The sequence below is a fragment of the Schistocerca americana genome, chromosome 6, assembly GCF_021461395.2.
Source record: "Schistocerca americana isolate TAMUIC-IGC-003095 chromosome 6, iqSchAmer2.1, whole genome shotgun sequence".
In the NCBI taxonomy this organism is placed as follows: Eukaryota; Metazoa; Arthropoda; class Insecta; order Orthoptera; family Acrididae; genus Schistocerca; species Schistocerca americana.
In genome coordinates, this window is record NC_060124.1 from 164872235 (window position 1) to 164994130 (window position 121896).

A 121896-nucleotide genomic window follows, 5' to 3' on the forward strand; every position below is an offset into this window, starting at 1 on the left:
AACATGCACGCGGCCCATAGGGTGACTTGGCTCTTATTTACATAGCCATGTGACTTCTGTATAACACTCAAAGAACTCTAACTGTATACCCGAAAATAGACGCGAATTTCACCTGCTGGCTGTAGCTGATAGCGGCGTGAGGGTGGTTGCTCGCGCCTCAGCGTTCGTCATTTTGCTGAGGTCGCCGGTGCTTCCCGACTCTGGCAACGTGTGCGGAGTCGATGGTGTCGGCGTAGTGCGTCGGGTGGGGGATGTGTTTTTTACTAAAGATCTTTTGTTTAAACTATATTCCATCGATTTCCCCTATCGATAGAATGCTGGGAATTAAAAAAACTATACCCCACGCATGTGAAGGATATCGATTTAACTAATTTGCATATTTTTTTTATATCAACGTGGTGTTAGCGGTACAATAGTTAAGGGGAGGGTGTGGGTGGATGGGTGACATGGAGCAGAGCAGCAGGTTAACTGCAGAACACTAAGTTAATTTGCATAATTAATTTGATTAATTTTTACTTAGAACGAGGTACAATAGTTTAAGAGTGTAGGGGTGGTTGACAAAGAAAAGTGCACCAGAAATGGCATTCAAAAGCTTGTGAAATTCGAAATGTGTACCCGAAAATGGTGGGAGGACATAACTAATAACTTAATATGGTATCAAAGGCGGTACAATAGTTTCAGGGGATGGAGGTGACATGGAAAGCCACTTAACAGAACAATAGGTTAAGTGCCGACAAAGGGCCGAACATTTGGTTAAGACACCTATAGTGCAGTGCTGAACTAGGTTATGCAATATGTTTGCCCCATGTATTTACTTCTTACAAGATCTACATCTTCCCAAACATCTGAGGATGATGAGCAAGAGATTTCCAACCGCTGAAAACTGAATTTTTTAATAAATAAACAATATATCCTTGAATTTCCTGTTACGAGATCCTTCCTCCCCACCACGGAGCCACCAGTTTCCATATCTTCCATACATTGCCTTGAACCCCACAAATTGTTTAAATAAACAATATTCCACACATTCTCTAAATTGCTTAAACAATATTCCATACATTGCAATCGAATTTCCTCCAAATGGCCGATCAACTGAGCGTTTTTCCCGGCAATTTCCGGGAGAGAGGGTGGGAGGGGAGGGAATGGTTTACGAGAGGAGGAGAGGTTAATTAATTGATAAATTTAATTATATAGTCAATCAAATTGATAAGAGTGAGACGGGCTATTCCAATAACTCAGACCTGAAAGTATACCTGTAGCAGCGAGGGGAGGGGGTGGGTTGGAGTCTTCCTAAGGGTGGGGGAAGGCGGACAGGTGAGCTCCTGGAAATTGAAATAAGAACACCGTGAATTCATTGTCCCAGGAAGGGGAAACTTTATTGACACATTCCTGGGGTCAGATACATCACATGATCACACTGACAGAACCACAGGCACATAGACACAGGCAACAGAGCATGCACAATGTCGGCACTAGTACAGTGTATATCCACCTTTCGCAGCAATGCAGGCTGGAGACGATCGTAGAGATGCTGGATGTAGTCCTGTGGAACGGCTTGCCATGCCATTTCCACCTGGCGCCTCAGTTGGACCAGCGTTCGTGCTGGACGTGCAGACCGCGTGAGACGACGCTTCATCCAGTCCCAAACATGCTCAATGGGGGACAGATCCGGAGATCTTGCTGCCCAGGGTAGTTGACTTACACCTTCTAGAGCACGTTGGGTGGCACGGGATACATGCGGACGTGCATTGTCCTGTTGGAACAGCAAGTTCCCTTGCCGGTCTAGGAATGGTAGAACGATGGGTTCGATGACGGTTTGGATGTACCGTGCACTATTCAGTGTCCCCTCGACGATCACCAGTGGTGTACGGCCAGTGTAGGAGATCGCTCCCCACACCATGATGCCGGGTGTTGGCCCTGTGTGCCTTGGTCGTATGCAGTCCTGATTGTGGCGCTCACCTGCACGGGGTCGTGTGAAGTTAGCACCCCTTTTTCGAGAAATATACATTTTTTTCACAGTTCTTGTTAGATGTGCCATAGTTCTAGAGTTCTTTCCACAAAATTTCAATAGTTCTGCAAAATGTAACGAAGAAAACAACAATACTCGAAAAAATTTTCGTATCGAAAATATTCTCTGACAATTTCCGCAAATTGTAAATAAGTACAAGAGTTCTGAGCACAGTTCTGAACAGAGCTCCAAGAGTTCTTTCGAAAATCCAAGTAACATTTTTTTGTGCAGCTAATAGTTTACGAGATAATTGCAATTTAAGAGAAAATCTTTTCACTTACTGTGAAGTTGGCACCCGTTTTTTCAGAAATGTATACTATTTTCAGATTTCTTGATAGATATGCCATAGTTCTAGAGTTCTTTGTACAAAATTTCAATAGTTCTGCAGAATTTAGCGACGAAAACAATATTCGAAAAAATTTTCATATCGAAAACATTCTTCGTCAGTTTTCGCAAATTGTAAATAAGTACAACAGTTCTGAGCACAGTTCTGAACAGAACTCCAAGAGTTCTATCGAAAACCCAAGTAACATTTTTTTGTGCAGCTAATAGTTTACGAGATAATTGCAATTTAAGGAGAAAATCTTTTCACTTACTGTGAAGTTGGTACCCTTTTTTTCACAAATGTATACTTTTTTCAGATTTCTTGATAGATATGCCATAGTTCTAGAGTTCTTTGTACAAAATTTCAATAGTTCTGCAGAATTTAGCGACGAAAACAATATTCGAAAAAATTTTCGTATCGAAAACATTCTTCGTCAGTTTTCGCAAATTGTAAATAAGTACAACAGTTCTGAGCACAGTTCTGAACAGAACTCCAAGAGTTCTATCGAAAACCCAAGTAACATTTTTTTGTGCAGCTAATAGCTTACGAGATAATTGCAATTTAAAGAGAAAATCTTTTCACTTACTGTGAAGTTGGCACCCTTTTTTTCACAAATGTATACTATTTTCAGATTTCTTGATAGATATGCCATAGTTCTAGAGTTCTTTGTACAAAATTTCAATAGTTCTGCAGAATTTAGCGACGAAAACAATATTCGAAAAAATTTTCATATCGAAAACATTCTTCGTCAATTTGCGCAAATTGTAAATAAGTACAACAGTTCTGAGTACAGTTCTGAACAGAACTCCAAGAGTTCTATCGAAAACCCAAGTAACATTTTTTTGTGCAGCTAACAGCTTACGAGATAATTGCAATTTAAGAAGAAAATCTTTTCACGTACTGTGAAGTTGGCACCCTTTTTTTCAGAAATGTATATTTCTTTCACAGTTCTTGACAGGTATGCCATAGTTCTAGAGTTCTTTGTAGAAAATTTCAATAGTTCTGCAGAATTTAGCGAAGAAAACAACAATACTCGAAAAAATGTTTCTATCGAAAACATTTTTTGTCAATTTTCGCAAAAATTAAACTTGTACAACAGTTCTGAGGACAGTTCTGAACAGAACCCCAAGAGCTCTATCGAAAATCCTAATAACATTTTTCTATGGCGATAATAGTTTGTGATAAATTGATTTAATGTGGGACACACTTTCTCTACAGAAAATATAAATATATTCGTACAACAGTTCTGATGACAGTTCTGGACACCACGTGAAGAGTTCTATCGAAATTCCTAGTAGAATTTTTTAGTGCAGGTAATAGTTTAAGAAGTAATACCAACTTAATTAAGAAGCCCATAAGAGCTCCTACTGTGAAGCTGGCACCCTTTTTTTCAGAAATATATATTTTTTTCAGAGTTCTTGATAGATAAGTCATAGTTATAGAGTTCTCTGTACAAAATTTCAGTAGTTATGCAGAATTTAGCGGAGAAAACAACATTGTATAACATAGCTGATTCAGGAACCCTTTCCTTCTGATACAATTCTTACTGTTGCCACAATAAATCACTTGTGCATAGATTCCAACGGTACTGATCATTACAAAAATACAACCACTGACCAGCGGCGCACATTTCTTGCAGCGTTGTACAAAGCATTCAGCTTATCCGCAGTGAAAATACCACGCTTAACGCTATTTTAAAATTTACGGTGGATGGCTCCCGTTTATCTACAATGTCAGCATCTATCGAATTATCTTCATGCAAACGTGATGCCTGGATCACACACGTCCCCTTTTTAGGTACGGAGGAAACTAGAGTTCAGTCTTGTGGAAGCCAAAAAAGGAAATGTGGGCATCCCTTCTTTTACTGATAGCAAACTCTAGAGAAATCTCCACGCTTGTTTTTCTTCATCATGCCAACAAAAGAAAAATTCTCCCTTCATAGCTCTATTATCATTCCAGTACTAGTAAACCAGTTGTCCGCTTTCACATTTCGACCTGACTGATATATAGGTTTACACAGTCACAGAACAACATCAAAATGTTTATTGCTCAGTTGGTAAATCCTTCTGGTTGCAACACAGCGTATATTTCCAAATTGTACAGGTAAAATACTTAAGAATCCACACTTAAGAATACATACTCGTTTGTTTTGATTGATACATATTGGCGAAAACTGAACCTTCCACAGAATCCTTCCAGCTTCTTGTCTACTGTAACATTTTCTCCAAGGGTGTAAGATTTGTGGTAGTTGCGTACAAACACAGTAAATATTTCCCGAATAGCTGTTAGCTTGTCTAATTGTCTCCTTTCATCACGAATAGCGCGACTGTAAAATCTAAGGCTCTTCAGAATAAATTTGAAACGTTTTATGTTCATTTGCGAGGCGAAATTTTTCAATGCCATCACCATCAGTTCCACACAGATCTTCCAGGCTTTATCTGTTACTTTTGTTAACAACAATTAAAAACAAGAGACTCATGAAGGCTTTCAATTCAATATCATCTATTGATTTTACCCCTCTCTCACGTTGAAATGAGGCTTTGATGCCCTCAAAATTCTGATTAGAATACAAAACTACAAAAGACAAATATCGTTATCAATGAGGTAATTACAGCATCACAAATGCTGCTTTGGCTGCACCTATTGGTACAGGTAAATTTTGAATAATATTATGCTCTTCGAACAATATGCTTTGGATTTCTTCAACACTATCTAGTACTTCCCACTTACAATAATAAAATTTCTATAAAATAACGCAACCACGCGCAGTGTATTGATCTGAAATTTGACGTTCAGACAGCGGACACTGACTATTAAACAGTTCAAACAGAATTTAAGTGTAGTTTACATTCTGGATTAGCTTTGTACTACTTACTACGGTGATAAACAAATAAATTAATCGCTGAAATGAAATATGAAAGGGCACAATGGATAAAAACGAGCAATCGGCTCATATCTCATCAAGAGAGCATTAGCGTCGATACTGAATCATACAACAACGAAAGGCACACATGAAGTGTATACTTTTAGAATCAGGAAGAACCAGATGAATTTTATTACGTAAAACAGTAATTGTTTTGGGCTCTCATGACATCCAGGACCCACTAACAGCTAAAAATATGCCCAGGACCCTCATGGATGAAAGTTATGTGGCAACATCACCAGCCGCTAGGATACATAAAAACATGTGCTGTGTGTAACGACTAAATTTGAAATTGCTGTCGTTAATATTGTTGCAAACATTTGTTCTAGTTAGAAAGAAAGTGTGGAAGTTTGATGAGTTACACTACAGCGAGAGCTAAAAGTCTTTACAATGTATAGAAATGTAAGCATATTTACTGAATATATCGTACAAACGAACTAAGTAGTATGTTTAAATCCTAATTCAATACATGACTGATAGAGGTGTTATAATGGTGAGGGGATACAGTATTAAAGTTAATAAGAAGTTCGAAATTTGTAAATAAGAACCTCGTTTATTTGGTCCTCAGTAATCCGGATTTCCAGTTTATCCGGATTCATATTTTCCGTCCCTTGGTATTTTTCTCTTTTTTTCTTATAACACGAAGATGTGTAGTCTGTGAGGTACATAGGCTGCTTATCACTAGGCCGGTAATTTAGTCTAGTACTGAGTGATAAGGAACTCGGAGTGTGTGAATGACATTGTTTCTCAAGTATTGTACATTAATATAACGGTGTATTGATGCCCATCAAGTAAGTTGCATAGTAACCACGCCAACAGCACTCCACCACAGCTCATTGTACCTCTCGACAGGTGTGACACCATCTGGTTAGTGGCGCGTGTGAATGTATCTGCTCTCTCAGCCATCTGTTTGTTTTGCACTGACGAGCCTTCTCTCCTTGAATCATCTAAGCGTGCACATCCCACGCTTCCACCTACAGTTACTACAGTCAGTCATAAGAAGGTGTACTGGCATTTGTATAGTGCTGAACATTTAGACTTTATGTATTTAGTAGAATATACATCCGGGTTTTCGGTTTTCGGTTTTCCAAAATAAAAGTGAGAATTTACGATCGTACTCATAGCTGTACTTCCAGAAGTACTTTAACTCCTGCGTTCCCAATTTCGTAGAAGTTGTCCTACGAAAATTGCAGAAGAAGCACTCCTGGACGAAAGTATATTGTGACGATATTCTTTCGTCACAGCCTGGGGTTAGAGACGCGGTCCGGCACACAGTTTTTATCTGCCAGTAAGTTTCACATCGGCGCACACCCACTGCAGAGTGAACACACAATCTATTTCATAATCTACTGGCACCATAAAAACGTAATGAGGGTTTTTAAAAGAACTCTTTCGGTGCTATCCAGGACTGTCAGCAAAAGGGTTGTGCCAATTTATTATAATGTAGACCAAGTGGGTCTCTCGAAAATGCTATTATCTCATTAACTGTTATCCCCACAAAAAATGTTATTACAGTTGTCGGTAGAACTCTTAGGGTCGTATTAAGAAATGCCATCAGATCTTTTGTACGAATTTATTACTTTTACATGACAAAAGTGAGTCCCACAGTAATTATCTCATATAATGTCATCGTCACAAATAATGTTATTATAGTTTTTGGTAGAACTCTGTGGGTGATATTCAGAACTGTCATCAGAACTATTCTACGAATTTTGCTATATTAGATAAAGTGAGCATCAGATTAAAACAATTATTGTATAAACTATTATCGCCACAAAAACGTTCTTATCATTTTCAACGCAACTCTTCCGGTGCTATCCAGAACTGCCAACAGAACTGTTATACAAATTTATTTTTTCCAAACTGACAAATAATTTTTTACCATACCAAAATTTTGCCGAGTTAATGTTTTCTTCCCGAAATTCTGTAGAACTATTCGTGTTTTGAGCAGGGAAATCTAGAACTATTGCATATAAATCAAGAACTGTGAAAAAAAATTATATTTATCGTAAAAGGGGTTCAAACTTCACGGGAAATGCTCATAAGCATTCCTTAATAAAGGCAGTTACTACGTAAACAATTACCTGCACAGAATATGTTACTAGTATTTTAGATAGAACTCTTACAATGCTATCCAGAGCTGGCATCAGAGCATACGAACAGACATTATTTTTTTTTTAGTAAGAGTGCCCCACAATTAATCAATTACCATACAAACTATTATAACCACAAAAAATGTTATTATGATTATCGATAGAAGTCTTGAGGTGTTAACCAGAACTGTTCATCAAAACTGTAGAACGAATTTACTTTTTCTGTGGAGAAAGTGGGTCTAACATCAAAGCAGTTACCGCATAAAGTACCATCGCAACAAAAAGATATTATTAGGATTTTCGATAGAGCTCTAGGTGTTCTGTTCAGAACTGTTGTACGAATTTACTTTTTGCGAAAATTGACAAAGAATGTATTCGATAAGAAAAATGTTTCGAGTAATGTTGTTTTTCTCGCTAAATTCTGCAGGACTATTCCAATTTTGTACAAATAACTCTAGAACTATGACATTTCTATCAAGAACTCTGAAAAAATATATCTTTCTGAAGAAAAGGATTCCAGCTTCACAGTAAGTGAAGAGATTCCCTCCTTAAATTGCAATTATCTCGTAACGTGTTAGCTGCACAAAAAATTGTAATTAGGATATTCGATAGAACTATTGGGGTTCTGTCCAGACCTGTCATCAGGACTAGTGTACGAATATATTTCTATTTTCCGTAAAGAAAGTGTGTCCCATATTAAATCAATTTATCTCAAACCATTATCGCCATAGAAAAATGTTGTTGGGATTTTCGATAGAGCTCTTGGGGTTCTGTTCAGAACTGTCCTCAGAACTGTTTTACAAGTTTAATTTTTGCGAAAATTGACAAAAAATGTTTTCGATACGAAAATTTTTTCGAATATTGTTTTCGTCGCTAAATTCTGCAGAACTATTGAAATTATGTACAAAGAACTCTAGAACTATGGCATATCTATCAAGAAATCTGAAAAAAGTAAACATTTGTGAAAAAAAGGGTGCCAACTTCTCAGTAAGTGAAAAGATTTTCTCCTTAAATTGCAATTATCTCGTAAACTATTAGCTGCACAAAAAAATGTTACTTGGGTTTTCGATAGAACTCTTGGAGTTCTGTTCAGAACTGTACTCAGAACTGTTGTACTTATTTACAATTTGCGAAAATTGACGAAGAATGTTCTCAATACGAAAATTTTTTCTAATATTGTTTTCGTCGCTAAATTCTGCAGAACTATTGAAATTTTGTACAAAGAACTCTAGAACTATGGCATATCTATCAAGAAAGCTGAAAAAAGTATACATTTGTGAAAAAAAGGGTGCCAACTTCACAGTAAGTGAAAAGATTTTCTCCTTAAATTGCAATTATCTCGTAAACTATTAGCTGCACAAAAAAATGTTACTTGGGTTTTCGATAGAACTCTTGGAGTTCTGTTCAGAACTGTGCTCAGAACTGTTGTACTTATTTACAATTTGCGAAAACTGACGAAGAATGTTTTCGATACGAATATTTTTTCGAATATTGTTTTCATCGCTAAATTCTGCAGAACTGTTGAAATTTTGTACAAAGAACTCTAGAACTATGCCATATCTATCAAGAACTCTGAGAAAAATATATATTTCTGAAAAAAAGGGTGCCAACTTCACAGTAAGTGAAAAGATTTTCTCATTAAATTGCAATTATCTCGTAAACTATTAGCTGCACAAAAAAATGTTACTTGGATTTTTGAAAGAACTCTTGGAGCTCTGTTCAGAACTGTGCTCAGAACTCTTGTACTTATTTACATTTTGCGGATATTGCCAAAGAACATTTTCAATACGAAAATATTTCCGAGTATTACTGTTTTCGTCGCTAAATTCTGCAGAACTATTGAAAGTTTGTACAAAGAACTCTAGAACTATGACTTATCTATCAAGAGCTCTGAAAAAAATATATATTTCTGAAAGAAAGGGTGCCAGCTTCACAGTAGGAGCTCTTATGGAATTCTTAATTAAGTTGCAATTACCTCTTAAACTATTACCTGCACAAAAAAATTTCAGTAGGATTTTCGATAGAACTCTTCACGTGGTGTCCAGAACTGTCATCAGAACTGTTGTACGAATATATTTATATTATCCGTAAAGAAAGTGTGTCCCATATTAAATCAATTTATCTCAAACCATTATCGCCATAGAAAAATGTTGTTGGGATTTTCGACAGAGCTCTTGGGGTTCTGTTCAGAACTGTCCTCAGAACTGTTGTACAAGTTTAATTTTTGCGAAAATTGACAAAAAATGTTTTCGATACGAAAATTTTTTCGAATATAGTTGTTTTCTTCGCTAAATTCTGCAGAACTATTGAAATTTTATACAAAGAACTCTAGAACTATGCCATATCTATCAAGAACTCTCAAAAAAAATATATATTTCTGAAAAAAAGGGTGCCAACTTCACAGCAAGTGAAAAGATTTTCTCATTAAAATGCAATTATCTCGTAAACTATTAGCTGCACAAAAAAATGTTACTTGGATTTTCGAAAGAACTCTTGGAGCTCTGTTCAGAACTGTGCTCAGAACTCTTGTACTTATTTACATTTTGCGGAAACTGCCAAAGAACATTTTCGATACGAAACTTTTTTCGAGTATTGTTGTTTTCGTCGCTAAATTCTGCAGAACTATTGAAATTTTGTACAAAGAACTCTAGAACTATGCTACATCTATCAAGAACTGTGAAAAAAATGTATATTTCTCGAAAAAGGGGTGCTAACTTCACACGACTCCTGCACGGCGCCAAACACGCATACGACTATCATTGGCACCAAGGCAGAAGCGACTCTCATCGCTGAAGACGACACGTCTCCATTCGTCCCTCCATTCACGCCTGTCGCGACACCACTGGAGGCGGGCTGCACGATGTTGGGGCGTGAGCGGAAGACGGCCTAACGGTGTGCGGGACCGTAGCCCAGCTTCATGGAGACGGTTGCGAATGGTCCTCGCCGATACCCCAGGAGCAACAGTGTCCCTAATTTGCTGGGAAGTGGCGGTGCGGTCCCCTACGGCACTGCGTAGGATCCTACGGTCTTGGCGTGCATCCGTGCGTCGCTGCGGTCCGGTCCCAGGTCGACGGGCACGTGGACCTTCCGCCGACCACTGGCGACAACATCGATGTACTGTGGAGACCTCACGCCCCACGTGTTGAGCAATTCGGCGGTACGTCCACCCGGCCTCCCGCATGCCCACTATACGCCCTCGCTCAAAGTCCGTCAACTGCACATACGGTTCACGTCCACGCTGTCGCGGCATGCTACCAGTGTTAAAGACTGCAATGGGGCTCCGTATGCCACGGCAAACTGGCTGACACTGACGGCGGCGGTGCACAAATGCTGCGCAGCTAGCGCCATTCGACAGCCAACACCGCGGTTCCTGGTGTGTCCGCTGTGCCGTGCGTGTGATCATTGCTTGTACAGCCCTCTCGCAGTGTCCGGAGCAAGTATGGTGGGTCTGACACACCGGTGTCAATGTGTTCTTTTTTCCATTTCCAGGAGTGTATTTTACTTGATTATTTTATGTAACCTAATCAAACAAATTATATACTTTTATTTCTTTGTTAATTATAACCCTTTAAGATAGTCACCTATTGGGAGGTTTCCCAAAAAGAGCTTCTCTTATAAATATTTATGAGGCATTTCTATTCTGAGTCACTGTTGCATCAGACTTTGAAAATAAACGCTCCTTAGGCAAAGATGTATGTATAAATACGGCAAAATGACTTCCTTTCCTTCCCATTCTGCAAATGAGTTGTTTTTAACCCATAACTCACGAGGTGTGGTGTGTCAGACTGCGCGAAAATGTTCGAAATTGCACTCCAAGATTGCTTTGAGCGGAATGCTTTTGTACTCCCCCTACCCTCCTTCAATCGCCAACCCTACAACATTTTGCTGTCACCTGCATTATCATCTTATTTGTTTGTTGTTGACATGTGTGTTCATACATGTTGGGGTCTCCTAGGCTGTTCCTTATGATCTACATAACTGTTTTGTTCAGTATAGCGCATAATGTTTTTGCATAAATGTGTTAGTTTTAACGATTCTAAGGTAGTTGGAGGATGGAGGAAGATGTCAGAGTTATACATCAAGAAATACACGAAATAGGCGACTATGTTACCTTAGCCAGTGATCACAGATCTGCTAGCAGAGGATCATTCAGGGGAAGAACTTGAGGACACTCCATGTTAGGGTCCACTCTGCTTCTTCAAGTAAATAATTAAAGTGTTGGTTAAAATCAAATGTGTTGTGAGTGGTAATTAGGAAAAATGTAGGTCCCAGAACTGAGTTTCAATTTTGCAGACTCTTTTTATGTACTTATTGAGAGAAATTTTTTGTACAAGTTTAGTTTTATGTGAAAATTTAGTTTCTACAGACACACTATAATGTTTCACTATGTAAAATTCAATTCTCTAATAGCTTGTATGCGAGTACTAGTAAAAACTGCATAAAAGGTATGTGATTTTGTGAGACAAAAAGTAAAATACTGCAAGCTTCATTTAGTAGAATTATATCAATAACTAGTATTTAAACAACCCTTAAGTGATTCTAAAAGTATATGTTATATAATTTAAATTAAAAATTTCAAATGATTTGCACTTTAAATCTCAGTTGAAACATGACTTCACCTTAGTGTGTTCCCCTTTTCTTTTTGCACCGCGTACTAACTGTTTATGATGTTTCCAAAAGTTGTATTTCTCTCTAATCATACCACCATTTGCTCCAATTCCCACTGTTGCTCATAAACCATACATTTTATTTTTTGTATGGCTTGTCTGCATGCTGCTGGATCGTAAATATGGGTCTATAATCCTTAGATCCAACAAAGTAGCATAGGCTACAATAAGAAAATTACAGATACTTAACTTTGGCAACTATACAGAGGTGTCGCAAGCAAAGGGCAACATACAAAATAATCAATCTTCTTCAATATGGACAATCCCAAATCTGTGCTACACAGATAGTACAAGCGAAGTAACTAGCATTGACGCTGCTATCAAAGTCGCTAATCTTGAAGTTGCTGTTGAACTTGGCCGCCACCAGTCGGTCGCGCCACTTATGTTCTCTTCTGTCGCCTTGTAGTCTTGGAGGGAGGTCCGGTCAGCATACGATTGGCTGACTTCCCACAGCCTTCTCTTCCCTTTCGTTCCCGGCTGGAGCGCTCGCACTTGAGTTTGCGCTGTACCATTCCTCCCTAACAAAGCGACGGATCGACAACGTATATGGAGCACAAACGGAGGGGGGCGAGGCAGGACCCTGGACGCTGTGATGGACTGAAAGCTGTGGCTGCAGGTTACGTCCAACTTCCAGTCGTACCCCGCCATCCAGCCTTCACTCTGGTGGAAACATCACCCAGAAAATGCCCAGAAAGGTACACGTCCACCTCCTGAGGTTCATAGTCAGATATAGAAAGTGTCTCCGAGGGGTCGTCACACGGTCTCGTGATGATACCCTCTGGCGGTTGCTGTGGCCGCGCTGTCCTCGAAATCCGTGAATCTGGGGGAAGAGATACAGAAGGATCACAGCGCACAGGAAAGTGGAGAATTTGATTGTGTTGTCGAGCTGCAATTCGTCTGGGCCTGAAATGAGATACATGTATGCTCCGATATGACGAAGGATCTCGCCTCGCGCCCACCGTCTGCTGCCGCTGAAAATCCTGAAAAACGCAATATCATGTGGTGCGAAACGATACTTGCGGCTTCCTTTGGAGCCGGATGCTGAGGAGGGTGGAGCAGGTAGAGTAGTGTCCGATGGCGCCGGCCTTAAAGCAATTCCGCTGGCGATGACCCATCTCGCGGATGCGAACGTTAGGAGGCGAGAAACAGTTGCAATGCTTGATCCCTGGTTTGTGCGGTTCGGAGTTTGGCCATCTGCTGCTTGAAGGTTGAAACACGTATGTAACATAACAGCGATGGCGAGGCATTGTAGCATCTGTGACCAGAGAGTTTGCGCTTGACCGCGCGAGTGTTGCGAGCGGTTCTCAGTCAGTGAGTCAGTCGTTGCGAGTCTGTAGCTCTGTCTAGTTGAGGGCAGTACTCTGTCAGTAGTCGTCGCGTGCAGTACGCTAGTAGTCGTCATGCAGAGCGGTCGGTCAGTAGTAGCAGCCCAGTGCGGTTGTGTGATGTAGGCGGTCGGCAACACTGGTCAAGATGCTGAATGAGGTATACTGTTAATTAATATAATCATTAGATAATGAAAAAATTTGTTTATTGTAATTAATTTCCAACAAATGCCCCAATAATAATTTTGATTTCAAAAGCATTTTTTTTTTAAAATTTTATTGTTTATTGAACTAAAGATTTAATTGCACTTCCCCTTTCATTCCACTTCCGTTAAAGAAAAATTTCAGTAAAATCAAAAAAAAAAAGGAATATTATGATTTGCAATGCAGTTCCTCCAAGCCGTGCGGAAAGATAAGAGCAGAAATGTGACATCCATTTATTCTGAGGTAAGACTTTAATTCTGATTGTTTTGCACAGGGCCAAAGACCGATATTTCGGTTTAATTGAATTTTCTTGTCACTGAATGGACTTTAATTTTTTTTATGAAAAACTTATACTTAAGTCAGATTGCGATTCTCACTTTTATTGTCATTAAATTTAATTGCTAGGGAGGTTACGTTTGGCTCCCATTTGTATTAAGTATTGTCGTTTTTCCTTTTAAAAATTACGGTGGGAAGGTTACACTTGGCGACACCCAGTCCAGGATCGTATTTCGTCGAGAGTCTTTTGAGCGACAGTCAGATATCTGCTCTTATTTGCTTAGATATAATTAAGATTTGGCGCAACGCTTTTATTAACTTGTGACTTTCTTTCTACAGGTCAACGGCAATTCGTTGCTCTATTGTATTTGTGTGTTGCTTTTGCATTGTGCGTATTTATTTTTTGAATAATTGTGACTATTGCAAAAATGCCGCGAAAGACTGTGAATAGTGTATCGCGAAGTATTATGAATGAAATTACCGACTTAAACAACGTGACCGATAGTAATTGTAATACGCAGCGTAATGATGACAATCCTGCGTTCACTAACAATCAGTGCATTCCAACCACTAATGATGACTTTTACCTTAATGATGAACAAACGAACTCAATTGTCTCGTCTGTTAAGTTGACGACTATTGATGACGCGGGACGCTCTATGGTAATGAGCGCTGCTGAGCTTAACACACCCGATTTAGAAAATCTAAGTAATGCACAGACAAATTTTTCGAATGAAAATGGTCAGTGTAGTGAGAGTATGACGGATCCATTTAATTCCGAGATAATGTCTGATAGTGTACATACGACTGATAAACCTTTTTGTAAAATACAGAATGACCAAATGGTCACACAAAACGCGACAATTGTAGATACACCATCAAACAGTACTGAGAATAGAGTAGGTAATGTCACCTTGGAGCAATTTATGGCAATATTGATAGAACAGAATGAAAGGCAAAGTGAGAAAGTAGACAACAATTTCAAACAACAGAACGAAAAACTTGACAATAATGCCGAAGATCTCAAACAACTTAGGGAAGATAACAAACAAGATAACGAAAAACCCAAACAATACTTAAATGAAAAATTAGACGACAATTCCAGACAGCTTAGTGAACAAATAAGAGCCGTTGCCGCGCAGTGCCATGACACTAAGGAACAGTTGCGCGTGGAAATTGAGGCTTGTTCACAAAAAAATAGCGAAGAAATTAAGTCTGTTGCGCAAGAATTAATAGAAATGCAAACAGCCGCAACAGAAACACTCAGAGACGAAATTAGCGGAGTCGCTAAACAATGCTCTGAAAAAGCTACACAATTACGCGACGAGTTTAAAGCAATGACGGTAGAACTTTCGCGCACAATGGACGCAAAGATAGACGCCAAATTCGAACAGCAGAACATTCAGATTAACGAGCGCTTTAATCAGCACATACAGAACAGTGATACGCGTTTCCGCAAATTTATTCAGGATCAAAATAAAGTCAAACGTCAAGTCATGGAAACAATCACTGCTCAAAGACAAGAAGACAAACGTAAAATGTTTGTGAAGGCAAAAACGTATGTAGACAATAATATTACTACAGTGTCCGACAAAATTAATACCATAGAACAGTTGAACGCGGAATTACGGGATGAAATTTCTGATCTTAAATTAAAAACAGATACACACACAGTAAATATTCAAACGGTGACAGACAGATTCGAACAATTAGATCTAACACAGGATTGCGATGTCATCAAAGCTGATGTTAAAAAACTGAGCGAAACTACGCGTAAGTTGCAAAAACAGATTAATGCGTCTGATTCTAAAACCGATGATCAGGTTAAAATACTGACTGAAAAATGTGATGAATTGGCCAGTCGTATTGATGTTATCGAAAATACTAATGACAATAAATCAGACGATACCGCACCGGTTTCATTTAACCAAACACCTGAATTTCAAAATTTACAGCAGACAATTAATGAGATCGATTCGTCTAACAACACGTTACGTAGGAAGTTATCAAATTTACAACAAGAAGTAACAGAGATGAAAAACATTTCAGTTAATAACATGCCACAACAGACGCCACTTTATGAACATGTGTCAGACTCACGCAGTGCGTATAATTTGGGTAATCTACAGAGAGTACGGGACTTAGATTCCGATCAACCACAGTTCAATAGATTCTCTTACGATCCTGAACCTGTTCCATCACACAGAGATGATAATTTCGACTACAAACATTTTCTGTCAGTGAGAAAGTTTAAGGTTTTCAAAAACGATAGAACGCAGATTCACCCACTGGATTGGATTCAACAATTTAGCTTTGCTCTTCCACCGACTTGGCCTGTAACGCATAAACTTGAATTTATTTGCAGTTTTTTGGAAGGCGAACCGGCAACTCGTATGAGACCGATCGCGAGGCAATGCTATTCAGTAGAAGAGTTTCAGAATGCTTTTCTATCTGCGTATTGGTCGAAGACGACACAGCGCGGAATTAAAGATCAGTTAATTAGTTTGCCGAATTACGAGAACTCAAATTTTCCCAGTGTCACGCAATTTTTTGAGCATATGGTCCAACAAAACCAGTACCTAAGTGAGCCGTACAGTGAATCCGCACTTATACAATTATGCATTTCCAAATTACCACGGTCATTACGAGTGTCACTTCTAACAGGTCAGCAAAAAGAAAATATTTCAGCGTTTAGAGATCTTTTACAGCTCTTGGAAGTACAGCAATCTGATTATTCTTTTGTAAACAAAAACTTTTCGTGTAACAACCAAGGTCAACAACAGTACTACAATTATGATCAGGGACGTAATTTCAATCGGAAAGATAACAGACGCTTTAGGAACGACAACTACCAAAACTTTAATAACAGGCAAAATTCTAATTATCAATACAGTCAAAATTTTCAGCAACAGGAACAACACTTTAGTAACAATAGAGGTGTTTCACAACAACAACATCAAAACCAGCCGGTTAGCATACCTAACCAACAATGGAATACACAAGGTCAACCAGGCTTTAATGTTTCGCCGCGTGGACGTATTGCCCCTGGTCCAACAAATAGTAACGCACGGGAGCAGAGAAACAACTATGTACAAAGAAGACAGTATTTCAATTCCCATCGCAATACACCGTATAGGAATGACTATTACGACAGACGTAAAAACGATGAGCACAATTACCAGCGTACATATAATAACAGTCGGTCTCACCAACAGCAAAATCATACGCAAGAACATATTCTCATGAATGAACCCGACAGTAGGTACCATCCAGAGCGTAACACGTCTGGAAGAAGTAATAGAACTGTTCAAATAGTAGAAATGCCACAGAATCCTCCTAATAATAATAACACGTCAGATAGAATCTGACTAGATACTGCACAGGACGCATCTTCTAATAACACAAGCCCTACCTTTGACACGCAAAATGTTGTTCACGAAAATGTAATTACTTTTGACGATATCAGAGACACTCTCTTGCAGGAAAGACCAGTTATTCAGAAAACCATGTCACATCCTGTTATCGCAATTAAAATTGGTTCATCGAAATTCTCAGCAGTAATTGATTCCGGATCACCTATATCAGTAATAAATGAGGAGACTTTTAATGAGTGCAACAAAGAGAATACCTATCCGACATTACCTTTAGGCAAAACAAAAGTGAAGGGAGCAGTATCGAGTAAAGGAGTAGACGTTAAATTACAGACGCATTTGTCATTTTGTATTGGAGGTCATACTTTTCACTCTAATTTTTGGATTGTTCCTTTATTGACAACAGACGTTATTTTAGGTACGAATTTTCTGGTACAACACGACGCAGTTATTGATTTTCAGAATTCTTATTTAATGTTAAAGGATGAAAATGTACAATTTGCTTTAGAATTTCAGCACTCACTATCTGCGGAAGAGCAAACAATTAACCGCACAGAGGTCATTTCCGCAACACGTGATATAGACTGTAATCCCACATTGTTCACGGATACGTACGTACACAACTATAATACTCCAGACGAAGCTGACTACGACGTTATGCAGTTGATTTCTGATAAGGTTAAAGAGAGCAGTGCAACTACAGACGACGAACGAACGCAATTACACAAAATTCTTTTACAGCAAGCTCCAGTTTTTGACAACATTCCTGGTACTATGTCCGGCTTTATGTATGAATTTCAAGTGAAACAGCACGACACATTTAGAGCAAAGCATTATCCCATTCCGTATATTCACAGAGAACAAGTTAAAAAAGAATTGCAGGATATGCTTGATCAAGGAATTATTGAACCAGCAGTTAGTCCGTACATAAACCCGCTACATATTGTTAAGAAAAAAGATGGCTCACTTCGCCTTGTACTTGATTCACGTCACATTAATGACATTATTATTAATGAAACAGATCGACCACAGACACTAGAGGAACTTCTACAGAAATTTCATGGTACTGCTATTTATTCTACACTAGATTTGAAATCGGGATTTTGGCAAATTCAACTTCATCCAAAGTGCAGAAAATATACAGCTTTTCTCTGTTTCGGCGACTGTTATCAATTTTGCAAATTACCATTCGGGTTAACTATTTCTTCTGCAGCTTTTATTCGCGGTTTGAACACAATACTTCCGACAGAACTTAAAGACAGAATCACGACGTATGTAGACGACATTCTTATCGCAGAAGCTAACTGGTCTGAACACAATCTGATTCTTGAACAACTGTTACAAACTTTTTATGCACAAGGACTTACAGTTAATCTTAGTAAATCGCACTTTGGCAAAACTTCTATAAAATTTCTTGGACACGTAATTTCAGCAGAAGGCATTGCACCTGATCCAGAGAAACTTCAAGCTCTACGTGACATTACTGTTCCTACGACGAAGAAGCAATTACGCAGTTTTTTGGGCTTAATTAACTTTTTTCGTAAATTTATTCATCACTCCGCTTTAGACACGCCTAGACTATGCCAATTAACGGGTAAAAACACTATTTGGTCATGGGATAAGCAAGCACACTCTGAATTCATGAACCTGAAACATGCTTTGTTGAATGCTCCACTTTTATCGCACCCAGATCTTACCAGAAATTTTTCCATTGCCACCGACAGTTCTAACACCGCTTTAGGCGTACATATTTTCCAGGAAATTGAAGAAGATGGTTCAATAGTAATTAAAAACATCGCATTTGCAAGTCGCATTCTGTCACCTGCTGAACGAAATTATTCTGTTACAGAATTGGAAACATTACGTGTTGTATGGGCTTTCACGAGATTTAGGCACTTTCTTTATGGCAGACATACCACTGTTTACACAGATCACAGAGCGATACAATTTTTACTTTCAGCTAAATTTACTCACGACAGATTAAGTAGATGGAAACTGTATTTACAGGAATTTAATTTTACAATAGTTCACATTCCCGGCACGCAAAATGTTATAGCAGACGCACTATCGCGTTCTCTCGGCAACAATCAGCAAGACGTAGCAACCAACTTCTGCAAAGCAAATTTCAGTGTCATGTACATTCAACAAGTAGCATTTGAAAATTTTATTTCGTCGTCATTACAGGACATAGCAAAAGAGCAAAATAAAGACAACGTGTGGAAAGAAATTAAACACCTTTGGCAAGATAGGAATAATGTTACGATTAGAAACCATTACACTGTACGCAATGACATTCTGTTTCGCCGCTCTCATCCTGACAGCAACAGCTGGTTATTATGCATTCCTGACGAACTGGTTAACAAATTAATCTGGTACACTCATTTAAGTTACGCACATTACGGAGCAAGAAAATGTTTTCTTATACTGAGACAGAACTGTTATTTTACCAACATGGAGAAACGCATACAACGAGTTTTAGCGTCTTGTAAAATTTGCCAGAAAGCTAAATCAGACACCACTTCACATATTCCTCCATCATATCCCATTATACCTGTTAAATTAAGACATATGGCCGCTGTAGATATTTTTGGTCCGATTCCGAGAACTAACAGAGGTTTTTGCTACATCTTTGTCGCTGTTGAGCTCACTTCAAAATTTGTTACTTTCACTCCGTTACGCAAAGCTACTGCTAAAACTGTTTCGAAGGCATTTGTAAAACATTTTCTATCTCATGTAGGGCATGTAATGAAAGTAATTTCTGACAATGGATCTCAATTTCGTAGTAGCATATGGACACGCATGTTACGAGCCAGAAACATTTCTCCGATTTATATATCCAAGTACCACGCTTCTTCGAACCCCTGTGAAAGATTAATGAAAGAAATTGGTAAGCTGTGCCGAATATACTGCCACAAAAGACATATTGATTGGGATACACACATACTCTCATTCCAAGATGTAATTAATTCCATTCCAAATGAATCCACTATGCTATCTCCGTCTGTTATACTGAAAAATGCTGAACCACCTAACAAAATTAAAGAATTAATAACATTTCCTACATCTCGTCGATTACGACACCACGAAGTAATTGACATTGCGCTGAACAACATCAAACGTGCCGCAGAGCGCCGGAGAAGACAGCAAAAACAGGTTTGTAGACGCCGCGACTTTTACGTTGGACAGAAGATATTAGTACGTACACACTATTTATCCAGCAAGTTAAAAGGTAAGTGCAGTAAATTTGAACTTCTATACGCAGGTCCATATCGGATTCGCAGCATCCCTCACCCCAATGTTGTACACGTCGAAACTTTGAGAACCAGAAAATCGAAAGGCAATCACCATATCTCAAACATTAAACCGTTTATTGAATGAAACCACTTTATGATTCAACACACTATGATGCTATTCACTAATGCAATTATTTTACCTGACTAATTACTGATGATTATCGTATTTTTTCTTGGCAAGTGCCCGGCAAGGTTACACATCAGACCGTGCACATTTTCCACTTTTTTGTGTATGATTATACTCCAGTTTTATTTGTATGTATTGTGAAATAGTTAAGATATAACACACACCAGTTGACTTTGACATTTTTTGCTTTATGACATCTCAACATCGTGACTGTTTTACATTTTTTTTGCTGTTGCATTGTGATATTCTGTGTACATTTTTGCATCTGAACACTGTCAACGTCTTTAACATATTACGTTTTCTGTCATGTTATGCTGTATGGTTAATTGTGTCACCATAAACCAGTCATTATTTGGTGGGTATATGATTTAAATGCAGGACATTAATCTTTGTTCATCAATTTCAGAAAGAAATGATGTATGTAAGAAATAAATTCAACAGAAATGGGAATTTCACCTACGGAATAAACAAAAGGAGATGCGATAACTTTATGAGGAAGAGTAAATGGATCAGGATTAACAAGCATTAACAAGAATATACTATACTCATCATAGAATAGCAGTCTTAACTAATTTTTTCTTTCAGAATACAAGGTGATTGATGCAGGCTGTCAGACTGAACTACACATCTTAGTTTTAGTGATGAAATATGCTAGAGATGAGGAATAGTTGTATAATGAGTAATGAAGTGATTTTGCAGATGATAATGAATACTGATGAATAATGATGAAGGAAATGGTATTATGAATAATGAAGTTTTTCTTTACAGGTGATGATGATAATGAAGTTATGATAATATGGATAATGAAGTGATGGATAATGAAGTTTTTTTTTTTCTTTACAGATGAGGATAGTGTTGAAGTTATATATTTATGCTATGTAGTTATTTAAGTATTTGTTGCAGTTTGCTTTGACAGCAGGTGTTACATTGCATAGTAGGATGACAGAAAGTTTTGGAAAGGACAGGTATGGAACACATTTTTTATACACATTTCACTACCTGTTAATTCGAAGTTCACTACTTTTCAGCATAGTGTGCGTTTCTTCTTTCAGGTCAATAATCCGTTTTTGTATTTTTTCCAGGAGAAGCTTTTCATGATACTTACTAAACCTGTTAGTTATTATACCTGTTCTAGTACTTGCATTATTATTTTTTCCCCATTTGTGTTTATCATTTATAAATGTGATCACATATACTGCCATGTTACATAACCTTGCTACAGCTGACTCATGACGAATGACGTTGCCTATCGTCATTTGCAGCAATAGGTCAAAAGCAAGTAGTGTTATGCCTCAGCAATTAATTAACGATCCCAACGCAATGCATTGCTAACAAAAAAAAAATGTATTACCAGTCCCAAGTAGTGATACCGGTTTGAGAAAATTCTGAATAATACTGATTAGCTCTGAATAGTATGTCACTTGAGTAATGACTTCTTAATGAGACAAAAAAAAAAGTATATATTTAAAATAATGCTTTGTCACTAGCTAATAACTGCCACTGTTTATTGTAATGAGACTACTTATAATGCCTGTGATTATTAATGATTTGACTGTAATTAACTGATTTTAATAATGACTTTGTAATGATCTGAATACTACTGAAGGAGAAACACTGTTTATTGTAATGAGACTACTTATAATGCCCACGATTATTAATGCTATGACTAATTAACTGATTTTTAATAATGACTTCGTAATGATCTGAATAATATTGAATGATGAACTATGTTTTATTATATTCAATACTTGCTGGCCACTGAGTGCCAATAATTAATGTCACTCCACGAATTGTTATTAATTATGCCATTGATTAGCTCTTGTTTCCAATGTTGATACTTTGTAACCAGAAAGGAATGTGACTGTTTAATAATGCTTTGTAATTAGGAGAAGACTAATGATTCTTACTTTTGGAATGACAAATGATTAATTAACGACAAATGATTAATTAACTGTAATTAGACAAATGATTAATTAACGACAAATGATTCATTAACTGTAATTAGGAAAAGGCTAATGATTATTATTGGAATGACAAATGATTAATTAACTGTAATTAGGAGAAGGTTAATGATTCTTAATTATACTCTGTAACTGAAAAGAATGCGATTATTTCATAATACTTTGTAACCAGGAAAAGAAGGCTACTGATTCTATGTAAAACAATTAATGAACATTTTTCTGTAATACTACATACTTGGTACAGAAATGTTCAATAACTAGGCTATGAATGCCACAAACTACTCATGAAGACTGTAATTGTCAATATTATGTGACTTGATGTCCTTCACCTCATAAGCTGACTACCCTGAATTACTGCAATGTCCATTTGTCCTGTTTGTCCTAGTGATCATGGAGCACTATCTTTGGTTTTGCACTAATTCTACGTGGGTGTGCCTTGTAAGAGCGTGGTGTTGACACGACATGCTGTCCACCACCATGAGCGATGAAGACATTATTATGGTCCCACTGTTTGGTGTACCTAATGTACTGCCAAAATGAAAATATGGAACATTACTACGACAGTTCAGTGTCTTGGCTACACTGATAAATTCTGATGGGAAAAGAACTTCAAGTTGTGTCACTTGGTGTTGTACTTCTGTGGAAAGATATGGACTTTCAGAACAGCTGTGTGCAATCTAAAGTGCTACAACCATGATGCAATCCTTCCCTGTCCTATCCTGATTCTTGTCACATAAAGAAAAAAAAATTTTTTTTGGTAACATCATTTATGTTCATAGGTTATACATTTTTCGATTTGTTGAACTCCAGTGCGAGTACACTTATGGCACTGGTCGACATGATGTTTTGCCATTATGTTTATTTGTTGTGAAAATGCTAAAGACATTTTTCAGTGCGTGTGCACTTTGGACATGATTTTTTGCCATTATGTTTATTTATTGCGAAAATGCTAAAGACATTTTTCGATTTGTTCTGAAGTACAGTATACGTATGTACACTCTTGTCTTTTATATTGTATATACATTTTTATTTTTATGATATGTTCTGAACTACAGTGCATGTGCACTTCTGTTAGGTGTTAATATGTTTTCTACTGAACTTCAGTGCCTGTACACTTATCTGATTTTTCAATATGTTTTCTACTGTTCTGTATATTCAATACTTTAATGCGAATGCACTTATGCCATTTGTTACTAATTGTACATACATTTCATCAATTACTGATATGTTCTCAACTGCAGTGCATGTGCACTCATGTCACTTGTCAACATAATATTTTTTGCCAGTCTGTTTATTTGTTCTGAATATGCTAAAGAATTTTGTCAGTGCCTGTGCACTTTGTTATCTGTCAAATAATTTGTATATACATTTTTCTGATTTGCTACTATGTTTTGTACTCACATTTTGTCTTTGTTTGATATATTTTGTACTTAGTGCGTGTGCACAACATTTAAATATTCTGTAAGTTGTAGAATTTTGTTAATTAAAGAAAAATTTTGCCGTGCTTGGCAAGTCCAAATGACTCACCATCGCTGCCAAATTTTTGCCCCCCCAGTGGAGGGTTATGAAACACGTATGTAACATAACAGCGATGGCGAGGCATTGTAGCATCTGTGACCAGAGAGTTTGCGCTTGACCGCGCGAGTGTTGCGAGCGGTTCTCAGTCAGTGAGTCAGTCGTTGCGAGTCTGTAGCTCTGTCTAGTTGAGGGCAGTACTCTGTCAGTAGTCGTCGCGTGCAGTACGCTAGTAGTCGTCATGCAGAGCGGTCGGTCAGTAGTAGCAGCCCAGTGCGGTTGTGTGATGTAGGCGGTCGGCAACACTGGTCAAGATGCTGAATGAGGTATACTGTTAATTAATATAATCATTAGATAATGAAAAAATTTGTTTATTGTAATTAATTTCCAACAAATGCCCCAATAATAATTTTGATTTCAAAAGCATTTTTTTTTAAAATTTTATTGTTTATTGAACTAAAGATTTAATTGCACTTCCCCTTTCATTCCACTTCCGTTAAAGAAAAATTTCAGTAAAATCAAAAAAAAAAAGGAATATTATGATTTGCAATGCAGTTCCTCCAAGCCGTGCGGAAAGATAAGAGCAGAAATGTGACATCCATTTATTCTGAGGTAAGACTTTAATTCTGATTGTTTTGCACAGGGCCAAAGACCGATATTTCGGTTTAATTGAATTTTCTTGTCACTGAATGGACTTCAATTTTTTTTATGAAAAACTTATACTTAAGTCAGATTGCGATTCTCACTTTTATTGTCATTAAATTTAATTGCTAGGGAGGTTACGTTTGGCTCCCATTTGTATTAAGTATTTTCATTACTTTTAAATTACGGTGGGGAGGTTACAAGGTTCTGACGAAACTTTCCCCTACGCTGTTGGACTGTGAATGAAACGAGATACTAGTTAGATGCTGTATGCCACTGCGTTCACAGAATGTTTCAAATTCATGTGCTGTGAACTGAGGTCCGCTGTCGAACACTATTACGTCAGATAAAACTTCTAGACAAAAAATCGAAGACAACACCTGAATTGTACACGTGACGTTGTCGAGTTCATTGGCACAGCAAAAGGAAAGTTGCTATAAGAGTCTACCACAAGTAGAAGTTTGTTGGACTGGCATAGCGCTGAAGAAACTGTTTGCTTACTAGATTTGCTAATGCCTGCAGCAGGCTTTAAATACACTGCATTGATTACATGGGACTTGTGACTAGATTTTTATGCGTGGGCGGAATTTTTATGTTTGTTCTGTTGCAAACATGTGGATTGTACAGGACCTTTTATGCCACAGGCATAACACGGTTCTCGTCTGGACGGGCGGCCTTGGCATTTGTTTCGTGAATAGCACCGAAGGCACGACTTAGTTCTGGTGGCCTGTTTAGAGAACTCTTTAAGCAGCTTGGCATGCGCATGCTGTTGCTGCCCACAGGACCGTTCGTTAGCAAGGGATGACTCAACTGGACAAATTGATGGCTGCTCGATTTTATTGGCCACTAAGGCACCTAACTCATACTGATCTAGAATTCGCACTACATGCTGAAATGATGGATCTGACTGTTTCTTGCAACTAAAGAATTGGTACCTAGCTGCCACCACATTCACTTGTTGTTCATAATAGTTAGTTAGGGAATCTACAACCTGATGATAGGGAAGTCCATTCGGAGTGGCGTTAGGGAACAATTTCTGAATGAGGCGAAGGCCTGAACTTCCTACTAATGACAAAAAACGATGTAGTTTTACAGTACCTGATACTTTGTGAGCAATGATATGGGCTTCATACTGTTGCAACCATTTGTCTGGACGGGCGGCCTTGGCGTTTGTGGCATGAATAGCACCGAAGGCACGACTTAGTTCTGGTGGCCTGTTTAGAGAACTCTTTAAGCAGCTTGGCATGCGCATGCTGTTGCTGCCCACAGGACCGTTCGTTAGCAAGGGATGACTCAACTGGACAAATTGATGGCTGCTCGATTTTATTGGCCACTAAGGCACCTAACTCATACTGATCTAGAATTCGCACTACATGCTGAAATGATGGATCTGACTGTTTCTTGCAACTAAAGAATTGGTACCTAGCTGCCACCACATTCACTTGTTGTTCATAATAGTTAGTTAGGGAATCTACAACCTGATGATAGGGAAGTCCATTCGGAGTGGCGTTAGGGAACAATTTCTGAATGAGGCGAAGGCCTGAACTTCCTACTAATGACAAAAAACGATGTAGTTTTACAGTACCTGATACTTTGTGAGCAATGATATGGGCTTCATACTGTTGAACCATTTGTCTGGACGGGCGGCCTTGGCGTTTGTGGCATGAATAGCACCGAAGGCACGACTTAGTTCTGGTGGCCTGTTTAGAGAACTCTTTAAGCAGCTTGGCATGCGCATGCTGTTGCTGCCCACAGGACCGTTCGTTAGCAAGGGATGACTCAACTGGACAAATTGATGGCTGCTCGATTTTATTGGCCACTAAGGCACCTAACTCATACTGATCTAGAATTCGCACTACATGCTGAAATGATGGATCTGACTGTTTCTTGCAACTAAAGAATTGGTACCTAGCTGCCACCACATTCACTTGTTGTTCATAATAGTTAGTTAGGGAATCTACAACCTGATGATAGGGAAGTCCATTCGGAGTGGCGTTAGGGAACAATTTCTGAATGAGGCGAAGGCCTGAACTTCCTACTAATGACAAAAAACGATGTAGTTTTACAGTACCTGATACTTTGTGAGCAATGATATGGGCTTCATACTGTTGCAACCATTCGAACCATTCCTCTTCATTTTCATTAAACTGGCGAAAAGGCGGCATGACACTCGGAGCTACAGTGGTTGCATTTTGCGCTGCGTTGGCTGCTTGAGTGGTTAGTAACTGCTGTACCATGTTTAGAAGAGTTGTAATCTGCTGTGTCTGAAACTGAAACATCTGCGTTAGCTGCGTTGCATCTCTTGCTTGCAGCTGACGCGCCTGAGCAGGTTGCGGGGGGAGTTGGGTTGCTCATTTTGGAATAGGCAAATGCAATAAACAGACAATACAAGCAATAAAAATAAGCACACAAGCTAAGAATATTTCTGCAATACCCACCTGAAAACACTGAATAGAGAAAGCACTATATGAGACACTGTTAAAACATGTACACACACCCCTGCAAAGAAAAGACAAGGTAGAATTAAGGTGCCATCAAAACACAAAAGCTCACGACAAACATTACTGTGGCAGCTGGTTAACAGGTTGTCGCTATGGGATTTTTTCACCTCATCGCCATTTATTCGTCCAGCCTTGTCGTCAATGTTGTAATGTCTAGGAATCCTGCACACTCGGTTTACTAGCCAAACAATCAAACAAATCGTATTAATGAGTTTTATTACAATAATAAAATTACAGATACTTAACACTGACTCTTACACAGATGTGTAGTAAGCAAAGAGAGACATGCAAAATACTCAATCTTCTGCAGTATAGACAATCCCAAGTCTGTGCTACACAGAGAGTACAAGCGAAGTGATTAGCGTTGATGCTGCTACTGAAGTCGCTAATCTTGAAGCTGCTACTGCACTGGGCAGCCACCAGTTGGTCGCGACACTTATGACCTCTCCACATAGGGGCCACTGCTGTCGCGTTGTGGTCCTGGAGGGAGGTCTGGTCCGAGTGCGATTGGCTGACTTCTTCTCACAGCCTTCTCTTCCCTGTCATTTCCGACTGGCATGCCGGCGCTTGACTTTTCGTTGTGACAATCAGCAACAAATTTCAAAAGTGAACCTTTAGGTGTATTATTTTGTATTCGATTTCTTAAAAAAATTTGTATTTGATTTTTTTAAAAATTTTTTTATTGCATAACACTGTTTTTAATTCAATGTTCGAACTCAAGATATAGCTGTTTTAATGCTAGGTCATTTTAAAGCCTCTTGTTCAATGAGGCTTTTGCTAAGTGCAAAACACATCAAATGTTTCTCTTCACTGATAGATGTTCATAAGGCTGCTAATGTTCAACTGTCATCTGTCACCACAGTATGAATTTCAGTTCGTAATGTATTCCAATTATGAAGAATATCCAGAAGTGCTTTAGATATATATACAACCATATGAATTTCGTTAAGTGCATGAGTGACTGAGTATAACATACATATTCCGCCTTTTTGTAGAAAATGGTCTGTCACACCTATAAAACCTCGTTCATTCATTGTTACAGTCCAAATATCCAGGGTGGGACAACTATCGTCTTTTTTTGACACTCTAGATCTAGCTGTAGCCGACAAGCCCCATAATTTTCTTAAGTTATTTTTTTTAATATTTTACGCTAGGCACTTTAAAATTAGGTAGTAGCTCCTTCACAGGAAAAAAAAACTCATTATTGGATTCTGACATAGCTTTCAATTGTTTATCAAGCTCAGAGTCACTGTTAACATTCCCTTGTTTTCTTTCATCAGCAGTTCCATGAAAACTAGCATGTTTAAATAAATTGGAAGTATTGCAACAAAACTTCATATTTTTGCAGCATTGTTTGTAATTAACAGTGATGTGATTCATTTTAGTAAAATATCCCCATACTTTCCATTTTATCGACGCCATGATGTAATAAAAGCTAAAAAGCTTTAGACAAGAAACTTGCACAGCATGACTGACAGCCACAAAAAACAATATGACTGACAAGTAGGTGAACTTGCCCAGCAGAAAAACGGCATTGTGGGTGGTGGAAGGCAGTAACATAGACACAAGCGAACAGTCACTCCCTCACTACTGGGATAAGTATGTAAAATGGATTCGATAGGAGTACTTTTCTTTCAATACCGAGTAAGTATCTAAAGAACGATACTATTCTAAAATTGTTCGGTATGAAACGAAAGTATCGAATAATTACTTATATTTATAAATTCCTATCCCCTCCCCCAACAGCCCATCTGCCAGGCTTTGGGAACACCCTGTTGACTTACCATCAGGCCAGCTGGCATGACAGTCAGAAATGTTAAAAGCTATTTAATCTACTGGTCTCATGCACCTTTCGCCGCTATCATCTAAGAGCTTCAGAAACTACTACTAGATGAAGTTTTTCTCATTTTGATTTAGTTCATTCGCCAGAACAGTTTTGATTCATTTGTTTATGTAAGTAAATAATTATCATCATTAGAAAAAAATTGCTTTTGTCTCAAAAAAGTGAATAAATTCCTTCTAAAGCGCAGCATGCGACATATTCCAGAGGTACTGTAACTGAAAGATTGGAGTTGCTGAGGTTCACTTTACTACAGAACTGTTAACGTTTTAAACGTATTTTCATTTCAGTCTAACGATAGTAAATTGTTCCTTTAGCCACTGAGTGTAAATATCGCAATGAAGTGGAAATAAAAAATTTGTCTTTTTTTCACAGATTTAAAGCTGTTCTTGAACTTAGCGAAATCCATGTGCAACACATAGCGTAATTATCCACACAGTCAGTTAATGATGACTAGTTCTGCAGAATCGTACAAAGTGCGAGTTCAAAATTATGTACAGGAATACCTATTTTATACTTGCATCATCAGTGTCTTCTCAGAATCCTCAATAAGAAACAGAACCAGTGATTTACAAGCCCTACTTATCGATCTACTTTCTTGGTATTGTAAACAGAAGCCATCTTTCCACATACAACTTACAAACTACGATTTTAGTAATTCAATAAGCAAACTATAGTGATTATAACGAGTATCTCCAATCACTACCTATAATGGTCTTGCTTTATCTTAACATGAATTCTCCGTTGAGACCAGGCACTGGTTTAATGAAAGCAAATGCAAACAGACACATAGGATACATGCTGTTTCTCAGTGACAATGAAGCACTGGAAAATATTGGGGTTGTTAAATTTTGTCTGGGTTTCTCCATCCACTTTAAATGAACTTGGAAAGAGCATATTGTTCAAGCTTTAATGAGTTCTCTACCATCTGAGGAAACTAAACATTGTTGTGACAGAAGAGTTAGAAAGTAAAGTCTTATGGTATGGCTGGCTGCGAGAAACTGAGGGGTTTCTTCAATTGCATAATTAGAAACGTTTTTCCTAACCTTTGCAAAGTTTTACAGTCAAGTGTATCTAGTACATGTAAACCACCATAGTGTGTGTGTGTGTGTGTGTGTTTGTGTGTGTGTGTCTATGTGTTTATTTGTGTGTGTGTGCACATGTGTGTGTGAAAGTATTGTTACTGCAAAGTGTGTATAAATATAACCGTAAGACAGACACTAAACAGGATGATATCCATTGTAGGATGTATTATACCGGAGCCAAGGCAGACCCTGAGGGCCGGCCGGAGTGGCCAAGTGGTTCTAGGCGCAACAGTCTGGAACCGCGCGACCGCTAAGGTCGCAGGTTCGAATCCTGCTTCCGGCATGGATGTGTGTGTTTATCCTTAGGATAATTTAGGTTAAGTAGTGTGTAAGCTTAGGGACTGATGACCTTAGCAGTTAAGTCCCATAAGATTTCACACACATTTGAACATTTTGAAGTCCCTGAGGGCCAGCAACCGATATTACACCACAGAGGACGAGGTTGTCTATGCCCAAGGTGTACCAAAAGCACCATGGTAAACACCGGCTATTTGCATACAAGATAATGGAAACAGACATTCCAAGCACTACTTCCTACAGGGGGAGCTCGTGCCACGGCCTGCAGGAAGTATCACTACATCAAAACCTGATAGGCTGCAGACAGCTATTTAGGGGCTAGAACGAGCCCCAAAGTTCAGTTCACGACAGATGCCGACCTCGGGTACTGCGACCATTGAAGATTACGTCTTCTTCCCTGAATTGGACTGTTACTAGTGTGTGTGTGTGTGTGTGTGTGTGTGTGTGTGTGTGTGTGTGTGTGTATGTGTGTGTTACCACGAACCTTTGTGGAATGTTAGAAGTGAACTTTCGTTTGCCTCAATTAGGAAACTCTTACTGGCATCGTTTGTTGTTCAGTCATTAACCTTCTGAACTTACATCAGTAAAAGTTGTGTTTGTGAAAATTTGCGAATTGTCAGTCACAACACAAGTGGCGACGAATTGGTGCCTGCGTGTGTCTTCCTCATGGCAGATGTTTTCATTCAACAGCTGGTCCAAAGTGTGCACGACTTACTACAAGGTTTTCAACAGTTTTGCAAGAACTCTCAGGATACACAGGAACGTTCATTTACGGAAATCTTGCAAAACCGCCCGGTTCCGTCGTCCCCGCCGTTTCCCACTTCTAACGAGGATGCTGAAGACTAGGAAACATATGAGAAGCGGCTCCAGCAGCATTTTCAAAACCACCAGGTTGTCCAGGAGGCTGCTCGTCGTTCCTACTTTTTGTCCTGGAATCAGTCCATAGTGTATGTTCCCTTGACGAAACTCCAACCTCGACCTTCGGATTCTTTGACTTTCTTCCAGATTTGTGAGGTTCTCGCGGCTTACTACTGACGACGGTTCCACATGTTGGCTGACTGTGTCAAATTTTACCAGTGTCGCAAGAAGGCTGGCCAATCCAATCGCCAGTGGGCAGCGGATATGCAAGATCTCAGCCGAAAATGTCACTTCAACACATGAGTCTCCAAAGAATCCTACGCAGATAAGATGGTCCGCAACCACTTCATCCAGGCCGCCCCTGACGCTGCTTTCTGGCGCGACGCCCTCAGACTCGACGATCCTACTCTGGACCAGATCATTGATCCTAGCATTCTAGTACGAAACCTCTACGGCGGCCGACAGGCATTTGGAATCCCGGGCGGAAGTGGCGGCCGTCCGCGGCCAAGACGCCTCGGAACCCGTCGCATCACTGGTAGAGGTCGAAGACGTTGCCGCCGTCCGTTCCGATGACCAGCGCCGGCCATCCTGTTCTGCACAGTGTCAACAAGGCAGCCGCCCTGTGGTCGCCAGCGCCCCCAGCCCCTCCGGCTGCCGTCCTGCCCAGGATACTTTAAGAACCAAGCACGGGAAGACTGCCCTGACAGGTGGGCGTATTGTGCAGTGTGTACCTGTAATGGACATGTCAGTTCGGTCTGCCGATCTCGACAACCCCCTCCTCATCCGACCAATGACCGTCTGGGGCCTATACCCATGGATGTCAACCAGGTGCAGTCTTCGGGATCTTCCAAACTGATGATCGACGTTCAGGTCAACGGTCGGCCGCTGCAGATGCAGGTGGATACCAGAGCAGCGGTCTCCCTGATCAACTATTCCTCTTACGTGATGACTGGTGCGTCCCCCCCCCCCCCCCGACACCCACACCTCGGCGCCTCCTTACTTATAATAAGCAAGCGATCGCCATCTTGGGTCAGTTCACAGCTTCCATCATGTATAAATCATTTCGCTGGGAAGTTACCTTCCTTGTGGTTAACAATGCAGCCACAACAGGTCTCTTCGGGTTGGATGCCTTACGGGCCTTTGGCTTCGCCATTGACGACAATGTTCATCTGGTATCTTCCCAGGTTCTGTTCCCGGCAGTCGATACCTTGTGCACGGAATTCCAGGACCTCTTCTCGCTGGGTGTCGGCTGTGCTCAAGATTTTTATGCGTTGCTCTAGCTGAAACCGACTGCCCACCCGAAGTACATCCGAGCCCGGCAGGTTTCCCAAGCCCTCCAGCAGTCTCTTCAACAAGAAATAGACCATCTCACCATGGAGGGAGTCGTCACTCCGGTCCATTACAGTTCGTGTGCGACGCCCTTGGTCGTCCTCAAACGACCAGATGGCGACTTGAAGGCTATGCTTAACCCTCAGCTACAGGTTAAAGACTATCCCCTCCCGCATCCCGAAGACCTGTTCTTCAAGCTCGCAGGGGGACAATTTTTTTCGATCTTGCGTAGGCCTACCTCCAAATACATTTAAATGAGCCTTCTATTCACTTGGCCATCGTCAACACACCCTTTGGGATGTTCCGGTTGATCTGCTTCACGTACGGCATCGCTAGTGCACCGGTATCTTTCAGGGTTACTTGGAACAGCTCTTGCGGGGTGTGCCAGGTTGTATCAACTACCTTGACGACATCGTCGTCACTAGCCGTACCATAGCTGAACATCTCAGTCATCTGCGACAGTTGTTCCTGCGCCTGAAGACTGGAGGCCTAAAATGAGACCTTGCTAAATGTTCCTTTTTTCAACCTGCTATCGCCTACCTGGGTCACATCATTTCTCGCAATGGCATATCGCCTACCTCCTCCCACATCGCTGCTCTAACGGCCCTTCCACTTCCGTGCAACATCCACCAATGGCGGTCTTTCCTGGGTAAAATTACTATCGAAAGTTCATTCCCTCCGCCACCCACATTGCGGCGCCCCTCCATCACCTATGCCAAATGAACGTGCCCTTTCATGGGTCCCCAGCTTGTGAATCGGCTTTCCAAACTTTAAAGCGGAGGTTGCACTCTGCGACTTGTCTAATGCCATATAACACATCTATCCCTCTCCTCTCGGTTATAAACACCTCAGACTATGGTGTTGGGGCTGTCCTTTCGCACTGTCTACCGGATGGATCAGAATGCCTAGTGGTGTACGTATCTAAATCCCTTACGGAGGCCCAATTCAAATATTCTCAAATTGAGAAGGAGACCCTAGCCATTGTGTTTGCCTGTACCAAATTTCTCCCATACCTTTACAGTAGGTCTTTTCACTTAATCACTGACCATAAGCCCATCGTGGCCTTATTTTCCCCATCAGCCCAGTTACCCACAAACACTTCCCACCACTTGCAGTGATGGGCCCTATTCCTTTCACGTTTTAGGAACACCATCCATTTCTGGCCCACCTACCAGCATGCCAGCGCCGATGCCTTGTCTCAGCTCCCCTCCAGCCAGGATTCGGCATTCGATTCGTCGGACCTCCTAATTTTTCAGGTAGATGACGACGTAAAGGATGTGTTAACTGCATTCCTAGACACAGCTGAGAGGGTGGTCGCAGCGACGACTACAGATCCGTTTCTCCACCTGGTGCGCCGCTATGTTGTCCACGGCTGGCAGACGCTTCCTCCACCTCGCGCCCAGGCTGACCTCCGATTATTCTTCTCCATCTGCCATCAACTGGTGGCTGTCAATGGGGCGCTCCTCCAAGCGGAAAATGACGCCACTCCACGTCTTACATCAATGTCACTGGGGTATTGCCCAGGACGAAAACCCTAACATGTCACCATGTCTTCTGGGTAGGCATGACAGCGGATGTGGAGCACATGGTTTGGGGTTGTCAGCAGTGTACCCAGGCCCTTCCCATACCGCGCCGGTCCTTCCAAGCCTGTCAAAAATATTTTCGGTTGAAGGCCTTTCAGTCACCTTGGTATCAGACAACAGCCCGCAATTTCGCAGTCAAGAGTTCGCCAAATTCAGTCACGATAATGGTGTCCACCACGTCTTTACCCTTCTCCATCCCCAATCCAATGGAGAGGTGGAGCATCTTGTTCCCACTTTTAAAACTCAGATGAAGAAGTACACGGAGGTCCATTCTCTGGAAGAAGCTCTTACATTATTTCTCAGTACCTACAGGTCCACGCCAGTAGGTGACAAGAGTCCATTCAAACTACTCGATGGTCGCCAGCCTAGGACCCTACTCCATCTCCTCCTGTCACAGGTTGGAACTCGCGCCCTGCCCGGCGCTTCCCAATATTCATCAGGCTCCAAGGTGTGGGCCCACGGTCTTGGACCCTGGCCTAGCTGGCTTCCAGGGGTCGTAATCTGGCCCTGTGGTCGACAACTGTCGACGTGCGCCTGGACGACAGGATGGTTTCACATCACCACAACCAACTGTGTCCTCATTTCCTCGAGCAGCCACAGCCCCAAACGCCAGCGCCTCTCCCTCTCCCATTGCCGGTCCCTTCCTTGGGGCATCTGTTGATGCCCTCTCCTCAGTTGGTGGATGATCTTCCCTGAGATAACCAGCAGACGCCGGCTGATAGCCCTTCGCCGTTGCACACTCTGGAACCAGGAAAGATCCAGGACCTTCCCCTGAACCCACTTCCTAGCCCCTCTTCGGCTCCACCTCGGTTGGACGACGCGGATGTTCCCATGCCGCTTGCCCAGCCCAACATCGCTCCGCAACCGCCACTGCTGCGACGTTCTAACCACCTCACGTAGAAAGCGGCGCCCTACTCTCCGGCAGCTGGGTTCCACTGTCTCCTTCAGGAGGACTTAGCTGCAGATCAGCCTATGGCATGGGGCTATATTGATACATGGGTACCACAGGGATCAGTTCTTGGATCCTGTTTTTCATAATTGCAGCCAAAAATCTGCCACACCATGATCCCCAATCCGCAGTCTGCTAAGCTGATGACATAACTCATCAAGACAGCTCAGTACTACTACAAATGTCACTAGAATCACTAAATGCTACAGTGAAGTGGGTTTCCTCTAACAAAATTCTGTTGAACCCTGACAAGACCCATCATCTTCTTTTTGGAATGTCACATGAAATAGGAAATAGGAGGGTTAAACTATTAGGATTCGATACTGACTCAGCGTTGACCTGGGGAGAACACATCAGATATATATTCAGAAAAATATCAAGAGCAACATACCTAATGTGTAAACTGAGAGATTCAGTTAGTTTAGAAGTATTAGGATCGACATTTTTATGGATTCCTTCTATGGGGGCACTCAAATATACTGAAGATACAAAAAAATCATAAAAGAAATCTATAGGGATGGATCAAGTGATCACTGTCTACCTCTGTTTAGAAAACTTAATATTCTTAATACTGTCAATACCAGCTCCCAAAAAATCTTTAAGAAATTACTGCCCTCAGCATGGTCCATGTTTAGTAAATTATTTTGTCGAATATATACAACTGGTTGGCTGAAAATTTATTTTATAATATAAAATAATTTTTTGATGCACAGATTGGGAACATATGTTAAAATTTAAAATGCATACTAAATGGCTGCAAGTGTGTATGTAATTAAGTTGTAGTGACACCCACTATATACATTCCTCAGTATAATGGTGTAGACTGTATGATAGTTCTGTGGTACCATGCTGCAGTATGTTTATTTTTTGTTTTTGATTGTATAGTTATACCTTGTCTCGACAAAGAGTATCACTCATTTCACAGCAATTCCTTCAAGCATGATGTCGTTCAGATTCATGCACAATATCAACCACCGCATGATCATCTATTGACTTTTGTAAGCGCTTGATATCGGCCTCTCACAAGACTTCGTGCACATGTACCCCAGATTTATAAAAACAGGTTATTCTTGGAATGATTTATTGTAATTATTGCCATAATTAAATGCCATATAGTAATTAATCGACTGTTAATGTCTTCATATGAGAGTACTCTTTTAGGATTGAGTTGTTATCGTCAGTATTTTACAAATTAAGCATGAAATGTGCTTGTATTATAATTTGAAGTATATCATTTCAAGTTAACTGAGTACTGAAAATCTATAACAAACAAGTCACCATTATCATTAAATGTCACTTAATAACACATCAGCAATATAAGCCTTCAAGAGAAACTGTGATAATCAAGACAGCAGATCAATACCACATGAGAAAGTGTTACATAATGGATAACATAGGGGTTTCTGGACATCGAAAGATGTGGGTTCACATATCGTCAGATTCAATTTATTTTCATGTTAGCGTTGCTAACACATTCTGGGACTCTCTTACAAATGTAATACAAGTATATTCTGCAGTATTCAGTGTTATTTACATTCTGTCGTATTTGAGAACGAATGATTAAATAAATATTTAGCGATTTCCGAGTGTATGGTTAGGGAGGTATTTAAGAGGATAGTTTAAATTGCAGCAACTGAAACGAACAGCAATAAAATTCATATTCCTCCTTCTCACAGAAACTGTATTAGTCTCTATTCCCGAATATGTGGCGACTTTCGGGTGTATGGTTAGGTAGAAACCTAAGAGGACAGCTTAAATTGTTGCGAGTGAATCGGGGAGCAAGAACATGCATATTCTTCCTTGTGACAAAGTCGATATCCGTTCATGCCAACGTCGATATGACGTCACGTTTGCAGGAAAGGAGGCCTACGAGATATATCTCATTGGCCCCTCGCAGGAAATGTGGTGAAACAAGAGTTATCCCTCGTTTGGCACTGATCGTCATGCAAACCGCATACTTTTGTGTAATTAATTTATATGTGTAAATAATCTTTTCACGAGGTAACCGCATATAACTGGTGCCGCCCGACGTGATCACGCATTACAGTATTTCCGCGCCGACTTAGACGTTTAGCGCAGCGTCAAAACCGCGACTATTACTCCCACGCCAGCAGCCTCCGTTTTTCATTCAGCACAAAGATGAATTTATCACCAGTACCTACCGAGCCATCCTCATGTAATGGAGTTATCAGCAGTGTTACAATCAAACCACCGCTTTTTTGGCAACATAAACGCTTGCTTTGGTTCGCGCAGTTACGGAGCCAATTCATCTTAGCACTGATTACGGCAGATGAAACGAAATATAGTTACGAGATAACTCCTTTAAGGAAAGATACTGCCGCAGAAGTCCGAGACATTCTAGCTACGCCTCTGGGAACCAAACGTAATGCTACCATAAAGAATGTTTTGATTATACGGCTGTCCCAGTCTGAAGCTAAAAGTCTGGAACAGCTTTTACGAACAGAGGAATTAGGCGACAGAACTCCGTCGCAGTTGCTTCGTCGCCTGCGTGCTCTTGCAAGTCATACTGTCAGTGACGTTGCACTACGCAATATATCGTTACCCCGACTACCGGCGGATGCACGGACGATTTTAACGCTATGCCCCGGAGATTTGAACGCATTAGCGTGAACAACAGATCGGATAGCGGCAATGTACCAGACGACAAGTGTCACGAAGATGTCTACTGCACAAGATAACACAATCTCAGCGACTTTGTCGTCACTACAATCTCAACCACCTTACAATCCAAGTGACTGTGCCACAAGAAGCACATAAAAGGCAACGGACACGTCGGGGATCAAGGAGTCGAAATCGCTCGCCAGCGACGCACAGCATATGTTGGTACAACAGAAAATTTGGTGAAAGTGCACGGAAGTGTAGACCACCGTGTAAAGCAATTCGTGATACAGATCGATACAGTAGCAGCTAAACCACGTCACCGGCAACACGTGACGTTCACAACACAAGAGAGCAGTAACTGAAAGACATCGAAGAGAAAATATCAGTGTACCCCGTGATCAAGTTACCACATCACAGCCGCAACGATGCTTGCCTGTGTGCTGCAAATGGTACAAAGTTTACGACATACGGACACATCACTTTACTACTCAACCCTTAACCTCAGACTGCGTCATACCTCTGTGTGGTTTACTGTGACTGATTTATCTCACCCCAGGACCAGACTTCCTGGCGTTCTACGATCTGGTACCAGACGTAAGTCAGCAGCGATTAAGCGACCCAACAAGGAACGTGACTGCACAAGGTAAGATGAACTATACTGCTACTACGACAGTCAAGTGATCGTTGGAGACACAAATTGTACATGATAGCTCAAAGTATTTGCCGCTCTTCAAGTAGCAGCTGGGCATCCCCTCTTCATATTGTTCCCAAAGATAAGAACGATTGCCGGCCCTGTGGTGATTATCAGCAAATAAATGCGAGAACCATCCCAGACAGATATCCCATGCCGCATATAGAGGATTTCTCTGCTGAGATGCAAGGAAAAACGGTTTTTTCAACAATATACACTCCTGGAAATGGAAAAAAGAACACATTGACACCGGTGTGTCAGACCCACCATACTTGCTCCGGACACTGCGAGAGGGCTGTACAAGCAATGATCACACGCACGGCACAACGGACACACCAGGAACCGCGGTGTTGGCCGTCGAATGGCGCTAGCTGCGCAGCATTTGTGCACCGCCGCCGTCAGTGTCAGCCAGTTTGCCGTGGAATACGGAGCTCCATCGCAGTCTTTAACACTGATAGCATGCCGCGACAGCGTGGACGTGAACCGTATGTGCAGTTGACGGACTTTGAGCGAGGGCGTATAGTGGGCATGCGGGAGGCCGGGTGGACGTACCGCCGAATTGCTCAACACGTGGGGCGTGAGGTCTCCACAGTACATCGATGTTGTCGCCAGTGGTCGGCGGAAGGTGCACGTGCCCGTCGACCAGGGACCGGACCGCAGCGACGCACGCATGCACGCCAAGACCGTAGGATCCTACGCAGTGCCGTAGGGGACCGCACCGCCACTTCCCAGCAAATTAGGGACACTGTTGCTCCTGGGGTATCGGCGAGGACCATTCGCAACCGTCTCCATGAAGCTGGGCTACGGTCCCGCACACCGTTAGGCCGTCTTCCGCTCACGCCCCAACGTCGTGCAGCCTGCCTCCAGTGGTGTCGCGACAGGCGTGAATGGAGGGACGAATGGAGACGTGTCGTCTTCAGCGATGAGAGTCGCTTCTGCCTTGGTGCCAATGATGGTCGTATGCGTGTTTGGCGCCGTGCAGGTGAGCGCCACAATCAGGACTGCATACGACCGAGGCACACAGGGCCAACACCCGGCATCATGGTGTGGGGAGCGATCTCTTGCACTGGCCGTACACCACTGGTGATCGTCGAGGGGACACTGAATAGTGCACGGTACATCCAAACCGTCATCGAACCCATCGTTCTACCATTCCTAGACCGGCAAGGGAACTTGCTGTTCCAACAGGACAATGCACGTCCGCATGTATCCCGTGCCACCCAACGTGCTCTAGAAGGTGTAAGTCAACTACCCTGGCCAGCAAGATCTCCGAATCTGTCCCCCATTGAGCATGTTTGGGACTGGATGAAGCGTCGTCTCACGCGGTCTGCACGTCCAGCACGAACGCTGGTCCAACTGAGGCGCCAGGTGGAAATGGCATGGCAAGCCGTTCCACAGGACTACATCCAGCATCTCTACGATCGTCTCCATGGGAGAATAGCAGCCTGCATTGCTGCGAAAGGTGGATATACACTGTACTAGTGCCGACATTGTGCATGCTCTGTTGCCTGTGTCTATGTGCCTGTGGTTCTGTCAGTGTGATCATGTGATGTATCTGACCCCAGGAATGTGTCAACAAAGTTTCCCCTTCCTGGGACAATGAATTCACGGTGTTCTTATTTCAATTTCCAGGAGTGTATTTGCTCAGAGCATACTATCAGATTTCGGTTGCTCCTAAAGACGTTACTAAGACAGTTGTCACAAAGCCATTTGGTTTATTAGAGTTCACATGAATGCCATTCGGCTCTGTAAAAATGCAGCGCAGACTTTTCAGAGATACATGTATGAGATAAGGCATCATCTAGAATTTTGTTATATATACATAGACGGCGTGCTCGTTATGTCTACATCTCAAGGGAAACACATGCAACATTTGACGAAGTTGCTTGAAAGTTTGGTTACACAAGGAAAAATAGTGAACCCATACAAACGTATTTTTGACGTCAAGGAAGTCCAGTAGCTTGGCTACACAGTGGATGCAAGTGGCATCCGACCACCGCAAGACAAGATGTAAGCCAAATGTGCATACCCAGGGCCAGTTACAATTCAGTAGTTGCGGCGTTATTTTGGTGTAATAAATTTCTACCAGTGGTTTGTGTCGCAAAGTGCGTCGGTAATAGCAACCTTGAAGGGTGCACATAGGCCAGACTGCAGACTGCGATGGACACGCAATGCAGACCCCACTTTCAATTATATCAAAACAGCAATAGTGGATGCAGCTCTATTTAGCACACCCTTAGCAAATGCACCGTTAGCACTAAAATGGTCGATTCTTCTGCTAATGCAGTTGAAGAAGTGTTGCAACAGAAGATAAACTAGTGTTAGCAGCCACTTGCTTTCTTTAAGCAAAAGCTGTCGCCCTCACAACAGAAGTGACCAACGTATGATCACAAGCTGTACGCAGCCTATGCTGCAGTAAAAAAATTCAAGCATTCTTTGGAAGGCCACCATTTCAGCATCTTTACTGACCACAAGCGATGAACTTACACCTTCAAAGTGAAGTCAAGTAAGGCGTCACCAAGACGACTCAGGCATATTGACGACATTGGCCAATTTACAACCAATGTCATATATGAGGGTCACTTAATTGGTCTGGGGAAAAAACTGTTAGCGGGGCAAGTATGGTACTTTTATGGCTTTAAGTTGGCATCACTGGGTTGAACCCCGATCAGCTGATGTATCAACATTGTTTTGTTTATAAACTCAAAAATACATTTCAAGATGCCGTGTCTGCTTGAAACGTCCACATTAGTTGAACAACGTTCTGTTATTCGTTTTTTGCTTGCTGAAGGACAGAAACCAGCGAGTATATACTGCAGAATGTGTAAAGTTTATGGTGAAGGTTCTATGATCCGTGCAAATTTTTACAAGTGGGTAGAGCTATTCAAAAATGGTCTCGACTCAGTGACTGACGAACACCGTTCTGAGCGACCAGTTGCATTTTCAATCCCTCACTTGAAAGTCGAATTGACGACATTATTCGTGACGACCGCTATGACTGTAGAAATGATAGTTGATAAGGTTCGAGTTAGTACTGGTACAGTTCATAACATGATCTGTAACAAGCTGAAGTACCGCAAAACATGTGCAAGATGGGTCCCAAAGGAGTTGACACGTCTACACAGGGAAACAAGGTTGAGAGTGTGCACAGAGCTAAAGGAACGGTATGAAAGAGAAACTGAGCACTTCCTCAACAAAATTTTAGCTTGGGTTCACTATTATGAGCTGGAATTAAAAAGACAAAGCATGGATCGAAGCACACCAACTCACCTTGGAACAAGTGCATAAATATTCAAGGGGATTGGGTTGAAAATTAGAAAAAGTATTGTTTTGTAAAAATAAACACTTTTTTCTCTAGACCAATTTGTCTCTTTCATTATTGAATAACCCTCATATATGCAAGGCAGACTGAACGTACTGGCTGACGCATTCTCTCGGATTGAGGCAATGGACATAATAGAGCGTAGATCACCACAAATTGAGACCATAGCAGCAGCTATTGATTTTGATGCCATGGCACGGGCGCAACTGGAAGATGAGGAGCTACATACATTGCAAGTACAACAATCAAGTTTCCAACTATGAAGAGTGACAAAATATTGCACGGATGTGGAGTTATACTGTAATGTCACCAAATTAAAGCCTTTGCAATTTCTTCCACAGCAATTTCGAGACCAGGCAATCGTTTCAATAGAAAATATAGTAAATCCTGGAGTCAGAGGAACACAAAGCGGACTTAAAATGTTTCATCTGGCCCAGCAAGAACACAACTGCAAAATGTATGTCTAACAATGTATGCCCTGTCACAAGAACAAAATCACTCGACATGTCAGGGCACCAGTAGGTAGATTTATATCACATAACCAACAATATGACCAAGTCCACATGTATATTGTAGGACCACTATCAATGTGCAAAGACTGCAATTACTGTCTTACAATATTGGACAGATACTTGAGATGGCCACAAGCATTACTTGTGGCATACATCATATGTAGACTGTGGCGAAAACCTTTTCCAGAGGATGCATTGCGCGTTTTGGTGTACCTTTGAGGATAACATCTACATCTACATTTATACTCCGCAAGCCACCCAACGGTGTGTGGCGGAGGGCACTTTACGTGCCACTGTCATTACCTCCCTTTCCTGTTCCAGTCGTGTATGGTTCGCGGGAAGAACGACTGTCTGAAAGCCTCCGTGCGCGCTCTAATCTCTCTAATTTTACATTTGTGATCTCCTCGGAAGGTATAAGTACGGGGAATAACGACAGATCAAGGACGTCAATTTGAGGTGTACCTCTTTAAGGCCCTTGCCACATCGTTAGGTGTCAAGCGAATAAGGACCACTGCTTGTCACCTTGCAGCAAACGCCTACACTGACAATTGAAATCAACGTTTCGATGTGACGTAACAGACAAAGGCACAGAAACTCTACTGACTGTTTTACTAGGATTGCTAACAGCCTTCAGTGCTGACCTCCAAGCCACAGTGGCAAAGTTGGTGTATGGCCAATTGTTACATCTGTCCAGAGGGATCGTCCATCATATGGCAGATGAAAGCATCACAGCATCACACTGTGGTAGCAAGCTGCAATCCCACATATGTCAGTTGCGTCCAATGTAGCCTTGGGAACAAACAGGACGCCACATGGTTGTCTCTGTAGATTTATCGACCTGTTCACATGTGCTATTACATAATGATGTGGTATGCAGACCACTGCTACCCCCATATGAAGGTCCGTACACGGTAATTAGTCAAGGCGACAACAGTTTTATGGTCGGCATCCATGGCGCACCTACCACAGTTGCGGTTGACCGTATCAAACCGTAATTTTAAGATTCACAGCCAACAGAAAAAGAACTGGCATCGAGAAACATGAAGAAGAAAGAAGCAGCAACTAAAGATCCTTCTGCATGGCAAGTTACAGAGCAGCTTCGACGAACATTGGATGCTGCCACGCACTGAAGGCACTACCAACCTGCAGCTTGAAGAACTCGCCAATCCCAAGGAGAAGCCCCTGGCTTTCAAGAAAGGCGTGACAACGCGATTCGGACAGCACGTCAAGTTTAACAAGAAATATCAGTGACCACTGACACTAGGGGGAGGGGGGCAGGGGAGGAGGGTGAAAAAAAATGGCTCTGAGCACTATGGGACTTAACTTCTAAGGTCATCAGTCCCCTAGAACTTAGAACTACTTAAACCTAACTAACCTAAGGACATCACAAACATCCATGCCCGAGCAGGATTCGAACCTGCGACCGTAGCGGTCACGCGGTTCCAGACTGTAGCGCCTAGAACCGCTCGGCCACCTCGGCCGGCAGGGGGGGGTGAATTTTGTAGTTTATCCCACTGTAGAAATTCCAGGATACAGTGATGTAGACTGTACAAGAGTTCAGTAGCATGTTGTGTTTATTCTTAGTTTTTGATTATACAGTTATTCTTTGTATTGTCTCACGACGCACTACGTCATGCAACCACATACTTCTGTGTAATTAATTTATATGTGAAAAAATCTTTTCACAAGTTAACCTTAAGGTATATTGATAATGTGTAAATGAAAATTGAAGCCTATTTCATTGTGTATTTGGTCATTGGCCAATAAAAATCAGTGAATAAATATGTCACTTCACACATGCACACACAAACACACACACACAGATATATATATATATATATATATATATACTTTGTGTAAATTCAGAATTAATTTCACTCCTTCAGTTACTTCTCAGGTAAGTCTACATTTTGTGTTCACTCTTTTACTAGCATATTTGTTGCCTCCAAATAATTTTATTCTTAATATTTGATGGAGCCATTCTACTGATATATACACAACTAAATTTACGCCTACATGACTTATTTCACTTGGATCCATCTTGAAGGCTGTGCCAGTGGAAATTCGTTCTGTGGGTATTGGAAAATTGTTTGGTCTTGAAGGAGTTGTTATGGGGATGCAGATGTAAGTTTTCATTGCTGCAGGACACTCAGCTTAGTGCTGACATTGTATTCTTTGTAATTTCATTTCCATTGATCACTACTGGACTGAGAATCCTTACTTTATGTTGAAGTCTAAAAACTATTCCCTTGTTGGCGTGACTGGTATTGGAGGTGTTGATCTGGCAACTCTTCCATCTTATCCTGAAAACAGTAGGCAGGTAGTATCAGTCCATGGAGCAATCTCTTAAGAACAAAAATTGGAGCACGGTGTATCCTGGGGTTCATCACAGGACCTCTCTTGGTTTTTCATTTATTTCAACAATAGACTTATCAACCACATGTTTCATTTTTCTGACAACACTATACTTTTTACCAAGGGAAAAACTGCCCCATCGGCTCTACAAGCAATGGATATGCTCTTAGAAAACATCAAATAGTAGTTCATCAAAAATAAAATAAAAATGATCGAAGAAAAAACACATCATCTGATATGGATCCTGAGCAATGATGGATGCCACGAATATATGGAGGCAGTCAAACTGCTAAGCTTCATGACTGGCACCAAACTACCAATGAATGAACACTCAATGTATGTGTGCTCCAAGCTGTCCCGAGTAATATACCTTCTGAGGCGACTAAAGGGTATATAACTGGTCAGTACCTTACAACAGTGTATTATAGACTATTTCAGAGCCACATTAATTGTGGCTTGCTGTTGTGTGATACTCTCCAGCTAGCAAGGACATGCTAATACAAAAAAAAAGAAAAAGCGTCAGTATCATCACTTCAAGCAAAAGACTGTATCACTGCAAGCCTGTATTCAGACGTTGGGAAAATGACCATTTTCAACCAGTATCTATCTTTGTGCCTCGTCAATGTAAAAGAAAACCAAAGGGTTTCCAGATGAGACAAGAAATAAATAATTATGACTCCTGAAACAAGAGGAACACTGAAATCAATCGATCAAGCGGTGGATTGTCCTAAACACGAGATAGTTTCTCAATGATTGCTCTAAAATGTTCATCACCCATTGGAACTTCAATGAAGAATTTTTCAACAGTGAGCAAAGTGATTGGACTAAATAACATTATTTTCGTCTGTTATATAGGTGAACAATTTTCTTGGTATTTTTTTGGAAAACTGTAAAAAAATCGTAGGTCTGCATATATGTCTGTAATTTTGACGCAGTCCGACCTCAATGAACAGTAACTCCCGCTACGCAGCCATTCTATCCAGATCTGTTTACCTAACGTTGCTGGCAATAACATTCCATGTGTGTGAAGTTTAATATCTTCCGCTGTACTTCATCTACAGATGTAAACGTCAAGTGTAACTATGACAGTGTTATGATTCGAATCCTTGGAAGTGTGCATAATTATTTGAAATTGTGTAATCTTCTAAATGCGTTAGAATGTCTGTGATGTCGGGAATGCCAGCATCTCCAGGTAAGTTTCCGCAACTTACTTTGTTATTGTTACAATTTCTTTTTTAGAAGATAATTCGTGTATACAGGGTAACTGGACAGCAGCTATTCGACACCAGTGTTGAGACATCTTTTGAGTAACGGGAACAAAATAATCTTATTCGTGCGTTAAAGAAATTCTTTTGTGTTTTCCGGAATACTTCGTTACCTGATTTAAGCCTCTGGTCATACGTCCTATACACAAACGTTAATATTATATTGTTAGATACAGGAACGGGTGTCGTCAGATTTTATTTCTAGTTACGTTGGATGGCAGTTTATTCTTGTATGATGTTTGGTAAGGAAAACAAATTTAGAAATGTACAAATAAGTTCCTTGTTTATATTAGAATGTACGCAAGTTGGCAAACCAGTCTTACATCATGTAAATTCTACTTGATTGTCTTAGTTTCAGTTGGATTGTGTAAACTATCATAGAGAGATGGCTGTGCGTATCGAAATATATGTGTATAAAGTGTGTGTGTGTGTGTGTTATTGAGATATTCTCGTGTTTACAGATTTATTTATTTATCCAGGGTCATCTCACTATCACATAGTATTTATCACAATACAATTAAAGGTAAAGCTTTTATATGTCTGTACACAAGACACACCCTTTTTTTTCTCGGTTGGTTGTGCTGCAGCACCACTGGTACTGTGCCACGAACTCTGATACATTAAAATTGTATCAAACTAAAATAAATAGTTCAGAATATATGTACACACAGAATATACAAGTATGCTTTCATACGCATATGACAAGTGATCTACCAATGCTGTAATGAAGGAACAATCACAGTATTTACTTGAAAATATTTAGCAAAATCTAAACCAGGATGTCAGGTCAGAGCAAACTCTATAGTCCTGAATATCAGGTCAGTGTCTTAATAGCTGCTCTGCCTCATTTGGTTGTCTGTATTGTACAGTATTCTGTGGTTTCCCACAATTTGCTCCAGGTACTTAATAACACTGCATATACTCATTATACTGACGACCACCAGTCACACCTGGACGAGATACATGCTGTTAAGTATGATGACACTTGACTTAATGTGTACTTGACATTAGAGAGAGTCTTAGAGGATATCAGATTTTAAGTTCATGGCATATTACGTTTTTATCAATTTGCAAGAACATCACTCTGCAGCGTGGTAAAGTAGTTGGGTAAAAATACATCATGGCAAGATATTCTATTTTGTATCAACATTGCTATCCTGAATTTAGTATTTTGAGCAGCTGATTACAGTTCTAATGCTGTAGTTATAATGAATTGACTAAGAAAATTATGTATGACAATTTAATACCGGACAAGGTGGCAGGTTAGTTAAAACACTGTAGCCCCTTTTGAGATCTCCAGGTTTGAATAACATCTCTCTGCACTCAGTTTGGATTTTCTTTGGTTTTCTAAAAGTTATAGAAGGAAAACACTGGCTTGATTCCTTTGAAAATGACCCATCTGATTCCCCCCTCCCCTCCCCAAAATAAAATAAAAACAATAAATGGGTACTTTGCCTCTGATGATCTTGTTGTCAATAATATTCTAAACTCTAAGTTCCCAGCCAGTTTCAGTTCTGTTACCTGTGGAGTGTAAAAATAATGTCTAGAATTGCGCAGTGTCAGTTTTCTTTAGGGTTATGATTATTTAATTAGATGTGGAGCTAATGTGTCTGTTTTAAAGTTTATTTTTATATGTAAGTTTGTGCAGGTAGACCTTTGCTCAAGGCCCTTGAATGACTATTAATCATTAACACATGTGACTAATTACATAAATCATTGTGAGGTAAACAATCAGATTTGGTAGTTAACCAGAATTTCAGGCTATGAGTATTGAAAGAGGAAAATATATGTGAAAATTTTGATCCTAAGGTATGTGAAGATTAAAAGGTTATATAATAAGCTTACTACATCAAAATATTAATCATTAAAAATAAACTCGGTGAACTTCTGATTTCTTTAAACAAACTGCAGCCAACAAATAGCACAAATATGTTTCTGAACATCATTTGACCACATATCTTAGGAGTGCTGGTTATAGAGTTGCAGATATAATTTAACTTTCAGTTACTGCAAGTCAAGTTTTGGGAAAAGAGGCATTACTACATATGTTACGAAGGAACATAGATATAAAAACACTGATGCACATAGATTTTGCTGTGATCAGCAGACCAGCATTTTAAAGGTTGTGCTGCTGAAGTAATTTTTCAGGGAAATTAATGCTAATATTTACATTATGTAGGTATCCATGTGGTAATTTTGGTGAAGTAATATTAAGTGAAGATTTTAAATTAAATTTTCTGGAGTTGTGCTTGAGTCCCTTGCCATTTCATATAATATAGTTTCCCTCCTAGAATCTGGAACAAGAGTTACGGGGACCAGCAACATTGCTGTTGACAACATTTTTATAGGTGCATTGAGACTGCAAAGTCGTGCCTTAATTCCCATAATTAGTGGCCTCTCAAACCACAGTAGTCAACTGCTGACGTTCAAGATCATAGTGTGTGATGCAAATAAAAAGATTGGAAAAGCACAAAGGTACTAAATCCAAAAGGAAGTGAGGAATTCGAGAATAATTCACAAAATGCTGACAGAAAGGTGTGTAAAATCTTCCTGGTGTAAATGAAAAATAATATATTTTGTAATATAGTAATATACTACTTTGAAAACTGTTTTCCTAAGAAACTAACCAGCAGAAGCAGATTGAATACACCTAAACTCTGGATTACAGGTGAGATCAGTATATGATGCAAAACTAAGAGAAATCTGTGCTTGATATCAAGGGACTTTTGATAACAACAGGTTAAATCATGATACGGAGTGTACTGTAAAATTTTAAGAAAAATCACCAGAGCATCAAAATATATGTACTTTCAAGGGAAAATAATCTCTTCAACAACAAGATAAAAAATTGCTTGGGACATAGTAAAATGAGACAAGAAAATAAACTCACTTCCTTAAAGAATTTAGGAGTAATGGACACCACTCACCGAATAGCAGAAATGTTGAGTCATTGAGGGGCATAAACGAAAAGAGAATGCAAACTTTTCTCTCTCTCTCTCTCTCTCTCTCTCTCTCTCTCTCTCTCTCTCTCTCTCTCTCACACACACACACACACACACACACACACACAGGGGGAGAGAGAGAGAGAGAGAGAGAGAGAGAGAGAGAGAGAGTTCCTAAGATAGGCCTTCCAAAACAAGTTTGATGAAACTCATCTTCTTCCCACATATGCAGGAGAAGGAGCTCATGGATGCTCTTAAAATTAAATGTTAAAGTTATTACTTGTGATGAAATCAATAGTAAAATAATGACATTTTATCAGCAGAACTTACTCTTGGGGACCCCATTTAAAATACTTTAGTTAGTTTCCTTCAATTGCTTCAGCGACGATTCTGTCTTCATAGACTGTATTTCATCAAGGAATTTGATATGTATGTACCATACAAAATGGCAGTTTGGCTAATAAAGTGGACTTTTGTTCCTGGGGAGTTTAGTTCAAATCCCAATCAGACTGTCTAGGTTAAAATTTCCTGCTCAGGTTTAGTGTTAGGGTGGCTGATTTCCTCCGTGTGTGTGTGTGTGTGTGTGTGTGTGTGTGTGTGTGTGTGACAGAGAGAGATTTATGATGACTTAGCTTATTGAGAATGGTTTCAACAGAATAGTGCATGCTTTTCTGCACAAGAGTCAAGAAGGTGCAATTCAAATGTAGATTGAAATTCTTCCTAGTATTGTTGTTGTTTTTTCCAGTCTGAGGACTTGTTTGCTGCAGCTCTGCACACTGCTCTGTCCTGTACAATTCTCTTATCTCCAAGTAACTACATGAACAACCCACATCCATTTGAACCTGCTTTCTGTATTCGTAAATTACTGTATAGTCACAGTCCAGTTATGCCACAAATTTATTGTCTCCTCAGTTCTGTTCAGTACCACCTCATTAGTTATTCAATCTACCCATCTACTCTTCAGCATTCTTCAGTAACATCACATTTCAAAAGCATATATTCTTTCTGTCTGAACTGCTTTCATGACATTACATACAGTGTTAAAAATTTGGCTTCTTTAGAAAGATTTTTATGTCACTGGCATTATACATTTCATATCCTCTCTACTTCAACCATAATAGGTGATTTTACTGCCTAAACAGCAAAACTTGTATGCTACACTGTGTCTCATTTCCTAATCCGATTCCCTCAGAATCACTTCACTAAATGTGACTACATTCCATTGTACTTGTTTTGGTTTTGTTATGGTTCATCTTATATTGTCTTTCCAAGATACTGTCTATTCCGTTCAACCACACTTCCAAGTCTTTTACTGTCTCGGAATTATAAGAAGGATCAAAACATTTCCATTTGAAGGTGTTGCTGCAGCGTATAAGCAACATAGCATGACTCCAATGTGGGTATATAAGCACTGACATGTAGGCAAGGGATTAGTGTGGCATTCATGTCTTTCTGGTGTGCATGCGGTAAACGCAGAAATGTGAACTATGACGATGTTATTCCAAAATCTGTCCAAACAGGACCAATGTGCTGTTATTCTTTTCATAGCTGTCAAAGGACAAAGATGAGTATACATCCAATGAGAATGAAGAATGCATATTGGGCAGGATGTGTGGTGAAAACCACAATTGTTAACTGTTGCACCAAGTTATGTGGTGGTCGTGATTCAACACAACACACATCCCTGTATCGCAAATGTTGTAATCCGTAATTTACTCCAACTCAAGTGGAAGACATTCCAGCACACAGTCCTGATCTCTCCTCGTGCATTTATCATGTCTCTGGTCCCTTCAAAAAGACCTTGAAATGTCGATGATTCACATCAGACAAGGATGTGCAGCAGGCAGTTACAGATGTCTTTGCACAGTAGGACATTGTGCTTCATCAAATGGGTAACTTCAACCTGTTGATTTAGTTGGATGCTTGCCTAAATGCTCAAGGCAATTTTGCCTGATTGGCATGCCAATTCTAGACTGTACAGCTTATGAATGGGAACTTTTTGATTGCCCCTTATGCAATGTCATTGCCACAACCTCAAATTTTTTATTTCTTTTCCCTGAGCTTTACACCCATCTCCAGATTTCTCCTTACTTTCCTTCACAGCCTGCTAATTGTACAGATCGAATGACATTGGGAATAGGCTACAACCCTGTCTCACTTCCTTCTCAACAACTGCTTCCCTTTCATGCCCCTTGACACTCGTAACTGCCGTCTGGTTTTTATACAGATTGTAAATAACCTTCGCTCCCAGTATTTTACCCCTTATATCTCCAGAAATTTAGAGAGTGGATTCCAGTCAACATTGTCGAAAGCTTTCTCCAAATCAACAAATGTTGTTAATGTAGGTTTTCCTTGTTTCCTAAGATAAGTCATAGGGGCAGTATTGCCTCGTGTTTTCAAACATTTCTCCAGAAACCAAACTGATTTTCCTTGAGGTTGGCCTCTAGCAGTTTCTCCACCCTTCTGCAAATAATTTGTGTCAATATTTTGCAACCACATCTTTTTAAAATGATAATTTGGTAATATTCACATGTTCGGCACCTGCTTTCTTTGGAATTGGAAGTCTTGCATCCTTCTTTAAGTCTGAGGGTATTCCCCTGTCTCATATCTTTGACATATGGTATAATAGTTTAGTCATGGCTGGCTCTTCAAAGAATATCTGCGGTTCTGAGGGAATGTCGTCATCTACTCTAGGGGCCTTGTTTTCACTTGGGTCTTTCAGAGCTTTGTCAAATTCATCTTCCATTATATCTCCCTTCTCATCTTCGTATACCTCCTCTTCCTGTTCTGTAATATTGCCTTCAGGTTCATTTCCCTTGTATAGCCGTCTGTGTATTCCTTCCATCTTCCAGCTGTCTTTTTGTTTAGTACTGATTTTCCACTGAGCTCTTGAAAATCATACAGCTGCATCTCTCTTCTCCAAAGACCTCTTTAATTTTCCTGTAAACAGTACCTATCATTCTTGTTAGTTATTCATGCTTCTGTAACTAAAATTTGCCCTTTAGCCACTTGTGATCAGTCGTTTTGCACTTCCTTTCACTCATTTTTTTAGACATTTGTATTCACTTTCACCTGCTTCATTTGCTGAATTTTTAATTTTTCTCTTTCATCAATTAAATCCAATAACACTCCTGGTGTCCTAGGATTCCTGATAGACTCTGTCTTCTTACCTATTTGATCCTTTGCTACCCTCACTGTTTCATCTCTCGAAGATACACAATTGCCTTCTACTGTACACCCTTCCCTTGTTTCATTCAAATTTTGCAAATGCTTTTGTTTTAATCTGCACCTCATAACCAATCACTTATGGTCAAAGTCCACATCTGTCCCTGGAAATGTTTGCCTGTTTAAAATCTGGTTCATAATCTCTGTCATACCATTAGATAATCAGGATAAAATATTCTCGGTTTAAAATCTGGTTCAAAATCTCTGTCTTACTATTAGATAACTAGGATAAAATCTTCTCGGTTTTCAAATCGCATCAATTCCAATAAAATTCTCGAGCTTTCAGTGGCTAGCTCAGCCATCGTCGTCTGGAGTAAAACTACTGACTGCCTGCTTATACACCTACAACTACGGCCGCTGGCACCAATCAGAGAGGGGTCAAAATGATGCATGTACAGTATGAATTGCAGCAGTTGAGGTACATGTTCAGGGAGAATGGCTACAGCAAAAGAGAAGTTGCAAACGCTTTCAGGTGTCACGGAAGAAGGATGCCTTGTGAATCAGAAGAAGAAGCCAAGCAAGCGACTTCCCTACCATACTGTGGGGCAACGAGCAGCAGCTTAGGACGTGTACTGCAGGGACATGGATTGACACCAGTGTTCTGGCCCATCCCCAAGATAAGAGATAAGTTGCTCCCTGTTAAAGACGACATAGCTCTTCATGTGCCCTGTGTGTATGGTGTCCCTTGCGAGTGCGGCAGCATCTGTATAGGCAAGACAGCTCACACAATTGTGAGCACAAGAGACATATTAAGCAAAGGGGGCTCGACAAGTCACTGATGGCTGAGCATTACCTCAAAAACGGACACAAAATACAGTTTGAGAACACAAGAGTCTTTGGTTCATGCATCAACACACTGGGTCTCTGTTATAAAAGAGGTGGCTGAGATTAGAATGAACAGCAACTGATTAGGATGAGGGATTGGGCTTTGGATGTCGAAAGGAAGAAATAGCTGATGTGTAACGCTTGTAGAGAAGTGGGAGTGGCAGTTTCAAATGTGGCGCTGGCCCCTCACACCACGTGGTATCACTCGGTCCCACTGCGGGCCAGAGCTGTCCAACTCGCCTTCCGTGTGCATGTAGTTTTGGCCCCCTGTGATTGGTACCAGCAACCGTGATCATAGGTATATAAGTGGAAAATAGTGCCAGTCCCAGCAGTCAGTAGTTTTACTCCTGATGACGATGGCAGAGAGAGCCATTGAAAGCTTGAGAATTTTATTGGAGTTGATGTGGCTCTTCAGGTATCTTCCACACATACAACCTTCTTTCATTATTTCTAAACCAAGTATTAGCAAATGATTAATGAATGGCCTGTGCAAAATTCTGCCAGGCAGCTTCCTCTTTCATTCCTTTCCCCCAGCCCATATTCTCCTACTATTTTCCTTCTCTTCCTCTTCCTACTGCTGAATTACAGTCACCCGTCACAATTAAATGTTCCTCTCTCTTAATTATCTGAATAATTTCCTTTGTCTCATCATGCGTTCTTCCAATCTCTGCATCTGTGGAGCTAATTGGTACATAGACTTGTATTACTGTGCTTAATGTTGGCTTTGCCTCTGTTGGCTGTGATAATGCATCCACTTTGGGCACAAAGTAATACAAATTTATATACCAACTAGCTTCGCAGATGAAAAGATTAGAAGGGTGTATGATGAGATTTCCTAATAACTTACCCACATTCCCATTTTTTATTCCGTATTAGACTTACCCCTTAGTTAGCTCTTTAGCTCTGTTTGATTTTGCACTCACATGACCAGAAGTCACTGAACTTCACTTATCCACACTATGTCTAACTTCAACCTATCTGTTAATCTTTTCAGATTTTATGACCTTATGTACCTATTTAAGGGATCTAACATTCCGTGCTCTGATCCGCAGAATGACAGATCTATTTTTCATGATGATGACATCCTTCTGAGTAGCTCCTGCCCAGAGATTCAAAGTGGGGACTATTTTACCTCTGGAATATTTATCCAAGTGGATACCATCATCATTTAACCATACAGTAAAGCTACCTGTCCTTGGGGAAAAGTAACGGTTATTGTTTACCATAGCGTTCAGCTGTTTACAGTACTAGCAAAGTGAGGCCAGGTTGGCTGGTGTTAAAAGGCCACATCAGTCAATCCTCCAGATTGTTGCCCCTGCAACTGCTGAAAAGACTGCTGCCCCTCGTCAAGAATCACATGTTTGTCTGGCATCTCCACAGATAATCTCTTGTTGTGGTTGCACCTACAGTACAGCTAGCTATCTGTATAGGCGAGGCACACATGCCACCCCATCTCTGTAATGTGTCTGGTTCATGAGGCAAGCTTGGTATTAAGTGAGTGAAAGCTGATAATTCTTGCAAATAAGCTCATATTGATATCAACAAATAACATTAATGAAAGTCAATCTGGACTTTCCATTGTTTAACATTAAAGAAAATATATTTTGTGAGGCTAATGTCGGAACAGGGGTTGACAAGAGATTCCTAAGCTTAACACCACGTATTGCTTGAACTGTACGTTTCTGAGTCAAAAATACCTTTCGTGAATGGGAAGGGTTACCCCAGACTATAATGCTATATGTTGTAAGAGAATGAAAATAAGCAAATTAGGCTACTTTTCATGTTAGACTGTCACTTATTGCAGATACTGTTCTAATGGTAAATATTTAGCAGTATTCAGTTTTTTAAATAAGATTCTGAATGTAGGCTTTCCAGGACACCTTGCCAGAACCTAGGAGTTTGGATTGTTGAGGCTCACAAACTAAATGCCCATTCTGTGTAATCAAAACGTTAGGTATATGCTGCTGCGTATTTAATAAACTTGTCATTGATTTGATTCACCAGTGTCATATGTTACTTCATTACGCCAACAGTTTATAGTTTTATGTTTGTTTTAGGACATGTTCTTGGAAATTAAGAAATATTCTGACGTTATTTGGGTGGAGTGATGTGTTTAGGTCTACACGTATCTGCACAAACATTTTGTTTCCACTAGCAAACACACACACACACACTGTACACCCTGTAGTTCTTCTGTTTTGTTTTATTCTGTTTTATTTCCATTCTGCAGCATCCATTTTTATTGAAGTATTTAAATTTTTCTACTTGTTTAATAAGTGTATCGCCAATGTTGTGTATTCTGAACTTAGTGTCACAGGTCACTAGTAGATTGGTTTATTCTTAAACTTATTTGCAGTTTCCTTTCTTGTTTTCTGGATATAAATGCCCAGTCAAACACTCAAGGTCATATACATACTGTGCTACTATAACAAGATCATCTAAAAAAATTCATGAGATTAATGAAAACAGCTGTTGATCAGTAACAAATTTAATTTTCATCATAGTGATCTTCAAAGAGCCACTTCCACATACAAATTAAACAACCATAATCACCTGTGACAGGTGGTCATTCATACCTAGATAACATGGAGCCTCCCACAGTTTTCTTGTGGAAACCTAACCATACACTTCTGTCAGATCTACAAAGGCAATGTGTATTTCCTTTCATCCTGCTCAATAAAAGATACAGATGTGGAATCTGTTTTGTCTATATTGCTTCTGATATACCTCAGTGTGGTACTCATCTGAAAAATGAGACATTTTCTGCTCTGTTGCTGTCTTAGTATGTGGTCTATAGTTATTCATAAGAATATATGTATTTTTGTGATGTCCTCTGATTTTGAATGATCCCATGAGTGTTTCCACAACCAAATGATTAGTCATTCTTTAAATAATCTATCAAGTTCCTGTGATGTAAGCATCGTGTATCAGTCAGCTTCTTCAAATCTTGCCTTCTTTCTTGTTTATGTACTGTAGCCTATTTTCAGTTAAAATGATTGTGCAGTGTTTTCTCCATTCAATTAGATGAATTCAGTTGTCAGCTACTTTGTGTATCATTTTTTCTTTTATACATGTATAATTGTCCTTCAAGCATTTTGTAGCTAATGCTCTATGTTCTTTTTAGGTGTGTTTCTCGTCCTTAATCCTCGAATGGGCTCGCCTATGTATAAAGTGCACCAACCATAAATAAAATGATTTCGCGCAGTTCTGTTGTTGTTTTAAAATTGTGAACCCATATGTAGTCCTTCTTTATTGCTTCAGCTAACACAGTGATAAATTGTGTTGCCATATGCCCAAGTGAGCAGCAGTAATATAAAATACAAGGTGAGCTAGGGAAGAAAAACCTTAGGATCCATCCAAGAAAATGACCTATATTACAAGCTAACTGTACAATCACACAATGAGGTTGTTGTCTACAAGATAATTAGTAATTGAATAAGCGATTGGCTGGGATCTGATGCAGCTGTGTGTTTAATGCTTAAAGTGGGTCATTACTGTCTCAGTAACATCTGCCTGTGGCAGCAGACTGTTTATTTCATTATTGTTCAATAAAACAGTGCTTTAGCTCATGTTACGCAAGTTTATTTTATCGTTGTTAAATTAAACTATCTGTGATTTTGCTTGTACATATTTACCTTGGTTACATAAAGGCAGCTATTCTTTGCATATGTACAAAGTGTGCCGCACGTCCACTCATGTTACGGAAAATGGCGCACCTACTCGAGGGTGATGATAACCAGTGTATGTATCCCTCTTTTCCCAAATGCACTGGTAGATATCTACCCAGCAGAACAGTCATGATATACAGTCACTGCAAAGAAATTTCTAAAGAAACAGAGACTGCTGCATAATAGGTGTAATATAAAGCATATGGCTGTAGATAGAGAGATGCTGAATGCAATGCTTTTTGCTGTCAAGAGAGCAATGTGTGATGCCTTCAGTAACTACTATAACAGAATGTCAAGTGACCTTTCACAGAACTCAAAGAAATTCTGGTCAAATGTAAGGGCTGTTGGTGGCATCAAAGTTATTGTCCAGTCCATAGTGAATGAGACAGGAACTGATATTGGTGGAAGCAAAGCAAAGGCTGAAATGCTTTACTCACTTTTCAAATGTTCCTTTACAAAGGAAAACCAGGAGAAACAGCCGAAATCGTTAAAATTGAACAATACTGCAGGGCCCAATGGAATCCCTATTGGATTCTATACTGAATTTGTGACTGAGTTAGCCCCTCTTGTATCTATAATCTATTGATTGAACAAAAAACCATGCCCAGTTCTTGGAAAAAGGTGCAGGTCACACCTGCCTACAAGCCCTGTAGTAGAAGTGATCCACAAAACTACCATCCAATAACTGGAACATTCTGAGCTGAAACAAATGAGGTATCTTGAACAGAATGCCAGTGCCAACCAGCATGGATTTTGAAAACATCGATCATGTGAAACCCAACTTGCACTTTTCTCGCATCATACTGAAACCTTTGGATCAAGACAGTTTGGTAGATGCGGTAAGTCTTGATTTCCAAAAAATACTTGACTCAGTACCGCACCTACACTTATTTCCATAATTACGATCATGTGGCGTATCAGGTGAAATTTTTTATTGGATTTAGGACATTTTTGTATGGAAGATAAAACATGTTATCTTGGCTGGAGAGTCATCATCAGATGTAGAAGTAACTCTGGGTGTTCCCCAGGAAAGTGTGTTGGACCCTAGCTGTTCATGTTGTGCATTAATGACCTTGCAGAAAATATTGATAGTAAAATTGGGCTTCTTGCAGATGATGAAGTTATCTGTAATCAAGTGCTATTTGAAAGCAGCTGCATAAATATTCAGTCAGATCTTGATAAGATTTCAAAGTTGCGCAGAGATTGCCAACTTGCTCTAAATGTTCAAAAATGTAAAATTTTGCTTTTGCACTTCATGGAGAAAAATAAATAAATAAATCCTATGACTGTAATAGCTGTGGAATCGGCCAACTCGTATAAATAGCTGGGTGTGAGACTTTGTAGGGATATGAACTGGAATGATCACATATGTTCAGTCATGAGAAAAGCAGGTGCTAGACTTTGGTTTATCGGTAGAATACTGGGGAAGTGCAATCAATCTACAAAAGCGATTGCTTGCACATCACTTGTGCGACTGGTTCTACAATATTGCTCAAGTGTGTGGGACCAGTACCAGATGGGCTAATAGGCCAACAGGGGATATTGAACATATACAGAGGAGGACAGTACAAATGGTCACAGATTTCTTTAATCCATGGAAGAGTGTCACAGAGATACTGAAGGAAGTGAATGGGAAGACTCTTGAAGATAGGAGGATAGGTATAAACTATCCCAAGAAAGCCTATTAATATCGTTCATAGAAGGATCGGGAAGATAATATTAGAATAATTAAAACCTGCATAGAGACATTTGGTTTGCAGAGTATAGATGTAGGTGTAGTAATCCACTCCTTAAAGGGGCATGGGGGGGGGGGGGGGGGCATGGCACATCTGTCACGTTTGACATGCCACTCATGCTCAGTCCTCAGAGACGAAAGTCTTTGTTGGCTGCATATGGGTTTGGTGAATGCTGGGCCCCTGGATGCATACTGGTGAAGGGCTTTCAGCCCACTGTAGCTGTACTCTCTGGGCACGCTTCAGCATTCAGCGTGCAGTGTGGTGGGTGAGTGTTGTGTGGCACAGACAATGAGGATCTTTGCCTAACCTCCCGGTCATACAATGAAGCTCTGGACTAAATGTTAGGAATGGAATATATCATTAATAATAGAAACAGAGAATCACAGCAAGCCACCAATCTCCTGAAATCAAAACAGTTGGGTGAGCACCGCAGTGTAGTTGAACTGCATCAAACTGTCAAGAAGTAGTAACATCTACGTCTACATCTGTACTGTGAAAGCTACTATGCAAAGTGCGGTAGTACTGCTGTTAGTCATTCCTTTTCCTATTTCACTCACAAATGGAGTGACAGAAAAATTACTATCTATATGATGCCATATGAACCTCTATTTGTATTTACCTAAGATGTATGTTGTTAGCAGTAGGATTTTTGTGTAGTCTGTCTCAGATGAACGTTCTCTAAACTTTCTTAATGTTCCGTGAAAAGAGCATTATCATCCTTTTGAGGATTCCCATGTGTGCTCACAGAGCATTTCTGCAATATGTATGAAATGAACCTACCAGTAACAAATGAAGCAGCACACCTCTGAATTGCTTCAGTGTGTTCTTTTCATCCAAACTGGTGGATCACACACATATTCTGTATGTAGTCTCCTTTGTAAATGAGCTACATTTTCCTAGAACTATCCTGAAGTGAAACAGTCCTCTTTCCTATTACCAACCTTACGTGCCCATTCCATTTCACATCTCATTGCTATTCCTACTCACCTGAATTAGCTTACCTCTTTCTACGTTTAGTACAAGCTGTCATTCATCACCCAAACATAAATTCTGTCCAAGCCAATCCTCCTGTATCCTCCTACATTCACTTGAAGGTGAGACTTTTCCATACACTATAGTATCATCAGCAAACAGCTGCAGATTGCTGCCCACACAGCCTATTAGGTCATTTAGGTCTGTTTATGACAAGTGTGGTCCTATTACACTTCCCTGGACTACTGGCTACACCTTTGTCTCTAATGATTACTCACTTTAAGGACAACATACTAGTTTCTATTAATTAAAATGTCTTTGAGCCACTCACATATCTGATAACCTATTCCGTATATGCAGATCTTTAACAGTCCGCAATGTGCCACTGTGTCAAATGCCTTCACATAATACAGAACTTAAGGAAGAGTGGGCTGACGAGGGATCAGCGGAAGTTTTAAATTCCGTGTTTAAGAAATCGTCCACACGTGAAAACTGTACAAACATACCACCATTTGACCACCGAATAGACTGCTGAATGGACGACATATTAATAACCATCCATGGCATAGAGAAACAACTGAAAGAGCTGAAAACAAATAAGTCGTCAGTTCCAGATGGAATCCCACTATAGTTTATGCATTGGCTCCTTACTTAGCTTGCTTGCATTTACCGTGAATCTGTCGCCAAGTGCACAGTCCCAAGCATCAGGAAAAAAGCACAGATGAATCCTGTATATAAGAAGGGCAATAGAACTGACCAGCAAAATGGCAGGCCAGTATCCTTAACGTTGGTTTGATGCAGAATTCTAAAACATTTCTGAGTTTGAACATAATAAATTTACTGGAGGCTGAAAAGCTTATGTCAGCGAATCACAAAGTACATCGAGAAAGTTCAGAGAAGGGCAGTACATTGTGTATTAGCGAGAAATAGGGGAGAGAGTGTCGCAGACTTGATACAGACTTTGGGGTGGACATCATTAAAACAAAGTTGTTTCTCATTGCAGCAGGATCTTCTCATGAAATTTCAATCACAACCTAAGTGTGATTTGCAGACTAGCCATGTAGATGTAGACCAGCACGGCTTTAGAAAGAATCGCTCACGTGAAACTCGGCTCACTATTTTCTCGCATGACATCCTGTGAACTACAGATGAAGGATAACAGGCAGCTTCTGTATTTCTAGATTTCTGAAAAACATTCGAAAAGCAGACTGTTAACAAAGTTACAAGCATACAGAATAGGTTCCCAGATATGTGAATAGCTCGAAGTCTTGTCCTTGACATAAAACGTTCATCAGAGGCAAGGATAATGTCAGGAGTGCCCCAAGGAAGTGTGGTAGGACCGCTTTATTTTCTATATACATAAATTATCTGGTGGACAAAGTGAGCAGCAGTCTGCGGTTGTTTGCTAATGACACTGTTGTGTGCAGAAAGGTGTTGAAGATCAGTGACTGTGGGATGATACGAGACTACTTAGACTAAAGTTTTACTTGGTGTGATGAATGACAGCTGGCTGTAAATGTAGAAAAATGTTAATTAATAAAGATGACTAGGAAAAACAAACCCATTATGTTCAGTTAGAGCATTAGTAGTGTCCTGCTGGACACTGTCCTGTCATTTCAGTATCTGAGCATAGCATTGCAATGCAATTTTAAATGGAAGGACCATGTGAGGATCGTAGTAGGGAAGGCAGATACTCGACTTTGGTTTATTGGGAGAATTTTAGGAAAGTGTGTCTCACCTGTAAAAAACACCATGTATAGGACACTAGTGCAACTTATTCTTGAGTACTGCTTGAGTGTTTGGAATCCACACCAGGTCAGATTAAAGGAACACATTGAAGCAATTAAAGGGGGGGGGGGGGGTGCTAGATTTGTAACCAGTATGTTCAAAGAACATGTAAGTATTATGGAGATGCTTTGGAAACCCAAATGGGAATCCCTGGAGAAGGTGACATTCTTGGTGAGGAACACTATTGAGAAAATTTAGAGAACTGGCATTTGGAGCTGAAAGCAGAGTAATCCTTCTGCTGCCAACATAAATTTTGCATAAGGCTTACAAAGATAAGACCCAGACTGTCAGATACATCCTATTGTTCAGTCTGGGTGAACCCTTATGTAATCTATAATGTCAGACTGCAGCCAAAGTTTACTTCATTTCACAATTCTTTTTTGAAACCCTCCCTTCCTATGCCCGCCTTTCCCGTCCTGACCAGGCCACTACTTTTTGTGCCTGTGCTGATTTTTGTTTTAAAATTCTATGTAGTGTCTGGCTTTCTACATAGGTCATTAGGTAAAAGATGTTAATGTTTTGTTTTTTTTCTCCAGGTTGGCTAGTTCATACTATTTTTTCCCAGTGATCAGCCAGTGACAACTCCATATTACATTGACCTTAGACCGAATCTTATGTCTTTGTTTTGAACTTGTGAGTGAGAGAGATTGTAGAAGAGTATACCAGAATTAAATATCGTATTTTACCTTTTGAAACAAAATTTTAAACATTTTAGTCACATTCGTCTCAATTTGGTAAGGGTGCTTATGACTTCATTGTCGAGCACTCTATACATAGAACCTCTCAATAGCATCATGAAGGTCCAGTGTAATGGAGGATAGGACCAGCAGCTTGGATGCGAAATAGTTTTATTTTTTTCCAATATCTTTCACAGTCATGATGATAATCATCCCTTTCTGGCAACTTGTTTCGTACCATCATGTACATCTATTTTCAGACCCCAGCCAGCCTACAAAAGATTTTATGGTGTTAACGAAAGTATAATTACAATGTACTTCCACAATTGTACATATAAGTTGAACATTGCATAAAGCATTATAAACTATTTCCTTCATGCAATACATGTTTCTACATACCTTAAATGTAACTGTGATCATACAGTTTACCAATGTACATATGAGCAACAAATGTTCCTATTCGTTGTTAGAAATCATTACATGAATACAAAATGTTAGACTTCATATGAGTAAACAATACGGTTTTCTTTCAGTCAAATGCAGTGAACTGACATGCTGCTCTGCCCTAGTCACATTGTAATTTCGCAGAGAATGCAACAGCCTCATACATAATTGAAATGTTACTTGCATTATTAGTCAGTGGTATCAAACCACTATTAATAGCACAAACCTTCATTACAATTGTTACAATTAATTCAATCATTTACATATTTTTACACAAATAATAGTACATTACACATTGTAATAAAACCAAAGCAACCCACAATATTGCATGCCAAAAGCCAACATCCTCATCTGACAGACTGATGAACTTACTGATGCTGCATTATTTTAGCAGAGTAAGTTTCATCTTATGCTAATTTTATGTTTGTAACTGTAGTCCAGTTATTGTTGTCTTCCTTGTAAATGGAACTGGAGCTGGCTGTGTCTTTCTTGGAAGGGTAGCAACGAGGAAGTAATGAAGAATCACTGTTTGTGAGGGGAGGATGCTGTGTGAATGAAGGGGCTATGTGAACAACAGCGGGAACATAGTGATATGCCGTTAATAATGTATTGTTATCAGTTCATCCTGAAAGGTAATAGCATTGGGAGAAATTTCGTATCTTCTGTCGATGTCTGATGAACTTCTTTCCGCTAAAATAGTTTGCCATGTAAGTAGACCGAGAAGACTGCACAGTTCTGACCGTCCAATGCTTCGGTCTCTGACTCAGGAGTGTTACAGCAGTGTTGATGGAGAATAGTGTCAGCACATCACCCTCGTTACTATTCATATCAACGTTTATTAAAACAAGATGCTGCCTCTCCTTCAAAAGGCCTCTTAATTGTTTTCATGAGACTTAATGGATGCTGTTGCAGTTTTCTCATTAGAAAAGCCACCACCTGGTGGTACTGAGTATAGCAGCCTCACTGATTTCTTAGTTACAGAATTGGCCACAGCTGCCTCCCACTGCTCCTAGGCATATTTTGATAGTGTGTAATTTGTAGGCCATTATTAATTTTTATTTATTTGTGTTGATCACACAGCTTTTTGAAAAGCTGAATTCTGAATAGAATTACCAGTTTTAGCTATGCAGTAGCCGTCTTCAGATTCTCTCTCATTCTGCTGTACTGCAACAAGTAAAAACACATATAAATAACACAGGTTTTGGAGGGGAGTTACTACTCATATCCCCCCAGGGGGCCCACAGTCCCTTTTGTGGGTACATGTGTGGCGCGCACGGGGCCCCAAGCTATTGCAGTTGCCTTCCTTTTTCCAGACTGCATTACCATCCCTGTTCCTCTCCTTCCCTGACCTTGCTCCTTTCTCCCTGTCCCCTTCCCCCTCCTTTTGCTCTTGGTGGACTTTTTTAATCAACCTGACTATCCTCCCGGCTTTGTTTTGGTATGTGCTATAGTTTAGTTTGCTGTCTCCCCTCTCCCTTTCGGCGTTTTTGGTCTCATTGGAATTTGACTTCCATTTCCAAAGTTTTCTGTTCAGTGTGAACCATTTGGGGATGAGCTCACAACCTAGTTTCCATTGTGCAGGCTCCTCTCCCCCTCCCCTCCCTTTTCCCCTTGCACCCTGGCCCCCTTCCTGCTAGGTCACCAGCACAGTAGCCAGTCCATGTGGTGGGGCAGTTAAATACCCACTTGTCTGAGCCCCCTGACAACACAGGGATCACACTGCTAGTACCTGAGCTGTTGATGCCTCGTGTATGCCAAGGAGTCGATGCTCATCACTTTGGACCATGAGAACTCCCGGCAATGGCTGCCGTGCCAGATGGCCCTTGCTGTGGCTGGGTGGCAAGCCCCTGGTCAGAGTGGATGGTACTAGGGTGGACGCCTTGCACATGAAGCGACGAAACTTTCAACACCCTGGCCATTCTGTAGCCGTCTCTGAGAGTGATAGAAGACATGACACTCCTTCTTCTGATCCTTCGGCCTTCCCCTCCCTGGCCACCCCCTAGGAAGAGGGTCAAGCTCGCTGGCTTGGGTTGAAACCTATCCCTCGGTACCTGGTTTGTACCAGGACAGATGGCGAAAGTTTTGCCACGTCCAAGCCTTTGTTTTTCATGGAAACGATTGAAGGTAAGTATGGCGAAGTGGAATCCACGAGTAAAATGCAGTCAGGTTCTTTGCTCATAAAGACATCTTCTGCTGCCCAATCTGAAGCCCTGCATGCTCGTGACCATCTGGGTGACATCCCAGTCTCCGTCGCACCCCACCAATCTTTGAACTCGGTACAGGGCATCATTTTCCACCAGGATCTTCTTCTCCAAACTGACGAGGAGCTCCGTGCAAACCTCAAGCAGCGAGGAGTCCGATTTATCCGCTGTGTACAGCGAGGCCCTAAAAAACAATCGCACCGATACAGGTGCAGTTATCCTGGCCGTTGAGGGGATACCCTCCCAGAGAAGGTAAAGGTGACGGTGTATCGGTGTGATGTAAAACCTTACATTCCACCACCGATGAGATGCTTTAAATGCTTACAGTTTGGACACCTCTTCCTGCAGCACCAATGATCGCCTCTTCGGTGACTGTGGTCACCCCCTCCATGAGGCGAGTGCCAGTGCTCCCCCGCCAGTGTGCGTAAATTGTAACGCGCAGCACCCTCCACGCTTGCCAGCATGCCCGGTGTATGTGAAAGAATGATGGATTCAAGAGTACAAGACCTTAGATCGACTTACCTACACCGAGGCTTGTTGAAAGTATGACCGGCTCCATCCTGTGCCAATAACTTCAACTTTCGTTTCAGTTACGTCCATTCCCCCTCCTACCCCCTCCTTTTCCCAGTCGTGCCACATTCGCCCCACACCTTCCGCCTCACCCTCACCCTCACTCTCCCACTCCCCCTCCCCAACAGTATCCATACCCACCCCTTCGTGTGCTGCTCCCCCTCCCCTGCCAGAGAAGCACTCCCCTTCTGCAGCCGCCAGTACTGCAGCTCCCTCCTGGGACTCCTCTTCCTGGCACCCCCCTGAAAGGCTATCTGCAGCTCCACATCGGCTGCTCGATACGCGGGCCAAGATTGCCAGGTGTAATTTTGTGCCCGACCTCGCTGCAGTCTGCCCTTCTCTTCCTTCACAAAAGAAGCAGAAACACAAGAAGAAGGGCAAAGCCGATGAGCCAACAGTCTGACCCCACCTATATGGACATTACACCATCCTTATCGGTGATGGATGGCGACTCCGCAGCGTGACTGGCTCCAGTCCGTTCACTTCCCATTTGGACTCCAGCTTGAGAATCCTCCAGTGGAATTGTAATTGCTAATTGAGTCACCTCCCAGACTTGCAGCCCCTTTTTTCTTCCTACTCTTCTGCTTGCATTGCTCTCCAGGAGACCCATTTTGTCAATTCTTAGTCACCCACCCTTCGTGGGTTCCACGCTTTCTGTCGAAACTGAATTGGCCCCTTGCAGGCTTCTTGTGGTGGTTGCACCTTGGTCCGCAAGGACATTGTTAGTAAATGGGTTCCCCTCCATACCACTCTGGAAGCAATTGCTGTCAGGGTCCATCTGGCCACTTCAGTCACAATCTGTTATATCTCCCTACCGCCTGACAGGCCGCCCACATCCCTTGCCCTAACCACACTTCTTCAACAACTCCCTTCTCCTTTCCTGTTTCTAGGGGACTTTAATTCCCACAACCCTCGTTGGCTACTAACCTGGGTAGGACTGTTGAAGCTGTTCTGGCAGGGCTTGACCTCTGTCTCCTAAACACTGGCACTCCCACACACTTTAGTATGGCACGTGGCACTTTCTCTGCCATTGACCTCTCCATCTGCAGTCCCGGCCTTCTTCCCTCCATTCGTGGGGTGTCCACAGTGACTTATGTGACAGCAATTATTACCCAATTGTTTTGACCTTCCTTCAGTATATATCGCTCCGTCACGCTCCCAGGTTGCCCTTCTCTAAAGCTGATTGGGGTGCTTTCTCCTCTGCTACCATCCCCCCTGTACTACCGCACAATAGTATTGATGAGTCTACACTGACTTTGACTACCACCATTCTTTCCACAACTGTTTCAGCCATCCCTTCTTCCTCGGGTTCCCCCTGTCGGATGATGGTCCCTTGGTGGACTCCAGAAATTGCTGCGGCCATAAAAGACCACCGCCGTGCTCTTCAACACTTCAAGCAGCACCCTTGTACTGCTCTCCTTCTGGTCTTTAAACGATTCTGCACCCAGGCCCATTACCTAATCAAATTTCAGAAACAGATTTACTGGGAAAGATTTGTGGCTGCCATAGGACTGCACACCCACTCTTCATAAGTCTGGGTGAAACTTGGATGAATTTTTGGCCATCGTCCTCCCACCAGCGTTGCAGGAATTTCTGTGCACGATGTCGTCCTTACCCATCCGGACTTTGTCGCAGAGCATTTTGCTCAACACTTTGCTGAAGCCTATGCATCGACTGAATATCTGCCCATGTTCTTTCTCCTGTAAGAGCGCTCGGAATGACTGCTTTTGTCTTTCGTTTCTCACTGCTTGGAGCTTTATAATACACCATTTAGTGAGTGGTAATTTGCCAACGCCCTCACTCTTTGTCCCGACACGGTGCCTGGACCGGATTGGATACATAACCAAATGCTCCAACACTTATTGGTGGCTGGCCACTGTTGTATATTGACCCTTTTCAACCGTCTGTGGAGTGAGGGGGTATTTCCTACCCAGTGGCAGGAAAGCATTGTTATTCCGGTGTTGAAGCCTGGGAAGCCACCTCTTCAGTTGGATAGCTACCATCCAACTAGCCTTACCAACACCCTCTGCAAGCTCCTTGAACGCCTGGTGAGTCAGCGGCTGTTTTGATCCTTGACTCACGTGACCTTTTGTCATAGACTCAAGGTGGTTTTTGCTGTGGCCGCCCTACGGTGGATAACTTGGTCCACCTGGAGTCTGCTATCCAGTTGGCTTTTGCCCATCGGCAACACCTCATTGTAGTCTTCTTTGACCTGCATAAAGCCTATGACACCACCTGGTGCCACCACATCCTCGCCTCCCTTCACGAATGGGGCCTTCATGGCACTCTGCCTGTTTTTATCCGTAACTTTTTTCTTGTCACTCTTTCCGGGTCCAAGTTGGTGCCTCCCATAGCACTTCCCATGGGCAAGAAAATGGGGTTCCACAGGGTTCCGTGATGAGTGTCCATCTCTTTCTCGTCACCATTAATGGACTGGTGGCGGCTGCTGGGCCAACAGTGTCCCCTTCTTTGTATGCTGACGATTTTTGTATCTATGTCGCTTCCTCCATCATGGGCACTGCAGAATGCCGTCTACAGGGGGCAATCTACCCGATGCAATCTTGGGCTGTCTCCCATGGCTTTAGTTTTCGGTGGCCAAGTCGTGTGTCATGCATTTCTGCTGTCGCCGTACAGTCCATCCCCATCTGGACCTGTTCCTCGATGACCAATCCCTCGAGGTGATGAGCACCCATCACTTCTTGGGTCTGGTCTTCGATGCCCAGTTGACGTGACTCCCTCATCTTCGCCAGCTAAAGAGGACGTGCTGGTTACATCTGAATGTTCTTAGATGTGTGTGCAATATCACCTGGGGTTCAGACCGCTCGATTCTCCTGCAATTGTACAAAGCACTGGTCCAGTCTCGTTTAGACTACAGCAGTCCTGTCTATGGTTCTGCATCATCAACATTTCAGATACTACCCTTCCACCATTGTGGGATACGACTTGCGACTGGTGCCTTTCGGACTAGCCCCATGATTAGCCTTCTTGCAGAGGCAGGGATTCCACCGCTGATAGTTCTGCACCAACAACAACTCAACAGCTGATATCTTATGCACTCTGCATTCGCTGCACCCCAAATCACCCGATTTATGGTCTCCTTTATACAGACATGGAGATCAACCTCCCGCGGCGGCGGCCACAATGTGGGCTTACCATGACTGCCCTCATTCAGTTGCTCTTTTATGAGCTCCAGCACTTCCCTTTACCACCTCTTTTTTCCGCTCACGCACGTACCCCTCCGTGGTGAATCTCTCGGCCACAGCTCTGTCTTGATCTCTCGATCAATTCAAAGGGTTCTGTCCCTCCGGAGGCCCTTCACCACCAGTTCTACTGTCTCCTCAGTTCATTCCAGGGTTCAGAAGTGATTTATACTAATGGCTCGATGGTTGTTAGTCACACTGGGTGTGCTTACATCTACGTGAGACACACGGAACTTTGTTCCTTGCCACTGTAGTGTTTTAGTGCAAAATTGGTAGCCATCTTGCGCACACTGGAGCATGTCTGCTTCTGCTCAGGACTGTCCTTGACTATCTGTAGTGACTCCTTGAGAAGTTTGAAAGCTATCGGCCAGTGCTTCCCTTGCCACCTGTTGGTCATAGCTATCCAGTACTCCCTTTCTCTCCTTGATCAATGTGGATGCTCAGTGGTTTTCATTTGGACCTCAGGCCATGTTGGGATTGCTGGCAGTGAACTTGCCAATCGACTGGCTAAATTGGCTACTAACGGGCCATCTCTTGCTATTGGCATTCCGGAAATAGACCTTTGCTCGGCATTACCTCATCAGGTTTTGGGACTTTGGAATGCAGAATGGCACACTATTTCTTCGCCAAACAAGCTCAGGGCGATAAAGGATTCTACAATTTTGTGGTGTCCTCCTTATGGGCCTCTCGTAAAGCCTCTGTCATTGTTTGCCGGCTACACATCGGCCATACTTGACTGACTCACGGTTATCTCGTCCGTTGTGAGGACCCCCCTCCCTGTCGTTGTGGATCAATGTTGACTGTGGTGCACCTCTTACTGGACTGTCCCGATTCAGCTGCCCTGCGATGGACTTATAGCTTTCCTGACTTGCTCCACCTGGCGTTAGCTGACAATGTCTCAGCGGCTGATCTACTTTTACGATTTCTTCGTGATGGAGGTTTTTATCGCTTTATTTAAGGGTGGGACCTTCAACCTTATCGATGGGTGGAGGGGATGGCAAGCCGTCTCGCTCCCCTACCCACCCCCACCCCCCACACCACCACCCCCTTCACCCCGATTGGACTGGCTTCAACTGGGCTTGGTGGTTCACCCCCGTCCTCTGCCTTCCCACTCCTTTCTTTATGGGGTCTGTTTTATATTGAGTGTCTATTATCTTGTCTACCTGTGCTTCTTCCTTCATGCCCCTGTCATTAGTCACTTTCTTTCCGTCCTCTCTTCTTCCACCACCTTCTCCCTTCCTTCTCTGTCAATAATTTGTAATTTTATGGCCATTGTAGTTCCCTCTTATAGTGTGAGGTTTTATCGGTTTTAGTTATTCCAAGTTCGGAGGGACTGATGTTCACATAGTTTGGTCCCTTCTCCAATCCAACCAACCAACCGTTATCAGCTTTTATTAAAAGAAGATGCTGATCATAAAAAGCCTTGTTACTTTTACATGTTATGACTTGTTGCAGTGTAGCAGAATGAGAGAATCTGAAGATGGTTATTGCATAGCCAAAACTGGTAATTCTATTCAGAAAGCTGTGTTATCAAGATGATTAAATAAAAATTATGTACATCATGACCGCTCTCCATATGCTCATTTTGTGCCAAATTTTGTTATATTTAATCTGTTGCCGATTTCATGGTGAGAAGTATGCTGCACAGATATATGCCACTGTAACCTCTCACTATAAGGAGAGGTTATACCAGACGCTGGTAACTGCTAAACTGTCCCTTTGTACACATATTTTCATAAATGCTTTAGATGATGATGATGTAATTAATATTCTTACAATAGTAATTTCCTGTGTCTCATTGTCCTGGTACACATCTTTCAATTGGATGTCCTTAACCTACCCCAGTTATGCGACTGAGGAAAGGGGACCTATGCCTTAACGTGGAATCTCTGGTAACTCCTGACCTCATAGAGAGGTGAAGGCAATGTTAAAATGCAGACTGAAAAATCCATGATCTGATTGGGATTCAATCCGATGGCCTCGCTGTCTCCAAGCAAGCACTTTACTGCTAGACCACCAAGTCCAATAATAAGATGATTTACGATTCACTGCATGAATTGTGGATGGGCCTATTTCATTTAGATGTATATTTAGCCCTTCAGCAGTGATGTCTAGGAAAATTCAGAATAAAAGTCTCCAGTTATCAGAGATTTTTGTTATCCAAGCACTTTGTGACGTCCGCCTGCTTTATTTCTTTGTTGATAGGCCTCGGTGTTGACGCACTGCATTGTTATACTGGCTGAAAAAGGGGGAGGGGGTGAAAGTTCAACACTGACCACTGTAAATGATGTAGCCGACAGTTGTACATTTGCGTTTCACAGTTCTTTACTTTCACTATTCACAACCCCCCAATATTAGACAATTATATGGCCAGTTCACTATTGGTAAATGTTGATAAGCCTTATTAATAGGTTGCAGGCAAACATCAGCACACTGCTAAAATAGTTTGCTGTTGAACATCTATGCGTAGTAAAAACTCTAACCACACAGTTCACAGTTCTTGCAGAATAATACAGTACGTGTGACACTATTTTTCAAATAAATTAAACAGACATTGTCTTTAATTGTTCTAAAACATGGCCTATTTGTGTTACAGTTATTCCACTGTTAAGTTGATGCATTGTTGTTGATCTAAGTAAAATGTGTTTCACGTCTGACAATCAGCCGTGGAGTGACTGTCTCGGGATCAAAAATCGGTCCTTTACATATCCTCACAATAATAGGCACAGAAACTATTCGTTGTTTGATGTTCAAGTTACGGAAATTATAATTAAAACATAACTCATTCAATTAACTGAATATATCGAAAAATGCCTTCTTTTTAACAGTTCCTTCTATCACAAAGGTTAGGCCGAATTATTTGTTTAAATAATGAAATTTACAAATATAGTTATACTTTTGAGAAAACCTGGTAATTATTTTGGAATTAAGGGCTGGCTTTGCTAATACGTTTTCAAATAGACCCGAATAAATAATTTAAGAATCCTGGTAGTTCTTCTTCCAAATGTTTATAATTAGTATAGAATTTATATTTGTTTATAAGTCAACAATAGAATCTAAGTCATGAAACAATTACTGATTTCACCCAATAACGAAAGTATTAACTAGGAATGGCCAAAATAAATTAGGAAATTAATTACATACACAAAACTAAGCCAAAATTAGAAACACTGAGGGCCAACCTATCTCTTTTATGGAAATGCAGATTATACTCATGCCTGTTAATGGTAATTAGGCAAAAAGGAAAATCAAATGAATTGGAGGAGGCAGATGGCAAAACAAGAGGAAGTAGAGAGAGCCCAGCTTGATTCGTCACAACTTGCTAGAGCCAATACATTTTGATGAATAAATTTGACTGCTTGCAGCTGGTTTAAACTTTTATTCAAGAAGTTAAAGTGAATAGTGCACCACACAATACTACTTCATCTACGTAGTGGGACATACCAAAGGCATTCCCATAAGAGGCAAAACCAGATAAGATACTGATGTTGAGCACTGGGGTCTGGAGCAAAGTTGACATAATTCATCCCATAGGTGTTCCATTGGTTTCAGTTTGGAAGTTTGGGCAGACCAGTCCATTTCAGTTATATTATTGTCCACAAACCATTTCCTCACATGTGCAGGGGGTAGGCAAAATAATGTGTACACCTGTACTTACTTGGGAATGGTTTACTAATAAGGGGTTGGATCCCCATTTGCTTGTAATACAGCTGCAATTTGCCTTCAAATATTGGGATGTAATGATTGTATAGTCTCCAGTGGAATGTTACACCATTCTTCGATCAGACCCTCTTCTAATACCTGTAGTGATGAGGGAGGCAGAAATCGCTCCGGAGACTGTGCTCCAATACCACCCACAAGGGTTCAGTAATGTTAAAGTCCAGGGACTGTGCTGGCATGAAAGACACTGCAGTTCACTTGCATACTCCTCATACCACGATTGTACTGTCCTGGCTATGTTTATGGGTGTGTTATCATCCTGAAATATACCATCATTGTTGGGAACAACATTTGAATCATGAGATGCACCTGATCACCTAAAATGTTCACATAATCATTGGCTGTAACACGGCCCTTGAGAGTAATGATGGGACAAGCAGAATACCATGATATGGCTGCCGACAACATCACACTTCCACCTCCATGCTTAACAGTTGGAATCAAGCAGTCAGGATTGTTGGCTGCTTTTGGCGTTCTCCAGATGTAAACCTGGCCCAGTGTTGGAAGTAATGAAAATATTGACTTGTTGGACTGTATGACGTGTTTCCACTGATCAGCCTCCAGGATTTATGCTCCTGACACCATATTTTACACTTTTTTGTGTTGGTTGTCGTCACTAATGGTGTCGGTATAGCAGCTCGTCCATGAATATTTGCTTTATGGAGTTTTCGGCGGACGGTGTCGATAGATACAGGGTCTCGATGACGACTGTTGAGCTCTGCAGTCACTTTAGCCGCCGTAGTTTTGTGTTGTTTTGACACAATTCGTGCTAGCGTTCGACAATCTGTCATTTAGTTTCAATTTGTGCCCACTATTACATTTACACGATGATGTCTTTCCACGTTTTGTGTAGGCTGTCATGACTGCTGAAACGGTTGCTCTTGAGACGTTCAATAAGTTGGCGTCTTGATTACTGATGCTCCAGCTAATTGGCCCCCCGTAATCTGTCCCCTTTGGAACTCTGTTAAGTCTTTCATTGCACGTCGACCTCGGCCTCTGAATGCAAATACAAAGTGTGCACTACTCGTAAACAACCTGCACTGATGCCCGGTCTGTACTTAACATGGGCAGTCCACCGCCACACATGCCTTACCTGTGTTGTTGACCGCCAAACACAATCATCCCATTACTACCACTGTTCACATTATTTTGCCTATGCTCTGTACTGCTTTATGACTGAAAGGATTGCCATGCTGGTACAATCATTCATTGTCTCTTTTTCCCTACTACGTGCAATACACAATGCTGTAAAATGTATTCATATACTTCTGCATTTAGCATTTTATCAAGCACAGATCTGAGATCATATCCTAATCATTAAAAAAAATCCATATTCTAACATGACAACCTTCATATTCACTGTTGGCACTACACTTGATGATAGGGAATGTTCTCCAGGTATTCGCCAAACCCAAACCCTTCCATCAGATTACTGCAGAGTACAGCGTGACCTGACACTCCAGATCACTTGTTTCCAGTCGTTCACTGCCCAGTGGTATTGCTGTTGACACCACTTAGTGTCGCTTAGCACTGACAACAGAAATATGCGGCTTATGAGAAGTTGCTCATCATTGTACCACATTCTTTGAAACACCCTATGCACAGTCATTGTGCTATCTGTGCTGCTAGTAGCATTTTGGAAATCACGAGTGATTCGTTCTGTTGATGCCATGTGATTTTTAGAACCACATGCTGCAGTGCTAAATGATCCCAGTCCATCATCACCTGAAGTCTGTCTGGTTTTGGTTTAGCTGTGGTTGTTTCTTTGCATTTTCGCTTCACCATCAGTTAAGCTGGACAGCTTTTGAAGGGTTGAAATGTACCTGATTAATTTGTTACTCAGGTGACACCCACGTTTGAAGTCACTGTTGTTATTGCTTCTCTAACGACAACATATCACTCCCTCCCTACTTTTATACTGGCAGTTCCACCCATTGTGACATCTGGTCATCACTTCTGCATTACATGGATGTGTCCAGATACTTCTGATCATGTAGTGTATACTCAGCAAACCTCTCTACGGTTTATAGCAGTGCGTGCTTCTGATTTCATTATGACTTATCCCCCTCGCTGTTCCATTTGTGAATGATATGTGAGAAGAACGAGCATCAGTTAGCTTTTTTATGAGTTCTAATCTTTGAGATTTTCCCCACCATGGTAATTTGACAAGATGTGTGCGGGAGAAAGTAATATGTTGCCAAACTCTTCTTGGAACATAGTCTCTTGGAATTTTAACAGTAAGTTCCACTTTGTTACATCTCTCTTGTAGTGACTGCCAATGACAGCATCTCCATAATGCTCTTGCATTTACTCAACTAACCCATTAACAAACACACTGTTCTTCAATGAGTCAGTGTCTTTATTTTTTTCTGTTAACGGTGGTAATGGTGCCAGACTGGCATGCGACACTGAAAATACAAATGAAAAGTCCATTATGTAAGGTGCAGCTTCATGAATGAATGAAATTTCCTTAGGATTCTTCCAATGAATTTTAGCTTGCCACCTGCTTTACCTATGAATATCTTTCATGGTTATTCCACCTTGTCACTGTGTTCTGTTACTCTGGTTTTTTAGGGATGTTATTGTTTCCAGTGATTCATCACCAGTAGCTTAACTGAACAGTAATGGATCTCTTAGCTTATTTATGCCCAGCACATTTATTGAGGTTTAGGATCAACTACCTATTCGGATCATCAATCCTCTGCCTGTCTTGCTGCAATTCTCTTGACTGTTGATCCTTCCTAGAGACATAAGTATCATCTGCACACAGCCTCACTGAGCATCCAACTTTACCCACTTGCTCATTTATATACTATGGGTAGCAAAAATATGCCACTAAACATTGAGGGGTATTACATGATACTTTGAGAAAAAAATTGACGGTAGGAATCAATCTCTGGAAGTGTTGCCAGACAACGCTACCGTGTGTTGAAGTTACAAGGGGGAAAAAGGGTTGTCATTAGATAACACCTTTGGTTGGAAGTATTAGTTGAAACATTCATGATTCTGCCATCACTTAGTGGTCTCTGTAGTATTGTCACGCACAGACGTGTTAGACACCATCTGACATGCTGAATGCTGTCGAGTCCATTGCAAGGAGTTTTGACCGTAGCCCATTGGCGTTACGCCTAATGTTTGCTGCTGAAGGGTTGACCTAGGGACTCAAATATGCTATTAACTCTAGGCAGCATCTCATTCCTATAGCAAAGGTGTAAGGGAACATCTTTGTGGCCAGTATCCACATTCAGTTATCTCCCAGAGATATACATTTCCACCATTGTTTGCCACTCACCTCCATTTGAGAACAAACAGGTCAGATCATGCACATGAGAATGCGCTGTGACATTTGATTTTTCAGGAGATTTCAACTGCACTAGTGTCATGGTTTACACCATGGGCCCCAACTTTATTGCAGCCTAGGGCTGTGGCCCTTGCATCTTGTAGCGGTTTTCAGACATTGGTCAATTCTCCTTTTCCAAGAAATGAATCGTCCAAGCTGCAGCAGGCATGTCATTGAATACAATTTTATATTAATTTTCCAAAATATGTTCTGTCATTGCTGATATCTCTGAGTGGTTTGTAGCACAGCTACTTGCGAGGTCTGGAAGAGTGACTTTGGAATCAGAATATCCTATGTGCATAAGATGTGGTGGTGGTGGTGGTGGTGGTGGTGGTGGTTAGTGTTTAATGTCCTGTCGACAACGAGGTCATTAGAGACGGAGCGCAAGCTCGGGTTAGGGAAGGATTGGGAAGGAAATCGGCCGTGCCCTTTCAAAGGAACCATCCCGGCATTTGCCTACATAAGATGTCTTGATGAGGTTATTGCAAAGTGAAGCAGCGGCGCACTCTGCAAAATAATACCTGATCGAATGTCCCAGGTCTGTGCCTAAGCTATCAGCTGCAACAGGATATACTTAAGGAAATGAGGGGAAAATTGTATTCAGTGACACCTTTATCATCACATTCACAGCATAATAAAAAATCAGAGAGATTATAATTTAAAGACATTCTCTCAGAAGAGAGCAGCTTAGAGGTCAATGTGGCTTCTGATGCTGCCATTGTGAGAGGAAGTGAGTGAGGAATGAAAATGTTGCATTTTATGATGATTGAATGAGCACTACTTACATCAGTTGGTAGCACAGTTGTAGGGATGAGGCAATTGTCTAAAAGTCAGTTACCATTCAACAGTGTCCAAGGAATTCTCACCTTAACAGTTTATGGAAAATAAATACTTTCTGGGACTTGTACAAGGTAAAAACCTGTCCTCACAGAGAGGAAAACAATATCTGAATGAATCATTTTTAATGAAAAACTTTCTGATTACACCAGAAACGATTTCTATGATGCTTCTGTTGAAGAGCATCATATTTGCTTTTGTGGGACAGAAACTAAGCTAATGTGCAGCATTTTGTAATATTAGTGATAATGAGCCACATGCCAAGCTAATTAGTTCAGCAATTATTTTGTATTTTAGTTTATATGTAGCTTGTATGGAAGTACAAATTGTCTGTCTCAATATTATAATCCTGTGCATCCAGATGATATTTAACTAGCTATTTGTACAATTGTGGTGCATGAGGGGTGAAGATTGCAATCATTATGAGAGTTATTTGAAAGTTATACTTCTTGTACATCATTTCAGATTCTGGAAGACCAGAGCTGTATGAAGAGGTTAAGCTGTTCCGAAATGCAAGAGAGAGAGAGAAGTAAGTTCTTTGTACTTTCTTCAAACCAATTTATTTACTAAAAGCTGCCATGAGGTAGCTCCTGTTCTTTTCCTCCTCCTCAGCCTCACGGATGTAGGTTTTTACACTTCTGTTATAAGACTTGTTTTAAACTTTTGCTGTTACTTGGGCATCTTTGTCCTGTTTCAATATGGTTGGTAACATTTGATGGCTTCTCTGGTGATAATCTTTCAGGTATTTCCTGGAAGCAGACTAATACTCTGGAAATTCATATCTGTTCAGCTTTTAACTAAGAATTAATTTGAAAATTAGAGGAGCTGACTGTACTCTCACAGCGAGAATTAGATGCTTGTTGTTTAAAATCCAGATGTTGAGTTTGAAATGCATTGAAGTTGTTGTTGGGCGTTGACGGTATATTTTTAAGTTATTCCTCAAGTAGAAGCATTGTCTTGCAGCAACAGGTAAACTAGTTTCCTCCTCCTCCTCCTCCTACTACTACTACTACTACTACTACTCCTCCTCAAAGTGCAAGTATCCTATGACAATCTTTTATAGATTGGAATGTACCCAACTTCTATACCTGTCACCAATAACGCAAATGCCACGTTTTAGTAGCCATAACGGGTCTTTAAAGGATTGTGGAATATGTTTTATTTTCCAAATTGGGTGGAATAGTCTTGTTATAGTTGTCTAGAGTCATGGCAATTTTGCTGGTGGATGACCGTGTATATTCCTCCTTCTTGTTTTTCCTTATGATTGAAGAGCACATATTATTTGAATCTCCAAGTAATCATTCTTTAAGGAAGTTTTATGATAGTGTTTTATCTTGGCAGGTAAACTCTTTAGTTGCAGGTGCCATGGCTTATACTCCAGGATGGTGCGCACAATAGTGGTTCATAGCCAACTCCTGACATTAGGTGGAGGTCTGTGTGCATTTTTTCTTCTTGTCGACAGATTACCTCTAAATTATCTAGTCTTCATTAGAATTTCCAGAAGTGGTATCAGTTTTCTTCCAATCCATGACAAAATTGTATCTGAGAAAGCAGTTGAGTTGTTGCAGAAATTAGAGCAAGTTTTCCCCATGTGCTTGACCTTGCAGTAACATCTCAATTTCCCAAATCATCTTCATTTGGCAGTTCTGTTGCATAACGTCTGTGGATAGGACAACTAGTCCTATATATTTGTAATCACAATCTGAGGCACTATTTGAAAAATCTTGGACATTTTTCTATGGTTACATGTGGAGCAGCTGAATGGGTTGTAAACAGTGTTTGTTAGTTCATGTATCAGAAGCATGCATAACAGAGAGATTAACATATCAACTTCCACTGCCATAACTTAGTTTAAATTAAGTACTTTACCAAATCTGTTACTGTACGTTAAATGCAGCAATATATACGCTTAAGACACATCAGTTAGTTACAGGATTGTTATACAATGCTTAAAAAGATACTTTGCTTATTATTGTTACAATTCTTTAGTGGCACATACCAGAATTAACTTAAAATATATACTGACTCATTATGAATCATTATTTGTTTCGTTATTATGTATCTCCAGTACTCAGCAGTGCACTTAAATACTTAACACCTGTATAGCTAATTTTTTATGGCTGTGGTTAGTGATATTTAAAGTTTATAATTGAAACAGCAACCAGCCACAAGTATGGTTTAACAGGGTTTATTTGGATCAAACCATGGTTTCCAATTTCTTACAAATCTATCTTCAAGTGCATGTGACACACTTCATTGTTTTCCTGCTGAGGCCATGTTGTATATCATTATTGATTTGCTACGCTGTGATGGGCAGAAAGTTTTTTGTTCACTATTTGGTAAAGTTTACCAGAGATTTAATTCTTATGACCTCTGTCAAAGTATTCATAAGGTTTAAAGTTATTACAGTGTGAAATGTGTTGAAAAATTATGTGCTGTATGATTCTGTGTGACGAAGTCGCCCTGTGTTTCTGTTGTGAATTTTTAAAATCAACACATTTGCAGATGTAAACTATGCAAGTGCTGTCAAGAACTAAATCTCTGATGAACTTTACCAAAAAAAAAAAAAAAACTTTACAAGGCCCCAGCGAGGAAACAATGAAACATGTAACAACCATCTGAAGGTGGATTTGTAAGAAATCCAATACTGGTCATGGTTTGATCCAAATAAATATTGCTCAACCATTTCTTTGGCTGGTCGCTGTTTCAGTTGTAAACTTTTGTAGTATTACAACCATGGTTCTCAAAATGTCAACTTTTGAAAAAATAGCATATAATGACATTAGTTTCACCTGTGTTGTTCATGAAACTCGCCTAAAGACAGTTATTTTAAACTAGTTACCTTGAGAGCACAAAGCTGTCATAATACCTACACCTTGGTTATTTACTTCTGCCACTAAAATGCAATGGGCTTGCGTGAGGAGATGCTAAAAAGTAATCCCTCCAATTTTTTATGTGAAAACTCTCAAAGCTTTTTAAATAAAACAAATGTTATTAACATTCTACATCTTTATTCTTCATGTCTACATATTTATTTCTCCACATAGTCACCCTGGCAATGAACACATTTCTCCCAACGAGAGACTGGTTTGTTGATATTGTCACATAGAATGTTTAAGTGTGTTGATGGAGGTACAATCTCATATCTGCTTGCACTGTTTCATCACTATCAAAGTGAAGTTCTCGACTGTGTTCTTTAAGTTTTGGAAAGAGATAAAAATCGGAAGGGGCCAAGCAGTGGTGTTTTTCTGGGGGAATGCTGGGGGATGCGTACCCCTAAACTTTTTCGTCGACAAAGTAATTTTTTTACGATGTTGAGAACTTGGAAGAGTGCCTAAGATGTATTTCAGGGACGTAAAGTTTTTATTTCATTTTTTCATGTTGGTAATGGCAATATGAACGATACCAATACAGTTTTTGGTGGGAAAAGTGATGTCATTGACTGGAAAGTTGATTGGACTCACCTGTTTCATCTGAGGTGTATTATAGGTCAATTGAAGTGTACGATACCATTTTTTTTTCCCCCCAGGAGTTGATGGGAATTGCATGCTTCATTTGAGGTGATGTAAACTGAAGTGTTAGATACCATATTCTCTTGAATGTTTGGGTGTTTCTCAGTATCGCCTGCTTCATTTGAGCTGGAGTCAACTGAAGAGTCCGATACTGTTTTTTTGTAGTTCGAAATGTTGATGTCGTCGTAGCTAAAAGCAGATGGGTGGTATCCTATGCTTCAGTAATAAGTAATTTTCGCTGCATTATATCAAATGTCGGAGTACCCTCAAACTTTTTTTCAGAAAAAAAGCACTGGGGCCAAGTCAGGACTGTATGGAGAATGAATGATAACAGTGGACCGAAATCATTGGATTGTTGCAGACATCGCAGTGTTTGTGTATGATCTGGCCATTTCTTGCTGAAGAGGGGGCTCAAATTTGTAACCTAATTACAGCATGTTGTTTCTTGTACATGGAAATCATTGCCTTACACACCGTTATTTTACACGCAAGAATTCAGAATCCTGTTGTGGCAGAGGGCTGCAAGTATGTTGGCATGAAGAATAAAGATGAAGAATGTTAACAACATTTGTGTTGTTTAAAAAGCTGTAAGAATTTTCACATAAAAAATTTGGGGGCAGTACTTTCAGCCCACCCTCCCAAAGAATGCACTAAGTTAGGTTGAAATAAAAAATCACGTTTCTGAGCCTTTAAAATTTTAAAATGTGTTATATTTCATCCGGATCTACTGATTTGTCTAATCAAGCACATTCAAAACTTAGTTCTTTTCACTGGATCACTGTGAGAGATTCTCGTTGCTTAAACCAGCAATGTATTTTATATGGAGCTTGTTCCTCTCATGTTGTATACATTTTTCATGATACAGGGAAAACTTTTGTAGCTAATCAAAATAGAGATTAATGGCTCTATATATCTGTTGATGAAATATGAGGTTATATGATTCAACAATATTATATTATTTTCTTCTTTCCCGTATTAGTTTTATATTGTTGTAATAAATATTTTTGCAGGTATGATAATATGGCTGACTTGTATGCTGTGGTAAATACTTTGCAACATCTGGAAAAAGCCTATATACGTGACTGTGTAACACCAAAAGAATACACAGCAGCTTGTTCAAAGTTGCTTGTTCAGTATAAAGCAGCTTTTAAGCAAGTGCAAGGGGATGAGTTTCCTACAATTGAATCATTTGTACGGAAATATCGTGTGAGTGCTTATTTCAGTTTATCAGCTTTTTTCTGTTCCTAAGGATATTTTAGTTATTGATTGACTGTAGAAATCTAGTTTGTGTTATGGGTTTGCTAATAAACCTTGCATAGGCCAACCCAAGTCTCTAACATTGCAACTTAGCCAATTAAAGCAATAAAATAACTTAAGGTCATGTGTGATATTCGGATCAATATCAATAGACTTTTGAATCAATATCGATAGATATTTGAAAAGAAATGAAAGATAAATTTTTAAAGTAAGTTCCGGAAAGATTGTGTGAATCAGAAACAGTCATTTGTGGAAAATAAGATATTATTTATTTGTTTATTTAGTGTCTGTTAACAAATACAAGGATTTGTGCACATATTTTACACTTCCTGTCATAATGTTCTGCAAACAATTACAAACGATAAAGATAAAAAATTATATAGCTTGATAACTAGTACATATAAATACTATCTTTACAAATGAAAGTAATCTACTCCTTCAAGGCCATTTCAAAGCAGCTTTCACTTGAGTCTTTTAAATTTTTTGGCAGTTCATTTATAAAATTTGATCCCCTTGTAATAGGCGTTGTTGCCTGCACTTTTTGCGTTATGTCTTTCCGGATGATAATCATAGTCTTCCCCAGTATTGTAAATGTACACATCTCTATTTAGACTAGTACACTGCTTGTATTTTAAAATTGGCTGAACACTTTTACAAACGTGTATTGATGTAAATGTTAGTAGATTCTTACTTTTGAAAAATCCTAAGTGAAATGTCCAGTTTCTTTTATTTGTTGAAATTTGTGGTTAAAGATTGTACTTTGTTGAAATCATTCTTATTCATTCAGTTATTTGCTGGCTGAAGTCTTTTAGCAGTTGTCTAAGCTTTTGACTGTTTGCATTATTACAATGCTTTCCTGTAGCTGGTAAATGATAAATAGTTCTTTTGTTACACTGTTCTTTGATTATTTTTTATAACAACAACCACCATGGTTGATCTTTCATTTCTGAATCTCATTTCATGCTATGATATCTCAGCTTGTCTAGTATTAAAGTTACTAACATAGTCTCTGTACACTTCACCCAGCAGGAGAATATTCAGTTTCTATTATTGTTCTAATTCGTTCCCTATTAGTAACAAATGTATTATGTTCTTGTTTTGTTTTTCCTAACAATGTCTGGTTATACAATATCTGTCTTCTTCTTCTTTTTCTTCTTCTTCTTCTTTTTATATATTTTGACCAGTGCTCCTCATATGATACCTTTCTTGCTCATATTACAGCATTCCTCTTCTGTAACTTAAAATTCCAATTTATTTTTCGTTTTTCCTGTTACTATAGTTCTTGAGTAAACTTCTTGCTTTTGTTTGCTAACTTCTTCCTGTTCTAAAGACAAAATCTGTAGTCCTTTTCTGCTTCTTATAGTCTTATTGTAGGATCTTTATGAAGGGAGTAAAAGCATGAATTGTATACAATCTGTGATCCACTTTCCTCCTACACATTTTTCCTTATCATATTCAGAGTTCCAGGAAGCTGAATATCTTAATGTTCCATGCATACTAGTTTTGAGTGAAACTTGTAATTGCCAGCATTGGATTTGTGGTCCTGTTTTTTGTGTAATTACATTTTAGGAATAAATTTATGGGGCCCAGTGAATTTGTGAGTAATAGCGAACTTGTCCCTATTCTATAACAGAAGCTGTCAGATCAATAGTTTCCTGTACATTGTACACCAAAGTCTGACAACCATTTGTAAGTCCTTCTGTCTCCAAAATTCAAATGTTTTGAGAAAGAAAGTTGCTACTCATCATATGGCGGAGATGCTGAGGTGCAGATAGGCACAACAAAAAGAATCTCACAGTTATAGCTTTCGGCTGTTAAGGCCTTTGTCAACAACAGACAAAGTGTTGTTGACGAAGGCCTTAACAGCTGAAAGCTATAATTGTGAAAATCTTTTTCTTGTGCCTATTTGCGACTCAGCATCTCCTCTATATGGGGAGTAGCAACTTTCCTTCTCATAATATTGTTACATTCCATTCTGGATTTTCTATTGTTTGAAATTCAAATGTTTGTTATTAAATTGTTCAAATTATGTCATAATTTGGACAATGTTAAAATAAATGTGTAAAGCAACTCGCATCATATTTGTGGATAAATAGTGCATATCTTGCAGAGCTGGTCTCAGTGTCAGGGCTGCTTTATAAACTATTGAAAAGAATTGTCCTGGGTTTATTTAAATGACGAGTTGCTGGAACATTTTGTTGCTTTTAACTATTTTCTTCTTTTGTTTGAGTGTTCTTGAAAAATCTACCATCACATATTTGACACTTTTCAAAAATACTTCGTGCAGCTTTCTTGAGTCATACAAAGAACATAGTTGATCAGACTACAACATACACCAAGCTCAACAGATACTAAACCCACTCTACTCTATCGTGTCTGAAGCAACTCTGGCACACTTGGATCCAAAAATACATTATATATTACAAATCCATCTTCCAGTACTTTCTAAAATAGCAAATAGTCCTAATTAACATGACTTTTGTAATTGGAACTGTTTATCAGTTTCAGTTGATATATAGTTTTCTGAAAATAATTATTTAAGTGAAGATTTATAAGCTCAATAACAAAAGTTGCAATTTCCAGCAGTGTGAAAAATAGAAGCTTCTGGTCATTTTATAAAATCGATTTCATTATCAATAGTAAAATTATAGAAGTTATAAATGAAGAAAAATTTTGCTTTCATAAAAATTGAAGACCAAAAATATTGTCTCTAATGTAAACATGTTTTCACATCTTTTAAGTTAATAATTGTGACTACTGATTTTCATGGTACAAGTTCAATGTACAAAATAGATCAGTATAAATAATAAAAATATATTAATAGAAAAATAGTTTCTCAGCAGTCAGATATGTTCAGAAATATGTTCAGATGAGAATGTTGCGGGACTATTTGTATTTACTTAATTCCAACATAAACACACAATGTAACATATATGACTCCTTTACTAGAAAATTAAACAACAGAACAGCATAAAAACAAATGAGGAAACACAAGTCAGAGACTACGCCAGAGATAATAATTACAAATGGCAATCACTTGTACACAGCATTACACTGCACTTCACCACTCCCCCCTTAGTGCCAACGGTACTTTCTGTTGAAACGGATATGTTGTCCGGACCGGGTTACAACGAGTCATGCACAGGTTGCTGACGGTGCATTAGAGGTAGCCTTAGACGTCCGTTGAGGCATTGGAGTGGCTGGTGCTTCGGTCATGTCCTTAGTGTGTGTAGGTGCGTCCGTACCAGTGTAGGGAGTGCGGAAAGCTGGTTTGAGCCTGTCGACAGAGACGGTGGTTGGTGTACCCATCACATCGACATTGACTGTCTTGTCCTCCGTACTGATGACATGACAGGGTCCATCGAAGGGTGGCTGCAGTGGCTTGCGTACTGCGTCATGCTGTAAGAAGCCATTTGGCATTCCTGTAGCCCATCAATCACAAATGGGCGATGGGTCTGCTGATCCCTTGGAGGAACGGGGCATAGTTGCCAAATTTGTGTACACAGCTTTTGTACAAATTCTGAAATGTCAATGCTGTTGTCTGGCACTTAAGCAAAGAACTCGCCGGGAATTCGTATCGGCTGGCCACAAACAAGTTCTGCAGCTGTGTCATTCAGGTCTTCTTTCAGCGATGGACGGAGACCCAGGAGGACACTGGACAAAGCCTCTGTCCACCGCTGTGAGTTGTGACAACGAAACAACACTTTCAGTTGGCGGTGCATGCGTTCAGTTAAACCATTTGCTGACAGGTGGTAAGCTGTAGTTATAATGCACCTTGTACCCAGTAGGATAGAGAGTGCTTTGAATAAATCTGACTCAAACTGTCTTCCTTGGTCTGTTGTGATTCGTAACGGCACTCTGAAACGGGCGATCCATCCCCTGAAGAATGCAGTTGCGACAGTTTCGTCGGTGATGTCGGCGATCGGGAACTCTTTGAGCCAGCGTGTAAAATGATCAATGGCTGTAAGGCAGTAGGTGTATCCTTCTGATGGTGGGAGAGGTCCTACTAGGTCCAGGTAGACATGATCAAATCTGTGATTTGGATGAAGAAATGTGCCAAGAGGTGGCCTAACGTGCTGGCTAACTTTATTCCGTTGACAGGCCACGCATTGTCACACGTATTACTTGCAATCTTTGTCCGTGTGAGGCCAGACAAAAGCTTGCTTCACCATGTTCATAGTGGTTTGTATTCCACGGTGCGACAAGTTGTGCAAAGAGGGGATTGCCTGTTGGCAAAAGTCAATAGTCACAAAAGTTCTCGGTTTTTCGGTGGCGACACCACAATACAGCAGTACAGTTGACAGTGCAGTGTAATACAGCAGAATTGTAGGCCCGACGGTTGTGCCAACAAATCCAACTATCAGATTGTTGCGCTACGGCGAGACCTTCAAAATCAACTGCTTCAGTGATTGCTTCAATCTTGGAGAGTGCATCAGCTGGCACATTTAGTTCTCCTTCAATGTGAACAATATTGGTGGTGTACTGTCCGATATAGTCAAGGTGTCGCAGCTGACGTGGTGATGCCTTCTCAGGACACTGGCGGAAAGCATATGTTAGTGGCTTATGGTCTGTGATGAGAGTGAAATGCTGTCCTTCCAACATGTGACAAAATTTCTGAATAGCAGCATATGCAGCATACAGTTAGTGATCATATGTGGACCAATTCTGTTGAGATGGCAATACCTTTTTACTGAAAAAGGCTAGGGACTGCCAGTGCCCGACTATTTGCTGTTGCAGTGCAGCACCGATTGCAGTTGCAGATGCATTGACCATCAGGGCGAGAGGCACCTGCGGAACTGGGTGTGCTAACAATGTAGCTTCTGCGATGGCAGTCTTCAGCTTGTTAAATGACAACTCGGCTTCACTGTCCTACTGGAGTTTGTCTTTCGGCTTTGCTGAACCTTGCAAGAACTTATTCAGTAGTGCAGCTAGGAAGGCATGAATGCGAACAAATCACTGGTAAAAATTGGTTATGCCAAGAAATCTACGTAATTCTTTAACCGTTGTAGGCTGGGGAAAATTCAGTATAGCGTCTACTTTCTCCTGTGGTGGCCGTATGCCTTGTGCGTTGTAGTGTAGCCTAGGAACTGTACTTCAGCTGCTCCAAAAATGCTCTTCAGCGAGTTGATGAGCAGGCCATGCGCACGTAAACAAGTGAACATCTGTTGTAAGCGCGATAGGTGTTCTGCCTCTGAATTTGACATGACCAAAACGTCATCAATATACACATAACAGAAGTCTAAGTCACGTGTCACTTCATCCATGAACCATCGAAATGTTTGGGCAGCATTACAAAGTCTAAAAGGCATTTGGGTAAATTCAAAGATTCTGAACAGTATGCAGATGGCAGTCTTACGCCGGTACTACACTATCAGATTTCTTTGTCAAAGATTTGATCAAAGATGTGATGCAATATTCCGTCCAATATATTTGACAAAGATCTTTGACGTAGCGCTAGAAGGGGTATTACACTGTCATCAAATTTTTCGTCAAAGTTCAAGATGACTGACAACTTGTCATTAACCGCAGCAGTTCTACGTACCCCAATTGCATTGTGTGCACATGCGGAAAAGAAGTGGGGGAAAAATGGAACCATACATACGAGGTTGACAGTCTTAAAAGTCCTGGGATTACAACTGGATAATAAATTCAGTTGGGAGGAGCACACCACAGAACTGCAGAAAGGCCTTAACAAATCTGTATTTGCAATTCGAGTGTTAGCAGACATAGGCAACATAAAAATGAAAAAGCTTGCATACTTTGCCTACTTTCATTCCATAATGTCATATGGGATAATATTTTGGGGTAAATCTTGAAGTCAAACAAAAGTTTTCAGAGTCCAAAAGTGCGTAATATGTATTATTTGTGGAGTAAATTCACGGACTTCTTACAGAAACATCTTCAAAGAACTGGATATACTAACTACTGCCTCTCAGTATATTTACTTCTTAATGAAATTTGTCGTAAATAATATATCTCTTTTTCCAACAAACATCTCAGTTCATACATTCAATACCAGGAACAAAAATGATCTGCACAAGGACTTAAAAGCACTTACTATAGTTCAAAAAGGGGTCCACTACTCAGGAACACTCATCTTCAATAATTTGCCAGGAAACATAAAAAATTTATTTAGAAATAAAGATCAGTTTTAAAGGAGCCTGAAAAACTTACTACTGGCCAACTCCTTCTACTCCATTGGCGAAATTTTTAATAGATACAAATGGTGTATTGTATTTATTCGTACTATCAGTATTGTTATTTCAGCTTAAAAAAAATCGACATGTTCCACATCCACGAGGATCTCCTCAGCACGGATCTATGGAACGAAAAACTAATCTAATCTGGGTGAAGCCGTGGGTTTAACGACGACATGATAAAAGCATTCAACAAAACTTGTTACGTGAGCTTACAGTGGAAGACATCAAGTCTTACATCAATTACTTAAGAATGGATGAGCATACATTTCTGTATGTGCTCAATGAAGTGTATCCTCATATCACAAAGCACAATATTCACTTAAGAACTGCTATATCTTCAGAAGACAGGCTCACTGTAACACTCCGATTCCTTGCTACTGGAGAGGGTTATGTTATGTTATGTTATGCTAGGTCGGGTCGGGTGTCCAATCTTCTTAATCTATTTTTGTATTCAGGGTGCCTCACGTTGTAAAGCGCCTCATCAGCTTCAGACAGCTCGATTAATTTTGTAGTTGTCGGCACACACCAATTGTATTTACCGGCAATGGTTATAAAAACACTACGGACGACAGAACGCTTCAGCGATGCTAGCGCTCCATGTGGTAACATGTCACATTGCAGTGAACAGAAGACAAGCGGTTTCTTTGATCAAATATACAGCGAGGCCCTAGATTTGATCAAATATTGGACGACATTTGACAAAGTCGCTATTACACTATCAAATATCTTTGACAAAGATATTGGACAAAGAAATTTGATAGTGTAATACCGGCCTTAGCAACATCGTCAGGAGCCACAGGTTTCTGGTAAAATGCATGAACGAAGTCCAATGTAGAAAAGATTCGCTTACCGTGGACATTGAAAGTAAAATCTTCGATATGCGGGACTGGATAATGATCTGGAATGGTTCTGGCATTGAGCTGTCTGTAGTCGCCACATGGACACCATCCATTATTCTTCTTTGGTACCACGTGTAGAGGAGATGACCAATTCCTGCTCAATGGGCGGCAGATTCCTTGTGCTAACACGTATGAGAATTCGTGCTTAACTATCTTCAGTTTCTGGGATGTCAAGCGGTGCAGTCGAGCATGTAGTGGTGGCCCAGGTGTAGTCAAAATATTGTGCACTGTCGAGTGCTGCACAGGTGCTAGTGTGGGAGTCTGGCATGTGATCTCTGGGAACTGTTGGAGGCGCTCTATAAATGGAGAATCACCAGTAACCACTCGTACTGCTGTGTCTCCCACACAACGCTTGCTAGGTTGGTAGTAGTGTCAAGAAGGCGTCGGTGACAAATGTCAGGCAGGAGTCCATAAAATGATAAAAAGTCTGCTCCAAGTGTGGGGTACGTCACATATGCTACAGCAAATTGCCATTTAAATTTGCACCGCAGGCCCAAGTTCAAAACTAATGTGACACGACCATACGTTGTTATTGTGGAACCATTGGCCGTGAAAAGGTGGTAGTCTTCACATTTGTGACGTGGCAGACAGGCAGATGGATAGACTGCACATCAACACCCTTGTCTACCAAATACTGTAACTTTGTGCTACGTTCAGTTACAATGGCTGTCATCATTGACTTCCTGCTGAGTTTCCCCCTCATCACACGGCATTTTACGCTTGTGCGCCTCGGAACCATACCGTCGGTGATACCAACAGATTCTTGTTGACGAAGGTGAGCGAGCGGCTGCTCTTACCTGGTGAGCGGTGACGACGAGAACGGCGGCTGGTAGTCTGGGTCCATAATGCAGCTGCTTGCATGGTGAGCTCGGCAACCTGTGCTTGTAGTGCGGCGAGAGTGTTATCTGCCCGAGGTTGTGAGCAAATTGTTGCGATGCATGCGGATGGGTACATCTCTGCTATGTGATCCGCAGTTTGCGTGAGTGCATCCAGATCACCGGCACACACTGTCAATATTTTCTGCAAGTTGGGTGGCAGGCGCGATAGCCTAATATTCCGCAAAATGTCATCACTGACCGCGTTGCTCGCTAATGTACGCTGTCAGCGTAGTAACTGCGATGGCATGCGATCGCCTAGCTCCTCTGTGCAGAGTAGCTTCTCCAATTTCTTCGCCTTGGACTATGAGACCCAGGTAATCAGAGCTTTCTTGATGGTTGTGGAACAATCAGTACTCGGTGGTACGCCAGATTTTCTTGAACTTCTGTGGCCATATCTTAATTAAGTGCAGCAACTACATAACTGTACTTCGTTTCGTCCGCGGTTGTGTGCGCTAGCACAAATTGACTTTCTACTCGAGCAAACCACAGCACGGGATTCTGTTGCCAAAACGGTGGTGGTTTTACTGTCATGCGATTAACTACTGCGCCAGTAGACACCTCTCCAGTTGGTGGCGGGTCCGCCATCGTGAGTTACAGCGAAATGGAACACGGAAGATGCGCGATGTGGCTGACACGGATGTTGGTATTTAACGCTACGCGGCACTATACAGAGCATTAGTGATCGTCAAATTTCACGTTAGTGATCGTTGGACATCACATCGAGGTCATCAATGTTGCAGAACTAGTTGTATTTACTTAATTGCAACATAAAAACACACCGTATCTCACATGACTCCATTACTAGAAAATTAAACAAAAGAACAACATAAAAACAAATGAGGAAACATAAATAAGAGACTGTGCCAGAGATGATAATTAGAAATGGCAATCACTCGCACACAGCATTACACTGCACTTGAAGAAATAGATGGATAATTTAAGTTGAAAATTAACCCAAGCCTGGCCACAATTTATATGGAATCAAACATTTCCGTTAACATGCGAAAGTTATGAGGAGGCGAGGCTCACTACGCCCCCCCCCCCCCCCTCTCCAAAACACACACACTCACACTCACACTCACACTCCTGCTCTCTCCCTCTCCCCCTCTCCCGCTCTCCCACTCTCCCCCCTCTCCCCCATTTAATTCTGTCTACAGCCAAACTTCTGTAATTGTATGTTATTTGTAACTGTATTAATAACCATTACATTTTCAGCTTGATTGTCCTGCTGCTTTGGAAAGGATTAAGGAAGATCGGCCCATCACAATCAAGGATGACAAGGGCAACACAAGCAAGTGCATAGCTGATATTGTTTCGGTAAGATTGTGTACTACTGTTTTAATACACCATAAGGGGAAAGTGAAACAAGAACAGAATTTTTTCAAGCATATTTACTTGTGCATCCATACTTAGCTAACATGTACTGCTGAAGACAAGTTTTCATGTTTGGTGGACGTCTGCACTACATTGACACAGCTCATGAAATGTTCCTTACTGAAACACTGTGTAACTTCAACGTTACTACTTGAATGGAAAACAAAGCTTTTCATAGATATGGTGAATGATAGGTTTCTTGATGTTTGGACTGTGACTTCTGTTTTGCTTCTCTCTTAATGAAATATATGTGCTACCACCACATAAATTCACTCTGCACTGTACCAGATTGTTCCCAGGTAATGGGTTCACACCAGGCAGTGCTTAGAATTTATGCAGTTGACTTTGTTTTTTAATTTCACTTATATTAGTTTTGTTTTTAGCTTTAGCTGCAAAAAATTCATTCACACTATTGTTAAAGGGTGACAATTTGTTTGAAACTCATAAAATTTTCACAGAAGAAAGACTTAACAAAACTTCCAACTTTTTTTTTTTTGTGCGTGTGTAAATATGGATATATTTCAGTATGCATTTTGTTGTTGATGAGCATTAAATATTCATACGTTAGAGTTATATGTATCTCTGCAACATCTAGTATTTTGCAGTCATACTTAAAATTAACTGTGCCCAAAGCTCAGTGCCAGTTTCGAAACTTGGTCTACTACCATCATAAAAGTCTTGTAATATTCCAGTACAATCATGACAGTTTTAAATATTTTGCTATAAGAATTTATTGTGTCTTTTTGGGTTTTGCACACAGACAGGGCATGGCATTGAATGATAACAAACAGCAATAGGGGTCTTTTTAAGGAGGGGACAGGAGCTTAGAACTTACAGAATCGTTGAGCAGTCTGTAAATAAACAAGTTTGATTTTCATTATCTTTGTATGTAGTCAGTCACAAAATTCTCCATGAGTAATCTTAGGAAATCTGACTCCTTATATATTTTTTTGCTTTGTTTCCATAATACCAAGAACTAAATTAATCAGAATCAAAATATTGCAAAACAGCTCAGAAGCTGAAGATGGTTGGAGAGTTCAGATATTGTTTAAAGAGCAGTGGCAATTACTGAGGTAGGTGGTACTGTATTTCCTCATTTAAATTGTTGTGACTTGGCAAGACAGCCAAGCCACTAGGAGAGGAAGCCGAAAGGCACGCGTTTAAGCTCGCGCAGGCTGGCGTGAGGTCTGGAACAGTTAAAGGAATTGAGTCTAGCTTCTGGAATACTTAACTTCAATCCATAATTGGTGAACATCGGCCTGATGGTACATGCATCACAAGATAAATAGCAAATGATAATAGCGCCTTGCTAGGTCGTAGCAAATGACGTAGCTGAAGGCTATGCTAACTATTGTCTCGACAAATGAGAGTGTAATTTGTCAGTGAACCATCGCTAGCAAAGTCGGCTGTACAACTGGGGCGAGTGCTAGGAAGTCTCTAGACCTGCCGTGTGGCGGCGCTCGGTCTGCAATCACTGACAGTGGCGACACGCGGGTTCGACGTATACTAACGGACCGCGGCCGATTTAAAGGCTACCACCTAGCAAGTGTGGTATCTGGCGGTGACACCACATAAATCATCGCATTAATGTCAGAGTGACAGATATCGAAATAAATGAACACGAGATAGAATAGCAAGTGAAATTACCCAGCAGAGGGGAGGCCACTACACCCAATGAGATACCAGTACAATTTTACGTAGAGTACACTAAAGAATTTGCTCCTCTTCAAGCAGCTGTGTACTGCAGATCGTTGGAGAGGCGAATTGTTCTCAGTGAGTGCAAAGAAAAGTCCAAGTCATTCCCATTTTCAAGATGGGTCATTGAACAGCACCATGAAAGTACAAGCCTGTGTCTTTGAAATTGGTTTGTTGTAAAATATTGGAACATGTTTTGTGCTTGCATATTATAACATTTCTGTAGACCAAAACTCCCTTCTTTAGGAATCAACATGGGTTCCAAAAACAATTGTGCGTAACCCAGCCTGCTTTATTCATCCACGAGACTCAGAAGGCAGTAGATGCCAGCGTCCAGGTTGAGTCTGTGTCTCTTGGCTTCCGGAAGGCATTTAAAATAGTTCCACACTGCCACCTAATGAACAGCCTGTGAACATACAGAAAAAACTGTTCTCTTTCACAGAAGCAGCAGTAACAGTCCTAGCTGCGTATTCATATGCGATAGGTGTCATAACTGAATATTTAAGCCATGAACACTTAAACAATTGTTTATAGTTACAATACATTTAAAATTGAAAAAACTATTTTACAAAACATATTACATATTAGACAATTGATAGTTCAAACAGTATTGTTTCTAAATAGTCATCAGCATTTAGATTGCACTTTTTTCTGTAGGTGGCAGCACCCTTCATCCACTTCCATTCATTGTTCAGTTATACTTCATCCGCTGTGTGTCAGATGACTACACTAGGCGCACACTTTTGCCTCGCTGCCTGCTGTATTTGAGCATCCTCTGATGCTTGGCGAACACTAGTTATAAATAGTTATGTCGAAGATTTATTTGCGTGGCCTATTATGTTGTAATGGTTTCTTGTATCATTAAAAGTTCCAAGAGTATATGTACCTAGAAGAATTAACCATTTTATTGCTTCATGCTGTGTAAGATAAGATAATGTTACTGTCATTAGGCCATTACAGCGTTAGACAATTTTTTTTATACATCTTAAACATTAAATTAATAAACAAAACAGTACGGCTTGTCAGTTGTTAGCTTACAATTCTATGTCACAGTCAAAAACCTCTTTTAATTCATAAAGAAGTTGGCAGCAGGACATTTATTTAATGTTTTCCTAAATGCACACCATGGAAAGTCTTGTAGCATCTGCGGCAGGCGCACTACCATCTATGCCCTCGATGGCTCAGATGGATAGAGCGTCTGCCATGTAAGCAGGAGATGCCGGGTTCGAGTCGCGGTTGGGGCACACATTTTCTACATGTCCCTAATGATGTATATCAGCACCTGTTTGCAGCTAGGGTGTCGATTTAATTATCATTTCAGATAACAAGAGCTTACAATGTGCTTTATGTTGATAACATGTAATGACCCTGATTGCTTTCTTCTCCAAAAGTAATATGTTTCGTTGAACATGCCTAAAGTTTCCCAGAGGATAATTCCATATGACATAATACTTTGAAAAATGCAAAATAAAATGTTTTAATGTAGGCTGCTGGTACACATTTCATAAGACAGCTTAATAAGTAAATTGCTCTAGGCAATTTAACACTAATGTTGCTCTGAGGACAATTTGTCATCTAAGTATACCCCCAAGAACTTTATATGATTGGGATCATTAAAAGGGCTTTTGTTCTTTAGACCAAATACCATATTTTTTGTGTTTTGTTCTCATTCAGGAGAAACCCTTTTGACCCAAACCAATATGAATCTTAGGCAAGTGTATTGTCAACAGAATTGTTTAGCTTATTCAAATCATTGTTATAATTTAGGAAGGTAGTGTCATCTGCAAATAGCACCTTATTGGAGCTTTGGACAGGTTATTGATTATGACCAAAAACAAAAATTGATCCAGTAGAGATCCCTACGGAATTCCCACCTTAGTTTGTTTCTCGGTAGACTTTTCTGTCCCATTACAAACAACTGGCCTACAGTTTTGGAAGCAAAAGTTAAGTTTTAGGCCGTTATCCCTGATGGCATAGAAATGGAGATTCTGTCGAAACATGTCGTGTCCTGCACGGTTGAATGCTTTACTCAGGTCATAGAAAGTGGACTGAGCAGAGACTTTCTCCTCAAACACTTTAAGAACTTTTTTTTTTTTTAAAATCCATATTGTGCTGCATTGAATATTCCAAGTTTTTCAAAATGGGTGGACAGTTGAAGGTAAATGAAGTATTCTATTATTTTGACCCGTACTGGAACTAGTGATGCAGGTCTGAAACTAGCAGGGTTATCTTTGCCACCCTTTTTATACACAGGAACCACCTTAGATAATTTAAGCTCCTCTCGAAAGCATCTCTCTGATATACATTTATTTTATGCTTTTAGTCAATGGATGAACAATAAAATCAATTACTTTCTTCAGCTATTTGCAAGAATGTCATAAATAACAATGCTATCTGATGACTTGAAGTTCCTTACTATTTTTAATTCAGTAGTAGGTGTAACCTCAAAGTAAGTGAGACTATTATTGTAGGGTTGTCTATAAAAAAAAAAAAAATTCTGGGAGTTCTTATGGACTTGTATCAAATTTGCTGATGCTATTGCTTCCTTCCTCCACAGATAAAATAATCATTAAACTCTTGGAAAATCTCATATGAGATGTGAAACAAATACTAACAAAGAGATAGAGGGGCTGGCCAGTACTTACCTCAGCTCAGTACAGCCGATAGATACACATAAAACAGAACCGAAAATTTACGTTCCTAGCTTACGGAACAAATGTTCCTTCATCGGGGAGGAGAGAGGGGAAAGAAAGGGAAGAAGGGAACGGAGATTCAGTTACTCACAACCCAGGTTATGAAGCAACAGGGAAAGGAAAATAGGGAGGGTAGCAAGGATGGAGCCATGGTTGTCAGAGGGAAGCCAAAGATATTCTACTGTAAGTACTGTGTCAGCTTCAAACCAAAGAGGATGCATACAGAAGTAAAGAGGTATATAGTATAAAGATAAACACAACTATTTAGGATGAAAAGATGCGTGAATGGCTAAAGAGGAAAGGGAAAGAGGAGAAGACTGAAGAGTAAATGGGATTGAGGTTGTTTAACGTAGGTTCAGTCCAGGGGGATGGCGGGATGAAAGGATGTGTTGGAGTGCAAGTTCCCATCTCCGCAGTTCAGAGGGACTGGTGTTGGGTGGGAGAAACCAAATGGCACATACGGTGTAGCAGGTTCCTAGGTCCCTAGAATTATGCTGGAGGGCATGCTCCGCTACTGGGTATTGGGCATCTCCTAGGCGGACAGTTCGTCTGTGTCCGTTCATGCGCTCAGCCAGTTTAGTTGTTGTCATGCCGATGTAAAAGGCTGTGCAGTGCAGGCATGTCAGTTGATAAATGACATGTGTAGTTTCACACATGGCCCTGCCTTGAATTGTGTATGTTTTACCAGTAGCGGGGCTGGAGTAGGTGGTTGTGGGGGGATGCATGGGGCAGGTTTTGCAGCGGGGTCGGTTACAGGGGTAGGAACCACTGGGTGGAGAAGGTAGTCTGGGAATATTGTAGGGTTTAACAAGGATGTTACGGAGGTTAGGGGGGCGACGAAAGGCAACTCTGGGTGGTGTGGGGAGAATTTTGTCAAGGGATGATCTCATTTCAGGGGTTGACTTGAGAAAGTCATATCCCTGGCGGAGTAATTTGTTGATGTTTTCGAGGCCAGGATAATATTGGGTGACAAGGGGGATGCTTCTGTGTGGTCTGGGGGTAGGAACATTGTTGTTGGATGGGGAGGAATGTATTGCTCGGGAAATCTGTTTGTGGACAAGGTCTGCGCATTTTAATTCATAAATTTCGGGCGTATTATAGTATTTGAGAGTTGTAGCATCGCGTTTTAGTACCTGAATAGTGTAAATTCGCGTAGTCTCCTTCCGCCGCCGAGCAGTGTCAGCAGTGTGCAAGTAGCAGCATTACTGCATTTACTAGGCAATCTTGTAATTTAATAACCGTTTAAAATTTGTTGATTTGTTTGCGCTCTCTGTAGATTAGTTCAGACGTTCTTTGCAAAACAGTTTTTAGCATGGATAGGGACTGCAACTGCTGTGTTCGGATGCAGGCTGAGTTGGCATCCCTTCGCTCCCAGCTTCAGGCAGTGTTGGCTTCGGTCACACAGCTTGAGGCTGTTGCCAATGGGCATCACTGTGGGGGTCCGGATGGGGGTTTGTCGGGGACGGCCAGCTCGTCCCACGCATCCCCTGATCGGACTACGACTGTGGTTGCCCGGGATACTGCCCGCATTGAGGCTGATCCCTTACCTGTGGTAGAGTGGGAGGTCGTCTCAAGGTGTGGCAGGGGGCGAAAGACATTCCGGAGGGCTGAACGGAAAGCCTCTCCAGTTTGTCCGACGAACCGGTTTCAGGCTCTGTCTCAGGCTGATACTGATCTTCGGCCTGACATGGCTGCTTGTCCTGTTCCAGAGGTTGCCCCTCAGTCTGCAAGATCCGGGTAGTCGCAGAGGGTGGGCTTACTGGTAGTTGGGAGCTCCAACGTCAGGCGCGTAATGGGGCCCCTTAGGGAAATGGCAGCAAGAGACGGGAAGAAAACCAATGTGCACTCCGTGTGCATACCGGGGGGAGTCATTCCAGATGTGGAAAGGGTCCTTCCGGATGCCATGAAGGGTACAGGGTGCACCCATCTGCAGGTGGTCGCTCATGTCGGCACCAATGATGTGTGTCGCTATGGATCGGAGGAAATCCTCTCTGGCTTCCGGCGGCTATCTGATTTGGTGAAGACTGCCAGTCTCACTAGCGGGATGAAAGCAGAGCTCACTATCTGCAGCATCGTCGACAGGACTGACTGCGGACCTTTGGTACAGAGCCGAGTGGAGGGTCTGAATCAGAGGCTGAGACGGTTCTGCGACCGTGTGGGCTGCAGATTCCTCGTCTTGCGCCATAGGGTGGTGGGGTTTCAGGTTCCGCTGGATAGGTCAGGAGTCCACTACACGCAACAAGCGGCTACACGGGTAGCAGGGGTTGTGTGGCGTGGGCTGGGCGGTTTTTTAGGTTAGATGGCCTTGGGCAAGTACAGAAAGGGCAACAGCCTCAACGGGTGCAGGGCAAAGTCAGGACATGCGGGGACCAAGCAGCAATCGGTATTGTAATTGTCAACTGTCGAAGCTGCGTTGGTAAAGTACCAGAACTTCAAGCGCTGATAGAAAGCACCGAAGCTGAAATCGTTATAGGTACAGAAGGCTGGCTTAAGCCAGAGATAAATTCTGCCGAAATTTTTACAAAGGTACAGATGGTGTTTAGAAAGGATAGATTACATGCAACCGGTGGTGCAGTGTTCGTCGCTGTTAGTAGTAGTTTATCCTGTAGTGAAGTAGAAGTGGATAGTTCCTGTGAATTATTATGGGTGGAGGTTACACTCAACAACCGAACTAGGTTAATAATTGGCTCCTTTTACCGACCTCCCGACTCAGCAGCATTAGTGGCAGAACAACTGAGAGAAAATTTGGAATACATTTCACATAAATTTTCTCTGCATGTTATAGTCTTAGGTGGAGATTTCAATTTACCAGATATAGACTGGGACACTCAGATGTTTAGGACGGGTGGTAGGGACAGAGCATCGAGTGACATTATACTGAGTGCACTATCCGAAAATTACCTCGAGCAATTAAACAGAGAACCGACTCGTGGAGATAACATCTTGGACCTACTGATAACAAACAGATCCGAAATTTTTGACTCTGTATGTACAGAACAGGGAATCAGTGATCATAAGGCCGTTGCAGCATCCCTGAATATGGAAGTTAATAGGAATATAAAAAAAGGGAGGAAGGTTTATCTGTTTAGCAAGAGTAATAGAAGGCAGATTTCAGACTACCTAACAGATCAAAACGAAAATTTCTGTTCCGACACTGACAATGTTGAGTGTTTATGGAAAAAGTTCAAGGCAATCGTAAAATGCGTTTTAGACAGGTACGTACCGAGTAAAACTGTGAGGGACGGGAAAAACCCACCGTGGTACAACAACAAAGTTAGGAAACCACTGCGAAAGCAAAGAGAGCTCCACTCCAAGTTTAAACGCAGCCAAAACCTCTCAGACAAACAGAAGCTAAACGATGTCAAAGTTAGCGTAACGAGGGCTATGCGTGAAGCGTTCAGTGAATTCGAAAGTAAAATTCTATGTACAGACTTGCAAGAAAATCCTAGGAAGTTCTGGTCTTACGTTAAATCAGTAAGTGGCTCGAAACAGCATATCCAGACACTACGGGATGATGATGGCATTGAAACAGAGGATGACACGCGTAAAGCTGAAATACTAAACAACTTTTTCCAAAGCTGTTTCACAGAGGAAGACCGCACTGCAGTTCCTTCTCTAAATCCTCGCACAAACGAAAAAATGGCTGACATCAAAATAAGTGTCCAAGGAATAGAAAAGCAACTGGAATCACTCAACAGAGGAAAGTCCACTGGACCTGACGGGATACCAATTTGATTCTACACAGAGTACGCGAAAGAACTTGCCCCCCTTCTAACAGCCGTGTACCGCAAGTATCTAGAGGAACGGAGGGTTCCAAATGATTGGAAAAGAGCACAGATAGTCCCAGTCTTCAAGAAGGGTCGTCGAGCAGATGCGCAAAACTATAGACCTATATCTCTGACGTCGATCTGCTGTAGAATTTTAGAACATGTTTTTTGCTCGAGTATCATGTCGTTTTTGGAAACGCAGAATCTACTATGTAGGAATCAACATGGATTCCGGAAACAGCGATCGTGTGAGACCCAACTCGCTTTATTTGTTCATGAGACCCAGAAAATATTAGATACAGGCTCCCAGGTAGATGCCATATTCCTTGACTTCCGGAAGGCGTTCGATACAGTTCCGCACTGTCGCCTGATAAACAAAGTAAGAGCCTACAGAATATCAGACCAGCTGTGTGGCTGGATTGAAGAGTTTTTAGCAAACAGAACACAGCATGTTGTTATCAATGGAGAGACGTCTACAGAAATTAAGGTAACCTCTGGCGTGCCACAGGGGAGTGTTATGGGGCCATTGCTTTTCACAATATATATAAATGACCTAGTAGATAGTTTGGGAAGGTCCATGCGGCTTTTCGCGGATGATGCTGTAGTATACAGAAAAGTTGCAGCATTAGAAAATTGTAGCGAAATGCAGGAAGATCTGCAGCGGATAGGCACTTGGTGCAGGGAGTGGCAACTGACCCTTAACATAGACAAATGTAATGTATTGCGAATACATAGAAAGAAGGATCCTTTATTGTATGATTATATGATAGCGGAACAAACACTGGTAGCAGTTACTTCTGTAAAATATCTGGGAGTATGCGTGCGGAACGATTTGAAGTGGAATGATCATATAAAATTAATTGTTGGTAAGGCGGGGTACCAGGTTGAGATTCATTGGGAGAGTGCTTAGAGGATGTAGTCCATCAACAAAGGAGGTGGCTTACAAAACACTCGTTCGACCTATACTTGAGTATTGCTCATCAGTGTGGGATCCGTACCAGATCGGTCTGACGGAGGAGATAGAGAAGATCCAAAGAAGAGCGGCGCGTTTCGTCACAGGGTTATTTGGTAACCGTGATAGCGTTACGGAGATGTTTAATAAACTCAAGTGGCAGACTCTGCAAGAGAGGCGCTCTGCATCGCGGTGTAGCTTGCTGCCAGGTTTCGAGAGGGTGCGTTTCTGGATGAGGTATCGAATATATTGCTTCCCCCTACTTATACCTCCTGAGGAGATCACGAATGTAAAATTAGAGAGATTAGAGCGCGCACGGAGGCTTCCAGACAGTCGTTCTTCCCGCGAACCATACGCGACTGGAACAGGAAAGGGAGGTAATGACAGTGGCACGTAAAGTGCCCTCCGCCACACACTGTTGGGTGGCTTGCGGAGTATAAATGTAGATGTAGATGTAGATGTAGATGTAGATGTAGGTGTAGATAGTTGCGGGAGAGGAAAGCATTGGTCAGGTTATTGGTGTAATTGTTGAGGGATTTGTCACTGGAGCAGATACGTTTGCCACGAATACCTAGGCTGTAGGGAAGGGAGCGTTTGATGTGGAAAGGATGGCAGCTATCAAAGTGAAGGTACTGCTGTTTGTTTGTGGGTTTGATATGGACAGAGGTGTGGATGTGAGCTTCAACAAGATGAAGGTCAACATCCAGGAAGGTGGCTTGGGTTTTGGAGAAGGACCAGGTGAAATTCAGATTCGAAAAGGAGTTGAGGTTATGGAGGAAATTAAGGAGTGTTTCTTCACCATGAGTCCAGACCACAAAGATGTCATCTATAAACCTATACCAGGCCAGGGGAAGCAGCTGTTGGGTCTTCAGGAAAGCCTACTCCATGCGGCCCATAAAGAGGTTGGCATAGGACGGAGCCATCCTGGTTCCCATGGCCGTTCCCCTGATTTGTTTGTAGGTCTGGCCTTCAAAAGTGAAGTAATTATGGGTGAGGATGAAGTTGGTAAGTGTGATAAGGAACGAGGTTTTTGGAAGATCTTCGGGTGGGCGTTGGGAGAGGTAGTGCTCAAGGGCAGAGAGACCATGGGTATGTGGGATGTTTGTGTAAAGGGATGTAGCATCTGTGGTGACAAGAAAGGTCCATATCAAACCCACAAACAAACAACAGTACCTTCACTTTGATAGCTGCCATCCTTTCCACATCAAACGCTCCCTTCCCTACAGCCTAGGTATTCGTGGCAAACATATCTGCTCCAGTGACGAATCCCTCAACAATTACACCAATAACCTGACCAATGCTTTCCTCTCCCGCAACTATCCCGCAGACCTTGTCCACAAACAGATTTCCCGAGCAATACATTCCTCCCCATCCAACAACAATGTTCCTACCCCCAGACCACACAGAAGCATCCCCCTTGTCACCCAATATTATCCTGGCCTCGAAAACATCAACAAATTACTCCGCCAGGGATATGACTTTCTCAAGTCAACCCCTGAAATGAGATCATCCCTTGACAAAATTCTCCCCACACCACCCAGAGTCCCCCCAGGGGGTCCACAACTCTTTTGTGGACACATGCGTAGCGAGCACGGGACCCCGAGCTAATGTGGCCCTCCTTCCTTTCCGGGCTGCATACCTTCCCTTCCCTTTCCCCATCCTTCCCCGTCCCCCATTTTCGCCCCCCCCCCCCCCCCCCGCGCCCCTCACCTCTGGCTCTTTCCTTCCCTTTCTCCCCCTCTGGGAGTATGGTTGTGCCTACGTCCGGAGACGGACGCTCGAAACTGTTCCAAATTCCTTGCTTTCTACACTTGCAAGTCCTCGTCCTTCCTCTGTTTTTCTCCTTTCCTTCCCTCTTCTCCTTGCCCTTTTCTCCGCTGCGGCGTTTGAGACCCCCTCTTCTTTCCTTTCCCTTTCTCTTTTTTCCTCCCTGTGCGTGTCTGAAGGCCGACCCACGCACTTCCATGCGTAGCCGGTGACGGGGTAACGCGTAATTTCCCGCCCCAGGTAGACAGGTAGGACACATACGTACCCCCTGGTAACGGCCAGGCCCAGGGAGGGGTGATTACCCGATCTGATACCTTCCGAAAGTGCCGATTGGTCCCTCTGTCCGTTTGTCGGGAGGTGTGACCTGAGGTGTGAACAATCACCTAAGGCGGGTGTGCCCTCGGTGAGGGCCCCCACAAGGGAGGAGCGCGCCATCGGGGACGCCGGTAATCATGGGGGATTCTTCCGCAATGGTTTCCTCACCTTCCACTATGTCTGCTCGCAAACGTACGTTCACTGAGTCTCAGCCACAGACGGTTCTTCCATCGTTGCCACAGTTCCTTGTTGTTTCTCGGTCTGACGAAGGTCACGACTTCTCCACGGTCAACCCTTTCATTATTCAGAAAGGTGTCGACGCAATTGCAGGTCCTGTAAAGTCTTGTTCCAGATTACGGAATGGCACCCTGTTGTTAGAAACACACAGTGTCCTCCAGGCTCAAAAATTGCTGCGTACTTCTCTGCTCCACACCTTCCCTGTCCGGGTGGAACCGCACCGTACCTTAAATTCCTCGCGTGGAGTCGTTTACACACGCTCCCTCGATGGATTGTCTGACGAAGAAATTCAGCACTACCTGTCTGACCAGGGCGTAACGGCTGTTCATAGGGTTATGAAAAGGGTTGACACGAACATCATTCCAACCCGCACTGTCTTCTTGACATTTGACAAAGTTCAACTCCCATCAAAAATCAAAGCAGGCTATGAGATAATTTCCGTTCGCATTGCTATCGATGTCAGCGGTTCAATCACACCAGCCAGTCCTGTTCCAATCCGGCCAAATGTGTTACGTGTGGCAAGGATGCCCATGAGGGTGCTTGTCCACCTCCATCACCTCGCTGCATCAACTGTATGGGTGACCACGCTGCTTCCTCTCGAGATTGCCCCTTTTTTAAGGACGAAAAGCTCATCCAGGAAATAAGAGTGAAGGAAAAGGTGTCGACCTTTGCTGCTCGAAAATTATTCCCCAGTCGACAGCCCACTGTGCCTCAGACAGGAAAATACAGCACTGTCCTTGCCTCTCCTCAGCCAACAAAGGAGGCGGCCACGCAGACTTGCGACCTCACCTTTAGTACCACGGTCGTCAGATCGGCCAGCGCAAAGATCGCCCGTTCAGCCTCACCATTTTCACCTGCCCACTCTATGGCTCACCCTTCGTCGGGTTCTGCTAAATCTCGAGCCCAAAAGTCAGACGCCAAGTCTTCGAAGAAAGAGCATACTCGTGAAGAATTTTTACGTACCGCAACTTCACAACCATCGGTTCCTCCTTCATCTAAACATCATACTTCCAAGAAGACTACGAAGAAACACAGTTCCTCTCCTTCTCCGCCAAGGCGTGTCCCATCTACAGCACCACCTGGCGGAAATCGCCCTCGGCCGTCTTCTGTGTCGCCGAGGCGCACTGCTGGTGGCCGGTCAACCGGCCGATCGCTGGTGGCAGGAGCTGCTCCTGACCAACCTATGGATCAGGATCTTCTGCCTTCGACTGAATGCCATTCCATGCTGTCGGTCGCAAGCTCTGAGCAGTCGTTGAGTTGACAGCACCCTTGGTCACATTCCTCCATTTTCTGTTCACCCTATGTCCATTATCCACTGGAATATCCGCGGCATTCGAGCCAATCGGGATGAATTGTCAGTCCTCTTACGATCCTACTCGCCGGTCATCTTCTGTCTCCAGGAAACAAAGCTGCGTCCCCATGACCGCTGTGTTCTCCCTCATTTTCAGTCCGTCCGATATGACCTCCCCTCTGTTGAAGGCACTCCAGCCCATGGAGGACTCATGATTCTTCTCCATGATACTCTCCATTATCACCTAATCCCCTTAAACAGTTCCTTCCAAGCTATCGCCGTCCGTCTTTCCCTTTCTGGATACACGTTCTCTCTTTGTACGGTATACATTCCATCGTCCACACCAATGGCACGAGCGGATCTCCTTCATCTTCTTGGTCAGCTTCCACCCCCCTATTTGCTGGTTGGGGACTTAAATGCCCACCACCCGCTTTGGGGATCTCCACATCCTTGTCCACGTGGCTCACTATTGCTAGACGTCTTCCACCAAGCGGATCTAGTTTGCCTCAACACTGGGGTCCCCACATTTTTGTCTGCCTCCACGACAAATTTATCTCATTTGGACCTTGCGGTCGGTACTGTTCCGCTAGCTCGGCGCTTTGAATGGTTCGCCCTTGATGATACACACTCGAGTGACCACTTTCCATGTGTTCTTAGACTGCAGCCTCAACTGCCATATATGCGCTCACGACGCTGGAAGTTTGCCCAAGCCGATTGGACACTTTTTTCATCTCTAGCGACATTCGATGACCGTCGCTTTCCCAGCGTCGACGATGAGGTCACCCATATTACCGACGTTATTCTTACAGCTGCGGAACGTCCAATACCACGCACCTCCGAATTACCCCGGCGCCCCCCAGTTCCTTGGTGGAACGAGGCATGCCGTGACGCAATACGTGAGCGGCGACGTGCTCTCCGCATTTTCCGTCACCATCCAACTTTGGCCAACTGTATCCGATATAAGCAGCTCAGTGCGCGATGCCGTCGCGTCATCCGCGATAGCAAGAAGGCAAGCTGGAAATTCTTTATTAGCTCATTTAACACCTTCACTCCCTCCTCGGAAGTTTGGAGTCGGCTTCGACGGTTCTCAGGCGCGCCTAGTTTCTCCCCGGTCTCTGGGCTCACTGTCGCGCATGATACCTTAGTGGACCCCGTCGCAATTTCTAACTGATTGGGTCAGCACTTTGCTGAGATTTCGAGCTCTTCAAATTACCCGCCAGCGTTTCTCCCGAAGAAACGTGCAGCAGAAGTGCGACATCTTGCTTTCTCCTCTCAAAATCAGGAAAGCTACAATACTGTTTTTTCCATGCGGGAACTCCAACATGCCCTCTCTTCTTCTCGCTCCTCCGCCCCAGGACCGGATGGTATCCATGTCCAAATGTTGCTGCATTTATCAACCCATAGTCTGCGTTACCTCCTTCGCCTTTATAATCGAATTTGGACCGACAGTACCTTTCCCAGACGATGGCGGGAAGCTATTGTCGTTCCCGTTCCGAAACATGGAAAGGACAAACATCTCCCCTCTAGCTATCGCCCCATTTCTCTCACGAGTAGTGTCTATAAGGTTTTGGAGCGTATGGTGAATTACCGTTTAGCTTGGTGGCTGGAATCCTGCAGTCTTTTAACACCAGCCCAATGCGGATTCCGAAAGCATCGTTCTGCAGTTGACCATCTTGTTGCTCTCTCCACTTATATCATGAACAATTTTCTCTGGAAACGCCAAACAGTAGCAATATTTTTTGATCTGGAGAGAGCATACGATACCTGTTGGAGGACAGGCATCCTCCGCACACTGTTCTCTTGGGGCTTTCGAGGCCGGCTGCCCCTTTTTCTTCGCGAATTTATGGCAGAGCGCACATTTAGGGTGCGGGTGAACACTACTCTCTCCCGTACTTTCTCCCAAGAAAACGGGGTACCCCAGGGCTCCGTGCTGAGTGTTGTACTGTTTGCCATCGCCATAAATCCAATTATGGATTGTCTCCTTTTCTGATGTCTCGGGCTCCCTCTTTGTGGACGATTTTGCGATCTACTACAGCTCTCAACGGACCAGCCTTCTTGAAAGACGTCTTCAAGGATGTCTTGATCGCCTCCACTCGTGGAGCATCGAAACCGGCTTCTGTTTCTCACCCAGTAAGACCGTTTGTGTTAATTTTTGGCGACGTAAGGAGTTTCTTCCGCCCTCCTTACATCTAGGTCCTGTCAACCTTCCGTTTTCCGACGTCGCTAAATTCTTGGGTCTTATGTTTGACAGAAAACTGTGCTGGTCCTCCCACGTTTCCTATCTTTCGGCTCGCTGTCTGCGTTCCCTTAACACCCTCCGTGTCCTGAGTGGTACCTCCTGGGGAGCGGACTGAGTGGTCCTTCTCCGCCTCTATCGCGCATTAGTGCGCTCGAAATTGGATTATGGAAGCATAGTCTACTCCTCTGCTCGGCCGTCTATTCTTCGGCGTCTCGACTCTATCCACCACCATGGATTACGTTTAGTGTCTGGAGCTTTTTACACCAGCCCTGTGGTAAGCCTTTATGCTGAGACTGCTGAACCTCCGCTGTCCAATCGGCGGGCAGTCCTTCTGAGTCGTTATGCTAGCCATCTGTCTTCCATGCCTGCTAATCCAGCCCATGACCTTTTTTTCGACGCCTCCTTTGATGTAGGGTATGCAGGCCGCTCCTCCTCCCTACTACCCCCGGGAGTCCGCTTCCGTCAACTGCTCCATTCTCTTTCCTTCTGCTTTCCTAAAACCTTCTTGACAACTTGGGGTACAGCACTGCCTTGGCTCCGTCCTCGGATCTACTTGCTCCGTGACCTATGTCAATTTCCCAAGGATGGTTCCCCTACACTTGTTTACCGTCGGTCATTTGGTGCTCTATGTGCACAAATGACGGACGCCACATTTATTTACACTGACGGCTCGAAAACATCGTTAGGTGTAGGGAGTGCCTATATTGTTGGCGACACCCCAAATCACTTTCAGCTTCCCGACCAGTGTTCAGTTTATACTGCGGAGCTTTACGCTGTTCTCCAGGCTGTCCACTACATCCGCCGCCATCAGCGGATACAGTATGTAATCTGCTCAGATTCTCTCAGCTCTCTCCTCAGTCTCCAAGCTCTTTACCCTGTGCACCCTCTGGTCCACCGGATTCAGGACTGTCTGCGCTTGCTCCACCTGGGGAGGCGTCTCGGTGGCGTTCCTCTGGCTCCCGGGACATGCTGGTATCTGTGGGAATGAGGCGGCCGATATAGCGGCCAAGGCTGCAGTCTCTCTTCCTCGGCCAGCTATTCAGTCGCTTCCCTTCACCGATCTACGGAGCGGTTTATGTCGCCAAGTTGCTCATTTATGGCATGCGCATTGGTCAACACTTCCCCATAATAAATTTCGGGAAGAGAAAGCCCTTCCTTGCGCTTGGACCTCTTCCTCCCGAACGCGTCATCGGGAGGAGGTAATTTTAGCTAGACTCCGGATAGGGCACTGTCTTTTTAGCCATCGACATCTTTTAAGCGGCGATCCTCCCCCACTCTGTCCCCACTGCTCTCAGCTGTGGACGGTCAGACACCTTTTAATTGAATGCCCCTATTTTAATCCGTTACGCTCCCATCTACAGCTATCGCCTGATCTATCGTCGATTTTAGCAGATGACACGCGCTCAGCCGACCGCGTTCTCCACTTTATTAGTGACAGTGAAATGACGTCAGTCATTTGAAGCTTTTTTTGGGGACACCCAACCCCTTTCTGTAGTGGATTTTTAAGCATTCCTTCTGCTTTTAGTTTCTCAAATTTTATGACTTTGTTCCCATTGCTGCTGGTTTTAAATTTCGGTTTTTTCCTGTTTCCTAAGTCACGGGCTGGGCACTAATGACCATAGAAGTTTTGCGCCCTAAAACCACAAACAAAAAAAAAAAAAAAAAAACACACCCAGAGTTGCCTTTCGTCGCCCCCCTAACCTCCGTAACATCCTTGTTAAACCCTACAATATTCCCAGACTACCTTCTCCACCCAGCAGTTCCTACCCCTGTAACCGACCCCACTGCAAAACCTGCCCCATGCATCCCCCCACAACCACCTTCTCCAGCCCCGCTACTGGTAAAACATACACAATTCAAGGCAGGGCCATGTGTGAAACTACACATGTCATTTATCAACTGACATGCCTGCACTGCACAGCCTTTTACATCGGCATGACAACAACTAAACTGGCTGAGCGCATGAACGGACACAGACGAACTGTCCGCCTAGGAGATGCCCAATACCCAGTAGCGGAGCATGCCCTCCAGCATAATTCTAGGGACCTAGGAACCTGCTACACCGTATGTGCCATTTGGCTTCTCCCACCCAACACCAGTCCCTCTGAACTGCGGAGATGGGAACTTGCACTCCAACACATCCTTTCATCCCGCCATCCCCCTGGACGGAACCTACGTTAAACAACCTCAATCCCATTTACTCTTCAGTCTTCTCCTCTTTCCCTTTCCTCTTTAGCCATTCACGCATCTTTTCATCCTACATAGTTGTGTTTATCTTTATACTATATACCTCTTTACTTCTGTATGCATCCTCTTTGGTTTGAAGCTGGCACAGTACTTACAGTAGAATATCTTTGGCTTCCCTCTGACAACCATGCCTCCATCCTTGCTACCCTCCCTATTTTCCTTTCCCTGTTGCTTCATAACCTGGGTTGTGAGTAACTGAATCTCCTTTCCCTTCTTCCCTTTCTTTCCCCTCTCTCCTCCCCGATGAAGGAACATTTGTTCCGAAAGCTAGGAACGTAAATTTTCGGTTCTGTTTTATGTGTATCTATCGACTGTACTGAGCTGAGGTAAGTACTGGCCAGCCCCTCTATCTCTTTGTTAGTATTTGTTTCATTAAACTCTTGTTATGAGATACTGATTTTGACCTTACGTGATTCTGTGGCAACACTGTTTAGGAGATTCCAAGCAGTTCTGCATTTATTGTTAGAACTCTCTATGCATTTTGTGACCTTTTTGCTTCAGTGACTGCTTTTTTATAATCGCTTCTCCCTCTTACATACAAGGATTTTGCATTTTTAGACTTAGTATTCTATATGTCTAACAGCATCAATACGTGGTATTTCGTTTTAGACAGGGTTTTAGTGTACCAAGAATTTTTCTTTTTCAACGTATGCTTTTTACAACCTGTTGTCAGTTACTTACATCTTCTAATGGGAACACTATAATGAAATATTTGCGGAAGTGAGTGTAAAAAATTCAAAAATTATCTTATCTGTCTCTCTATTTGATAGACAATGATTATTACCAGTATTTCTCTGGCAAAAGCAATCCCTATCTTAAAGGTATTCCTTGAAATTGTTGATTTTTTTTTCATTGCTTATTGACCTAGTGATCACTGTTTTTGAGTTATCTAAGGCGCCACTAAGGTTGACTGAGTTGATACTATTAGCATATATTGAGGACAGATTTGTGGTCAGTAAAGGAAAACATTGTTACATCGCATTGAGCTTGGGCACATTTAAAATAACAAATGCATTTTTTTAAGCATGCTAGTTCCCAAGCAGGTTTATAATTAACATACTGTAGGTTGAACTGTCACAATAGGTTTTTCAAATCACTAACACTATGCTTAACAGTTAACATGTCAAAATCAAAATTAAGATCCCCATGTATTATTATGATGCCATAGTTTGTGAATCTGTTGTCAGTGAGTCCACCAAGAAGGACATCCAGTTTCTCTAAGAAAACGCTAATAATACCATTGGGAGACCTGTGCAGTGATAACTGCTATTACCTTCATACTGCTAATTAGCTTCATACCTCGAATAATTATACCAGTAGCTTCAAAATTCAGTTCTTCACACATATCATCTAGATTTATGTTTACCAATTGAGCAATTGATTGATTTGCCAGCATAAATTGCACACCACCTCTCTTGTGAACTCTTCTGCAATAAACTATAATTTTCTAACTTAAAAAGTTCATCTTTAGTGGTCTAGTGTTCACATAAACGCAAGAAGTCAACTTTTTCTCTAATGAACAGTCATTCAATACTAATTCCTTGTCCTTCACTCCATTAATGTCAATAAAATTGACGTCTGTATTCTGTTCTTCCATGCTTTTTGGATGATATTTGTTCTTGGATTTCTTAGCTAGTTTATCCAGTTTTTCACTCCCATCAAGACATTTTAGTTTCCCTTGTTTTTTTAATTGTTTAGTAAACATGTGTAAACATCCTACTTAATGTTAATGACCCCAATCTATTTAGATGCAGACCACCCTTTCCAAGGCAGTTTTCATCTGGGAATTTATTTGGATCTATGAATATTGCTCCAAGACTATCACATCGTTCGTTTATTTTGCAGATGTATTTATCACTTACAGATTATCTTTTTATTGTTCCACTGATTATGAGCAGGGAACCTGCATATAGACACTTCTAACTGAGCGAGTTAAGTTTCTTGTCTCATTGGTGATTTCTTCTTCACTGCCAATTTTATCAAATGTGTCCCATCATGTATTAGCACACCACTATAGTTCTGCTTAAGTTAATTTTCTGCAGTATTTTGTTTTGAATTTTCAATATTTTTAAAAATGCTGCTTTAGTGGTTGCATTTTAATTCCAGGTCACACATCAATTTTGCATCTCGGAACAGCGACATTTTTCAGTAATGAATCGCCTATTAATAGAAATTCATTTTTGTTTCTTTGCACACATCAGCCACAACCTTTCCTTTCAGCATATGTTATCGACTTTTACTAATGTTTATGTACTGGATTTTTGGCTTACTGAGGTTATCAGTAACTCATTGGGCACATCTGATGTATCAGACCTAAAGTTTTGATCATTAGTACTGAAAATACATGCACACGAGTTTTCATGGTATTGTTCTGTTTCCGTTTTCATGCTTTCAAACAGACACTGAACTGTTTTTCTCGTACTAATCTATTATTTTCTCTACCTGGAGTGACCATTTTGTTGATCACCGTCCTGCTGCTGATGTAAGCACACAAATTAATGCAATGTTTTGTTTTTGTCTCACTGCTTTCAGATTCAAGGACCTCTTTTTCTCATAATAATTTCTTGCCTTAAAATAGAGATTTCTTGCCTTAAAATAGAGATTTCTCTTTTCAGCACCTCAGTATCATTTTGTAGTATCTTGATAATTTCACTTTTTGTTTTTACTGCATTTTCTGGTTCGGACATTTCAAAATGTGAGCATGTGTATTTTAAGTTTATTTTGGTGGACTTTTCATGTAACCAGTAGTTGCACATAAACATATAGGATTCTTTTTATCACTTTCTTTTCACATTTTTTAAACAGTGAAATGTTCAGTTTTTCCGTATTTGACGAGAGCGAAACACTATCCTTTTCTGTGGTTGCCATCTTGTCACAAAATGCATACCTCATGTAAACATCATTAAGGTAAAATTAGAGAGATTAGAGCTCACACGGAGGCTTGCCAACAATCATTCTTTCTGCAAACCATTTGCAACTGGAAGGAATTTATCATGAGTCGAGGGCAAGCTTGAAAGAACAACAAAACTGTCATAAAACTGTTTAGTGATCTGTTGCATACTAAACTTGTACCTTCAATTTCATTTACATCTGATATGGATCCATTCCATTTCTTTCAGATGATCTGCTAGTTCTATTTCTATACTCTGCACCAATTTGGACTTTTGAAAAAAAAAGAAAAAAAAAACTGTAATGAAATCATTTATGAAGCCGGAAATGTTGATTGTTGAGTCTGTAATGCTAAAAGGTCTATGAAATAATCATGATTTACTCTCTGGGAAGCTTATTTATTTGGTATTTAATACTCTTAAGGATCTGAAGATGATTAAAAACATTGACAGAAGAACTGCTTGAAGTTCAAGAAGAGAGTTGTCTTACCCATTGACAACAACAGATATTAGTCATGGTACCAGACTGATCAGAAGTGATCCTGTTTATGGCCAAAATGACTAGATAAACTTTCCTCCATGCACACAGAAAAGAATATAGTTTGGAGTTTCACAGTTCACCTAATGACCGAATTCCAAGAACGTATATCGTGTATGGTTGGTGGATTCATTTGGATGCCACAGTCCTGCAGAAAAAGGCTTCATCTTCCACTATCATGGGAAAAACAGAAAGGCATTCAAACTACAGAGATGTGTACATTTTTTGGAAATAAGAAAGAGAGGAAAAAAGACTGACTGCTGGTCATGTAAATGGTGTATCAAACGATGAAAACTCCAGGCGGGAGTATCAACAATATATAAAAAGACAGAGTGCTGTTTACCATAAAGAAGACACACTAATTTGCAAACAGGTAGAATTAGGACACTTGCATAAAGCTTTCAGCCACAGTCTCCATCAGCAGAAGAGAAACACACACCATTCGTACACACTAGCAAGCACACCTCATGCACATGACTGCCAACTCCAGCAAGTTGGGCCAGAATGCAACTATCACATGGGATGGAAGCAGAAATCTGGAGGGGGCAAGGAAAGTGAAGGGATAGTAGTGTACAGGTGAGGGGAGAGAGGAACACTGTCTGGCAGGGACTAGAATACCAACAGGTGCAGTGTCAGGAGGATGTGGGTCAGGGATTGAGGGGGGGGGGGGGGGGGGGGAGGGGGAGTGATAAAGGAGAGGAGTGGGAAAAGATGGACAGGTGCATTGGCAGAGGGTGGCAAACAAAGAAGATGGAAGACAAGAATGGAGACGAGATGATAGGACAGAGAGGGTGGAAACTATTGGCTAGAAGGTGTGGGGACAGTATGTTACCGTAAGTTGAGGCTGGGATAATTATGGGAGCACAGAATCTATTGTAAGGATAACTCCCATCTGCACAATTCAGAAAAGCCTGTGGTGGAAGGGGTGGATCCAGGTAGCTTGGGTAATGAGGTAGCCATTGAAATTAAGCATGTTATGTTCAACTGCGTGTTGTGCCACAGGATAGTCTACTTTGCTCTCGGCCATGGTTTGGCAGTGGACATTCATCCTGGTGAACAGCTGGTTGGTAGTCACACAAATATAAAAACCTGTGCAAGGATACCAGCAGAGCTGGTAAATGACATGGCTACTTTCATAGGTGGTCCAGCTCCTGGTAGGGTAGCATAAATCCGTGACAGGACTGGAATAGGAAATTCTGGGTTGGTGGATTGGGCAGGTCGTGCCCCTGGGTCTTGCACAGATATGTGATCATTGTGGCAAATGCCTGGGGTTGGGAGTGGCCTAGGGATGGACTAGGATGATGCAGAGTGTGGGTGGGCATTGGAACACCACTTTAAGAGGGATGACGTGATGACTGGCATTCGAAGCCCTGATGAAGGATGTGGTTATACTGCTCCAGCGTGTAGTATTGGGTGATGAAAGGGATACTCCTTTGTAGCTGATTCTTGGGTATGGTGAGAGAATTGGGGGTGTGATGGGAAATGGCATGAGAGATCTGTTTGCAGACTAGGTCTGGGGGATAGTGCCTGTCCGTGAATGCCTTGGTGAGACCCTCAGCATGCTGGACAAGGGATTTCTTGTAACTGCAGATATGCCATCCGTGAGTGGCCATGCTGTAAGAGAGGGATTTTGTGGCATAGAAGGGATGACTGCAGTCAAAATACAGGTTCTGTTGGTGGGTTTAATGAGGACAGAGGTGTGGATGGAACTATCAGAGAAGTGGAGGTCAACATCTAGGAAGGTGACACGCCGGTTTGCAGAGGACTGGGTGAAGTGGATGAGAAAGAAGGTGCTGAGGTTGTGAATGAATGAAGATACGGTGTCTTGGCAATTAGTCCAGATCGTGAACCTGAACCAGACTATGGGTTTGACGTTTTTGGAGGCTAGGAAGGTCTCCTCTGGGTGGCCCATAGACAGGTTGGCATAAGAGGAGTGCTGCAGATTTGTTTGTATGCCTTTCCTGGAAGAACAAGTAGTTGTTGGTCAGGATAAAGTTTGTAATATGTATGAGGAATGATGGAGTGGGTCTGGAGTGTGAAGAACGTTGGGACAGGTAGTGTTCAATAGCGGTAGGACCGTGGGCATGAGGGATGGTGTATAGGTAGGAGTGGGGATGATGGAGAATTGGTGAAGGAATTTGTTGGTATCTTTGACATGGGAGTCTAGATTATGGACAATTAGTTGGAGGTGTTGGTCAGTGAGGGCCAAAATTCTTTCATTGGGGGCACAATAACCAGCCGCAATGGGGCGTCCATTATTGTTGGGTTTGTGGAGTTTGGAAGCAGGTAGAAGGTGGGTCTGCGTGGTGTCATGGGGGTGAGGAGACAAAATGGATTCAGGGGAGAGGTTCTGGAAGGGTCTAAGGCTTTAAGCAGGTATTCGAGCTTGTGATGGACTTGTGGTAGGGGATTACTCTGGCGGAGTTTATAGCTGGAGGTATCAGATAATTGACGGAGACTTTCTGCGAGGTAGTCACTGCAATTCATAACAACAATGATGGAACCTTTGTCTACAGGGAGGATGATTAGGTCATGATTCGTTTTAATGTTGTGTATGGCTATTTGTTCTTCCGCTGAAAGGTTGATGTTTTGAGGAAGGACCTGGGGAAGGATGGTGAGGCTAAGTTGGAGGTAAGGAATACCTGGAAGGCGATTAGCGGGTGGTTAAGTGGCAGTGAGGGATCACAGTTGGATGGTGATATGAACTGGGAGAGGCAGGGTGCATTGTTGGAATTAGATTGGTTTTGGTTGGAGGGATTGGCGGCAAAGAAGAGCTTCCTTTATAGGGAGCGGGAGAAGGTGAGTGGGTCTTTGACAAGTCCAGTATGGTTAAAGTTGGGAATAGGGCTAAAGGTAAGGCCTTTGTGTATGACTGAAACTTCTGTGGGGGTCAGAGTTTTGGTGAAAATTTTAACAGTGTTATGGTAATGTTTCGGCTCTGGATTTGGTGGATTGTTGGTAGGGAGTTTTGGGGGATGCGGCAAGTTGAAAAGGTTGGCTAGACAGGGTTAAGGTGCTGTGAGCGGTTGTCAAGGAGGAACACTGTGGGTAGGCTACGGGTTGGCTAGTGGTGCCCCAAGACGGCAGTAGGATGTCAGCATGTTTGATAACTTATGAAGGTGGTTTCTGGAATGCTCCTCCAGGTGCTTGAAAGCAAGGGATTCAATTTCAGAGATAGCAGGGATTACACGGTAATAGTATCTTGCAGAAGGAGCAGAGGTGGTTCTGATATGCCTATGCAATGGAAATGCGTTTTTGTAGCACCACGTTCACGAGAGCCATGGACTGGCGAAATCTGAAAAAGTGAAGGCCATTGTGAATGGAGGGTTGGGTCATTTGGGGGATTCCATGGTTTAGGCAGCATTTGAGAAATAGGATATGGGTCTGGGTTTTGGCTAGGGAAAGGGATACTTTTCTGAGCTGGTACAGAAAGATGTAATTGGAGTCCATTGTGGCAGCAGTGGTGCAAAGGTAACAGGAATGAATTGAAAATGGCCAAAATAGATGTTGACGGTTGTGAGAAAATGTGGATAAGAGAAAAGATGTGTAAAAAGCACATGAATACACATATCCAAAAATATGCACAGATACATAAAAATATCTACAAATGCATGAAACTGGGTGAAATCATATAAAAATACTCAAATATACATTAAGAATGTACAGTAATGTGGGAGAAAAGGAACAAATGAGGTATGGAGTGTGTGTGTTGTGACAGGGAATGAAGGGGGGAGGGGGGATGAGGTAGACAGTGGGTCACAAGTTCATGTGGCATGGACAGGTGAGGAAAGTAAAATGCTAATGTACGCCAGGATGAGGGATGAAATGTGATAAATAGGGATAAATATAATTATAACTATTGGAGGAAAGAATGCGGGACATCAGATGTTGCATTAAGAAACTGTGCAGTCCAGAAACCTGTATTGTGTGTGTGTGATTTCTGATACAGTGTGGCTGAGAAGTAGATGCAATTTGGAAGGTGTTGAATAAACACAGGAAAGTAGAGAAAACATTTCAGGGTTGTAGGATGGAAGAAAAGAAGTTTGACAAAATCAAAAAGAGGAAACCTCAGGTAGGAAATTCAACAATGAAGGAAAATATAGAGTGCTACTTATCATAAAGAAGACATATTAAGTTGCAGACAGGCACAAGTAAAAGACACTTGCATAAAGGTTTCGGCCACAGCCATCATCAGCGAAAGAGAAACATGAACCATTCATACACACAAAGAAGCACACCTCATGCCCTCATGACTGCCAACTGCAGCATCTCTGGCGGAATGCAAGTATCACATGAGATGCAAGCACCAATCTGGAGGGGGCACACTAAGGGAAAAGGGATATTAGTGTATGGGTGGGTAGGGGAGGGGGGGGGGGGGGAGAAGAACACTACGCCAACGGCCACAGCGTAAGAGATTGTGGGGCTTGGGGATGGGGGGAGAAAGGAGAAGAGCAGGAAAAGATGGGCAGGTGCATTGGCAGAGGGTGGTAAACAAAGAAGGTGGGAGACAAGAATGAGAAGGTGATAGGACAGTGGAGGTGGAAACTGTTGATGGAGGGTGTAGGGATAATATGTTATCGTAGATTGAGGCTGACGTAATTACGGGAGCAGAGAATATGTTGTAAGGATAACTCCCATTTGCGCAGTTGAGAAAATCTAGTGGTGGAAGGGGAGATCCAAACAGCTTGCGTAGTAAGGCAGCCATTGAAATCAAGCATGCTATGTTCAGCTGCATGGTGTGCCACAGGGTGGTCTACTTTGCTCTTGGCCACAGTCTGACAGTGGCCATTCATACTGGTGGACAGCTGGGTGGTAGTCATACAAATATAAAAGCTGTACAATGATTGCAGCAAACTACTAAATGAGATGGCTGCTTTCACAGGTTGGCTCTGAGCACTATGGGACTCAACTGCTGAGGTCATTAGTCCCCTAGAACTTAGAACTAGTTAAACCTAACTAACCTAAGGACATCACAAACATCCATGCCCGAAGCAGGATTCGAACCTGCGACCGTAGCGGTCTTGCGGTTCCAGACTGCAGCGCCTTTAACCGCACGGCCACTTCGGCCGGCTTTCACAGGTGACCCTGCTCCTGATGGGGTAGGATAAGCCTTTGACAGGACTGGAGATAGAAAGTGCTGGGTGGGTGGACTGGGGAGATCGTGCACGTGGGTCTTCCACAGAGATATGAACCTTGTTGCAAGATGTAGGGATTGGGAGTGGCATAGTGATGGACTATGGTGTTGTGGAGGTTGGGTGGACAGTGGAACATCACTTTAGAAGAGGTGAGAAAGATCTCAGGTAGGGTGTCCCTCATTTTAGGTCATAATGATAGGTAATCAAAGCCCTGGCAGAGGATGTGGTTCAGTTGTTCCAGTGCAGGGTGGTACTTGGTGATGAAAGGGCTTTGCAGACTAGGTCTGGAGGCTAATGCCTGTTTGTGAAGGCTTTGGTGAGACCATCAGCATACTGGACAAGGAATAACGTCATTGTAGATACGTCACCCATCAGGTCCGGGCCACCTGTGAAAGCAGCCATGTCATTTACCAGCTCTGCCACAATCATTGCACAGCCTTTTTTATTTGTATGACTACCAACCAGTTGTCCACCAGGGTGAACGGCAGTTGCCAAACTGCAGCCAAGAGCAAAATAGACCACCCTGTGGCACAGCATGCACTTAACATGACATGCTTGGTTTCAATGGCTGCTCCCCTACCTGAGCTACCTGGATCCTCCCTTGTACCACCAGCTTTTCTGAGCTTAACAGACGGTTGTTATACTTACAATATTGCTGTGCAGGATAAACAAATGTTATACGATTTTATTTATGTTCTAAAGGCTGAAGCCTTTTGATGTGGCCTTTTATCTCCTATAATTTCCTGTTTATTTTGGGTCCATTTCACTGTCATCATCCTATCATTTTCTCAATGCATTTAAAGTGGAGTGAGCACATCAAACAACCAAAATGGTAAAGAGGAGCAATTATTCATTGCTTCCGTTCTCGCTTTATTAGAGCAGATCCAGAATTCAGCTAGTAACTAGCCATTATCACAGTTATGGAGTGCATTCCACTTACCTAATGGAAGGTAATTTGATGAAGTTTGCACATAAAACTAACCATAGGAAAGGTAGATGCTAGACAGATTCATTGGAAGAAATTTCTGGAAGTGTAGTCCACCTATAAAGGGGGTAGCTTACAAAACCTTCATTCAACCATTACTTGAATATTGCTCTTCACATGTAGACCCTTAGCAGATACGATTGGCAGAGGAAGCCAAGAGTAGTATTGTGTTTCGTCAAGAATGCATTTAGTAATCATAAAAGCATCACAAAGGTGCTCATCTAGTTCCATTAGCAGATGCTACAAGAAAGGCAATGTGCATCACAGTGGGGTTTACTGTTAATATTCAGAAAGTGATGTATGTTGAGGAGTCAACGAACATTTTGCAACATTTCAAAAATATCTCACAAAAATAACAAAGGTCAAAATTCAGAGGTTCAAATGGACATGAAATATTGCCTCATCAACAGTTGTTCTCTCCAACATTATTCATGATCAGTAGAGGGAAGGATGGGAGTGACAGTGATATATTAAGTACTCACCGCCAGATGGAATAATGCAGCTTGTGGAGGACAGATGAAGGAGTAGACTGAGAATATCCTTGTCAATATGTTACCATGTCCTTCAGTGTAAGATTATGTCTGTTGAGATGGACAGGTGAAAGATTCTGCTCTCTTGCCTTGCTGCCAAGGGCAAACAGTAAGCTGTAACTATTTGTTTTTGTTAGGGTTTAATGTATCAAAAAATTTCCTAGCTCTGTAATGTTTACTCATTAATAAATTATTCAATCTTCATGAATAGAATGATTCACTCACTGACTTGCCTCTTTTTTTAAATTTTTATTTTAGTTTTAATTGTTCTTATATACTGAATGAAGAATGAATTATTTGTTTATTGCAGTGATGATTACATCAATAGATCATACCTTCTGTCCCTATCAACCGTTACATTAGTAGCTGAATACTTGGACTGACAATTTCAAAGAAACTGGATAGAATATTTGATTGTTACATGAGATGAACTGCAGTGCTCATTTCTGTTAAATAATTTTGATGATTTATTTAGTTACATTGGAATGAGTTAGGGTAATTGCTCACTGTATATAGGAAGCACTCAGATATAAATAGGCAGATAAGGATTTGGAACAAGGCAGTGGACTTTCAGCGCTGTGCTTGTCACAGGCCACTGCACCAGGACAACAAAGTTCTGTTGTCTTCTTTTTCTTCCTCCTCCTCCTCCTCCTCCTCCTCCTCCTCCTCCTCCTCTTTTTTGGAGAGAGGTGTGCACATGTGCATTTTTAATGCCTACTTTCCACTCAGTATTTCATTGTATATTAAGTGGTTCTTGACTCGTCTAATTGTTTGTATTCCTCCCAAGATTCTAGTACCATATTATTTTAATTAATCTTTAGTTCATCAGAGCACCTCTGCCTTTAGATGCACAACAGCCAGCAGTGACCATATTATTTCATTTTGTTCTTGCAACTTATGATAATGATCTACGACTTGTTGCTTGCTATCACATCCACCCCTTGGTAGGACAGTTGCCCTAGGAATTCGTAACACAATAAGCAACTTTAAGCTTAGCATAATTTTATCAGTTACGCAAAAGTAATTATGCTTACATACTGTCTGGCAACTATTTGCAAAAATACTTAATATAGACTGTTTTAGCAATCTGAGACACTTTACTGCAGCACACTTGTATTAATTTACTAATGTTGCAGTTCTCATTTGACAAGTGTTCTATTAATATTAGTGGCTTTTCTTGTTGATTGTTGAGTAAATTCTATTATAATTCTTCAGAAATATTAAATAAACCAATCATCATACTAATTTATTTATTTATTTACAGCTCTTTATCACGATCATGGACAAACTAAGATTAGAAATAAAGGCCATGGATGAGCTTCATCCAGACCTCCGTGATCTGATGGATACAATGAATCGCTTAAGTCTCTTGGGATCAGATTTTGAAGGCAAACAAAAAGTGGCAAGTTGGCTTACAACTTTGTCTAGTATGCAAGCATCGGATGAACTGACAGATACTCAGGTGCGGCAACTTTTGTTTGACTTGGAATCCTCTTACACAGCCTTTAACAGAATTTTGCATCAGTCTTAGTGGACTGTAATTCACTTGTACATAGAGTGCAGAATTTCATTGGTGTGAAGACAATAAAAGTGGTGTGGATATATTTCAGTGCCTCCTGTGAGAAATATGTCACTATATAATGTGAGTGCTTGTAAGGAGTATAAAATGTATAAGAAAATAAGTTTAAATAAAATGATGTAAGATTGATATTTCATTGGTTCATGCTACTAACTCAGAGTTGTCATAGATAGTAGCTGTGTGTGTGTGTGTGTGTGTGTGTGTGTGTGTGTGTGTGTGTGTGTGTCTACTGTTTCTGACGGACTTTTTGTCCGAAAACTAAAAGTTAAGCAGTTTTTTCATTGGGTCTGCCTATGACTCAACACCACCTCTATGTGGTGAGTAGCAATCTATTCCTTCCGTATTGTTGTTATTCCATCGTAGACTTTCTGTTGTTTGAGCCTTCAACATTTTATTGTATTCTGTGTTTTATCATTTTGGGAGGAAAAGGGAGGCGCATTTTTTGGACATTCAGCAGACTAGTAGCTGATGAGACTAAAGAGTATATCAGTAACTTGAAAGCAGAACAACAACCAGAAAGAAGCTATAAAGAGAACTGAGGTAAGAAAAAGTAAGTGTAATAGTTATTATGTTGAATGTTCCTGACAGCTGTCCGCCATACTGAGAACTGCGCAGACATCTTTACATTTCCTGGACCACTTTCTACTTACTGTTTATGCTGTGTAGAAGTGACTGCAAAAGACAAAGATCTGGACTAGAGGCCCAGTGAAGCACACTTTTTAATTTATTGGTGAAGTTCATTACTGCACTCATACCACCAAGAGTTGAATTGTGCATAATTATAGTCATTGCAAATGAAAGTTAAAAAAAATAGTGCTAAGAACATTTGTGATAAACATAGTGTTGACTTACCAGCTGCCAAATTAGGAGCAACAGTGGAACTGAAAGACCCAAAATTTTGAAGACTGCTTTCGGATCTGTAGCTTTGGAATTACTTAAGTCTGTCATCAGTAAAATGTTGAGAATAGGAAAAATGAAAGGTGTATACTTATGCATTACAGCTCCCTTAAAAATTATGTTGGGGCTCCTTTCATAACTGTGTAGCCTTGGATTACATGGCTCAGTGGGCCCTGTCAAAAGATTACAGTATTGTTCGTAAAATTTGACCGTGCTTGTCATATGAGGAGTGATTTAAATAATGTAAAATGTGTTAAACCTGGACATTCCATTGTTGGAGTGAATGATTACTAACAACACCAGCATTATCACCAAGTGTCAGAGTGACAAAGGAAGGATGAGATTTATAATTGATGACAATACACAGTCCAGAAGGAAGGAGATATGATGTCTGCAGTTAATAGCTAACGTTGATTGAATTCTCAGTTGGTACTGGATTGAACGTAGCAGTCACATTAAAAAGGAAACACTTTGCTGATGTTCTGAATATATATTTGCAACATCTCAGGAAGGAGTTTCAATTTTAATATTCATAAATAGCTAAGTTTCTTTGATCACCACCAAGGCACCAATTGACATTACCTTTTTCTTGACATAGATTCAGGCCAGTTTTCTCTCAGCATCTATTTGAGCAGTGTTTTTACTTCTGCAAACCACACTCGTACCACCGATAAAAGAACACTACATACATGTTATTGTTTCTACTGCATTATGTTCAAGAATTTTGGGGGAAGGCATGTTGCTTGCCATAACCACATTGTTTCTAAGTTAATTTCCCTGACCTATGAAACAACACACTTCTTGAAGCCCAATCCCATTGGCTGGATTCAGATTAGACAAAACAGGTTTCCAATCCATGAAGTGATCATTAAGACCACCCTCCTGTTACTATAAGCCCCGTTGTGCTCAGCGAACACGATTAGGCGCAGTTACGAAACAACATAATGTTTCAGTGTATTGTTGGTTGAACTACCTGTATTGTGACAATGCGGTAATTTCACCGAAGTGCCCACAATCATAAGATGAGCTATGTATACATGAGATAAATAGACATTGTTAGTAAGCAACTTGTGGAGTACCACTTGCACATAACACTGACATAATTGCTCACATGAAAATCTGCACACATACCCATTATTATTTCCAAAGTGAAACCTTTTTAGTTTGTAACAAACTGTAGAAGTTGAAGTATATATAAAAGAACCATCAAGTACCTTTGACACTCTGCCTGTTCTTGTTGAATCATCATTTGAATGAGCTGACTGGCATGGTTGAGAGACAAGTGATTCACAAAGAATTGGCGAAATGTTTCTCCCATACTTGTGAGGAGCATTAGTGTCTTCTTGGTATTGTTTTTAAACAGTTCACTTCTTTGCTTATAAGTTTTTGATTTCTACAGGAAAATGGTGTATCTCTCTTCCCTGTACTTTCCCACCCCAAAAAAGTAGATTAATAAACATGTGTCTACATTAATTTGTCTACCTCTGATAGAGAGAGTCTTACATATACAACAAATAATTCATCTGTCCATTTCTCCTTTTAACAGGCATTGTAATTGTTGGATTGAGAGGGGGCGAAGGGGGTATAAATCTGCTTGATTTAAGCAGTTATATGTTAAAAGCCCCGTGCTGTCAGAAGATACATACCTCTTCAATTCATAGATAACACACTTTTGCACAACAAAGCTAAGCTCTTCTCTACCATTCATCTCGGTATGCTTATGTCTCTTTCCCCTCCCCCCCCCCTCTGTCCCCCCTCTCTCTCCCCCCCTTATCTGTCCCCCCTCTCTCTCCCCCCCTTATCTGTCCCCCCCTCTCTCCCCCCCTCTCTCCCCCCTTATCTGTCCCCCCTCTCTCCCCCCCTCTCCCCCCTTATCTGTCCCCCCTCTCTCCCCCCCCTTATCTGTCCCCCCTCTCTCCCCCCTTATCTGTCCCCCC

The 121896-nt window shown here is 41.5% G+C and overlaps 1 protein-coding gene across 1 annotated transcript; it reads left to right on the plus strand.

Annotated features, from left to right (window-relative positions):
• The first annotated feature begins 45584 nt into the window (after positions 1-45584).
• Positions 45585-119193, plus strand: LOC124619624 (vacuolar protein sorting-associated protein 28 homolog). The gene is made up of 5 exons (XM_047146134.1): positions 45585-45866; positions 76550-76613; positions 80607-80802; positions 90046-90147; positions 118748-119193. The coding sequence occupies exons 1-5, from the start codon at positions 45833-45835 to the stop codon at positions 119012-119014; spliced, it is 663 nt and encodes a 220-aa protein (XP_047002090.1). The 5' UTR covers positions 45585-45832; the 3' UTR covers positions 119015-119193.
• Positions 119194-121896: the final 2703 nt, after the last annotated feature.

Excerpts from the sequence above, each read along its gene's own strand:
- LOC124619624 (XM_047146134.1), top strand. The coding sequence starts at position 45,833 with ATGTCTGTGATGTCGGGAATGCCAGCATCTCCAG. Across the intron at positions 76,614-80,606 it reads AATGCAAGAGAGAGAGAGAA|GTATGATAATATGGCTGACT; the intron begins GTAAGTTCTTTG and ends ATATTTTTGCAG. Across the intron at positions 80,803-90,045 it reads CATTTGTACGGAAATATCGT|CTTGATTGTCCTGCTGCTTT; the intron begins GTGAGTGCTTAT and ends TTACATTTTCAG.